This window comes from Ips typographus, linkage group LG4 (assembly GCF_016097725.1).
Source record: "Ips typographus isolate SLU linkage group LG4, UJ_Ityp_2.0, whole genome shotgun sequence".
NCBI lineage: Eukaryota > Metazoa > Arthropoda > Insecta > Coleoptera > Curculionidae > Ips > Ips typographus.
In genome coordinates, this window is record NC_138425.1 from 6747599 (window position 1) to 6886964 (window position 139366).

The 139366-nt window shown below is 35.0% G+C and overlaps 16 protein-coding genes, 1 long non-coding RNA gene, 1 other non-coding gene and 1 pseudogene across 50 annotated transcripts; 9 read left to right on the plus strand and 10 right to left on the minus strand.

The window, feature by feature from the left end:
* Window positions 1–809: 809 nt before the first annotated feature.
* On the minus strand, window positions 810–2116 carry LOC145728087 (cilia- and flagella-associated protein 161). The gene has a single exon (XM_081978078.1). It carries the CDS (start codon window positions 2039–2041, stop codon window positions 1136–1138), a length of 906 nt encoding a protein of 301 aa, XP_081834204.1. The 5' UTR covers window positions 2042–2116; the 3' UTR covers window positions 810–1135.
* Window positions 2117–2589: 473 nt separating this feature from the next.
* On the minus strand, window positions 2590–6767 carry scat (VPS54 subunit of GARP complex scat). Its single transcript, XM_081978049.1, has 10 exons — window positions 6277–6767; window positions 6036–6221; window positions 5765–5972; window positions 5553–5714; window positions 5249–5497; window positions 4942–5192; window positions 4717–4886; window positions 3284–3944; window positions 3024–3229; window positions 2590–2970 (listed from the first exon to the last, which is right to left on the minus strand). Exons 1-10 carry the CDS (start codon window positions 6640–6642, stop codon window positions 2958–2960), a joined length of 2472 nt encoding a protein of 823 aa, XP_081834175.1. The 5' UTR covers window positions 6643–6767; the 3' UTR covers window positions 2590–2957.
* Window positions 6768–7167: 400 nt separating this feature from the next.
* Window positions 7168–8866, plus strand: LOC145728081 (uncharacterized). The gene has a single exon (XM_081978068.1). The coding sequence runs from the start codon at window positions 7311–7313 to the stop codon at window positions 8679–8681; it is 1371 nt and encodes a 456-aa protein (XP_081834194.1). The 5' UTR covers window positions 7168–7310; the 3' UTR covers window positions 8682–8866.
* A 357-nt stretch (window positions 8867–9223) lies between these two features.
* Nlp (Nucleoplasmin) lies at window positions 9224–11340 on the minus strand. Of its 2 annotated transcripts, XM_081978082.1 has the most exons (6): window positions 11179–11340; window positions 10890–11021; window positions 10677–10826; window positions 10503–10621; window positions 10231–10296; window positions 9224–9576 (listed from the first exon to the last, which is right to left on the minus strand). In XM_081978082.1, exons 1-6 carry the CDS (start codon window positions 11198–11200, stop codon window positions 9475–9477), a joined length of 591 nt encoding a protein of 196 aa, XP_081834208.1. In that variant the 5' UTR covers window positions 11201–11340; the 3' UTR covers window positions 9224–9474. The 2 variants fall into 2 exon arrangements, with proteins under 2 accessions (XP_081834208.1, XP_081834209.1); XM_081978083.1 differs by lacking the exon at window positions 10231–10296.
* Window positions 11341–11751: 411 nt separating this feature from the next.
* CSN5 (COP9 signalosome subunit 5) lies at window positions 11752–13201 on the minus strand. The gene is made up of 5 exons (XM_081978074.1): window positions 12941–13201; window positions 12653–12887; window positions 12406–12600; window positions 12086–12353; window positions 11752–12033 (listed from the first exon to the last, which is right to left on the minus strand). The coding sequence occupies exons 1-5, from the start codon at window positions 13102–13104 to the stop codon at window positions 11840–11842; spliced, it is 1056 nt and encodes a 351-aa protein (XP_081834200.1). The 5' UTR covers window positions 13105–13201; the 3' UTR covers window positions 11752–11839.
* A 258-nt stretch (window positions 13202–13459) lies between these two features.
* Window positions 13460–15140, plus strand: LOC145728088 (sugar transporter SWEET1). Of its 2 annotated transcripts, none has more exons than XM_081978080.1 (5): window positions 13460–13623; window positions 14086–14276; window positions 14333–14615; window positions 14669–14788; window positions 14848–15140. In XM_081978080.1, the coding sequence occupies exons 2-5, from the start codon at window positions 14107–14109 to the stop codon at window positions 14971–14973; spliced, it is 699 nt and encodes a 232-aa protein (XP_081834206.1). In that variant the 5' UTR covers window positions 13460–13623; window positions 14086–14106; the 3' UTR covers window positions 14974–15140. The 2 variants fall into 2 exon arrangements, with proteins under 2 accessions (XP_081834206.1, XP_081834207.1); XM_081978081.1 differs by lacking the exon at window positions 13460–13623 and adding an exon at window positions 13685–13825.
* A 1297-nt stretch (window positions 15141–16437) lies between these two features.
* LOC145728082 (G-protein coupled receptor 143-like) lies at window positions 16438–20008 on the plus strand. 5 transcript variants are annotated; one of them, XM_081978070.1, is made up of 7 exons: window positions 16438–16591; window positions 16873–17161; window positions 17748–17859; window positions 18559–18653; window positions 18712–18890; window positions 18978–19305; window positions 19388–20008. In XM_081978070.1, exons 2-7 carry the CDS (start codon window positions 17012–17014, stop codon window positions 19616–19618), a joined length of 1095 nt encoding a protein of 364 aa, XP_081834196.1. In that variant the 5' UTR covers window positions 16438–16591; window positions 16873–17011; the 3' UTR covers window positions 19619–20008. The 5 variants fall into 5 exon arrangements, with proteins under 5 accessions (XP_081834196.1, XP_081834197.1, XP_081834195.1 ...); XM_081978073.1 differs by lacking the exons at window positions 16438–16591; window positions 16873–17161 and adding exons at window positions 17222–17413; window positions 17468–17586; XM_081978069.1 differs by lacking the exon at window positions 16438–16591 and having other exon boundaries at window positions 16691–17161.
* Window positions 20009–20215: 207 nt separating this feature from the next.
* Window positions 20216–26253, minus strand: LOC145728078 (late secretory pathway protein AVL9 homolog). Its single transcript, XM_081978065.1, has 10 exons — window positions 26037–26253; window positions 24595–24792; window positions 24312–24537; window positions 24061–24250; window positions 23770–24008; window positions 23433–23718; window positions 23171–23376; window positions 21284–21455; window positions 21140–21228; window positions 20216–21085 (listed from the first exon to the last, which is right to left on the minus strand). Exons 1-10 carry the CDS (start codon window positions 26103–26105, stop codon window positions 20799–20801), a joined length of 1962 nt encoding a protein of 653 aa, XP_081834191.1. The 5' UTR covers window positions 26106–26253; the 3' UTR covers window positions 20216–20798.
* A 511-nt stretch (window positions 26254–26764) lies between these two features.
* Tlk (Tousled-like kinase) lies at window positions 26765–79082 on the plus strand. Of its 15 annotated transcripts, XR_014177990.1 has the most exons (14): window positions 26765–27177; window positions 28754–28818; window positions 43995–44080; window positions 50056–50109; window positions 66178–66268; window positions 70500–70765; window positions 70984–71130; window positions 71189–71365; window positions 71436–71599; window positions 71928–72443; window positions 72630–72777; window positions 72834–73304; window positions 75108–75965; window positions 76024–79082. XR_014177990.1 is itself a non-coding variant. In XM_081978054.1 (13 exons), the coding sequence occupies exons 2-13, from the start codon at window positions 28788–28790 to the stop codon at window positions 75327–75329; spliced, it is 2343 nt and encodes a 780-aa protein (XP_081834180.1). In that variant the 5' UTR covers window positions 26765–27177; window positions 28754–28787; the 3' UTR covers window positions 75330–79082. The 15 variants fall into 15 exon arrangements, 14 of the variants coding, with proteins under 14 accessions (XP_081834180.1, XP_081834176.1, XP_081834179.1 ...); XM_081978054.1 differs by lacking the exon at window positions 50056–50109 and adding an exon at window positions 44553–44576 and having other exon boundaries at window positions 75108–79082; XM_081978050.1 differs by having other exon boundaries at window positions 75108–79082.
* LOC145728080 (cytosol aminopeptidase pseudogene) lies at window positions 45546–47601 on the minus strand (annotated as a pseudogene).
* LOC145728091 (uncharacterized) lies at window positions 52695–99710 on the minus strand. Of its 8 annotated transcripts, XR_014177994.1 has the most exons (7): window positions 86302–87097; window positions 80043–80127; window positions 68857–68932; window positions 55691–55893; window positions 55447–55631; window positions 53769–54027; window positions 52695–53706 (listed from the first exon to the last, which is right to left on the minus strand). It is a non-coding gene; the product is annotated as an uncharacterized LOC145728091 (long non-coding RNA). The 8 variants fall into 8 exon arrangements; XR_014177995.1 differs by lacking the exon at window positions 86302–87097 and adding an exon at window positions 99021–99710 and having other exon boundaries at window positions 52695–54027; XR_014177993.1 differs by having other exon boundaries at window positions 52695–54027; window positions 86302–87158.
* LOC145728086 (uncharacterized) lies at window positions 80357–81578 on the plus strand. Its single transcript, XM_081978077.1, has 3 exons — window positions 80357–80516; window positions 80572–81058; window positions 81111–81578. The coding sequence occupies exons 1-3, from the start codon at window positions 80444–80446 to the stop codon at window positions 81475–81477; spliced, it is 927 nt and encodes a 308-aa protein (XP_081834203.1). The 5' UTR covers window positions 80357–80443; the 3' UTR covers window positions 81478–81578.
* Window positions 84332–85640, plus strand: LOC145728085 (uncharacterized). The gene is made up of 3 exons (XM_081978076.1): window positions 84332–84488; window positions 84548–85067; window positions 85130–85640. The coding sequence occupies exons 1-3, from the start codon at window positions 84416–84418 to the stop codon at window positions 85557–85559; spliced, it is 1023 nt and encodes a 340-aa protein (XP_081834202.1). The 5' UTR covers window positions 84332–84415; the 3' UTR covers window positions 85560–85640.
* Window positions 87299–91088, plus strand: Abcd3 (ATP binding cassette subfamily D member Pmp70). Its single transcript, XM_081978066.1, has 4 exons — window positions 87299–87511; window positions 87570–87786; window positions 88889–89122; window positions 89174–91088. The coding sequence occupies exons 2-4, from the start codon at window positions 87668–87670 to the stop codon at window positions 90780–90782; spliced, it is 1962 nt and encodes a 653-aa protein (XP_081834192.1). The 5' UTR covers window positions 87299–87511; window positions 87570–87667; the 3' UTR covers window positions 90783–91088.
* On the minus strand, window positions 92971–97584 carry LOC145728090 (uncharacterized). Of its 3 annotated transcripts, none has more exons than XM_081978085.1 (2): window positions 97398–97584; window positions 92971–93675 (listed from the first exon to the last, which is right to left on the minus strand). In XM_081978085.1, exon 2 carries the CDS (start codon window positions 93651–93653, stop codon window positions 93312–93314), a length of 342 nt encoding a protein of 113 aa, XP_081834211.1. In that variant the 5' UTR covers window positions 93654–93675; window positions 97398–97584; the 3' UTR covers window positions 92971–93311. The 3 variants fall into 3 exon arrangements, with proteins under 3 accessions (XP_081834211.1, XP_081834210.1, XP_081834212.1); XM_081978084.1 differs by lacking the exon at window positions 97398–97584 and adding an exon at window positions 97104–97330; XM_081978086.1 differs by lacking the exon at window positions 97398–97584 and adding an exon at window positions 94009–94032.
* A 488-nt stretch (window positions 99711–100198) lies between the features above and the next one.
* On the plus strand, window positions 100199–110478 carry LOC145728713 (protein no-on-transient A-like). 3 transcript variants are annotated; one of them, XR_014178144.1, is made up of 6 exons: window positions 100199–100506; window positions 101907–103197; window positions 103252–103280; window positions 109998–110052; window positions 110178–110293; window positions 110350–110478. XR_014178144.1 is itself a non-coding variant. In XM_081979157.1 (5 exons), the coding sequence occupies exons 1-5, from the start codon at window positions 100339–100341 to the stop codon at window positions 110186–110188; spliced, it is 1554 nt and encodes a 517-aa protein (XP_081835283.1). In that variant the 5' UTR covers window positions 100199–100338; the 3' UTR covers window positions 110189–110478. The 3 variants fall into 3 exon arrangements, 2 of the variants coding, with proteins under 2 accessions (XP_081835283.1, XP_081835282.1); XM_081979157.1 differs by having other exon boundaries at window positions 110178–110478; XM_081979156.1 differs by lacking the exons at window positions 109998–110052; window positions 110178–110293; window positions 110350–110478 and adding an exon at window positions 105988–107997 and having other exon boundaries at window positions 100203–100506.
* A 300-nt stretch (window positions 110479–110778) lies between these two features.
* On the minus strand, window positions 110779–113075 carry RpS4 (ribosomal protein S4). The gene is made up of 6 exons (XM_081979158.1): window positions 112912–113075; window positions 112342–112600; window positions 111897–111994; window positions 111490–111594; window positions 111016–111212; window positions 110779–110958 (listed from the first exon to the last, which is right to left on the minus strand). The coding sequence occupies exons 1-6, from the start codon at window positions 112912–112914 to the stop codon at window positions 110835–110837; spliced, it is 786 nt and encodes a 261-aa protein (XP_081835284.1). The 5' UTR covers window positions 112915–113075; the 3' UTR covers window positions 110779–110834.
* On the minus strand, window positions 112138–112277 carry LOC145728847 (small nucleolar RNA SNORA16B/SNORA16A family). Its single transcript, XR_014178182.1, has one exon. It is a non-coding gene; the product is annotated as a small nucleolar RNA SNORA16B/SNORA16A family (small nucleolar RNA).
* Window positions 113076–113498: 423 nt separating the features above from the next.
* On the plus strand, window positions 113499–121254 carry MTF-1 (Metal response element-binding Transcription Factor-1). Of its 2 annotated transcripts, XM_081979155.1 has the most exons (6): window positions 113499–113833; window positions 114268–114440; window positions 114500–114782; window positions 114838–115208; window positions 118492–119337; window positions 120106–121254. In XM_081979155.1, the coding sequence occupies exons 1-6, from the start codon at window positions 113634–113636 to the stop codon at window positions 120126–120128; spliced, it is 1896 nt and encodes a 631-aa protein (XP_081835281.1). In that variant the 5' UTR covers window positions 113499–113633; the 3' UTR covers window positions 120129–121254. The 2 variants fall into 2 exon arrangements, with proteins under 2 accessions (XP_081835281.1, XP_081835280.1); XM_081979154.1 differs by having other exon boundaries at window positions 118492–121254.
* The last annotated feature ends 18112 nt before the right edge of the window (window positions 121255–139366 follow it).

Consider the following 139366-nt stretch of genomic DNA (forward strand, 5'->3'; position numbering starts at 1 on the left):
TGTTCACCTAGGTCAAAAATAGAGTCTAATCTCTAGTTTTATAAGTCTGGCACAAACACAACAAAAAAGGAAATATTATTGACCTAGGTAAATAATAATGTCAAGGTCTATTAAGACATATGACATATGAAATATACTTGACAGAGACTTAGGTTGATCCTATAGATTAAATAATAAATTAAGGTTGTCTCTTCATGTTGTTGTTGTTATTCAAAATTTTTAAATTTTCAATAAAAGAATCATCAAAAATATGGCTTTAGTGGAAAATAGTAGAAAAAACGCTATATTATCCACGGTTTAGACTGCTACGGTCAATAAAAGCTTCTGTCTAAACCTTGGTTAATAATATACTATTTTTCTGCGACCTCTGTAGAAAATAAAACTATTCTCCCTCATTTGAAAGATGAAAACATTATTTTTACTCCCTAGGGATTAAAAGTAAAATCTCTGATACTTTCTAGACAAATTAATAAACATATCCTTGGTTTTTTTCATAAAACAACATTTGTTGTAGAAAAAACTAGACGCGCAACTCTGGAGTAAACTGCCTTTTGCACCCTCGAACTTTGAAACCCTCATCAACCTTTTTGAGTCGGGCTTCAAATTGTTCGCGGTAGCAAAAATTGCACTTTCCTCCGTTGTAACGCAAATAACTATATTGTGCTAATTTACTGAAGACTACTAAAATAGAGGGTAAACGACAAGAAAAATGTATATCTTACATAATACATTGGCAAAAATAAAATATTGCATGCAGTTATTACATGTAGGCACCACGTTGTCCAGACTTCAACTAAATTGAGCACATGTAGAAGAAATTCAGAAAGATTATATTCAGAAGCACTTTTACTACTAAACAATTTAATAATTTTAAACATTGGTGATATAGGAGTAATCCTAAATAACTTTTCTATTAAATAACATTGTTTTTCTATCAATAAAGTCGCCACAAACTGTCTAAATACTGGACAAAACCCTGTAGAGAAATGGAATTCAAATTATTAAACTTTGGCTATGGGAAGATTAGTTTTCATACGAAAGAGTGTTGGTTTAATCAAATCGGTGTTTAGTTTAATTTAAGTTACCTGCTTAGCCGACAATAATAAAAATCAAATTTTTTACAAAAGTCTGTAATTTATTCAAAAATGTCACTTGGTATGTCTTCTCCTTTAGCGGCTCGTACAAACAAATTAGTCAATACTTTAGCCTCACTAACAAACATCCAAAAATTTTCTGCGGTTTCCATTTTGTGGGTGTCTCTATAGGTATGGCAGCTTACGCTACATTCTGGACCGAAAAAGGTCGGTATCCAATTGGTGGTTTCCGCTGCTAAATTTTGACCTGACGCGGTATGTTGTATGATTATTCGAGTGTCTGGTGTAAAAGAGGTGCCGGCAGTTTCTGTTCGTTTTTGCGGATCCCAATGCAGCACTTTGAATCTGCAGTAGAAATCCGGGACAGCCGAAAGTCTTAGTACTAAATGGTTGCCGAAAGTGTCTATAGTGAGATTTTCGCACTGTACATACAATTTTTCCGAGTCCATTGATGTAGTTATCATTAAGTCTTCTCCGTACATTACCCGTTCCCCTACCTTAGTACCATTACACCCCGTCAGGGTAAAAGTGTTTCTAATAAAAGGGCCTTTAATGGGGGAAGCAGTCATCATACATCCGTGTTTAAATTTCTGACAAATGTCGATTTCTTTTTCTGTTATCAACCCTGATAAAAACAACCCTTTGGAAGAATCAGTAAATTTTAAGTTTTTTGAAAAATCCGAGGTTTTGATTTGGTAGTTTTGGCCGTAGATCACGAAAGCCGTTTCGATGGCCAGAGACGTCGGTTTCAGAATGTTCCTCATCATTTTTTTGGTTTTCTGGATAAGCATTTGGCAGTGATCTCGTTTGTAGGCTGTGATCGAGTTTTTATCTTCCTGAAGAGCCAAATCTTCGTTCCATAAGCCTAGTCTGCATGGCAATGAGTAAATAATACGGTTTTCGTGCGTATTTTGTTGATCTTTATCCGCGTTTTCGCTGAAGATCATTTTTAGATTGAGATTAAAGAATGAAAAAGGTGTGAGTGGTTTGACAATTTATGTTAACTTGTCATATCAATGTCGATTTGCCAAACAGGAAGGTAGAATTTTTGGTGAACGTGAAAAAGACAGGTCTCTGGTTATGGTATAATGGCACTTCTGTTAGACCAAAATAAAGCAACAAGCAATGATGAAGCTTTGAAAACCTTTCTGCATTATGATGAAGATCCCCATCACTTAAACAGGAAGAAGCCGGCAGCCAGCTGCTCACAGGACTGGAAAGCTCTGAATTTGGAGGGAATGCGAGGTGTAGGAAACAGTAAACAGAATGCAGGATAGAGAATTTAGTGTGTAGGGATCAACTGGAAAGAATGTGGATCTGCTAAATAACAGGGGGAGAGAGGTATTAATGAATTATGCAAGAAATTTATTTTAAGGTCTATGATAGAGAGTGACCTTTATTGAGCCTTGGTAGTAGTTTCATAGAAGATTCAGTTTTTAAGTCTCAAAACTTACCTTTTCCTGTATTTCAGAGTTCAAGCTAAATGAATAAAATGTTTGAAAATTGCTAAATTGCTTTTATTGCAGTGATAAAATTAAAATAACAAAAACAACAAAAATCCATAAAAAAAATCAGACAAAAAATCTCAAAATTTAAATACTGGTAATAACGACCGCTACGGTTAATTTATTTCACAAAAAAAAACGTTAAAAGGCTGGATAAAACATCACAACGTAAATAAATCGGCCAAACCGCTTGACACTATTCGACTAAATTACATCGATAAAAATTCAATAATAAAGAAGTAATAATTAGATTTTTAGTTCACTTAATTCAATTATTATCAATATTACTTACATGGCTCAAATGCTCTAGTCAGGTGTGCCTATTAAAAGCTTCAACCACTATAAAAGACCTTTTAAATTATATGGACAACCTGATAATAATGAATAGTTACACTTTAATAATTAAAACTAAAGCCACTATTACCTATCCCAAATATCGTCCATAGATTTGTCGCTAACAAATTTTTCAGGTAATACTTTTAACATCTTCATAGTTTGCAGGTAAAATATAATTTCGGAAGTGACGAGGCCGTGTTGCGGACCCCCGTCATTTTGAATGTTCATCTTCAGAATCTGGTCTCGTATTCGATTTTTGAAATTCTTGTGGATTTCTTGGTAAATATCGCTGACCTGGAATTCAAAAGTAATTTTATAATGATGTCAATAAAACTCAATTAAACTCACTTGTTCATCAGGAAGAACAGAACTCACGGCCTCGTGCAACTTAGTCAAATGCCGAGATATATTCCTGAATTGTTTACTAGGAACTGGTGGTTTAGCTTCCCATTCGTTTAACTGTTCCCCCAGTAGCGTGTTTAATATCGACAACACTTTGGTCTCCACCTGTTGAATATGATGTCCGATCTCCTTCTCGACTACGTCAAATCCGTTAAAATTGTCTCCGGTCAACGATTGAAAAATATTACGCACGTGCGGTATTAACCAGAGCACCAGTTGTAGAGACCTGGAGTCCAGTGCCAGATTGGTGCTGGTGATGGTTTTAAGACCGGCGGTTCGTAACGCACCCGCGGATAACACTAATTGATAGGATTTCGTGTTAAACGTCCGTAAAAGGTCGGCTAAATTTTTTCCTATCACTCCCGACAATAATTTCAAGTCGAAGGCGCACACGCAATATTCGCATACGAGTCGTATCAAGATTAACACCGTGCCGACAGTTACATACTGCTGAGAGCCGATGTTTAAAGCTGGCAGTGATTTGCTGGTGTATTTACTGTTTACATCTTCTTCAGAAGGTGAACGTGGAAGAGACTCTATTACCTCACCTAGAGCTAGTTTATCAACGAGGATTTGGATTTCGGTTGGCACTTCTGCAGATTTCCATCTGTGGATGGATGTGGAAGAGTATTAATTAAGCTACACACTCAGCATAAATAAAGAAAATGAATCAGTTTAGCTAGAGACCATTGCGATTGCCTATAGCTTTTTTCTGTCTGTAAATATGAGCCAAGTTTATAAGTTTTTGAAGGCAAAACATCATCATTTGTAATGTTTTTTTTATGTAAGACATGTACTTTTTAACTATTATCTGTTCAGTAACTTCTGACTGTCAGGTTACTTTGCGTTTTTATCAGTTTAAATAAACAGCGTGAGTCATCTTATAAAGAGCAGTTCTGTGTCCATATTGCCGTTCAAAAAAGGAACAAATCCTTATATCAAGACTTTTCATAGACTATTTCCAGAAGCAAAAAGTGGCTTGAAAAACCTGCTTACTTTAAATTACCATAAACCTCTAGGGACATTTTGAAAGTTTCATAGTACTTTAAATGCTACTGAGAACCTTCTAAATAGTAAGAAAGAATTCTACAAGTGTCTTAAACTTCCCAAAATTATTTAAATTTGTCAGAGGCTTCTAGGACCATTTTGAAAGTGCCACTGCTGTCTAAATATTACTGAAAACTTTATAAAATTTTTTAAATCACTGAACTGATTGTATGCAGATCATCAAACAAAAATAGCAACAATGTAATAGACAGATAAACGTTTTGAATGTGACATATGCCTATCATATTTTTATTATCACCCAGTAAAACACTCACACAACAATCACAGTTAATATTCACACAACAATCAAGTCAAAAGTTGCAAAAAAATACCTTTCAGCATCTAGTAGCATTGCTAATTTGGATTTCCTTTGGTGGTGGAACTTTTGAACATAATTTCCTGCTTGAATTTTGAAGGCAGCTTTCAAATTAGCACTCTGTTTCCCACAAATTTTCTCACACAAACTAGTAAATTCCTCTACAATTTTTGCCAAATCAGCTACCTGAAAATGACAAATTATCAGCATCTAACCTAACTGAAAAAAAGCCAACACTTACCTGCTGAGCAGTTATGGCAGTTTTATCACTTTGAGTACTAACCAGCACAGCTAAGCGCTCATTACAATAATCACAGACTGAGGTAAGTAAAATTTTAAGTTTACCCAAAACTAGAGTATGATCTTCCGAGGATAAAAACTGCTCAGTACCACTTTTTGCAGCTATACTGGTACTATCTTTGAGTCCACAGCTTACATCAGCTGTCTCTTTAATCACATCATGCACAGCCTTCACTCTGAACATCAATTTACCTGCATAGAATTAATATTCCAATCTAATTAACAACAAAAATTAGTCTTTAACAAACCCAAAGCATCTCCACCTAATTTCAATACTTTCAACCAGTGTGCTGAGTCCATGGAGGGTGCCACCTCACCAGAACCAGTCAATTCATTTAGTTCATCTTCAGCATCTGCCAATTCTTCTATCATCAGCTGTTTCATAAAAGCCTGAGCAGCAGTAACAGCTTCTTTTTTGTATACTTCAAGAAATTGCAAGTTGTTTTGTCTTAAAAGTCCAGCAACTAGACTTACTAATCTTTCTACCTCTAAAACACCTGAAAACCACAGTTTCCAGTAGTGTAAGACTATATCATGATAAAATAAACAAACCTTCATCACACTTTAGTGGTCTATGCAAGTCAGCAGCAGCATACCTTTCAAATTCACTGCTCAACATTTTATCTATTAACTTTGACATTTCTTTGAGCTGAGATGGTAAATGTCTCAAACTAGTTACTCCAGCTAACTCCTTAGCTAAAACCTCTTGTGTCCCTTCAATTCAGAGTAATAATCATCTGGAGAAACAAAATTAGAGTACTCACCTGCAATTAGTTCCAAAGCTCCCACATAATCAGAAGAACTCAACAACAACTGCAACATTGGTTGAGTTTGCAATACTGTTGACATAAGTTTTAATTTATCCACCAGGGCTATGTGATTGTTTTTTGATCTAGCATAAGCTAGCAGTCTTATTGCATCCAAAGTTAAGCACTTATCAACTTTTTGAATTGTTGAACGTAGTTTTCCCACCTACAAATATAATTCTCAACAAGTTTTGATTTAAGTTTCAATGGTTTTGGTTGATGTAAATACTTCTTGACATGCCACTCCCATCTGCTCCATTATAGTATCATGAGAGGTCATGGCATGAAAAAATGCTCCTGATTTCTGGGATACTTGCTTTGCAATTTGTTCTTCCACAATATCCAGGTAAAAGCTGAGCTCTTCTTGTAAGTCATGTTCAGACTTTGAGTCATTTTCAAACACCTCAGTGAAAACCTAACACACATAATCACACATATCTCAAGCTGTATTATACACTTAAAATTCTTACCTTGGGATCATTCAATTTGAATTCATTTTGCATATAAATATCAGGTATTAATTTAAGTTTTTCCAATGTATTACACAGCTCACTGGTCACTTTAGGTTTAGTAGACTCCTCAAGTTTTAGCTGACTGCATCTCTGGTGTCTTTTCAGTCTCTTACCATATTTCCTAAGGTACTGTTCAAAGTGTGCATAAGTGATGTCGTCGGATACGAAGGAACCCTTGTCATTGCCACCTTTCTCCACAAAGGAATCTCCCCAAGTCCTGGTGAAAAAATTGGACTGTTTACCTTTATTGGGATCACTTAATACAGCCGGTAGGAATTGGGAGGCTTTGTAAATAGTCCAGGGCTCTTCTTGATCGTTGTCCATTGTAATTTCACCGCTACCTTTGTATAAATTTAATTGAAAATTTAATTTTTACTATCATTCTGGTAGATGTTAAACCCAAAAAATTATTTGCTCTTTCTTATCATCAGCTGATATTTTGACACGTTGAGGAAAGTGACAGGTCATGGTTTTTTTGCGGCATTTCATTTAAAGAATTTTAAACTTAAAGCTTGGCAACAGCGCGTATCTACCAATGAATTATCCAAAAAGATTGTTTGTCTGTAAGGAATAGCACAACGTTGCCGATAGCATCTAAAATGATTACCATTTATATTCAACATTTCGCATTGTACTGTCCACTGTCAACAATAGTATTTTTGTCATAAAATGTCTCGTGGGTATGCATTAAAAAATTGCCGATTTGTCACGTGATTGAGTGTCAACTAATCATATTTGCCGCATTTGTTTTCACGCTCCATGGAGCGAGCAGAGCTTTTTTGACATCACAATGACGTAATTTGACAGTTGTTCAAATTAAGATTTTGCTAAATTACGTCATCGTGACGTCAATAACGCTATGCTCGGTCCATAGAGCTTGAAAACAAATGCGGCCATTATCATATACAATAATCTTAGGTTAAGTATAAGTATTTGTTTTTGTTGATATCAGTTGATAATGTTGATATGTAATTCTAAAGGCGCTAGTGAACATGGCTACTCCAGAACAGCCAAAAAATTACATAACGAAAGGAATTAGTAAAACGTTATTGACACCTTGCAGACGAATAGGATTATCACGTTCCAAGAAAACACCTAAAAAATTCGATTCACCCTTGCTTAAACTGGAACCAAAAAGTACCCCAGTGTGTACTTTGCAGACTCCGGAAATCAAAAATGAACTAGAACAGACTGCTTTAAGGGCAAATGAACAAAAAACCCCAGTCTCTGTCTTGAAAAGTTCTGTGAGCAGGAAAAAAAGTAGGAAGCCAGCAGTGACTAGTGTTAAAGTGGAAGTTCCTCTTGTAGCTTTACAAACACCAAACATAAAGAAAGACTTAGAACAGACTGTTTCCTGTGAAACTCCAGAACCTGCTTTAAGCAATTCTATTAACAGGAAACCAGAGGCAACAGCAACCAATGAAAATGTGATTGCAAATAGTGACACACCAGTTAGACCTGAGTGCAGCACAAAAACTGTAAATAATCAAACATATAAACCAAGTTCTCCAGCTACCTCACCAGTTATTACTAAAGTTAAGGTGCAAATCCACCACCCACCTGTAAAAAGAAATATTAACTTCAACCAGTTGGAAACTGAATCAACTCAGCCTAATCAAGTTTTAACACCTAAGGATACCAATTCTCTAGACAATTCTTCAGTGGCCAGACAGAAAAAGAGGAAATTATGTGTCATAGACAGTGATGATGAGTCCAGTAGTGTCAGTACCAAGTCCTCAAAGGCTTTAAGCAAATTTACAACAGAAGAATACTTAGAAGAGTATTCAAAAGATCCTGAAACATTTGCTGCATCATTATCTCAGGGCAGTGACTTTATTGATGTAAAGGCTGTGTGTGTAAATGCAAAAATCAATGAAGTAGACAATAGAAATAATAAGGACTATGTTGCTATTTATTATCCAATAACAACCAGCCATTCTAGTGAAGCATGTAAAGAAAAGAAACTCACAGTTAGCTTAGAGAAATTGCCCACAAAAAAATCAAATTCATCCAATAAATTATCTCTTTCTAAACTAAGTTTTGAAACTGAAAATAGTGATGATGAAATGTTCACATCATCTCCAGTAGATGACAAAAAACGTAGGGATAATCTTATCAAACTCATTGATGACATGAAGATGGAAGTCCAGCAAAAACAAGAAACTTTGGATAAGTTAAAACAAGCACAAATTTACAAAAAAATCCACAGTCCAGATAAGCTGAAAAACTTAACTGATGTGTGGCTGAAAGGATGCAAGAGAAGCCTTCAAGACTTACACCAGAAAATGGGACCTATGGATATGAACACATTGATCAGCAAGTTGGGAATTCCAGAGAGAGTTATAAAAATATTGGAACTCTAACTCTGTAACATTGAAAAAGTTATTTTGATGATAATTATATTTTAGAGTTGTTTGGGGGGGGCCTGTACCTGAAAATATACTTTTGAGAAAATTTGAATATTTTGATTGGAATAATAATTATACAGATTGTTTTAGTTGTAAAAACTATTGTAGTATTTTAAAATAAAGAATTCCTAGTTACTTATTACCACCTTAAATATAATTTAATACCTCTACTAATGGAAATAAAGGTTTTTGACATTAGATTATTTTGTAATCTACAAAACCATGACAAAACAGAAGTCAACACTGATTTAATTTTTTTTCTATAGTTTATATTATGCATGTACAACTTTTATTGAATTGATGAGTGTAATAAGAGGTCTCAGTAACTAAATAATGTGCTATAGCTAGCAACCCCTTTAACAAGTACCTGAAGTGCCAAAGTTTTATTACAGCAATTCTTGAAAGGGATCTAGAAAAACCAGATACTTCACTGTTGTAAACTAATATAATTATTATTAAAACCTTGAGAATAACTGAAACAAATAAAAATACAGACCTTAGAAAAAACCTTATTTTAATGAGATTGTATTATTTACAACAGCTGACTACTTGCAGTATTAATAAATAATACCTTAGTCATCAAGTTTTAAATTTCACAATTATTTCAATTCTTGACTTGCAGACTTTACTGTAATGTGTAGCAAAGATGAAATTATGATCAAAATGTGAATACCATGAGTAAAAGTAGCTTACAAAAACTCCAAACATAAATGTAAAACTTAAATCTAAAACATATGGAACTGGATACCTATTTCTTAGGTTTAGCATTATTCTTTACTGGAGTCTTTCCTTTTACATTGTTGGTTTTTGCTTTTTTGGACTTGGGTTCTTCATCTTCCTCTTCTTCTTCCTGCAACAAAAGAAATTGCTGTCACCTATTATGATTTACTTAACTCAATAAAAGAACATATTTGGACAGTGAAGACCAATGTTATTATAATCTAATATCAACTGGTGGCCATAAATCCACTTTTACCTTGGAGAAAATCTGAGTTAACACTTAACTTTAGGTTTCATCAAAGTTTTGATATTTATTAAAATATTACCAAAAAATTAATAAATAATCAGGTTTTAATATTTTTCTTATCATCATAAACTGAAAGTTAATTTAATATCATACTATGAACTAAAGGAACACTTAAACAACACAACTAACAAAGAAAGCTAGTTTTAATGCCACCCTGTAATTCCTAGACTAGAATAAGTTAAATTTGTAGAAACCCACTGTAACTGACGAACAGCTTACATAACAATTTTTATTCTATTAACTGTTCCCTATATATTGTCAGATCCTTGATCAGATCAATTCAATAATATTCTAACTGCTCTCCTGATTATGACGTAACACCAATGATCATATTAGTTTAACATGCATGCAGTGACAATTGCTTAGAAGTATAGAGCAGAAATGAAGATGTGACATCAAAATCCAGTTACTACCAAACACCTCTAACATGAAAAATGACAAGAAATGTATGGCACAAAAATAATAAAAATTACTTGCCAGTTTTTTTGCTATGAGATTGCCCAGCTTCTTTCCAAGCTTATGTTCTAGGGAGTCTCCTACAAACTGACATATTTATGTCAGATGAGGAAGTTATTTGTCTACATTAGAAAATCCTCCATTCCCCCAAACATATTTAAGTTTTTTTCATTAAATGTTAATGAAACTATAACTGTATCTTAATAAGAAATATGTAATGCAATTGCAAGCCAAATGAGATGACTAATGAGGAATAGTTTGTTTATCATTAAAATAAAACTCAAGAAACTTACCGCTCCCTCTTCACCTTCTTCATCTTCAATCATTTCTTCTTCCATCTCATCCATTTCATCAAACTCCTCAATTGGCCCTCCAATTAAATGATGACCAATAATGTGAACTGGACCATTCCCTAAAAAACACAGGAACATAAATTAAATTAAAAACTGTGCTAATGCAACACTTACCTTGAATCAAAGTGAATGTTACTGGAGGGTCTGGAAAAGATAAATCAAGTAATATTTGATTATTGGGACCACCAGCCTTCAGTGTTGCAATGGGAATTTTTACAGAGTCTTTCCAAGTCATTGCTTCTACTTGTATCACATTTACTTCACCTAAAAACCATCAAAAAACTGTGAAATCAGAGCTGTGAAATCGTAAGCTAATAGCGTTATTACCGTCGGTGGCCTCAGGTCCCAACAATGCATGTTTAATAATAAGTTTGTGGCCCCCTTGGTAGTCTTCGGCGCCGGCTCCTTTAGCTTCTGGGTCCCACACTTCAGTTGTATTTTTGCCTTTAAGGCTTAAAGCTGAAATTTAAAAGCAAAAACAAATTAGTCAACACATATAGAAAATGGCGCCAAATACCGGCTTTGCCTATGGTTTGAGTAGCCGATCTCCGGTTTCGTTTGCATTGAAAATATTAGTGAAATCGGGTCGATTATGGAGTAAATTATAAATACGTACCGAAAAAGTACTCGTCTGCCATTTTAATTTCGGGATAAACACAGATTACGGATAAATAAGCACGTGAATTTACGCCGGCGACGTATTACAGCAAAATGGAGCTGTGAAAGGAGGGACGCCGAACGCTTTTGATGTTTGATGTCAAAACAAGAATGGCGAATTGGCACTATTGGCATTTGGCAGATAATCAACTTAGACAGTTGACAGTAACGTGTTTTAGGACTTTACTTGTTTAGGTAGTCACGTGATAAAATATGTATGAGGTCACCATTGCCCTACAAAATGTAAATAAAACATTTATTGAAAAAATATTCAATAGCCTGCTTGTATGTCTAAAATTTAATTAGCAAATTTTTGTTGCTTATTGTGTTATATTATCGTTTAGAGAAAACGCCCATAAAGATTCCTTGAAATACTATTTTTCTATTTTTTTTTAAACTTAACACCCTATAGGTATTTCCCTAACATAAAGGTTTTCAACTACATTTTTGTTGCAGAATAATTCATGATTAACATTTATTGTCACTTAACTCTGCTAACCTTGTATAAAAGCTCAATAAACCAAACAATATCTTCTGTTGAATTAAATTTATTTCAAACCAAGTAAGCAAACTTATTATTTTATCCAACAAGCATTACACAATAATAAATCACTTAAAATTCATTTTGTATTCTCTACAGCAGGAGTTTTGCTGGGATTTATACTGTTGAACAACTTATCTTTAATCATCTGGGCCATTAGTCCATGAATAATTTCAATGGTGGTCTTACAACTGTCTTTAGTTGCTTTAAGCAACTTGTCTTCAGTTCTTTTTTCAGAAGGGTCAGTCCCACCTACTATAAATCCACTTCTCCCTGTTTCAATACACATTTTTTTATTTATTATTTTTTCATTTTAAACACTTACCAATTGATACTTCTGACTGTTCCAACTTTTCAGACAAGTCAAAAATCTGACCAGTTGTGTAGTCTGCATTGGTAAGCAAACTGGATGAGCTTAAAGTGTTTACCCAATATTTATTCCACAAAGAATCTAACAACCTTCTGTCTAAAGCTGATTTAAAATATGACACTTCTAAAGAGTAGTATTGCTTGCAGTGAACTCCAAAGTCTTCAATTTTGTTCAAAGGTATAGTCTGGTATTCTGAGGGTTCTTCATTTGGTGGTTTATAACCCTAGAAAAGTAAAATATAATTTCCAAAAGTGTATAGGAAATCAAATTTTTACTTTTGGATAAGTTCTAAAAGCACCCAGGCAGACTTTCCCAGCTGAAATAGTCCTTACAGGGTCAATAACAATAGCAACAAAAGGTTCCTGGAAGTTTTGGTTCAACATTTGAGTACTGACATCAATTCCAGACAGCCAGCAACCATATCCAGGATGACTGTGGTACCATCCTATAGCATTTTCTTGTCGATCAACCTAAAATTACCCTAATACTCTGATAACCATCAAAACAAACAAAAGTGAGTACCATTTTGGCAGCCTCAATGTAGGAACTCATGTACTCATATGCCTGGGCTTGTGCATTAACCCTAGTCTCAGTTCCTTCCACTGGCAATGCAAATGAATCCATCACAAACATGGTATTACCATCCACTTTTCCTAAAATCAGCCCCATCACCTCTAAAGTACCCCCTGATCTGGCATGCATTACCATTTTTAGGAGCGCTAGGGCTGAGATTTTGATGTCTTTGAAAAAGTGTGGGCTGAAATTTACTTGTCAGCATAAACATGAATTGCCTGTTTTTATTATGCTCACTCTTTTTCCCATGGCTTGGCTGCCAGGATGTCTTGCTGCTGTTTTTTATTGTATTTGTAAATTTCATCTACTGAGCTTACCACTTCCAAGTTGTTGGACAATTCCCACGTTTTTTGGGCAATTTGCGAGTGACTATCGCCACTAGAAGTATCCGGTTTCGACATTATTTTAAAACAAATTGTTTTTCTATTTCCTTTTAAATAACAATATAAAAATTTTGTGTTTTTTTTGGTTGACTTTTTAGATTAGAGACTACTTTTGTTTGTTGACCATATTCATTTCAATTGTAATTTTTATTCAATGTTGGTCACATGACCGTTTATTAGCACCTCAAATTGACATCACGTGAGCTAGGGTTGTCATTGTTACCCTCAACTAGTTGAATAGTGCCCAAGTCACCTGCTCTTTATTTATAATTTCCTTAAAGTGGTCACATGACTAGTATTTTTGTAATTCAAAAGTTTATGATCGTTTATTGACCAACTAAACAAATGAAGGTCAAGGTTAATGTCACCAATGCCACATAACCTATAGAGTTGTCATTTAATTTGTTTTATTTTATTTTTAATTATTTAAATAAATATTTCGCAGTCTTGGATGGTCACGTATTGTTTTATCACTCTCTAATAAATTCATTGATACTATAATTACTTGTAGAGAGTAATAAACTGACCACTGACCAGGTGAGCAATTTATACTTTTTATTTATAATAAATTTGTTTGATGTTTGGTCCTTGTCCTTGCTAAACCCTGAATAACCCACTATCTTACTTGTTTTATGTGAGTGTAATCTAATCAGTGTCCTAGTAAATTGTGTAACAAATACTGCTTTAATTCTGTTGAGGTTGCAGTGCACAATTCTCTACAGTTTACAGTTTGTTGTGAGTGAGTAGGGCATATTGTTTTATATTAGTCTAAAGCCACTTACCTAATTTAATGATACTCCAGAGCTGCTCATTAGTTTCAAATTGGTTGTAACATTCTCACATCCTGGTTTAACCTTGCATTTTTACAAGTGGTGTATTATAAAATGTTATAAATCACAGCATACTAAAATCATTGAACATAAATTGCACTGAGTGTGGTGTACCTACTTTGATTTATGTTAGTTAATTATCACCAATCAACACTTATCTTTGGGATAGGTGTTCACTGATTTACAAGCCATGGAAGCCCTTTCACAAAGTTTACAGCCCTACAAAGAATTAGTAGGGGAAGTGGCTAGTTATGTGACAATAGCACAGTTTTTCTCTGGTGTGTTTGTGTGCCGAGATATTTACAAGAAAGGTACATCCAAAGGTGTCAGCCCCATGCCATTTATTGGTGGTGTTACCATGTAAGACATTCTTAAGTGTTCAAGTTTGAATTTAGTACTAAAAATTTGTTTTACAGTGCAATATTAATGTTAAAGTATGGACTACTTTTAAATGATGCTGCAATGATTAAAGTCAATGTGGCAGCTATTGTGTTGAATACTATTTATTCAGTGTTTTTCTACAAATTTGCTGAAGACAAATATGAGGAGGTTCTAAAACCTACTTCCTATGGGGTGGCCTTACTTGCAGTTTTACTAGGGTATGCCCAGTTAGAGAGTTCTGAGAATATTGAGTATAGATTTGGACTGATTTTGACATTGTTGATGCTGGCTCTCCTGGGGGCACCCTTGCTTGATGTTGTAAGTGTTTGGTAAATTGGCAGAAGCAGCAGTTGAGGGTAATTTATTTGTAGAAAAGTATAATAGCAAAAAAAGATGCTTCTTCCATTCCATTTCCTATTACACTCATGGCTGCTATAGTAACATTCCTGTGGTTTATCTATGGAATAATTCTACAGAACAATTTTATGATTGTAAGTGAATTTTTAATATCCACTTTGGGTTAAGTTTGGGAGTGTTGTATAAATTTTAGGTCCAAAATGTGATTGGGTATATTTTATGTATGGTACAACTTGTCCTAATATTCCTGTACCCAGGACCCTCCACTCAGCTGCAAGGTCAAAGTAAGACAAAGAAACCCGTCAAAAAGGACCAGTAGTAAGTGCCAAGATTGAGGTTTTAATTGTAATTTTCTATTCCAGATTAATAGTTCAAATAATGAAAATTCTTAGACAAACTGTTTTATGATATTGAGAAAGTAGGATTATCTATATTGATGTATTTACACATTTTTTAAATAAATTTTACTTATATTTTGGTTATAAACTGGTCTAACTTGTAAAGTTATTCCTTTTCTTTAATTTGTTGACCCCACCACACTATAATAAAGTGATTAACAAAAATAATAAAACAAGCAAGTGGCAATAATCTAATGCAGCAAGGTCAAGTAATTGTTTGAAAAATCATTACCAAATGCTGCAGTTAAATAAGGTGGTATAAACCCAAACAAAAGGAGGCTGGTTTACCGGAACGAATTATTGTATTTACTGTGATGAGGCACCTTAACTGGCCAGTTCACAGTGGGCCTCGCCCAAGAAATATGCGCATATTAACAAGAAAACAACAACGAAAAGAAATTGGTATTTTCTCATAATCTGCCCGACCCACTGGTAGTGATTATAATAAAACCGCTTTCATTAAAAATGTGGTTTAAGTTTCTAACGTGTTTGTGCGTGGCTGTGGTGGTTGCCGACCGAAAAACCTGCCAAAAAGTTCAGTTAAACAATGGAAGAATCCGTGGTGAATGTTGTATTTTTACTAAAGAAACCCCTAAAGAAGAACTTCTCGGATTGCTCGACCTAAAACTGACCACCGAAATGATGCTACAACACGAAAAGCTTCAAGGTGCGGATATTTTTTTCCCAGGCATAGGACCAATTCCAGAATTTGAGCCTCAAGGGCCACCACCTTTAAAGGAATATCCAGGGATGGAAGCTGCATCTGGGGAAGTAACTTCTCAAGAAAAGGACGACAGATCAACTGAAGTAATTTCTACCACAACAATAGAGACGGCAGCTACGGAAGTAAGCAACAGCAATAATACCGGTATAACAGGGAAGACTATCCTGGACAATAGAAACGCTATCGATGTACCTATTGTGTCATGCCCTCCAGGTCAGGCCAGAAGCCCTTCTGGAGATTGCATTGAAGAATATTAAGTTAGGTTTAAAGCGTGAGTGATATAAAGTAGGCTAATTTATTAAATTACTTTTTAAAGTATCTAAAGGTTTTTTTTTCTAAATCATCAGACCTCAGAAAAATCAATAATATTAATCTGCAGTTTTTAGTACCTATAGTAGTTTACGACCTCCATTTGTAGAGGAGTTTTAAATCACTTTCTAATATACCTTTATTATGTTATTATCATTTATTTTCAATTATGCAGGGTTTCCAAATTTACTAATTGGAGATAATAAGGAAGTGTGTAGTTGGGGTTTTCCAGGCTTCGAATGATGTAACTGTTACAACTCATTGATTTTCTCCAGAAATTAAGGTTTAAAAGTATTGAAACTGGGTTTTTTGAGCTCTTAAAAAAATCAGATGACACTGTCGGTAATATAGTACGAAAACTGGTTTGGAAGCAATGATCTATGCTATTTTTTTTATCTACTCTGTAAATTGACACACTTAACCTTTCTAATCTAGTGTGCGACCCTTAAAAGCAATAATTTTATAAAGCTATCATTTGGACCACTCTGTAAAACCGCCACCACATGGTAAGAGAAAAACAATATAGAACTACAATTTAAATCTCAACAACAAAAGCAAACAATCCCTATCTCAAAGTACTGTAAACACATACATATACGACAAAATGAAAATTTGTTGCTTTTTCATTGAACTGATATCGGCCTTTATCAAGTGTATCATTTCGTAGCCTTAACCGTCTCGAACCATGCATATATTTACATTTTAATCAGAAACCGACATATATCAAGATTTGCTTAATTTAACTATAAAATTTCCGTAGCCGAATTTATCTTATTTTGTGTTAAAGTTCAACAACACTGCCGGGAACATGTCGGAGCTGTCTGCAATCTGAAACCTTCGGTTTTCTACTTTCCTACAGTTCTTGTAGGGTTTCTGTTAAGTTGCAAAGCTTGGTCGGGTTTGTAGGGAGAATTGCGTGAAGAAAAATGTCGGATCCAACTATTCAAACCTTTTGTTGTCATCATGGAAATGGGACTGATGTAGCTGTGACTATTGCTGAAGAATTTAACACCAACTCCTATAATATTGTGTGTTTGTTGTCTTCTGGATTAGGCATTCTAGGTGCAGTGTATCAAGTAAGTCCACTCTACATTAGCTAAAAAAAAATAATTAAAAATCATGTTGGATACAGCGCAACCAATTTTGAATAGGGTTCGGAATTTTTGTGGTAAGCCACAAGTCACGACATGCCAGTGCCTGGCTAAAACCTTCAACATTGTATCAAAGCAGTACCTATCTACAACAAAAGCAAATTTACTCAGCTTTTTAAACAATCGGTTACGTGTAGTGTTAATCACCGATGTTCGAGCCGATTGTTAAATGTTGAGGTAATTTAGCAATTAAATATCCTACTTTTTGCTCACAAGCACGCTTATTTATAGAATTCATGGTAAAATCGTTTTGATAGAATTTCTAGGCGGATCCGATAGTTGCATATTGTGGGTATTTTGCGATTTCATTCGTGACATGAAAATTGATTAATTAAGTGATACGTTATTTTGTAAGCAGATATTATTACTTCTTGGTAAATGGTATTACAGATTCTAGATTGGTACTTTTAAAAGAACTCTTTTGTATTGAACCCTGAGTGACGTTGGAAGAAACTTATCAATAAAAACAACCAGAAAAATTGGTTTATAATGTATTAATATTCAATTTAAGGTTTTACCAAGAAAGCAATTTGCAAACAGTCATAGATGGATGTCGTTTTCTGCTGAGAGAGGAAGAAGAATCATTGTTTGGTTAGCCATGGCCGATTTGTTTGCTGCTGTAGGTAAATAATTATTAGTAAGGATAGTAGTACAGGATATAGGTATAATAGAGAGAAGATAATTCAAAATCAGGTCGTAATAAGTCTATTTTTCATAGAAGAAAATTGAATTTCTCAAAAATATCTCTAGCTCATGATAGAATATTAAGCTCTTCTCGAAATTATAAGGTCTCTGGACCTATACCTATATCCCACTATATTACACTTTTTGTGGGAATAAAAAAAAATTATTTTACAACAAACCCTGAAACTATTGGCGATTTAAATATATAAATTTTATTATAACACATTTTATTACAAGCCATTATCAGGTGCTTAACGGAGGTCACTTTCAATATTAAATTAAGTACCTGTGGATTTATTATTTTTATATTGCATAATAATAAAATTGCTATTTTAAAGTTTGGTTAATATAAAAGATAAAGTTTTATTTTTCACACTATTGATTTTATTGATTTTATAAACCTATAAAACAAGTAATTTGTAAAAATATATGCAAGAAACTTGTATATTTATATTCTGTGGTTATAAAAAATGAGTTGTATTGATATATTTTGAAATAGTGTTTTTTGTACTCAGTCAATCAAACATAATAATACTCACGAATCTTGAAATTATTCAGACATACATCTACTTACTGAACACCCTGTATATAATTAAGTTATTCGGTCCGAAAACTACGAATATCACAACAAATTTAAGGGGTATTTGCCAGATCGATGATATGGATGAGTCGTAAGAACATCATGCCAGCACTCCATGACGATGAGAGCGTAATGTTTTGTGCAGTTTCTTCGGTATAATTCACTTTTCCATAGTATATATTGATATTGATTTAATGATTTCCCAATTTAGGCCCTTATTCAGTATTTTTACACATCGACGTGGATTTGGACTCTGTGCTACGCAATTGACATGCGGTACATTTTAAGTCAGGAAGAAGGTCACTTTAAATACTACCATCTAGCTGCCTGGGTGATTCCGGCAATCACCACAGTTACAGGGCTGTCGCTACTTTATTTACCTAACGCTGAGTGAGTTTTGGTAACTTTGTTCTTAAAATAATTAGTTCAATAAGTTTCAAAATGAATCAATCTGAATGAGAATGTTATTTATTGCAGTTGCCACGCTTCGGTTAATCATGAATCGGTCCTGGGCAGAATCCTTCCCAACTACATCATCACATACATCCCTATTCTGGTAGTAATGGTTACTAACCCTATTTTATACAAGCATTCGATCGAAGATATGAAGGCTATTATCACCTGCACGTCCGGCCAATTTACCAGTCGTGAAAGGGAAATTTTGGAGGCGATTAAACTGAAATTTGCCGTAATCAATTTGGTTTTCTATGTCTGTTGGCTGCCCAATCTGATTAATGGCTGCTTATTATGGACTTTAGCTTATCGTTTCCCTTGGAAGTCTGTTGTGATGATCTGGTACATTATGGTGAGTTGAATTGTCTGAAAATTAAACAAAATGTTTAAGCTCCTAGTGATTAAATTCTTAACAATAGTTTCTGTTACTGTAGGCTTTCACAAATCCTCTACAGGCATTTTTCAACGCTATAGTGTACAGAAGATGGAGTTCAGGGTCCGAAAAAGTGATCGTACCTTGGAGACATTACGAAAATTCTTATTACTGTGTTGCAAGTTCGCCAGGTAGCAGTACCACGTCCAGGGAGACAATCAGAGAAGAGATTTACCCTTTATTGCAAAACGCACCCGCTAATAGTATAAACGGTTACAAAAGTTTGCCCTAATGACTGGAAAACCTTGGTAAAGGAAACATCAAATATGTAAATAGTCAAATGCTGGTTTTGCTTTGAAGATCATAATTGTGTGATATCAGTGTGTTGAGTAAAGCAAACATTTTAAAGTTTTTTTTTATCAGTTTTTTACGTAAATTTAAAGGTTTTGAAGGGGACTCTGATAGAAAATAATCCTATTGGACCATATACAATCAATATTAAGACTATTCTATTGGAGACCCCCATATATTATAATGAAATGATTGAAATATTCATAACTCAAATACAAATACAATTTTATTTAGGTATAGATTAGTACTTGTTATATTGTAATTTTAATAATGTTGTCATTTATTATATGTTTAATTTTATTTCAATACATTTGCACTTTTTTTTATTGTTTTCAAGAGTTTTATTTATTATAAAAATAGCTATTGCCGTATTTCAAAGTTCAATTAAGTCATCTGGCCAATGGTTGCAACACCATTTAAGAACCTGGTACATAAAAAATAAAACTTTATCATTTTAGAAAATTGTGAGAAAACCGGAGAGAAAGGAGAAACGTAGTATTCTTGGTAACATTGTAGCTCTAACAGGTACTTAACAACATTTGTAGTTTTTAATTTTTTTTATTGAATACTTACATAAATAGACAAGTACTTTTTCCAAGTGGCACAATCTATTGCACAGTCCTAAATCTGTTCGCAAATACAAAAACGTGGACAATTTACCTATTAAAATGTGTTTAATATGAGAACTATAATATTAAAACAGTTATATACGAAATCTAAGTTATGGATCACGTTGGCGAGCATTTTATTAAATGGAACTATTAATCAGGATTGTAAACACCGCAACATTTTGCTAAGAGTCCCTGAATGTGTTTAAGTAGAAAAAGGCCAAAGAGAGTTACACTAAACAAAAACTTGAGCAACCTAAATATAAAATTAAAGGACCAATTTTTTTGGCCTTGGCAAAATAAATAACGTTAAAATCTCTTTATAATACACAAACAATAAAACAAAAAAAATATAATAATTATATGTAAGAACTATGATCACATTTCTTGAATTAAAATACTCATTGTTCTATCATTACAACAGAAACTAAAAAGAATTTGTAGGTTTCAAACTTACATTAACAAAATAATGGAATGTTTATAATAAAAGGAAAATCTTTAATTGACTCACTCCTAAACTGTATGCACTTGACCAGATTGGTGAGTGCCTAGAGATTCGTTTTTTGTCTTCAATTCAGGGCTAGAAACTTGAATGCTTGTTTTAATACTGTTTAGTACTTCAGGGTTAGTAGTCACTGCTACTTTGCAACTGTCCAGCAAATCTTCGTTACACAGCTTTGGCTCCTCGGCGAAAGCAACTCCTTCAGAGGTCACTTCCTTGCCTAAGCCCGGTTCAGGGCTGATAACTAGATTATTCCACCAATTTGAAAATGCGCCTTTTGCTTGAGAAATTGCTCCTCCTGAAAATCTTACTTTAAGAACTCTAAGTGATGGCGGTAGTTCTAATCACGCACCGACAGCTTTACTGGTAGTAGCCACCGCCCTACCGGTCGACGTCATGGCCTGTCCTAACTTTCGACCTCCCTCAGTTGTTTGCATGGTACTAAGTAGACCAAAATTTAGTTTTTAGGTATTTAGGACAGTAAACAAAAACGTACTGGGACAATCGCAGCTTCATGTCAGCCACTGATAGTTGACCTGCGAACGGATGACCTGGATGTACCGCTAAAATGCCAGAGTGATGACTGCTTAACCACATTTTGTAGTTGTGCGTGTCTTTCCAAGTGGTCAAGAAGCTGGCGTTAAAATGGTCTGCCTCTCTGTTTCCATCTGTGTTGTTGTGATTATTTGAGTATACAGGGTGGTCCAGTTTTAAATGTCAATAATTCACCATTGGATAGCCCATCAAAAAATAAGTTCACATACATTATGTCATTTTCCTGAAAAATGCTTCCCAAGGAAAATACAGTCCATAAATGTTCAGTTTAAAAAATCAGTTTCTTGTCATAACTGTCAGACTGCTGGAGCAATTTTAATCAAATTTAGAACAATTACATATGAAATTAATATCCATTATGTGATGTTAATGACGTTTGTCGAAACTGTTTGTTTTTTTTTTTTACTTTACTTGTTCAATTTGACAAAATAACTATCTCTTATAAAATTATCATTTGAAACTTCGTTTACGAAATAATTGAGTTATTACGTTCAAAGACCCAAAACCAACCCAACCCAACTTAAAAATTGTCTTAAAATCGGTGAAAATTGACTTAAGAAGCTTAAAAAATGTCTTTGTAGCCAGTTTTCATAGTTTTCAGACAAATTGAAAGACTTTAGTTTTGAAAATTGACTTAGAAACCAGTAAATTTACTTTGAAACTGTGAAAATCGACTTGAGAGGCTTAAAAACTGTCTTTGTAGTCAGTCGTTATAGTTTTCAGAGAAGTTGAAAAACTTTAGTAGTGAAAATTGACTTGTAGCCATGAAAACTACTTTATCTAGAATTTTTGACAACAAATTAACACATTTCAACCCGAAAATTGACTTGGATACCAAAAAGTAACTCTGAACCAATGAAAAGTGACATCAAAAGCTTAAATTTTGCATTTGGAGTAAGTTTTCATAATTTGAAAATACATTTCAATATTTTAGTCTTAAATACAGGATATTGACATTAGATTCATGAAAATTGTCTTGAAGACTAACTTTTCAGGTTTTTTTATTTTGCTTTTCATTTTCTTACAACTCTGGACTATTTTTAGAGCTTTAACACTGCTTTCAGCTTGGAAAATGGAATTTCAGGGTTATCTTCACCAAGTTTTTGACATAGCACACTTAAAAAACTATTTTTATTAAATTGACTTCTAAACGCTTCACTGTGCTTTAAGACTGAAAAATTTTAAACTATTTTTTATAGTAAAAGTTAAGTTTCAGACTCTTCATTGATGAAAGTAAACAATTTTGGCATTAAATGCTACAATATTAGTCTTAAACTCTAATTTTTAGAATAAAATTAGTCCGAAAATTCGGACCGTTTCGGATTTCGGATTGTTACCAGTGTTTAATTGAATAAAAAAAAAGTTTGAATTGAATGATCAGTTTTACACTACTTATAGTCTAAAAAATTGAACGCCATAAACATTAGTCAAAAAATCCTGTTATTGACTATTTTCGGTGTACTTGTTCCAAATTTGATCAAAATTGGTCCAACGGTTTGACAGTTGTAGCAAAAAAAACATTTTTAAAATTTAATTTTGGAGGTTTGTGTCTTCCTTAGGAAGCGTTATTCAGGAAAATGACATAATGCATGTCAACTTATTTTTTGATGGGCTATCGATTGGTGAATTATTGACATTTAAAACTGGACCACCCTGTATAATGAATATGTTTTTGTACAGTCATACACAAATTACCAGGCAATCAACGGCCAACCTGTTTCAAATCTTTAACGCGATATTATGGCTGGTGGTTTATGGATAACAGCAACTACATGGTTCTATAACTTATTCTCATAAATTCCGACAATCTTATAATCTAATAACTAACCAGGTAGTGTAGAAGTCCTTAATAAACACAACAGATAAATTCTAAATTGAGTCCGAATCCACTCGTCTCCCCCTTCATAGCCGACGCCGTCCAGAAAAACATCGTGCCGTTCTTCGGACACGTGTTTCACTATATAATCAGCAAACCTTAAGTCTTCTGTAGATAAATGTAAAAACTTTCGTAGGGCCACATCTTGGCACTCTATCCTTGAATCAAAAACTCCAATTGTTACTACTCTCCCTACTGAACTAATAAAAATTACCTGCAGGTGTCGATATCGACCAACACATCGTAGAGTTGTTGTTTTTGCTTAAACAGCACGTTAGTAGCACCTACTACGTAACTCCTCACATTTACGTCAGTAAGTAGATCTAAATATGGTAAAGATAAGTACGGTAAACAAAGAGAGCCTTTAGTGAATATGGGTAAAGGAAAACCGCAATTTTCGGTATTAACTTGGGTTACGTAGTTTAAGGTGCTTTGTACCGAATCGGCCATTGTGTCCAAACTAACGTCTCGACGAAGACTGTTATTTCTTTCACACAGACCTAAAAAAAATAATCTAAAATCCTTGCCACTTCACTACCTAAATATTGTACAATTAGTTTCCTCTTTGCTACCAAACGAAGCAGATTCCGTTATTTCAATACCGTTTTCTACAGGTTCCAGTTTGACACATTCATTATCTGTGACCTCTGCATTTATTATTTTGGAATCCACTTTAGGGGATTTATTATCATCTTGGCTGCACCCATTTTGAACTATACTTTTAGCAGAAAGATCTACTGGAGAATCCTCATCGGAAAATTCCGGCATTGGAGACATTGGCCTTGACAATCTTCAAACATATATCCAACTTTAGATCTTATACTACATTTCGAGTTGCTCACCTAATACAAGCTGCTTGCTTTAACCCTTTTTCAATCATTTCAGGGAATAATGAAACTAGAGTTAATATAGTAGAACACAAAGGTAGAACGGGAGACTTGTAAAACATTACCCGTCTCTCCAGTAGAAGCAATTTAAACAAAAGAAGAGCCTTATGTTTCCATTGCAATATAAAATCTCTAGCTGACAAACCTAACATTAAATTTAGGTATAAATTCTCACATTCCATACCAGGAAAGCCAGTAAATCTTACCTACAAAAGCTTGCTGTCTAGTATCTGCCTGACTCATTACAGCATTTAAGTGGTGAAAGGTGTCTTCTAAAATAGAAACTTTACTAAAATCCCCCTCGTCAAAATATGCATGGGTAATCAATGCCATTTTCACTTGAATTTGTCCATATAAAGGTATCCTACTCAACACACAAACTGATTTTTGAACCGTAGTTCGCGTAATATCTGATGTGCGGTTCTTTAATTTCTACAAAAACATGTTGTGTACAAACCAACAACTGTGAGTAAACCTTCAAAAACATACTTCTACTGGTATTTGTCGAAAACAGGAAATTCCAAATACAGTTTCTTTTGAATTGGTTAAGCTAGGCAAGTGGAAAAAAACAGTGTCATCTTCATAGTTGTGCGATCCGTCTGGTAGCGCTAAAGTTGGTAAATACTTCCACCCTGCCGGGCATTCATTGGGGGCGCCAGGAACAAGAGGAGGAAAAGAATATTCCACCTGCAGGAAGAATATATTATTTAAGTTTTGTTTGAAATGTCTCATAAATTTAATGTTTTTGAAATTTAGTGAAACAAAAACAGTAAGAAATAAAGCAGATAAATATGAAGCAGTTGGCTGATTGGGATAATTTTATTTGATGGGAGTAGAGATGGAAATGGCCTTTCTTCACCGGTCTACATTAGTTTCACTGCTTTATCATGTTGTGTGAATTATTTTTGTGTAAAGGCTTCTGCACAGGCTATTATCTGCAATAAACTTTACACATGAAAATCTTGGTGATTTTATTTGACTTTGGTTAGAAGACAGTTTTACAAACAAACCCAAATAATAAGTGAGTAGCTATAGAAATTAAATTTTCTTCACTGATCAGTTAATATTGCAACTAAAACTCTCACCAACAATCCATTAAAAAAAAAAGCAGAATCTGCACTTCAGAAACATTTACAGGTTTCACTTTCACACAATTTTTCATATTTCTGTTGATGTAGTGCTTCAGGTAATCTTGTAAAAGATTTTTAACAATAATGTAATCTTGATGCTTCTCTTAAATAGTTTCAACTGAACATCATTTTAGACTCTATTCAGATCAAAGAAATTAGTTAAAATACTATTTATAGACTTTTATTCTCGCTTTTATTAATAGTTTAATGAATCACCACCAAACAGACATATTTGAAGTGATAACAACAAAAGTGACTAAGACCACACTTATTTAAATATTAATGTTAAATGATAAACACCTTACAAATAAGTCAAATGCCCTAACTTATATGAAAATTACATTGTTTCTAATTATTTTCAGGTATTTAAACTCTTTCTTTTCTATTTTTTCAAAAGTTTTATATGGGGGGTCACTTTTGCTCTTAATGCCTCATTTCAAAGATCAATTTCTGGGTACTGCTAATTAATTAATATGCCTCCCAAAGCCTGTGTCTGTTCTAAAATAACAGCAGAGTTGCTGATGTATGTAGGCATTGCATTTATTTATTTATTTACATTACAACTTGGTTCTAACACTGAAGTGACTGAAGTACTGAAAACCATATAACAAAACCCCCATTCTCTGTACTAGTGTGTCAGTTTAGTCTCTGTGTTTTATTGCTTCTCAACTTACTTATCTGATACAGGCTTCATTATAATGCATGCAATAATTGCATACTCAACTGAAACCTCTAGATAACAGTGTGAACACTAAATTCTTAAAGCAAGTGTTTAATTAATATATTAGTGGGTTTACTCACTTGGCAGCCCTTTTTGTGATGGAACCCCACTACTAGAACGTACAAAATCGGGTTCTCCGGATCGTCCATGTTTGGTCACTTTTTCTAGGAATGGTGCACAGCATTAAAATCAACAAAATAGCTGGCGGCTTTCTGAATTGTACTATTGATATTGATATTTTACTTTAATTTCAAGGCAAAATGATAACAAAAGTCAAGAGTGGAAATCGCTTGTTGACAACTTGCAGTTATTGACAATAACAAACGAAGCTAAACAGCTGTTTTCCAGACTGAATGAAGTAACCATCTGACATTGCTCATGCTTTTCAATAAGCTGATCATGTGATCAATAAATTGTAAAATGATTTTATATCAAATGTAGGTGTGGTTGCATAACACTAACCTAGCGGTGGACTGTTCAGAAACAGAAATTCAGCAATTTTATAATGGAGTTATTTAGTGCACAATGGTTGCCTATCTTTTTTTGGCTATTAATTTAATTACCACTAGAAAACAACGATTTCAATATTCAACCCTTACATACAAACAAAAAATTATTTATAATTTTTTCTACTAGAATTTTTTTTTAGAACTTTTAATTATAAAAATATAATTTGAAAATTGGTGAAAGGCGATTACTTTGTCAGCGTGCAAACAGAGGGCGGTCTAGCGCCAATGGGCCGGTATAATAGTTTGTTTATTTTCCCACTGAACACGGCCGATTTCCCGACCGACAGTTCTGTCACCGTCACCTAAAATCCTTTGCTTACATTAGACATCTCCTATGCTGAAAACATTTTGCTTTACAAAAGTAGATCAATTTGTGATAGGATTGAATGAACTGTCATCTTTTTTCCGGTAATTTGAAGGCCAAAGGGCCGTTTTCGACCCGTCCGAGCTGGTAAAATCGTCGCGGTTCAGTGTAAAAAAGTGCAAAACGTCGTTATCTGGGTGATTTGTTGACCAACAAACCGTTTAAATTGCCCTGTAAAAAATAATCGGCAACTGGCAATCAGTCGCCATCTTTCTCTCGCGAGTTTTTTTCTGTGATTGTATTAGTTAATTTTTTTGGAAAAGTTTTTATACTTTCTACTTTTTGGATTCCCCTATCGAAAACCACGTTTTTCTCACTGGTTTAATAGGAAACTTGAGCAAACACAGAGTAAGTACCTACAGTTTTCATATTCCAAATCTTAAAAAAATGTAGTAAATTCTATTGATGTAGGTATTTAAATACGGAACATCATTTGTACACCTGGATGTGCTTTTTATGTCTAGGTATGAGGTATTGAAAGATTCAAGTACAAAACATTTGGGAAAGACCTTTGATAGTTTAGTTTTTTACCTGGTTCTTATACCCTTGATAATAAGGTTCTTCTTGTCCTTGCCTGTATTTACCTATATCCTCTTAAGGGCTATTCAAGGGTTTGTGGGGCTTTGTAAGGTACTCCTGGCTTAAAAACTAAGGCTAGTTTAAGCCAAAAAGTTGTTTTTGTTTTGAAGTAAATTAGTTAAATTCCTTTTAGTGGGTATTGGATATTCATAAAGTTTTCCTCTAGGTTTTGCTAATTCTACTACTACCTAATGTCTGATCAAACACAATTACATTGCTTTCACCTATTTGAATTTAGTTTTAAAGTACCTATGCAACTAAACCCAAGATTGAACCTTACTTTTCCAAAATTCCAATATTAATGTTGTTATTGCATTGTTATACTTTAAGCCAAGTTTAAATTAAGCCTGACTGACTTTTAAAATCAAACTCAACTTAGGCTTGGCTTAAAATGAGATGGTGCAAATGGGGGTTTGTTGTGATTTCAATGTGACAGGTCAGGTGCAAAAAATCTATCTTATCTAAACTTATCTTTTACCCCAAATAAGTGATAATTGAATAAGGTTAAATAATTTGTCAAAGTACAAACAACTTTAAAACTTTGGCCTCTTTTGTCATTTGTCAACTGTCAAATTATGTTATTGTGACATCCTGACATTACACTTGCTTTCCATCTGGCAGAGAAGATATGTAAATGGTTTAGTTTTTGCTTTATTGCAGTATAACTCTCTATAATTTTATAAGAAACATTCCTACTAGTTTTTGCATTTAATTAGCTTCTAAGAAAGCTGCAAGTCCTTCACCAAACTGTCAGTAACTTTTTGATTTTGTTAGTGATTTCCATAATATGGTGAAAAAAAACAAAGTAATAAAATGAGATGACCTAACCACTTAATAGCTTAGGAAAGGTGATTGGCGGAGAGGGACAATAAGTTGCTAATCTAAATTCTTTTCCAATGTTTGGTTTATTCTACATAAACTTCTTCAGGGCTAGGGAAGAAAGTTGATGTCAAGCTAGCTAGCAACTTATTGTCCCTCTCCAAAAATCACCTTTCTAATTGTAACTAATATGGACGCAATTCCAATAAAACGTACTTAATAGAATAGTTCTGATTCCTTTCTTATCTATTTAGTCATGACTTTAGAATAAAAAGAATTTATTCTAAACTACTAAAGTTACATCTATCAGTCTTCTTTCAATCTTTATGTGTCCCACTAGATCTGTGTAAATATAATTAAAATAAAATTAAAATCCAGCAGGTCTGTCAAGGTCAATTATTTATTCTAAGATTGTTGTCTGTGTAGAGTGTTTATTGTAACTGCCAGATCAGGATGCAATATACATATAATATGTAATCAAATACGTAAAATTTTATTGAATATTAATATTTAACTTGCGTTTCAGGGTCAAATGGAGTCGCGAAAAGGCGTTCCGCGAAATGACAGATAACCGGAGTTTCTCTGGAGGCGGTAAGTTTGGTCTTGCCTTATCGATTGTATACATAAGCCTTGCAACTAAAAATAGAACCCCTTCTGTTATTTCTTTACAAATATTTTCTGTGATTTCTTCAGCTGCAACGATATGTGGGGACTTATTTATGTTTAGACCAAAAAACAGATTTTTCTATCTAGAAGTTTAATTAATTAAATCTTAAGGTAAATTTGTTCCAATCCTCAAAATGGCTCAGGAAAGGGAAGAAAAAAAATCCTTAAGTCCTTAAGTTTCATGGTTTATATGTTACCGTTTGGTTTTACTTAAACATCAATCTGAAGTGTAGGATGTCAATGCTAATTATTGTATAGATTCAACAAGAGAAATAATAATGAAGAATTGAGAGTAAAAGTGAGAGACGAGAAAGAAGATTTGAGCATATTTGGTCTTTGTGGTTTTGCAACGTGGATGAAACGTTTACCTTTTAGGAAGTTTGGCAACGTGGCGTATAATCGGGTGCATCTTCGGCAGTGAGCCACTTGTTGCGTTTTGCGCTGACCAATGATGTGCGGTCGCGCGGGCCCGATTGCGATTTCCTCCTCGTTCCCGACAATGCGCTCTTGTTATTTGCCGCTTTCAGCCTTCTTCGCGGATTTGCCGGTTGCGAGGGAAACGTTTTCGATAGGATTTCTACCATCGATATTCTAAACGATGTATCACCATATGTAACATAATATGTAACAAAAGTTGTCAAATAAATCAGCTGAGGCAAAAATCATACAAACATGGCATTAGAACGTCACATTTGCCTACAGTAACTCGCAAAGTTTTTGTGATATCTAATTCAAGTTTTGTGCGTATAGTATTTTCTATTGAATAATATTTTTAACAGTATTTCAGTTAGTTGTCCAATTAATTATTTTTAAGGAAAACTTCTCCGTCTTTGAAATGTTGATGTTATATCGCCGTGTTCTCCGATCTGGAAGGATCACGCCACAAACAGAAGTACTCAGAAGAATCGCCAAACAACAAGAAGTCAAATTCACGATAAAGAAAAGGAAACTGGAATGTTTTCGCCATCTGATGAGACACGACAAATATCGCTTTAAGCAGCTTATCCTTCAGGGCAAGGTGGAGGGTAGAAGGGGTTTGGACTGTCATCTATACAATTGTTTAGACAAGCTGCTAATAAAATTCGAATTGCCATATTAATAACCAAAGTCCAAATAGGATAAGGCAATTGAAGAAAAAGAATATTTAAAAAGTAGCAACAAAGATATTTGGTAATCACTAACGTTACCTTTTTATCAAGCATTTTTCGACAATTCTTCAAATTCGGCTAATTTTTTATCGTAAACGGGATTATCTGTCCACTGATATTCTGTTGGTCTGAATTAAAAGCTGGAAAGATCGCGTAAATGCGGAGTAATACTCCGAGTCGACAAGAACGGATGTAAATCGTGGACCAGAGTATTCAGGGTCGCTATTTAGCACACTTGGGCTTTCGACGGTTTGGCTGTTGTCCATTAATACCACTCAAATGCGTTTTTCCCTTTTTTAACAGTTATATAATGGCAAAAATGCGTGAAAACCTTGGAAACCAAATCAGGACAATTAATACTACAGCATGTCTTTCTTTTCGAAAAATTGCTTGAAACATAAGGGAAAAACACCCACATAATCCTACAATTTTATAAATATTAATAATTATTCAACCAGCAGTTAGCAAACGATAATTATTATTCTATTAAATACAATGAGTGTCGCAAGGAACCACGATATGCAACGCTCTCTCGGACCGCAGGTTTAACGTTTGGCAGTCTTTACATTTTTTAATTCAGTGGTTCGTCCTCTTGTTGTTAGTATGTCGATGGAAACGAGTGTCAAGGCAAATTTAGCAAACAGAAGGAACAACACGGTTTGCCAATTGCCAACGTGAAACTGAAGAGGGCGCTAATTTTGCTTGGCGTGTCACGTTTTGGCCTTCCTCTTCTTGTTGCCGTTTTTGCGCACTTGGAAACAAAATGAGGGGATTGACGCTGTCGACGATTTAATAAAATTTTGTTTTCGAAAGCAATATTTTCCTTTTCCAAAAGGAAAACACTGCTTTTTTGATGTTTTTTTTTCTGAAAGGGGCGATTTTGGTTATAATCACATAACCCCTCATATTCGCCATTCTATTAGTAAAAATAAGTTTAATATTATAGTTTTTAAAAATGTAGTTTTATTGGATCACGTCAAGGACATTTGAAGTTCAAATTAATAAATCATATAAACTCGCTTCGGAGTTGTATAAGCTGCAGCTCTATGGATGATCGTATGTATTACCACAACCCGGACTATTATATACATATAAAGCTAGTTTCGAAATACACATACGCATATAAAATAAAATGCGCACATCGTGCCCGATCTAATCGGGACACAAGACACCCTGATCGATTCCCAGGTGCATGCATACAGTGCCAACGGAGTCGGTGATGGCAGTGGCGGTTCGCGGGGGGGAAGGCAGGGTGGTGGCACAAAAGGGGGACCGCTCGTTGAAGGGGTTTTTTGGGGGGGCCGCGACTACCTCCTGTCGCCCCCTCGTTGGTCCCTCCGGTTTCCGCAGCCCCGTCGGAGACTCTTATTGACCCGATCTCGCTGGATGTTAACGGAATCCTGCTGGATGTTGTTTCTGCCACCGAATGTGGCCACAACGGTGGGGATTTGTTCATTTTGTAGCGTTTCTATCCACCTGGACAAACGTTTGCTTTTCCTTATTCAATCCGGTCAAGCTAACTGGTTCATTTAGCTAAGACTGTTTTTACACCAAACACAAAGGAACTAGGGTTGCAAGTTGTAATATGTATTTCGAACTCTCCCTCAACCCTTACTTTGAATTTTTTATGGAAAGCACGCAGAACCCCCTTTTTTACATTGCATATAAAAAAGGGTATCATATTTACTAAAATTATGTAGAAATGCTCTCTATTGCAGGTAGTAAGTATATTATTTAAAAGTGCAATTTGATAGTAAGAGTCGCGGTTTGTGCACGAAACTGAAGGCGCCTGCTAGGCGAGGGATGGCGCAGAATGTAATACTTTTTGTTTCTTTAAAGTTTTATAAGAAAATCGATATGGCATGAAATTTACTAGATGTTGCAGGGCGGTGTCTTTCGGTAAGATTTCGTTTTACATTTTATTCGGATATTTTAATCTTGTCTACACGCGGTAAATTTCCTACAGTTACGTGGTTGCTCCTGCAAGTTTTACTCGAAATCTTTCAAACCTGATTGTTCTATCAATTGAAATAGGTTCAAAAACCACTAACGTAGAATAAATACTTTAACCTGAGTACGTAAAATAACAACAGTTTATTAGCTGAAAGTTTTTGTTGTAAAGAACAAAGCCAACTTTCCTTAATTCTTCTGCTTGTAAAACAACAAACGCCCCATAGTCATCGTTCAATCTCGCCGAACTTCGACGCCCTTCGAGATAACCATCCAGGTTTCCCTTAATTCGACCGTTTCCCTAAACTTCCGATTCGCCCTCAACTGGGTCAATCTCACTCGACGGCGCCCTTTGCGCTTTCGAACACTGAGGAAATTTTAATCACCTTTAAACCAGACGATTTGCTTTGAAACACTTTGTATTTTGTTCATATTTATAGACAAATATTTATTGAAATTGTATGCATTTTTAGTTGAGTTGACTTTTTTTGGTCTAAACTTTATTCCTCGAATTCTTCTGTCAAAAGTTATTAGGGTGATTGTGAAACGGGGGCTTAAAGCCATATTTTACGTGAGTCATACTTGAATTAATGCAGGTTTGATCACTAAAGGAAGAATCGAAAATAAGTATAAATCAATATTTGCTTTAGAATAGAAACGCATCTCTTTCCTCGGGCATCCTAAAAACATGAGCCTTATTTAGAAAGAAAAGTATATAAGCGACGTTTGGGGTTTACATAGCACGTTATATAATTCTTCCGATCGATAAGACACCGTCTCTGAATGCACAAAATGCTTCTGGCTTGGGCTTCCCTTTACATCCCAGGAATAATATAATTTTCCTTAGAGTTTAGGACGTGATGTCGTGTTACCTTACACTCACGGTAATTTCAGTTTTCGGCCAAATTTTACACGCTTATCGTCGCAGTTATATTTCAATTGTATGTTTAAGGGTAGTATAACAGTTTTTAGGCTTACTTGAGGTTGGGGATTAAGTCATTTTACTGCAGGGCTTTTAACTTGCGAGTCTTGCGACTAAACGTGGATGGATTGAAGTTCTTTTGGAGTTTAACTGGATAATGATAGATGCCCTTAAGAGGGTTTCACTTAGAGACGAAATTTTAGCGAGAATTTATTAGAGTGTTTACAGTGTCTGTTTTATTTTAATTTATTCCGACAAAAAGAGATATACAGTGTTACTACAGCGTTAATACTTTGACCAGAATACGCCTTAAGTTTACAGCTATGGTAAACTAGACTGTTGTCAGTGTTTAGCAGGTTTTTGCTCACTAAAAGCCCAATCAAAAAAAATGTATTTTGCAAAATTGTAGCTGTGTGTTTGTCAATTGCTCAAAAATAAAAGGAAAATGATCAGTCAAGGAGAGGTGATTTTATTGAGCCTCTGTTTGAAATCAACGCACACAGGTTCGAATTTTATTCGAATAGCTGGAACACATCCCGCTTTATATTTAGAAAGAAATGTACATGGGCGACGTTTGGATTTTACATAGCACGGTTATATACTTGGCCCGAACGATCGATAAAACCCCGTCTCTCTGTTCTGTATACACACCCTGCAGCTCTCTCATTCAATTCATTACATAAATCCCAAATTACTCCACACCACCGCAAAGTGGACGGCTTTGCCTCGTAACGGCAACGGCAGCATCACACAGCCCAGCCAATTGCGTTGTTTTATTTCACTCCATACTATATACATAAAGGTCGAAACGACCTCACCGTGTCTTCTTGTTAGACTATTGATTTTCGGACGTCTTATATCCGAGAATCCATACTTAATGCGTAAACATGTACATGCCTAAATTCAGTTCGGTGTTGTGTCTAAATACGGTAAGTTTCTCTTTTCAATCTTCTCTCTCTCTCTGGTATACAGAACATTCTAGTGTTCACGTACTACCATGTCACTGTCCATACGTTTTCTGTAAGTTTAGCAATACTCTCTTAGGTTGATCCAACAAAAAAATAGAATAACAATAGGAGATCTTCATAGTTGAATACAAGTAACAGACTATTTATGTACAGGGCTAAGTTACTGGATCAAAATCTGTTATGCAAGTTTTATTTTGAAAGTAAGTCTAGCTGCAATAAGAAAGAGTGATGTTGCTGTTTGGAATGTTGATTTGTTAACAACCTTCTGAGATTAAACTAAGTTGATGGAGATCGAAGAAGCAACTAAAAAAGATCACTTTTATGAGTGGTACCCCAGGCCAACTATGAGGCAATATGTCAGACAATTAGAGATATCAAGATATATGTTGTGCTATTACCCTGTATAATGTCAGTTTTCCAAAGAACTGACGGTTACAACTAGTGAACGTCTCCTCAAATAAATTGATTCATTTAGTCTCAAGGGATCTAAAAGTTTCCTTTGTTGAATGTTTACTGTTTTAAGGGCAAGAATACCTTGATTGGTGATATTTCTTATCGTAAATGGCAATGTTCGTCTCTTAGATTAGGTTTTTGTAGGGATTTCTTATAGTAGAAGGTTTCATACCCATCTGACCTAACGACAAAAAGTCGTCTGAAAAACTGTATATGGTGATAAAAAAAACATAATTAACAAAATCGACAAAATACTATTGTTTGACGTTAATATTTTTACCTGTTGAGTACCTGATTTAACAGATATCTTCTATGACAATTATACAAAATGGTGTTTACCACAATACGTTTTAAATGGACTTTCAGCACAGCGTCCAGATTATATTACTCGATTTTCTTACATTGGGAAAATACATTTTTTTGGAAACAGATTTCAAAACGATTGTGTATTAAGGTAAATCTTCGCGCTAGGAAATAAGAAGAAGACCAATAGGACCAAAAAACAACGGAGTTTGATCCATTCCGGAAAAGCAGGATGACAGAATTTGGATCTTCTCGTAATGATTGGCACATTGGAAAGAACAGCCGGTTAGTGAGTGGAGAAGGGCAAGAAGCTGCAGATAGGACAAGAAAAGACTCCTGTTGGGCTGCTGATGGATTACTGTGGTGGCAACAGTATCTGCTCATAAGTCATTGATGGTGACGAAGCAGAAGTTTTTAGACAGAAAAAAGTCCTCAAAACCTACCCTGCTGAGATATTGTGACTTCCATTTAGAACAGATGACAGGTTTAGTCTTAAATTTTTCTGCTAGTACAAGGTGGTTGCTTGACAATATGCAAAGTATGTATTTCTATTGATCCTGTCACTGCACAAATTGCCGCAGTGCTAATTACCATAATTTCAAAACGGATTCTTGTATTCACTTTTTTCGCAACGGTTGTGTCTATCGTTACAAGAGATCTATATCAGTAACTTCAGTGGGGAACCTAAAATGGCGACCGATTAAATTAAGTGAAGTGATCCGTTTGAAACATCGAACAGAGCAGCCACAACGGCATAAGCAAGAAATCGCCCTTAACTTTAACGCCGATCCGGTGAAAAAAAATGCCCGTCGCGCCTGTCAAAACGCGCTGGCAACGTCGCTGAATAATTTTCCTGTGACCGAAAATCGAGGTCGCGTAGTCGTAGTGCACCGGCGACTACGTAACCGCGCGGTTGTGCTACGATGTTGAGCGACATACTGTAGAATATCGTCCGTACGTATATTTTCGCTGGCGCGAGTAAGACGGTTGAATGATAAATGTTGTTCTGTCTTTGTCGACGGGATTTGTTCAAGTATCTTTGGAAGAGATCCGCCCCGATTGCTCGTAGTTAATCCATTATGTACTTTCGGAGATGTAAACTTGGTCGCAGCTGATTTTAATATTGACTTGATCGCGATCAGGATTTTTTTTGTTATGGAAGTGAACTTTTGTTGTTGGGTTTCCAAAGGATTTTTGATGGAGAATTGGTAGAATGCCATGGCTGTGCTTAGATCATCTTTTGGTAGGTATGGCTTTGATTATTCAGTTAGTCAATGAGTCTCCCACTAAAAGTTAAACAAATATTTGCAATACAACTAAGCGCCCTTCATTAGCGTTTTATCAATTTGCCACTTGATGCAGAAACCATACATTCCATTCGGTCAAACAAAGACTTTCCGATCTTCCTCATATTCAGTGGTAATAAGCCTATCAGGTCTAAGAGCAAAGACCGGTTTCAGGTGAGTTGCCTCTTTGCATAGAAAAGCTATAAGAGCGGTAGCCGAGCAATAAGTTCTATTTGCCGTAAGCAAGAAAAACAACAACGAGTAAGTGTAGTCTTGAGCGGTTGATGAACTGAAGCAGCTATTAAAACTACACTGTTTCACATCTCGAATTACGGTACCGGACTCATCAGGTCAACGTGAACGTTACTAAAGCGTTTTGCTTCAATTCCGCGATATTTTCGTTCTTTTCATGACTTGCTTTCACCTGGGGCATTTGCTTAAACATAGCCAACTGTTGTAATCGAGCCGTTTTATGTGAAGTAACCTTGACTTCAGTCGCTTCGTATTTATTGTATCTTGGGTATGTTGGTACAAAGTTGGGATTTACTCCCACCATCTACCTGTTTTGCACAAGATCATTTAAATTTATATTGTGTTAAGGTGGTACTTGCAGCATTGTCTTTGTTCTAGTATGAGGGACACTGATCACTTTTACTGTGAATCATTACCAAACCACTAAATTCAAATATAAGTAGATAATCTGTACAAGAGTAAAAGTATTAACAAGCTCATTTGTATTGTCATAGCGCCATCTTGTTGAAGTCAGATTACATCAAGTATGTACAACTAGTCGATAATAATTACTAATGTGACTGCATAGGTATTGACTTTCCGAGTATGAATCAACGTGGGAGCATTGTTATTAACGTCCAACGGATATTCAGTCGAGACAAGCTCATTGTGGGAAGTTATTGACGTAGCTGGTGAAAATTGGCCAGGTTTGATTTGAGACTAGATTGGCAATAAAGTAGGACTGATTTATTTGCTGATGAAGATTGAATTGAGGGACGTGCGCCACTGTTTCCCGGCCAGGTTAAACATAACGAATCCGTCATCGGGTTGAAAATTGTCGGGGGCGTGCGGGCATCCGAGGGGGGAAAATCGAGATTCTCTCACTCGCGTCGATCTGGCCTGGGTACAGTCGCGTTAAGAGTCGGTGCGACATCACATTCTCACGGCCGCTTCTCCGCCAACCGAGCTATGTATACATCCTGAAAATGTCGGCTCCTAGGTCCTCGTCCCCCCCGATCCCTTCCAAAACGCCACCCGCCGACCCCCCCGGATCCTGCACCCACGGCCTTTCGTTAAATGGGAAAATTCCACGTCAATAATCTAACTCTATGCTCACTGCGGCCTTTCAGTCGGTTTTCATGTTCATATATCTTGTTTTGGGTTTTCCTCAAACAGAAAATCTTGATATATCAAGTTTTGAACTAAGTAGGAAAAAATCATAACTGTAAACGACATTGTCAAAGGAAAAATGTTTCTTCATATTACAAGTAACCAAGCAAGTAACATTAAGACCAAATCAATTAATATTTAGGTCAAATTCGAAATTGCTTCTACACTCATTAATTTGCAGTGATCTCATATATCTGCAGCTTCTCGATGTAGAAATGATGATTATCTAGCATTATGATGATTAGAGAGAGTATTACCAGTGTCATTGGACCGTCCTTTCTAGCTTAATATGTAGACGGATATCAGAAGTTTGTTTTAATCAAAACGATATACATAAGAAAAACGAGTTGAGACCAAAACAGTGATCCACATTTACACTTTGTTCATCTCTGTGAGAAAATGCACAAAACAAACTTGCAGCCTAGTCTTTCATGTTCGCAGTTTTCAACAATGTGATATAGTCAAACAACAATGTTTCACCATCAGCAATTTCAACTTAACCGTATAATGATCATATGTCGGAAAGTCTGTATTAAATAGGCTGCAAGCAGTGAAAACCGGTTTTACAAAAACTTCTTTCTGATGCGCCCCATTTGAATTCCGATGTATTGGAAGAACTGCAGTGGTTTCTTGACCAGCAAAGTCAGTTCACTTTAACTTCTTTTTTTGTTGTTTTGTTCATCTGGACATTCCTAAAACTTCTTAGTCATTGTTGCATTCATCTTGAGTCTATATCAAACTTTATCCAACTTAAAACATCACATTTTTAAGTCAGATCACTAGTTAATTCACCGGTAATCTCAGAGGATCATTAGACTCACTGTTATATGTTAAGCCATTGCTTAGCAAAAATCTTCGTTAGATATGTGCTAACAACAATTTTGGTCCTAAATTGGTGTCTTCATCTTCTTAAAACCTGTTAGTGGCTATTGATAGAACGCTCTTATCTAGGTTGTTAAAACCAATACTTTTTAATAGATAAAATAATAAGTTTGACACCAATGAGAATAAAATAATAATAATAGCGCGAGATATTGACGAAACTATTTGACCTTCGAATTGACCTTTCAATATTATCTCATTGTTAAAATGAAAGTCACAAGTTACTATATGGAAAAGTTGATTTATAAAGAAATTTCTATTTTATCTTTGCAAAGTCATTGATGTAAAAGAATTAGCCTTACTACAAAGACTTATTATAGAAAATTGATTCATGTTCTGAGAGGAGTTAGAATATGTATAAAGGTTATGCATTAAGTTATATGGTTATAATAGTGCTTGGAATCTTCAAATAGTACTTTCCGTTCTAAGTTTAAAACAGTTTCAGTTACATTACTAGAATATTGTTAAGTAGTACATAGTAGTAATGATTGCAACCTTTTATAACTTCCAACTAGTCATGAAGTTGAGAATATGATTTTTTCAAGAGTTTTCAAAAAGTTCTCATGACAATGAAAAATAGAGAAAGGACAAAAACAGTGAGATCTCTTTCTCTCTCGAATATAGGGCACCAACCTGTCGACGAGTCGCCGACTGCACCCGAGGGCGTCGCTCGTTCACAGAAGGGAAAACTTGAATCAGAATCAGCGGGGCGCGTCCATTTTTTTGGGGGCGCTTCCGTGGTTTAGGCAGATTTTTCGTGTACGACTGGGAACGAAATGGTTTTTGCCATAAAAGTTATGGGAGCACACTACGTAGGTCGTAGCCGGAGCAATTTGTCGGCTCGCCATGCCGTTAAACCTGATACTCGCACTTTTCTCGTTTTCGTACTTCATTTGTTCGAAACGTTGCTATGAGCATGATTCCCATCAAGTCCGTTGACCTTTTGGTATAGTAGTTGATCGGTGGGATTTGAATTTAAGTCCAATGTGTTTAACCTCTGTGTCTGTCGTTTTTCCTACGGCCTTTAAGCTTGCTGCCGTGCCGCTTATTTAACATTGCGTTGTAATAATCACCCAGAAAATATTTACTTACAGGCAGTCGTTGTTATATCAGTTAAGTTCAATCTGTGGCTTAGTTAGACCAGAAATTTGAAACATCAGGAAATGAACAGATAAGAATTACTTTTACATATTGACTGCTGTGACTGGACTGCATTGAGCAACAAAATCTTTTACTCATTCTGGAATGGTCAGAGAAGATCAAGATGAAGAGAATAATACTATAGTATGTATATATTGGCTTCATGCATGTAAATCTTGTACGGCTATTGAAATGTAATGTTACAATTTATGAGTGGAGTTGTGAGTTGATAATAGTTATCATTCATCCATAATCGAGGTGGACGAAAGTCTATGAAAAACTGCAAGTAATCGCCATTGAATTTATTCTCAAGGCTATAAGCATAAGTTCTATTATTTTTTGGTGGATACCTTGTACACCAAAAACTATTCTTGTAAAGAACAAATATGTAGCAAGGGGGTCACATGATCTGTCTGGCTTGCATAACTCCACCATTCGAGACAATAGTAAAATGACGTGTTTACCAAGTTGTGCTATAATCATGATTCAGCTTCGATGACCGAATGAAAATAGAACAAAAAATCCGTATAGCTTCTAGGTCCGTCCCTGATGTTATTGATTCTAATTTTGTTGAAACATACACGTCTATTTTTAAAAGAGTGCCGATAATCTTTGAATTTGGTTGTGGACAAAGTCTCTAACAGACAAATAAATATGCGAACATTGTGGCTCTAGTATTGCGGAGCTTCTTTACATCCGTCATTATTAGAATTAGCTGGCAGGTTGAGTGCCTGAAAACATAACCACATTGAAGGAACCGAAAAGGCGTCGCAATGACACCACAACCGAGCAACACATAACCTTCGTTTGTCGCCATATGGGGAATTTGCGAATCGAGTAGAGGATGAAAAGCTTTTACATGCTTTAAAGCGTACCCTCGAGTTGGAGAGCTCGTTTGGTAGCTTTTGCCTATTGATTGCTCGTGCCAACGAAACAACACAGAGGGGTGTAGAGGGGACCAGAGGGCACTTGAGGCGACCTTTTCTACTCCCATCCGCGTATTCTTTCTTGCTTTGTCACGATCTCGTTACGTGGCTGCAGTTCGACTACGGGTCGTTTGCCTACGAAACTCCGCCATTTTATTGCGAAGCCAACAATCGATCCGCATACTTGGATGATGCCAATTACTATATACATTCTTCCGTTCGCTTATTTACCGTTTTTCGAAACCACCTGATGGGCGTTTAATCATTGCAACTCTCAATTTAACAAAATGCGAGATGAAGAGTAAATAATAGAGTGGTTTTACGATTCAATCACGATTCTTGAATCGGTCACTTTAAAGCCCACCCTAATCGCTTCCATAGGTCGAGATCAATCAATGAAGTGGATTTGCTACGCCACTGGTTCGGTCTCGCCCTGGAAATTACAACTATTCCCGACCGACAGTGTTAAACTCGGTTTGTTCAGTGCAACGCAAGGGAAGGCGGATAAACGGCACATCACGCCGAAATGGAGCAAAATCGATCCCGCTTTGTCATCGGATCCCGGCGTCCTCGATTCGTTTTGCACGGCGCGCCGCGGCGCCTACACCGACGGCGGCGCTTGACCTTGCTTCTTGCAACGCAGAATAAACCGAGGGCGTATATAATCGGGAAAGGGCGACGGGAATATAGAACTTTGACTCGTCCAGAAGTTTGTCGAATTTTCGAGCACCTCTGTTTGATACTTTTTTGTTACGTTATTAATTTTTTTTATATTTCTATTTTAAGCACCTAAACATGTCTAATCTATTATGATGTCAATGGACTATTTTTCAACAAAACGCGAAAAAAATCACGTAACGAAACTAGTAGTAGCGCAACTCAATCAAATCTGCAGTTATATTGTTGATCATCTAGAATTACGGAAATACAGAAATTGAAAGAGTTAAAGGAAATTGAAATTTTGTTATTCCGTAATGCTGTCGGCTGCAATGCGATTTAAAATGCGCAGTTGTCGGTTTGAAGCCCCCAGGGCCTTTATGCGTAGGGGTAACTTTACTTCGTTTACCAGTATTTCCCTGAACTTCGTGTCTACCATCTTTTTATGTACGGTGGAAACTTTTTTTACTTAAAAACAAACCTGAACTAAATCAGTTCAAATAATACTTGATATTGTTGGGTTGGAATGATGATTCTTTCGTTGTGTTTCATTCAACATGATTTTCAAAATTTTTGTTACAATTTCAAAACCCTATGAATAGAAAACGCAGCTTTTAAAGAAAACATTTCTGTTTCTATCATCTGCTCAATTTGTTCCAAGATTTGTCTTATATTTATTTATGAATTTCTAACATCTGACCTTTTGGGGAAGATCCAAGAATTTAGTTTTTTGAATACTTTGTATAACTGAAAACTGATTAATAAAATGCCTAGCAGAAAATAAAATCTGACTAATCACCTTTTTATAAATGATGAATTTGCCTTGGTGTATGAAATGGTGGTGTAGTGTTTCTACTTTGGGTACAGTTTGATCCAAATTTTTTGCATTGAAAAGTATCTGAATACAGTGCTGCTTTTTACCTCTCCATTCTTGTAGATTATAGGGTTGACTTTTACTGAAGGTCGTCTTTGCAACAATTTTTTCGTTCAGAGTCTAGTACTGTAAAATAGTTACATAATAATACAGAGTGGTTCAGAGTACTGAATTCGATACTATGAACTAGTTTTATTACAGCTTAACTTGAACCGTACAAAATAATTACGATCTAAAACTGCCAACTTTCCACTTGAATTAGTAGTAGTAAGGTTCTCTATTGCAGAAATAAGTAATTACGGTATTAAGTGGTGAAAGCAATTCTTTCAAATTAACGAAGCATATTCAAGTACTTCATATGCTTTGAACATCATTTTAATTTGTATAAATTGAGCTATTGATCTAGTTTTACCTTGCGGTGTAGGTAGAAAGGGAATTGAAGCAGAAAGAGTCCATTTTTCTTCCCCATTTTTTTACCCCTCTAGCTTTAAATCGCTGGTTGTGGCGAAGCGAAAATTTGAATTGTAGGGTGCAAACACAATTTACGTACGTAATCTATTCTTAGCGGATCAATATCGTCAGAATTGCAAACGCAGGCGGTTTAAAGTAATATCACGTTTGCATTTTGCCACCCCCTCATTAGGGCTCCATTGACTTTGCGTGTTTCTTCAACAACGGACAGAGACAGACGCTTTGAAAGTTTTATCACAAATTGTCTGGTGGTGATTTTGTTGCTCTTGTTCGGTTACGAAAAAAGTACTTTCATAAAAGTCCGATTGTTGTGGTGTTAGTTTATCCAAGACGGGGTGGAAAGGGCCTGAAATCACTCGAAACAATGTCGACGTCGAGTGGCGTCGGGACGCCCTCGGGACCCGTCGTCGACCCACCGACAGGTTGCTCCACTTTTCGCTCCCCTTCTGGCTGGCTAAATGCCGCTCGCGTCTCGGATATTATGGTTTTATGGGGTGAGCGTTAATGTGGGAACGAGGGGATCCTTGTTTTTAATTGTCACTAAATTGGCCACTGGCTTTTTTTGAATTCAAACCGCATGATTTGCTTTACCTTTTTAGACTAAAAATTTTAAAGCATACATTAGTCCTACCTGTTGCACAGGAAAATATTGTTAATACTAAAATATACAGAAAAAATTGCACTATTTTGCTAAAAGACACAGACGAATGATTAATTATTTAATAGATTTTCAATATAGACGCAATTTTCATATTAGAATTAAGTGCCCCCTAGCGGTATTTTAAGCAACTTGGGTACTGTAATAAATTAATGGGGCTGTAGCTTTACGTTTGCTACGTACTTTACCTATTACTTCATCCTTCACAACCTGACGTGCTATAGTACTTAAGCACTTCTTCAATTCCTCTAGTAAAGCAATCTAAAAACAAAAATACATAATAATCACATATACATCCGGTTTTTACACACTACACATACAAATTCGTTTCAAGGTGACGTCACGGGGCAATCTCGCGTGCCGTGTCAACATTGATCGGGTTCAAGGGGGTGGGGGGAGGGTGGTTTTTCGCCATCAGGCCGTCCCCCCTTCGTCCCTTGATCCCCCTGGTTTAGGATCCTGTGAGGGGTCGGGGCGGGAGGAAAAGGGGCGGCGGCCCGATCCCCGGCAATTACGGCTTCCAGATGGAGCCACTGAAAATTGAAAAAGTTCCAGCGTCTCTGCATGGCCAACACCCAACATTCAAATCCGTCACGGTCTCCTACAGGATGTCGCAGCCGTTCTGAGAGATCTGAGTAATTTTTGCTGCTCAGTTTGGGAACCTTTTACGTCAAACAAACAAAAAATAGAATTCTGAAATTGAATTTTTCTCTCTGCAATATTTTTATAGTTAATCAGATGCTATGTTTTGATATCTTCGTTGTTTTTCACATTATCGTTGTAGGTGTGTTTGAAGAGTTGGAAGCGTTACTGCAGCAAATACGTTCAATTCAATCGTTAGTTCAAAATTGCGAGTTCAAAATGCACTCACAACTTAAGTAATCTGAAAAAAGTGTTGTGACGAAAATCGAGAATTTCCTCGTTTCGTTTTACGAAATGAGTATTTTGAAGTATTACGCAAATTGATGAGGTGCTATGTTGCCATTGCTGTAATTTGTTAATATCTGATTGTAAAAAAAAATCGCTCAGTAGCAAATAAAACCGTCTGATTTTTATTTACAGGCGCTGGAGTGAAGATGGAACACTTCCAAGCGGCGCTCGACCCCCGAAAACAAGAACTTTTAGAAGCCCGTTTCTTGGGCGCTAGGGTGAGTTTCACATTTTTATTAAACCAACTACTACCCTATGCACAATCGCGTAATATGTAACGTCACGAATAGTACAAGATGGCGCACTAATCAATTGCTTATTTGAAAGTTTCCGCGATAGATGGCCCCCTCCTATATCTTTGAACCGTTACTGAATAATACAATAATAAATTTTATATAAGCAGGAGTCCGGATAGTTCAGTTGACTAAATATAATAAACTTTCGATTCTTGATCGATATACGCGGTAAGCTATATTACAAATTTATTTACGGAATGAGGTGGGCGGTATGTAGCAAATAACCTAGAAAAACTTTCCGTTTGCCGCTTGTATCGGATCGTTTCAAGCTCAAAATATTATCGTGAATTTTGATTATGATGGTATTCATAGAAATTATTTCTGTGTTAATTGTTATACAAAAATTTTAATCAAATTATGACAATTTATGCATAATTTTATGTGATTTTTTTAGTCATTCCTTGGCGTAAGGATGCGGGTAAGTTTCAAAAAAACTGAGCTTTAACACCTCCCACATATACAAGATTTCACCTTCCACCAGTTGCAGGAATACAATCATCATTTAAATTGCGTTTCTCTTGTTACACCGAAGGTTACATTATATCAATACACACGTTTTCAACAGATACAAATATTAGCAACAATAATTACAAAATATAATTAAACCGGCTGTAAATAGTACTACACCGTACGTAATCGCCGCTAAATATTTTATATTATCTAGTTTAAAAACATCGACTAAAATTAATTTTTATTGTTTGAATTTTGCTCAACGCTCGGTTATCAACAACGGTGTCGCTTACATAAAGTAGGACTTTGCAAACGGATTTTTAAATAAGTGTGCAAGGTACTCGAAATTACGTCAGATCCGTGTTCAAGGTGAAAAGTGGACATTTCAACCAATAAGGGTGAGATTACATTTTTTTATCAATTCATGAATGTTACACAAATGTTAACTATAAAATTGTGATTCACATACGTGTCGGTGCCATTTTTGTATCTTAAAAATTGCCTGAAAAAGAAAGAACCAATCTCTCAAGCAAACCTCCATATTCCAATGGAACATACTTCATAAGTGACAATTTCAAATCCAAATGACGTAATAAGCATAAGACTGATAATTATGTCTCATGTAAAGTCCCATGGTTGTGGTGATAATTTAGTATTTTCCATAACTGTATTATAATTTCATTTAATAGTCTTCTTGCATTTAAGTGAACTAAATTTTTTCTAGACCTACAATCTTTGCTATCTCGTCTACCCTCAGGACTATTCTATGTCGTAGTTTTTTAGTCTTTAGTCTATTTAACACTAAAAGAGACGTGTTGTAGACTTCCATAGATTTTGTATTACTTTCATGATGGAAATTAAAATCAGAAGCTCTAAGAATAAGACTGTAGCAACATCATTCCTTAAGGAACAGTTAATTTAACAATTAAAAGTTAAATTCAGTTAATATTTTATTTAAAATACCTACATAATAATTAGATTACATACAAAAAAGTCTAAAATCTAAAACCGAAATATTACAGATGACCAAACTGTAACTATTTAGTAGTGATGAAGTCACTTTCACCCCAAGAAATTCAAGTTTCAAAGAATTCAACACCAGTTTTTTATCGTCATTGTTATTTGATTGAAGATAGTGTTAATGGTTGGTGTTTTGCTTAATTTGGAACTTGAAAGTTTCTTGTGAAGTGCCATAGTCTGAAAGAAATACCTAAAAAAAATCACAATTTCAGTTCAAATCATTCCGCTACAGAACAATTCACACGGTATAAATTTACATTAAACACAAATTACAACGTAAAATTTTTAGACTGTCACTCAATTTTTCTGTTCCCTTCAGAAGGGCAAGCTAATTGTACCAACAATTGTATAAGGGTCCGAGTAGGCCTGCCCGTCATCCGTCCTTTGGTCAAATACGGGTAGTTCTTCTCTTCGCTTTTGAAGCCAACCCCAGTCACATCGAAATGGATCCAGTCCACGCAGTCGATGAACTCGTTTACGAAGGCTGCAGCAATGCAAGACGATCCATGTCCCAATCCTTTGTTATTGACGTCGTGCGATTTGAATCTGGTGACCTTCTTGGTGAAGTACTTCCATAACGGGAGACGCCACACTCGGTCACCGGTAATGATTCCCGCTTTTCTTACTTGAGACCACATGGTTTGTGAATTGGTGAACACACCACACGCTGCGGAACCAAATGCGGCTCTCACTCCTGGTGTTAAAGTGGCAACGTCTATGATGAGGTTGGGATGACAAATGTTCTGCGCGTAAACGAGAGCATCAGCTAAAACGAGTCGACCCTCATTGTCTGTGTCGGTGATCATGATTGATTTGCCATTGAGACCCATGACGACGTCTCCGCATTTCATTGACATTCCACTGGGCATGTTTTCACATAAGGGAATGATGGCTTCGATGTTAATGGGTAAACTGAGGGCTGAGGCAGCTCGAATGGCTGCGATTATGGCTGCCGCCCCTACCATGTCACCGCGGTACTTGTCCATGCCGTCACATTTTTTGAGGCAAAGACCGCCACTGTCAAAAGTAATTCCTTTGCCCACTAGTAGAATGGGTTTGTGATCCTGATCGCGGCCACAGTAAGATATTTCGACTACTACTGGAGGTTCGCACGACCCACGGGCAACGGTTAGGAAGGCGTTCATTTTCTTGTGTTCCACCCAGTCTTTATCGTGTACCATAACCTTAATTCCACAGGGACAAAGTTCGTTAACAGTTTCTTGAGCGAAATGCAATGGGGTCATCTGATTGGCTGGGGTATCTGACAGACGTCGTGCTAAGTTCTGTGATTCAGCTTTGAAAAGACCACGCTGGAAGCTTTCAGCGTCACTATCATCAAACAACTCCAACGTTGGAATTGGTTTCCAGTGTTGCCTTGAACGATTTTCTTGGTATCGCCAAAGTGCCAATGCGCTACCTTCTGCAGCTTGTTCCGGATGCCCGAGACCTTCTATAAGGATCCTACCAACGCACTCCTTCTTAAGCAGTTGTGCCCCCATACCTGCAGCTTCTCGAACCGCTTCTAGCCCTTCGTCTATAGCTTCCATTTCACAGTAACCCAGCTTCTCTTTGCCCAACCCCACCATAGCAATTGACCAGAACTCTTTGTCGACATTGTTGAAGGTTTTACCTTGACCTCTTTTTAGCTCGCATCCTCCCGATTTCACCAGGTCCAACAGTTTACCGCCCAAGTGATCATTGAACTTGGCCGCCGCTTTGGTGAAGATTGGCTCTTCGTTTTCGCCCTCGTACACCCCTAGGATGAGACCCTTTCTTTCCTCCGCACATTCCTGATCGGAGCAAAACCCTCTCCTGGGTCGTATTGCGGGAATTCCAGACGGATGGAGACGCAAATTTTTCAGGAATAGTCGTAATGGCATGATATGTGGCGGGTTTATATAGAATTTTACGGGAAAATTTGGACCCTGAAAGTGATGTGTCAAATGATACTTTTAGAAAGTGACAAGGATTGATTTCGTGACCGGTACCAGTGGTTGTTTTGTTTCACTAATCATTTGGATATTTAGTTTTTGCGTACCTAAACTATATTCTGTTCTCTTTAGTGTGTAAATGTCCATGTCCATTATACAGTGCGTTTTTTTTAACACGCAACATAGGATTTTACGTGTTAAATTTTTAAGCCCATGTTAGACCATTTTATTTTGGAACTGCAAGTCTATAACTTGACGGGTGTGTCTTTAGTACCCTGAAGCTTAAGTAAGTCTACCAATTTGGTCTAAAAAGTGATTAAAAACTGGAAAAACATCATTTTTTTTCGAAAAGATTTTATCGTTCCATACTCCCTGTATGTATTGTTGTTCCTTGTTGTTTTTATACTGGCAGGGCAGGTAGCAGGTAAAGTGACATATTTTGACTGCATCACGACCCGACATCTTTTGAACGTCAAAAAGGCATTTTATGATTGTTTGGAATACTGTTTGGCTTCAAACGGAGGTCACTTTGAACAATTCATTTATAAAAATACTTCTTTTGTTCTTAACTTTCTTGATATAAAGTTAATGATCACCCTGTTTTACTTTCTACGCCAAATTTTACCTGCTACCTGCCGTGCCAGTATCAAAAACAACAAAGAACAACAATGCATACAGGGAGTATGAAACGATAAAACCTTTTCGAAAAAAGATGATTTTTTGCAAGCTTTTTAACACTTTTTAGGCCGAATTGGTGAACTTACTTAAGCTTCAGGGTACGAAACAGCCACCCGTCAAGTTTTATACTTGTAGTTCCAAAATAACATGGTCTAACATGGGCTTAAAAATTTAACATGTAAAATCCTATGTTGCGCGTTAAAAAAAACGCACTGTATACGTTATTCGACACTGAAGATTGTAACTAAACTACTTAGTTTAAAACATGAATGATTTTGGTATGAATGTGGAATGCCTGTAGGAAGGGAAAAAAAATAATTTATTATTTTTATTATGTACAGGTTGTCTCAAAAGTAAAATAAGTTGATTTTTTTTTCAAATGAAACCTAGTATTTCACTTTATTTTCAGAGCCTACAGAAATTTGAAATTTTAACAAATTGTAAGTTTTTTTTCGGTCAACCACTATTTAGTTTTTATTAACCAAAATTAGCTTGTGGACTTCTAAAACTTCAAGTTTTGTGCTCATACAAATTGTCTCAAAATTTGTATCTAATAGTTGCAACCTTTAAACTGTAATAACTTAAAATCAAATGAAACGCCCTCTATACAACAGTTTTTTTTTCTCCCTGTCGAATAACCCTGTATATGCCAACATTAGAGTGGCTGTATTGAAAAATAAAAACACCCTTCTTACAATTTTTTAAGATAATGCAATACATAAAAAGCGTGCTATTATGGTGTGAGAAACCAAAGCGAAAGTGAATCTTTAAAGATACGATAATGTGTTCAACGTGGCAACGCCGCTTGTGTAGTGACAGCAGATTACCGCCGGAGAGAAGAGATTCTCGGCAGGCTATGGAAATCGGGCCACTTCTGTTGTTTTATGTGTAAACGTAACCCGTTGAAGGCCCGCGACAAGGACCGCGTCAGCGTATAAGTGCGATAAGTGGAAGCGATGTTGCCGCGTCTAATCTCCCGTGTTGTGATTTTATTACTGCATGTTTGCGTCTCCTATTAGACGCTTCTTCGCCGTCAATCCGGTATTTGAACTTTTATTTCAACATTTATTAATTGTTACCCCGCATGCACCGTGTGCTGTGGTACCGACGCAATTGATGATTCGTTCGAGTCGAGGAATTTTCTGAAATATCGACAACATTGTACGGACTGGCAGCCGCATAACAAGGCGAGCGTTGAACTCTGAAACGCTCGGCATCGCGCACCCCGACCGACATTAGCGGCGACGGCAACGACGTCGGTTGTTACGTCGACGACGTCGTCCGTCCATTCGGAACAGCCGGTGTGAAGGCAGTGCGCGGGTCATGGACGGTGCGCACGATTCGCTGATATGAAGGCTGCGTTGCCACCTCTTTTATTTTTACTTGTCAACGCGGATATCTGGTTAACCCGCGTTTTCAACTGGTATAACCGCATGAAAGTAACTTAAGTGGGTCTGCAGAAGCTGCGGTTAACCAATACATTAAACTATTAAGTAGGTATAATAATCTGTTTTTTAAAAAACTTAATGGTTTTTGTTTTGATCTATATTCGGGAAATCTTGACATTTCTTTAAGATGTAACGCTAAGAAATACTTGCTGCAAAACTAAATTTTCTGTCACTGTAAGTGAAATTTAAATTTGCTCTGACGGAGAAGAAGGAAAGTGTTATGTCAAATTCTCTCAAACTAAACATCCTAGTTTTGGATAGGCTCTGTACTTGTCGCTGCTCCACCGTACGTTCATCTAAATCTAGATTTTAATAACGCACAATTTGTAAGTTTTTCAAAAAGTAGGCCTAAATTAACCTTTTTTTGCAGGTGAGTCTCCCTAAAGAGCAGCCAAGTAATGTTACAGAGAATATAAGTGGTGACGTAAGTAAAGATTGGAGATTTTTTCGTGTTAATTAACTTTATTTGTGCACCGTAAAATCTCATGTAATATCTAAATCATTCAGTTGTTGTTGAAAGTGCTGCGTTTCAAGAAGGTTTTAATCAATGACAGGACAAAAAGTAATAATTCAGATAAAAAGTTAATATAATTTAAGGGTGGAAAATTTAAAATTTATCATACGAAAAGGAGAGAACATTGAACTCGACAATGATAAAACTTTACGTGTTATGTGTCAATCTGCTTGAAGTAAGCAAAGTGAATGTGACGGACAAAGTGATCATCTGTCAAATTGGTCAATGGTCAACTTTCTAAAATGACGTTTGTACCACCCCAGGCAGATTGACGTAACGTGACAACTGAAGTTTTGTCCAGATTGGTAAGAAGTGATTCTCTCTTCTTTTTCTTTTGATTGAATTTTTTTAATCACGACATGCTGTGCCCTTCAAATATCTTGTTCATTATACTAACTACACACGGTTGTGAATCATAATATACTAACGATATTAACCAGTTAACTGTCAACCAACGAAAACTACTGTATTCCTATGTAGTCGTGTCGCGTTCCGATTGGCCCAAATTCAATTTCCGGTTTTCGGCTCGTATCCGCTCAACTAATCTATCCCAGTCAGCTACGCTACTCCTTCGATCTTCTGCTGTTTTGCAACGTCGCTGCCTGTTGCCATTTTATCGCACTTTTTCATCGTCGGCGACCGTGCTTTGCCTTTGTTTCCTTTTCGATCGCGGTTGGCCAAGTGGCTGCAGTAACACATCGAAAGTGAACGCTCGTAGCGTAGCCGGTCATCGGCTTCTGCGATTGCTCCGCTTTAAAATCGCTTTTTCTCTTAACCGCCAATATCGGCGTTTGTGTCGAGAAGGAGGTACGTTACGTACGCATCGTACCGGCCGACGGCGAATGAACAAATGAATAAAATGGGAATCGAATAAACCGGTCGGGGCCAATAAAAACGGCAGCTGTGACATTCCGGAGTGCGTCGTCTCGTGAGAGATTTGGCATGCGCTCGCGATAATTGGAATGCCTTGCGGCGTTGCCGATTTTACGCTTCGCTTGTTTTGTTGTTAATTTGTTATCGAACGGTTTTGTCATCCATGGCTCCGGTACATTATGAATGCTCGTTAAGTTGAGCTTTTTTCCTATGTAAGTAGGTTTAATGGACTTTTGTTATTATGTGATTTTTTCTTTCCTAGTTGGTAGTAATCTAAATACTTAATTATCTTATCCCTTTTAATTTCGAATAAACAAAAATAGTCTACGTAAATCTGGCATCGTGGTCTAACAACCAGCTGATTGCGCGCGGAGGGTGGCTCTGTTGCCGGTTGAACGCAAGGCCTCTATGAATGGCATTGCAAGGTCTGTTGTGGTGCAGTGCAACGTTGCCAATTCGGCATTTCATATTAAAAAGCGATCATTTTCTCGTGCGCTTTCAGCCGAGCCTACGGGGCTAGCCGGCGATAATCTGCCGGATAAATTTGAATAGCGTGTTTCAGAGGCGGATAATTGCCGGTGGCTCGTAACAGACATGCAACGTAAAATCGGCAACAGGGCGACCGACACAAAGCGGTATTCATACGCGACGACGGCGCCGCCTCTTGGTTATCCACGGTTTGACCTACTGTTGGCTGCTTATGGATTTCGCGGTGACGGTTGCCAGATTTTACGGTCGCCTATCTGGAAATAAGTGTGGGTTCTATTTTTATGACGTCATTAATCTGATAATTTATTGATTTGTTTTTTTCGTTTGTTTGGCAAAAAATAACTACAATGGCGGTTCTCTAGTCTCGGTTTGCTACTTCCGTTTTAAGGGGTTTCCGACACTTTTCGGCTGGATTCGGATTGATTACGTTTTATCCTCAATTTAATTGGGAGTGCCCCGCCTTGTTGCCATATGTATTCTATAGTGATTCAGCTGTTACAAAAAAAACCTTATTGCGTTAAATTCATTAAGCAGCACACCTGGAGACGTGGGTATTTTCCCGTTAACTTGATATTTGCAAAAGAAATAACCGATTGTGCACATTCTTGACAAATGGCGCCCCCGATTAGATAATGCAACAGTCTGGAAAGTTGCTTTATACCGGGTGCTCATTTTCACTGTTGGACATGTCAAGAACCCGTAACGTCCACTACTATATTGTACAGGGTGTCCCAACAGATAACACACAAATCCCAATTTAATCTCAGTTGCTTTGAGAGTTAGATGAAAATGTCCGGCTGCATAAATTACAAATATAATTTTTTTTTAATGGAAGAAAGAAAGTAGAAAAGATTACAGAAGAGTTTAGAAACATATTTTTGAGTATACAGAAAAATTTAATCATATAAGGAGCCAGAATTAAAGGAAGAAAAGTTAGAAACACAAACACCAAATACTGTTACATAGAGTGTTTATTGATCATGAAGTTTGATTTAAGAAATTATGAAAAATGGTCTGCCAGCTTCAGTAAACTTCAAAAGGAAGAAAGAATTCCTTATTTAAACTATTTACATGTACTGCACACGAAATTACTTCTTTTGGGAAGCAAATCGTAATATTTTGGATCTATTTTTTTTTACATTTTCAAACATATCTGGAGATATTGTTTTAAAGATAGTCCCACGAAAATCATAAATACGAATAATACGATTCTCCACCGGCAAATAGTATTATACGCTGATCAATCAAAAACAATATTGATTTAGTGACATTGTTGTCCTAACGTCCAACCTAAATGCAAATTAGGAACCTGTTGTTGAACTGACGTAATTTTAACAAAATACATGCAGAAACTGTTTAAAAATTGTATTTTATTAGGAGTATAAGTTACTCTATGTGAGTACTCACATAAAGTATCACTTGAAGAATCTTAACTGGAATGACACCAAAAATATCATCAAAATATGTGGCATTTTTACCTCTGTGTGTTTGAATTCAATGTTTCACATATAAATTTGTTGTAATATGACGTTTATGGGAGGTTCATGAATAGTCACATATAGTAAGTTATTACTGCTCGAAACCAGTTGCGACCAAAACTCAAAGCAAATTTTATTTTTACAATTGAGAGTGCAAATAAATTCATACACTAAATTTTGTAACCTCATGGTCACCCTCGATTATTGTTTTTAAAACTTTAGACTTTCTATAAAAGTAGCTCGTTCATTTCTCAAGGTGATGATGAATGATATCACTCTATCTCCTAAAATGGCCGCAATGCAGACGAAATTAAATTGTCCTTATTTAATTAAAGCGTTTTGTTTTCGTTTTAAATGTGTGGAGTATGTGTGTGTGTGTGTGTGTGGATCGCTTTGCAGGAATAAATTATTACTCTTCAAGGTCAATTAAAGGTCACAACGACCAAGTGTGTATTTATGTGTGTGTGATCGAACGTTGTAACTAAGATAAACTATTCCGTTTCCTTGCTTCGTTTAGTTACTAATAATCAACAATGAAGATCAACAGAACGATACTGAATTATTCTGAGTGAGTATAATTTGTATTTTTGGCTCCTAGACTCTTCAGTTGTCAGCGGTTGTATTGAAAGCTCGGTCTCATTGCTGGCGGTACGACTTACTACTAATTCTATAAATAAAACCTTCTTGAGTGCACACCAAAACGGGTTTTGTTTGTTCTCTCTGTCGTACCTGCTCAAACATGGAAGACCGAAATAATCGTGGTCGTTACAATCGTTACGCGGTTATCGAATACTGAAACCGCTGAAACCGAAAGGCTGGTTGTTGCACCTTTTCGGTTTTTGTGTTCGTGTATATCGTGTGTCTGATCTGACAGAACTAATAGTATGGCCGCCATGTTGCCAGGTTCCATCGTATTTCCTTGTTTTATTATGACCATCGGTGTAGTGTGTTTCACTTAACAGTAGGTATTGAATGGAGGAGGGTTTACCTGAAAACAAAATGCAGCTGCATATCAAAAATTTCATGTATAAGCAAACCTATACAATAGCCTTGAGCTCTGAACATATTATAAACGTGTAGGCAGGTGTTCGTAAGTGAACTTTTGGGGGTCTGCTACTGCTGAATAATTGAGACAAAGCCGTTTGCTAAAGAGAAAGGGGTTTTCTTGTTCCTTAATTGATCCTGAAGAAATATTTCAAAAGGCCCAATCAAAATCACGTGTGTTTCACAGATATCGACCAAATCACCAATTCAAAAATTATCTCAGCAAGAAAAAAACTGTAGTTATATAAATCAAAAACAGTGAAAACACTAACCTAATAAAAGAAACCGAACAGAAAAAGCGGCTAAAACTAAAAACCGTTTATTTATTCACCTGATTTAGTTGTGGCAGCACGGCACGCTATACTTTCCAATGGAGTGGCCGACGACGACGTGCGAAGCAGCAAAAACTCGACGTAATCATTATTACAGTTTATTTACGTTTTATTAACCATGAAAATTTGCTGGCTCAACCGGCAACGCCGCCCGCCGTGCTTACACGATTATCTCGACGAACAGCTGTTTGCTAGGGCTGGGTGCCCGCCTTTTAAACCGTCGATATTTATGTTCGCACGAGTTGATTGACTGCGTGTTTTATGACTGCGCTAAGCATGGGATTTTGCTAATATAAGTCGCGCAATTAAAATAAAAATGTTTTATGGTTATTTTCCATACCGGGGCTTTATAGGTACGGGTTAAGTACTTTTAGAGTAATATAAGTCTTCTTTTAGGTTCTGGTGTCACTGCGATTTAAAATGTGTTTATTTTTTCATTGAATAACATTGCCCAAAATTTCTTAAAACATGTAGGAAATACGTTTTATATCCTGGTCCAAGTACAGTGTGTTTCAATAATTTTGATAACATTTTGTTTGATCAGCTGTAACTTTTTGGTTTTCCAAGATATCCAAATGAAGCCACAACCATATTGAATAGTTAACTAGGAAGTTTTTTAATTAAAAGAAATTTAAATGGCCAATTATTTTGAGTGATCTTAACCTAACTTATATTTTTTCTATAAGTTAGTCACATATTTAGCAAAAAAAAAAATAAAAGAACAAAATAAATTTCGTAGGTAGTATTAAACAAATAGTTTTGCAAACGTGTCAAAATTTACTTTTGTCTTTTATTTATTGTGGCATGCTATGACCAAGCTATACAAACTCCATTGTGTCATAAACAGTCGATTAGTGTCATAGAACTTTTTAAAGTATACTTGAAACTATGAGTAGAATCCAAATGTTCAATAATTTATGAGAAATTCCATTAAAAAATATGTTCAAAACTGATCAAAATTATTGATCTCTTGCTTCTTGCAAGTTATTGAAACACTCTGTACATTTTACAAATGTTATGGTGACTTTTACCCTTTAGTGTTTAGATACATGCTGTTTACTTAGTACTGTGTATTTTCATTTTTTCATCCAAACTAAAGCAGTTTTAAGATCCCCAAAATGTATTTTTCTATTCTGAGTGAATCTATCGAATTTCTGGGTTCTCAAACTTTGCAGATCTTCCAAACGTTCTAGTTGGAATGTGTAGTATTTCTTCCCTAGAAAACTGTTTAATTAGGACTGTTTTTCTCATCTTGAAATCATCTTACAGAATTACCTCAAAGTGATTTGAACAACTTGGTGTAAGTTGACGGATTGAATGCACTTGATGGATAAGTTCATGGTTTTCATAGATTCTGCAAGTGCTGCAAAAGTGCTGATGCAAGTATTCTCATTTCTCAACTTTTCAAAACTCTATAAAATTGTTTAAGAATGTCGTCTTTTCTAGGGTTGTTAGTCCTTCTGGTTGCATTTTTGTGTCTGAAAATAAATAAAAAACAATTATCTAATTGTGAAACTTGGTCACCACTGTTTATTAGGTCCTGACGTATGCGATTTCAGTCCATCAGGTCTTCTTTTAGTTTATTTTTACCCTAAGATATGCTGATCGTTGTGTGACTTCTTTCTCAAACTTACAATTGGTGCAAAAACGGTGCTTTTAGGAAAAGTTTTCAATAGAATGGAATTTGCTCTATATGTAAGGAAGGTCTGCTGGTCTGATAATTTATCACCACTATTTCTCAAAGAGAATTTAAATATGTGGATAACTATCATATTTTTATTTTTATTTTGTTGTTCCTGATTCTTGAAATGTTCAAAATTCATTACAAATATTGACTAAATATGGATTGAGTGCAAAAGTGTTTTTTATGATCAACAACCAATACACGAACATGAGATTGAGTTTGTTTGAAGATGTAGACACTGATTTAGATGACTGGAAGAGTTTTGGGTATTTGACTTCTAGTTGTTTTGTGTCATTTAATCTGTGTAGTTTTTGCGAATAATTTGGACTTCACCCCACTTTCTTCAACTGATTTTTAGAAGCAGGTTACCCTTCTTGTCATACGGCAGGTTAAAAAACAGTAAAAATAAGTTATTCTAATCTTTATAGTAACTCGTTATATGAATAGGTTTTTGCAAACACTTTATTAGCGAGCGTAAATTGGTATTATGGTTAATATTGTCAGAAACTACGGAAAGTGTTATGCATGGTCTGATAGTTTTGCCAATAATTGGAATACCGTTAAAAAGGCAGAAGTGGTAAAAACAATGTTATGAATGGTTAATGTGTTGATTAAAAATATAGGCATGTTAGTATGAGGTGTTTATGTTGAGTTAGTTTTGGGTTCGATTTAAGTAATTCCTTTAATTATTTTAACCTGGCGTAAATACAGCTAATTCTTAGAATACTTTCTCTTATATGACGTAGTTTCGATAAGCCCAGTCACTGATTGTAACAGGTAGAGTAGACACCCACACGAGAACGGTCGATATCGGCGCCGCATCCCTACTATTCGGAATTTTTGCTTTGCCTTTCCTCGTCTCCACTACTATAACACTTACGATAATTCAGTTTTCTTAGTTCCTTTCCGGTGTATCCGTGTCTTTTCAGCCTTTATCGTCGCCATTTTGCGTTTCGAGATTCGATCCGTCGTAATTTTCGGGCTCATCGCCGAATTGATCGAATGCGATCGCTTCGGATCGAGCACATTTTCATTTACTTTTGGGTGCCTGCACCAGTTTAAATTGATACTCAGTGTGTTTTGATATTGTTTTATCGATGATCTGTCGTTTGTTGGCAGCGTAACTATCTCGGATCCGTCAGTTTTCTGTTTCCAAGACTGTGGTACTTGCGCGATGGGATTGCGTGTTACGAACGTTTAGCGAAGATGTTGAGGGTGCAAATGGTAAGAACTGTTCATTCATAAAAACAGCGCAAAATTAAGTTATTACGGTACTGGTTGAATTAAGTATTCAATAATATTTCGTCGGAACAAACAGGATGAGCCGTATATTTTTAAAATATAATTTGTACCGAGTACTAGTTATCGCCTACCACGTTTCGTAGTCATGATAACTTTACATATCAGTGCGTTATATTGTATTAATTTGTTCCCCTTTTAATACTGCAGAGGGTTTTACTTTTAGGGACATACTACAAATATCGACTTTAGCAGCCGTCTCAATCTGTATGTGTATGTGTCACTGCTACTCTGCTAGCCACACCCTTAATTATTCACCCTCTTGTTTTGTCCTCAATATTCTCTTTAATTAACTTACAGTTTACGCATAGGCATGGTAAAATAAACATCTGACTTTCATTGATAGAGAAACAACTAAAATGTATACCTCTACACAAGTCTATGCATGCACGAAGGTAAACCCCCTAATAATTCTTTGTCTGTCAGCATCCAAAGCAAAGGTGAGATTATTTTAAATTTGGCAACATTGTAAAACGAGGCTGCCAACCTGCACGTTTTGTCAAATGTCATCATCAAGTTACCTAATAAAACATTCAAAAACAAAATTTGCTTCCTTTCGAATTTGCCTAAATTTTTCATTACCTGCACGGATTGAAAGTTGACCTTTATTTTCAGTATTCATTATGCATCAGGTGTTCTTTTGGGTAGCAATGGTGACTCCACTGACTTCATATATCAAAATTGGACTCATAAGCGCGATGTTGCCAGGTCTAATACAGACATCCAATTGATAATATCAAGTAGTAACCAAAAACCCGTCTGGTTAAATATACGTCATTGATGTTACTATAGATTTTCATCTACTCCACTGGATTTCCTTAGACTTGGCTGGTTCAATTATGGTGGCGTATTGTAGGTAGTTAGTGTCATTCGAATATATGCGGTCTGTACCATTACAACGTAGCACGGAGCTAGTACAATGCGACAAGTTGCTGCAAGAAGGCTTTGAACTCTTTAAGACTATTCACTGTACGCCAGCTATTTCAAGAGAACAAACCTCCGTAGGCAATACCAATGGTAATTTGCAATTTTGTTTCCAAGTGAGATTTTACCACTTGCTGGTTGAAGGTCAAAATGTCAACATTTCTAAATCTAAACTGTATCTCAAATATGTAGTTAAGTTGATCATTTAAAAATTATAAATTTTCTGGTTGAATAGTACAATTTTAGGATTGACCAGTAGTTGATCTGGTCCGGTTGTATCATGTTCATCCAATAAGTAAACTGAATTCTTTCTTCCAAGTATTTCTTTCTAATGTGAATAAATTTGCCTATCCATCTGTGCTAGATAATAGCTAATGTTGACCAGATTCTAGAGTTAGACAAATTGTTTTAAAGAATCAGGGAAAGTGAATGATAACGTCTTAGCAAGTTCAGATACTGGATAGTCCACAGTGATCTTGCTCTCTTAACATTTCGATAATGTGGAGATTTAAACTTTTTAATAAACTAGAGTATAAAACGTGTTGGAAAAAGTTCAAGTGTTTATTTATTTCAATGTCAGTTATTTTCTAGCTTAGTTTATCTATTTTTTTTTAAGTTTGTCTCTTATTTCGGTTTACAAGGTCAGGAATTTTATTGGGATGGAAAATGAGAGAGAGTAAGTTTGATTTAATTTTATGACAAGAATCTACTAGCCACTCATTTATTGACCTAACTACGACAGTTATGATAGAGAAATGGACTTTTGCAATTTTCAAGAGGTTTCTGGGTGGATTGATATGAAATCGGAGTAGATTAGGTCAGGGTCTCGGAAAGGGTCATTTTGATGCTTGTTCTCTAGTAAAAGTGTTCAACTTACTGCTTCATCAATTTCTACCGCCAGTACAGGCGTATTGAATTCGAAAAAAAAATTGAAAACAAAAAATCTCTTCACTCTTCAGACATGAATGAGAGAACAAATTACTTAGTTGTCCTACCGAACATATACGACATTTTTTTTGGCAGGATAACTTCTAACCTCTGTTAGAATTGGTGTCAGTGATGCATATTTTTAAAAGTCTAATTATAACTACTCAGTTGGACTAAAATAGGTTTAAGTTCAATACGGTTCCAGTACAAGTTTCTATAGGCATGTTGAGGGTCAATAATTATTTCAGATCGGTTTTTTTTAACAATGTTTGAGTGTAATTTAATTAGAATTCGGACTGTATGTTGGTCAAACAAACGAAACATTATTTAGAGCGTAAATAAATAATATTGAATGTATATCTGCAGCGTGATAATTAGACATTACTGGTGGTTTTCTACATACATGTCTCTCCAATATTTGCCTGTTTGCTTATTCAATTAGTACTTTTACGGACTGTATTACTGGGCTGTTTATAGTGGGGATTATTTCGTCAAATTTCTGTTAACTCAGTCCAACTAGAAATCTAATGCTGTAGGCTGGATTAGTTTACTATTATTTTTATGGGATGCTTTACGTCAGAATCAGTATAATTGTGCGTACTTTGTCGATAAACGTAATTAGGAAAATACTCTGAGCGTGATATTACTTGATCGGCAACTGAACTGTTCCTGACAACCTACTAAAGTAAAACAAACAAACATTCTAATTGTTCAACTGCTATAAATAGATGGGAATAATCGTAGCTTGTTTTTGATATGTATATGCGAGTTATTTAACTTGTATTTCTAGTGTTTTTCATGTGAAAACAGCGGTTTGGTATCTAGAATTGATACAATTCGGTTGTTTTGCGGTGTTGCCAGCTCAGTATAAGCATTGAGCAATGGTTGTGTCAGAGTGGAGTGGATGTGGATGCAATTAGTATTGGATTGGAAAAATATGGGTATAGGGCTTCAGTTTAATCAGAAAGAGAATTCGAATTTTTGTCGCTGTCTCAGGTAACCGAATATGGAAATATTTCCGAGTTGCACGTTCTGCCTTGGTAATTGTATCATAAATACCGAGTGTTCGCATATCCCGAGGCGGCGCACAATAGAGCCAGATACTGGCGATGTTCTCGACAAGGTAAGGCGGCCATTTTCTTCTTCTTGAACCTTAATTTATTGCACAAGTCGCTTATAGTTACACTACACGCCATATTATAGCCTCAGGGGTCGATAACCTACATTATTTAGCATTCTATTTTATGTGTCTTGTGTATATACCTGAGTGGTCGCGTTTCACCAACAACCACGCTTTAGTTATGGAAGAGTTTTATTAACCGTTCTAAAAATGTCGCGCCTCTCATTATTCAACACCGGGACCGATTAAATTTAAAATAAAATCTTTGCTCTCCGGCTTTGACAGACGCAACTTGTTTGCTGTTAACTTGAACGGGATCATCGTTAAATGCACCGGTCGAAGCTCTGACGATCGCTCAGAGCGACACATTCTTATCACCACTTACTTCACTTTGTAGTACCAGCATAAGCTGGATGTAAAGTGATACAAACGAAAATCCCATGGAAGATTAACTTCACCCACAAAACTTGTTGTTTTCATGTTGACAGGAAGTCTGAGTAATTGACTCTTTATGATTTAGGTGTTATTGCTAAAACAATGTTGTGACTACTCTGGTTTTATCTTCACTATCAAGAGGTTTTTCATATTTTATTACCTGTTTTAGAAAATGACTAAAGTTCAGTTTTTGTTATTTAAATCAATATTATTTTAGGATTATTTGTCATATTTTTACCAAAGTCAATATAAGTTTATTCTCTTGGTTGCATGTGTGCGGCATCTAAATCAGCAGCACTAAAAGACATAATTAGAGAAGTTAATATTGGCAACCATGTTCTACAAACTTAAGCGTAATTTTTTTGTAGTACTTGTTTTGGTCACTTACTGTATCTTATTTCTATGGATGGTACGTACAATTTCCGTTTGGTCCAAATACATGGAATTACACCACCATGGGAGTTGATAAGATTTTCGACGTAGAACTTAATCTTTCTTTTCTCACCAGAATTCGTGTTTTTGATTTGTAAAATTGTCATAAATGACAAAACAATGCAGTTCAGGAATGAGTAAACCATCTTTTATTTTCCAACTTCAACTAACTAGATTACCACTAAAAAGAACAAAGAAACAAAGCCAAACTTGTAAAAATAAACTGAGCAGGATAAAATTGAGCACCCAGTAAAACCACCTTTTTTACAGTTGTAAAGGTTGATTCTAATGAAAATAACCTTGAATTTAGTGTAACAGGTAAAAATGTTCGGGCTATTTTAGATCAGGGGTAAATAGAAAACGAAGAAGAAAAGGTGGCAAAACGCAAGGTTTTTAGGCATAGAAAGTTTAAATTCGAAAACAAAATTAAAAGAAGAAGACTCAAAAAGTTACATCTTTGTTTTGTGCTATTTTCACCACTTTTCACCTTAGTCTGCGCTATCCATGAAGGACTTTTACGTAGTTGTTCTTTGTATCCTGGACTAGTCTAATGTTCCGAACCAAAGTGCTTAACTTCGTGTGTTTCAGACTTGAAGGTTTACATCTTCAGAGAGTAGGATATTGCTATAGCTAATGGTACCAGTAAAGTACTTACTAGTTGATTAGGTTAAGCCAAGATTAAGCTAAACTACACTTAAAGCTTCTTTTTCTATTAGCATAATCCAGCAGTTTTTGAATGAAAGATATAGCATGTTGTATTCTGCGGACAATGTTAATTTTCCTGAATAAGATACTAAAAGTTGCTCCATGTTTAATGGAGTTTTCAAATTTTAGTCAAAAAGGGAAAAGTCACACACAAGATTATGGGTTGAGAAAAGGAAAAGGTAGTTAGAGGAAAAAGCCAAGAAGCATTTTAAGTACTAAGCTGTAAAATAAATTATCCACGGCAGTGCATAGTAGTAGTTGTCTTGCAAGTTCTTGGTGCAAATAACTAACCTATTTACTTCTTCAAACCTTTACAATATGTCACTTTATTCATACTCAGAGTCTTTCAGAGAATGGATTCCGTTTAGTATTTTCACACAATGTATTTTAAATTGCTTTCTGTAAATAATTACAATAATCCCCAATTGTCATAACAACTTTTTTAAAATTTTCTGGAATAACAAAAGTATAAACACATTATTCCTTGGTTCTGTTTTTGCTATCTTAATTAATTTGTATCGCTCTCTTATTGCCAATCTTCATCGTTGTTGTATAATCTACAACAATTTTCTATTTATGGCCGGGTTGTGGGTTAAACAGGGTCAAAATGCACTATGAAAACAATTGACTTAGCAACTTTTGTTAATATTAGTAAAACTGGAGGTTCACTTTCCAAGCATAGTTTAACCTGCACCAACTCATTTAAAATTCGTCGGCGATGATCTGTGAATATTTATGGCACGTCACTAGTGATTATGGGATTAGTACGATCTTATCACTTGAAATGGAAGAGTTGGAGTGTGTGTGTGTACATATTTAACTATTCGTGACCAGCATCTTTGATCTAGTCAGAATTGTCACTTAAAGGTTTGCCATCATGCATAATTGCTAGAAACAATCCAAGTATAATTAACCGACTTACTTTAATGTGGTGTCAGCATTAATATCGCCACTGATATTTATTGAAATGAGCACATTGCAATGCAAAATTATTATCGTTCAACGAAAAAAAAGTGCAATTTGCCTTGAGCTTGGCTAAACTAGTACAATAATCAGGCATTCACTAAAACAACAAGTATTGAATTTCTTTACCTAGTATGCGCCTTATAAACAGTATAGTTTCGTAATTCTGTCGATTTTATTTCAGTTTTGAGCCAAACTAGAACAGGACTGTCACATTTTATTTGTGCTAATAAAATATGAACTCAACTCCTTCAGAGAGAGTGTAAGTTCGTTGGTTAAACTGGAGTTGAAATAAATTGCCGGTTAATGTTAACAAGAACGCTGCCAATGGCTCCTAATAAAATCATCTCGACTGGTAATCTTTACATGTGTGCAGGCTTTTATTTCAGATTTAGACACCTAATAGCGTGACTGTGTTGTGTTCAAGTTGTTACTTTACTCGGTTTGAGTAGGTCGTAGGTATGTACACACGGATAAGTTATTTAGTTTTCGTTTACGGATCAATTTTTAGACCAGAAGTGTATTTATAAAGCGGTGGGCGGGCCACAGTTAGGTTAGCTTTTCGAAACTCCATGGCCGTTTTTGAGCGTCGAGTTATAGGTCGATGTTACTTCCACTCATTGTACAGTCAAGTGAGTCATAATGTTGTGCTATGAAAAATTGCCTGTAAGTACAAGTTTGTTTCGTATATAGGAGATTGTCATTAATTTTAGTTTTTTTGAATGATAGTGATAAAAGAGAAGTAAGGTGCGGAAAAATGTCTGCCCGGACTTACTAATAATGCGGCATACGATATTTACGGTGAAACAGCGATACAGTCATTGATTTTTATTAATAGATTAGTTATTTATAGAACAACTGTTGTTTGTATGGCACATTATGGATGCTTGGGTTAACAAGCTAAGAAATTGTTTTATATGTATTTTAAAACCGTTACCGGGTGTCTTTGAGTAGAAAGCTCGCGCGCTGCTTTGCGGAATGTGATGATTTTTTTCATTTAATTATAGCGGTTTATAAATTACTAAAATATGTTGTAGCACATTACAGTCAGATATTGAAACGAACGAACGCCTCTGAATCTTAAAATCGATCGTTTTTTTGCAAACATTTGAGATCGCCGCCGTCCGTGTATAGGTACATAAATTTTTGGTAATATTTCTGCAACCTTGAATTTCAATGAGAGCTGGTTCGCATTTTTACAACGGAATATTTATTATTGTTGTTTAACTTTTACATTAAACGCTTAACGAATTATTTGTCAATCGTTTTCGTAATGACATTGGACGACTGCGAAAAAGACTTCGTCATTAATGAACGGCAGCAACAGTGATTTCCAACATGACGGTTTTCCTTTTAAGGTTTCAATTTTGAGGTCAGAAATAAATCTATACATTTTGTACGCCAATGATTTACGTTGTTAAGTATTTTTAACGTCAAACGTGTATTACTAAATCAATAACCCAAGGCTGAAAAATAAGGGTGGAATGATGACATCATTGTGTAGTGGGGTTCTCACCCCATATCTTTTGGTCTAAACATTGGTTTATTGCGACGTTATGTATCTTTAATATATCTACCGTGTAAAATCGCCATTCATCACTCGATATTGACCTTAAAAATTATGATCTACAAAAATATTAACTCGTTTAAATTTGTTATTGTTTTGGCCGTTTGTCTTTATCACTGACGTTCTGTGTAATATTTTGTCCAGTGATAAGCTTCAAATAGGCTGGATTTGAACTCCGACGCCATCTACTCAGTCATAAAAGCACGTAATTCACTGTCACTCGTCTGTTTTTGTAGTTAATATAATATGTGTTTTTCTATAATTAAATAATGATTTCAGTAATGACTGTAGGTCAAAGCCTGATGATGTTTGACTGTTTTGAGGAATGCGCGTGATGAGAAAAGTTTTTGGTATCCATTAATTAACTTAGTTACTAATCAAATTATTATTTTACTTGCTACCTATATAGGACATTAGTGGTGGTGACATCATTCGGTGAACTTGCGTCAAGCGTGACGTCATTTCCCTTCCCTTTTAGTCTAAACATCTGTCTTGTTCTCTATCACTACCTGGGCTTCTATATACCGTGTGCTTCATTTATGTTGTGACTAGATTTTTTTAAATTTTAGTTGTTTAGCTCAATGTCAAATGTTGGTGCTTGTTAAGTTTTATAGAAAAATAAAAACAAAAAGTTTAATGGGTTTCAGATAAGAGTTTGATTAACATTAAAAAGTAGTAGATTTCGATGCGCCAATAGCATAGCTGATTAGATTAGTTTGACGTCATTTTATGTCATATGTGTGATATTTGAAACTATGTTTTCTTAAAAGATTTTCATTACGTTTGAAAATGATTATTGAGTGGATTCAAGTTTCTTACTAAAATTCAGAAATAGTAATAATAAGCAAATTATATTTAGTATTTTCTGCTAGCTTCTATTTAGAAGCAGTGTTCAGATCAGAATGTTTGTACTATAACCTATTTGGTTGTCTAAATTGACCATTGCTGATCGTGCTTTTAAATTTTGTCACTTTTTAGCAAGGTTGCAAATTATCGACTAGTTGAAAAAACAAACATGGAGAATCGAATAATAATTATATCTATAGTTAAAGAACTTCAAAAATGCAGACTGGGCTAAGGATATCTTTACAAAAGTTCCTCGTAACCAGTGGGGCATTACGAAGCAATGACGTAGTAGAAGAAATATACGGAGGAGACGAGCGAGTTACCAAAGTCTCAACCGGCTTGGTGCACCCGCGTTTAAATTTTAAATAGTAGTAGGCATTGGAGCACGTTTGGAATTTGCGATTTTTCAATCTGTAAAGTAAGATCGCACACAATTATAAAGAAAGAGAGGGAAGCAAAGGCAGAATAATCGTCATCGACGTCTGACGATATTACCTGCCCTGAAAACGTCGGCTCGGCCTGTGACTTCCTCTCTCGAAAAGTGGACGAATAAAATAAAGACCGGGCCGATTGTTGTGCTGTCGGGTTTCGAAACCAGCTTTTAATAGTTTCGACGCTTTTCTATTACTCCACTTTGCACATCGGTTCAAACTATGGTTATATACGTTCCTAGTAAGACCTCTTGGTCGACAACGAGGTGACTTTTCCAGCTCAAGGTTGATCGTCTGGAAGTTCACAACTTCCAAAAAAAACTAAACATTAACACGTTGAAGCCTTTAGGTACTTAACAGACACTAATATAACTGTAATAAGTGATTGTTGGTTTAGTAAGTTTTTGTAACGTGGTTTATTCTTTACAGATGTCAGCAGGTTCTCACATACAGATGGCACCGCAGTCAACGATCAACACTTCCCAACCTATCCTTAACCAGGACTCTAATATGAGCACAGGTAATTATTAACTCACATAATTTTCACTCAAATAAGATTCACTACCATTTTTCTTGCTCAACATGCAGACATACCACCCTCATATAGTATAAAATTAGATAGGGATCATTAAAATCGTCTGACTAACGTATTATAGCTTCTTTGTTTGGTTTAATAAGTTTTCAAGGTAAAAGCTTTAAGTAACCTTGAAATTTTATGTCAGCTCTGTGGTCAGTATGATGGTAGTTTCAGGAACAGCACAACAGTCATCACCATTGTCACATTATTTAATTAAATTAGACTTTTTTTGGATAATCGAAAATCTAAAAATGCACTGAACTTATGTTAGCACATTAGGTATTATATGCTTTGTCATCCCATTTGGTAACGTATATTTCCATTGATCTTGATCGCTAACTGTGGCTCACATCTGGCCACCTTTACATAAAAAAAATATTAGTCTCTATCTTTTTAATTTCGCCATTTTTACGAAATAAATAACACCTACCACAATGTTATGAATGCAATTTTATGTTCTCTATAACTAACTGCAGAACAAATGTTGAACCCGCCATTTTGTTCTAATATAACTTCCTTCCTGCGCTTATAATGAATTGTCAAAATTCTAAATAAATTACCAGTGAAATGTCATTTAGTTTTTACATGATTGATAGTTGACTAATTATTTATTTACTGATTTGGCAAAACCATAATTGTACTAACTGTCAAACATGTATGTACAAGGTAACTGATTGAATTTAGACCACTCAACTGAGAAGACAATTTTAAATTCGAAAGTTCTTGATGACAAATTTTAATTATACAGGGTGTTTAAAAACATGCCCTATTTTTTAATGCAAATTCGGTTTTTGCGATAAATTCTAATCCTACTTGACTGATATGTTCTCGATATTCAATTGTTTTTTCATCACCCATCATCATTCTTATGAGACAAATTAAGTTTCAATAAACTTTAAACCTGCAAAGTTGGTATTATCAAACGGTCTGTTTGAAATCAAATACGCTAGGAAGTGCCGTACAAGTTTTGATTTTTAAGACACCCTATATGATATAAAAAATAAAAATAAAGCTTGTAATGGGATGGTCTCAATTCAATTAATAACCCTGTACACACTAGGAATTTCATTTGAAAAATGCTGATACACTGGCGACAACCAGATTAAACAAAAAGTTTACCCTTGTTTGGTAAAATTTAGTACTCTTTAGATGATGGTATCCATTATGAATCACAATTAATAGCTTTCATCACTTTTCATTTTACCTTTATCGTGTGGGATTTAAATTAGCACCTCAATGTTTACATTTCGAAACAATCGAAATTAATTCATGTAGTTAAATTTTACAATGTTTATCCTAAATGTAAGGTAACTTTCCATCAATTTAGAAAATTGAAGCACAAGGCCAGTCGTACTCATTTACTCCTCTACCAAAATTCCAATAATGACATCCACTATGTTGTTTTAGTGTTAACTTTTCCTATTGTAGTTTGTAACCTCCTTCAATGTGAATGTCCATCCATGATCAAGTAATTTAAAATAAAGTTGAAACTGAGCAAAATATGTGTAATCGTCGTATAACACAGTAAGGATGAACTGAGGTTCATTTACAGTTATCACAATATTTTACTTCCGGCTTAACTGGAATTGTTAACCTGACTGTTTTCGAATTGGTATTCAGAAAGATAATATTCTATTATGTAGTAGTAAACCGAGTGTTAGATTATACTTCCACAGCTAGACAAATTATGTACTAATGTAATGTCTTACTACTAGGCAATACTATAATAACTTGTTAAGCTGACTTAAATTTGACAATTGTTACGTGACACTTCATTGTGAGACTATCTTCTGATTGATGAAAATAGGAATAATCGAACTTAGTTGGTTGTTATATCCTTAATTTAACAGTAGGTAGGTAGTGGCACCTAGTGGTAAGGATAGTTAAGTCAGACTTCATTTAAAACAAGTTTCCATTTGTATGAAAATCAATATTTGATCCCGTTTACGTCTAAAACGTTGAGGGGGATACGCCTAGTCGGAATAAATTAATAAATTCCATAACAGCCGCGTAAAAAGATCGTTCGATAACCAGACTACTGTGTTAGTGTCTAAAATCAACTCAAAACGGTTTCTCTCTATCTCTGTCGATTCTAATACACGGTGCACGCCTTTCTATCTAACTTCACTACCAACAACTACTAGCCGATCTAAAAATGTGTTCACTTGAAATTTCAATATTTACGTGGCAAGCCAACAATACAACAAAACAAAGTAGGCTAGAGAGGTGCAATACCGATTAGATTTCGTTTCGCGATGCTAAGGCGTAAGTTTGGCAAGCCGGCCTCGTTAGCGACGAAGAAAGGGCACCGAGTGTCCAGAATGGCAACATCGCAATAATTGATATGGTAATGAGAGGTATTATAGTGGAAAGTTTCAGTTAAATGTTGTTGTTATAAAACAGTAATTGAATCTGTCCTTTGTCGAGATGAGATTGGTTTCTAGTGTCGATTTAAAACCGACGTTTTCAATTTTTAATCAAGGTAAAATATTCTTGCGCTCTTTTATTCTGTTGACATTGCTTGTACCTACCGGTCTTGTTGAGTATCCGAGGTATCCTTTGTCCCTAATGCCCAAAGGGGTTTTATGTTGTCTTCATGTACTTTACCTGTAATAAAAATCGATTTAAGTAAATACATCTGCTATAGAAACTTTTATGGCACTTACAAAACTTCCCGTCTTAATTAAGCCAGGAACCGATTTCTTTACTTGAAACTTTCATAATCCAATTCAAACGGCGAATTGTTTTATAGATTGTTGCTCTGGTGAAAGTGGTACATTTCAGTTGTACACACACATAGTTTAATTTTTGTCTAGTTAAATTACGGTCGTGTGTAATTTAAAAGAGAATCATCCTCATTGGCCAATATCAGCGATATCCTACGTAAGTCGGTTAATTTGACTAAAACCGTGTTGTGTGTCTATACAGCAAAATGTGAAGGATATGAAAAAGTCGAGCTTCGTTAAAGTTTTCACTTGCTTTAAAAATAGGATTTGTGGTGATGATTCAAAGTGCGATTTACGTATTTATCAAAATAGTAGATGTTATTGTTAGTGTTTATAGTTCACAATTTATTCTAATTTATATTCTCCAAATGTAATATTTAATTGCCAAAATATCCAGTTTGTTACTAAGTCCTGCCCTGAAGATTTACATGGTTGTAACAAAAATTTGTCATAGTTAGTCATTTTGTTTGGGCCAATCTAGGATCATTTTCATATTTTTGTCCCTCCAGTTCAATGTGTTTTCAACTTAGCTATGAAAGTCTCTTTATTTGGTATTTTTTTTTAGAAAAACAGTTCATTTCAAACATCATCAAACTACAATGAACAACTAATTTATTGAGTGAGTTTAACACTCACACAATCTTGAAAATGTCATACTTATTGTAGATTTAAAAATTTGAGAGTACCATCTTTCAGAATGTGCAATTAATTTTCACTTATTTCCGTAGGGTGATGGTCTAACGAGATTGTAAGCGCAGTGGACGATAACATTTAAAAAGTATGTACTCTATGATGTTTGAAATAAATTTCTCAGATCAGATTAATCATTCTTCAAAATGGTTCTCAAACGGTTTATGTTTTCCCTGATAATCAGAGGCTTGTGGTTTTTTACAGGTAGCAGTGTAAAGTTGAGAGACCCAAAATGTCTTTAAAAGATAAACAACGTTTTGGAAAACATAAACAGATTTATTTTTAGAAATTATCAAGACCATGGTTTGTGTATTATTCAACGTAGTCGCCTGTATAATAACGCGCAAGTCATCACTTTGTATTGAAATTGAGGTTCCTAGTTTAGGTTTAGTGGTACCGCCTGTTTGGTTTTTGGTCTCGTAATAATCGACCTAGCTATCTGTATTATTGCCACCAAGGAGACAAAGCTAAACAAAACCTGGTATACGGCGATTATTAAACCGCGACGTATTTAGATACACAAAGCCGTTTCGATCTCAAGCTCATTGTTGGTACCTACATAAATCGTTACCCCACTCTCCCGAACCGGCTCTGTCCGTCTGAAAAAACGACCCTCCCGATATGTAATGTAGTTGTAGCATTAAAAAAATGAGTAAGACTGTGCCTTTCCTTGTTTTCAGTGGCGCGGCGAGCGCTCAACGGCGGCCGCTAAATGCCTCTTCTTCTCGGTACTAATACGATGATTGTTTTCACCAAAGGTTCGTCTCACAGCGACAAGGAGGTGGACCCGAACACGCCAGAGAAGACGACGCGGGCGCCGGAACAGCGCAAGCGCAAACGCAAGGCGGACGATGCCGGTGGCGGCCTGGCGGGTGGCGGAGGGGCGGTAAAGGGCGGCGGGGGCGGGAGACCGACCGTCCCGCCGCCCGACAAGAAGATCAACGATTACTTCAAGCATTCGGGCAACAGTCCCATCCGGCACGGTGGTGCCAAAAGTCCTAGTCCACAACAACCTTATCCTATGGTAAGTCATTTTTTGTACACTTTTGGACCAGGCAGAGCGTTTTGACTTGCAAAAGACCAAAAAAGGCACCGTAAAAAGTATCTTAACACTCACTGGCTCAAAAATAGTCTACCAAAACAATCAGAATTTTTCGTTTGTGTTCTAGTCAAAACCCTTATAAATGGTTCAGTGTCTGAACGACTGTCTATACTTATAATACATTAGAAAAATATTTACAGAAGAAATTTCCATTGCAGTTACCTCCATCACCCCAACAAGTAGGGCTTCCCTCGCCCGTGACGACGGGGCCTTTCGACTTTCTTCCCGCTACCCGACCGCCTCATCCGCGGTTACCTCCCCCTCATATGGTTAGCAAATTAATACAGGTGAGCGGACAAACGTGAAGGGCAAAATGAAAGTTAATGAATGCGTGCCTGGTTTCAGACTGACTTAACGTGTCATCGAATCACGGAATTCGAGACGCAAGCGTCCTCCGACTTGGAGGTGCGGAATAACAAAATCGAAGAACTGACGCGGACGAATGAAGAGCTGAGGCTGCAGATTTCGACGCAACAAAAATCTATAGACCAGCATAAGCAGCAAGTCAATAAATGCATCGAGGTACGTGGAACGGCCGTTAAAACTCGTTCAACTGGTCGAAAACCCAATTAAAATTGTGCCCTTTTTTTAGGTTGTAAAAAAGTTACTAAAAGAGAAAAGCTCAATAGAAAAGAAGGAGGCTCGACAAAAGTGCATGCAGAATAGGTTAAGGCTAGGACAGTTTGTAACGCAGAGAGTTGGGGCGACGTTTCAAGAAAACTGGACTGATGGGCATGCGTTCCAAGAACTGGCCAGGTAAAATACATTTTTAACATACTCAGTTTGCATAACTATTACCCAAGAAATAAAAGAAATATCTAATTATAATTCCGTAGATATTTTTTTGTAAACAGAATTTGGTATGGTTATATTCAGTAGGGATTAGTTTCGGAACTTTGTTTTTTTATTGACGTGTAAATCTGTGATGTTAACATTTTAATTCATTGCAATATTCAACTTAGTGTTAATTTTCTGAAGCAAATAAGCCAAATAAGGTGCTAAATAAAGCGGAGGTATTTAAATGGAATAAATATGATTTTCACAAACTGTGTTAGCTTTATAAATAATAGAATTTTATTGATAGGCGGCAAGAAGAAATCACATCGGAACGTGAGGAAATAGATCGTCAGAAGAAACTTTTGCTGAAGAAGAGGCCGTCGAATAGCGAAGGAGGTGGTCGGAAACGGAACAACTCAAACGCGCTACACAACGGCACGACGACGGACAGCGGTTTCCTGAAACCGGACGCCGTGCCCGGCTCTCTTACGTTGCAAGAGTATTACGAGGCGGATGAGATTCTCAAGCTGCGGCAGAACGCTCTCAAAAAAGAGGACGCCGATCTGCAGCTCGAAATGGAGAAGTTGGAGCGGGAGAGGAATCTGCATATTAGAGAACTGAAACGTATCCACAACGAGGACCAATCGCGGTTCAATAACCACCCGGTGCTCAACGAACGATACCTGCTGCTGATGCTGCTCGGGAAGGGCGGTTTCAGCGAGGTACACAAAGCGTTCGACCTCAAAGAGCAGCGGTACGTGGCTTGTAAGGTGCATCAGCTGAATAAAGACTGGAAAGAAGATAAGAAGGCAAACTATATCAAGTGAGTGATTAGTGGTAAAAATCTACCTTTTATTTTAATATAAATAGTTTTAATGATGATAAAACCTGATCCGGAACTGACTGTGACGGTCAAAATGTTTCAAGACGGGACTGATTTTTCTAACTAACTCTTTTTCCTTTTACTATAATATTTAGTTAGTTTCTAAAGCAATTTGTTTAATTTCAGGCACGCTTTAAGGGAGTACAATATCCACAAAGCGTTGGATCATCCCCGAGTAGTTAAGTTGTATGATGTGTTCGAAATAGATGCAAATTCGTTTTGTACAGTTCTAGAGTACTGTGATGGTCATGACTTAGACTTTTATTTAAAGCAGGTGAGTTTCTAGTAGATGAAAATTATTGCAATGGAAAACTAATATTTGTTTTACAGCACAAGACAATACCGGAACGGGAGGCGCGATCCATAATAATGCAAGTGGTGTCGGCGCTCAAGTACCTGAATGAAATTAAGCCACCAGTGATCCATTACGACCTGAAGCCGGGCAATATACTGCTGACGGAAGGAAACGTCTGCGGCGAAATCAAAATCACCGACTTCGGTCTCAGCAAAGTGATGGACGAGGAGAACTACAATCCCGATCACGGAATGGATCTCACGTCCCAGGGAGCCGGCACCTATTGGTATTTGCCTCCCGAATGTTTCGTGGTGGGCAAGAATCCGCCAAAGATCTCGTCAAAAGTGGACGTGTGGAGCGTCGGGGTGATATTTTACCAATGTTTGTACGGTAAAAAACCCTTCGGCCATAATCAGTCTCAGGCTACTATCCTCGAAGAGAATACGATCCTGAAAGCGACTGAAGTTCAGTTTGCCAACAAACCAGCCGTCACGAATGAAGCTAAGGTAAGTTTTTGTCTAGATTTGGGAGTAATCGTTCAAACTTGCATATTAAAAATTGTACTCATAGTCTCAAGATATAATGTCCCTCGATTATTTCCACCATAAACTATCAAGTGACACAAAAACATTGACATTACCGGAAACCTTTTCGATGTGTTGCCGTTGTTAACTTGAATTGCAATGTGCTCAATTCATCATCATGAGAAAAACATTACTTTAAACAAATTTGAATGTACTCGAAAAAATGTAATACATGAAATTTGTCTGAGAGTACATCTCTATTGAATACTAATTGAATGTCAAGAATGATTGATACTCATGATGTTGTACTTAATATCAAATGTTGTTGATAAATACTACCTGAAATCGTCAAGGACCGGTCCTGTAAAACAGGGGCAATTGTAAACCTTTTGAACACTTTTGTGGTTTAAATTAAAGGACCTTATATACTGAGGCAGAGTATATCCTTGGAATATACAGCAAAGAACCAAAAAAAAAACTGCATTCATATAAATAGTGATGCAGAAATGACACTAATATTTGGACACAAAAAAGTACATAATGCAGTTCAGTTACAAGTTAAGTTTTAGTGATAGTTTTGAACACAACTTTTGAGTTTTATGAAAAAATTATTTCAATAAAACTAACTGCTATAGGTTAACAGTCTGTTATTGAATGTTGACAATTTTATCTAAACTTCTCTCTCTATCTAAACTAACTTTCAACTGTTGCGTCACATCCATTTCATTAGACAAAGATCGAATAAGAATGTGTTTTATAACATAATAGTACCAGTTATTGTCAGTTTGATGGTTCAATAAATGTCAGGTTATTTTAACGTTTTTATCAGTTTATTAATCTTCAGTTTTTATCAATCTTTATATCAAAACTTCATAGACTATTTCCAAAAACAAAAACTGACTTGAAAAACTTGCTTGATCCAAATTTCCAGAACCCTCTAGAGCCATTTTGAAAGTCCCAGAGACCTCCAAATACTCCTGAGAACCTTCTTAAAAAAGCCAAAGAATTCTACAAGTGTTTTAAACCTTGCTATAATTGTTCTAAATTGCCAGAGGCCTCTAGTATCATTTTGAATGTGTGAGAGACTACCTAAGAAGTACCATGGCCATCTACAAATGTCTTAAACCTTCCCATAAATGTTTTAAATTGCTAAAGGTCTCTAAATGTTACTGAAAACTTTCTTTAAAGTGCCAGAGGGTTCTACAAGTGTTTTAAACTTTTCAATAATCTTCCGTTCATAAAATTTCCAAGAATTTCAAGTGCCAGAGCCCTTATAATATTGATACCTTAATAATATCATATCAGTAACCATTTTATTCTTAATGAACGTGTTTTGTCAAATTAAGTAATGTTTAGTTGAAAAATAACTGCAGAATTTTTCTGCAACAGTCTCTGGAACAGTCCTTAAAAAATTATTTTTAATTTTTGTGCATTTTCTAAACGGAATACACATCAAAATTAGTGTGTATTATGTTGCTGATTAGAAAAATTGATTAGTTTGCATTGTATCTTTTAGCAAAAATTGGCTTAAAGGAGCCAAATTTTTGGCAAACTTCAGCATTCTAAATGAATACTCCTCACTCCAATAATATGATTTGACAACACATAATACATAAATAAATTAAATATGTTTGATTTGTGTAGTTTTATCGGTTCAAATTTAATTGTGATTCTGAAATGTCAAATACTCTTCGCAACTCTTGAACGGAAAATAATATAAAAAAAAACTATTTGTAAGCTTGTACTTCTAATACATTGCAAAACATTATTTAATGAATTTTTCAGAGCTTTATTCGAAGTTGTCTGGCCTACCGTAAAGAAGATCGCATCGATGTTCTGTCGTTAGCTAAACACGAATATTTGCAGCCGCCAATGCCTAAACATTCTAGACTCACTTCCAATCAACAGGCGCAACAGCAGCAACAACAACAACAGCAGCAGCAACAACAGGCCAGTTCTTTCTCGACGGGCATTTTCGGCGCCATGAACGCTTCCTCCTCGTCTTAGTGCAGTGCTGTGTTAAAGTTATACAAGGGAAGAAAACTCGCGAACGTTCGTAGACTACGAAGTAACGAGTGACAAATACGTCGTCAGTCGGTTGTTGCACGGGTAATCACACGTACTAAGGACAACGTGTTCGTGTCGGTTGGACGGCCCCCGAAATGTTATTGTTGAAAGTTGTTTTAGTGAGAAGAACCCAGTTGCGGGATAAAAACAGGACGGCTGTTAACGGGCCGAAAATTTCCATTTACTGTTGCTTGAAACGCTTACTTCGCGATCCTACGGGCTGTTTTCGGCTGGAGGTGCATTTTTCTTTACTACAATTTCTTGCATGATGATTAAATATAAATTATTTGTTAGATGAACGAAAAGGGTGATTTGAATAAGGCGACCGAGCTCCCACTTTGATTTCTTTAGCTCTTAAGGAGTTCCTAGGAATTCTCTCATTTGTTACTCAATTCCTAGCTAGTCATTAAATTTTTAAAAGTAAGATGGAGTTTAGGTGGATTACCCTTAGGCGAGTCACGTAGAAAAGCAATGTATATGGCGTATGTAACCTTGGACTCAAAAAGAGACTAGAAGTTTGGATCAAAGATACAGAGATTGACAGAAGTAGGTTGATTTTGGTACAGTTTGTATTACGTAAGTTTCATTTGTACTTTGAGGACTTCCACGTGAAAACTTGCTATTTTATTTTTAGATAATCCTGGAAAGCGTCAACAACCAAATATATTAGTAACTTTCTTGTAGGGAGATTTTACTATAATATTGGTTGTTAGCAAAAAGTTAGACAACTATGACACTTGGAAACAGTTAAGTTTGCTTTACCTGCTAAGTATCCACATTTTGTGTCAGTTTCAAGTTAGCCAAATTGACTATACTTAATTTAAAATACCATGCGCAGTTTGAATCGTGAACTATGGTCAATTTCAAATTAATACATATAATTTGTATTTATTATGTAAGCAAAATTTTAATTTTTGTTTTAAATTTCTTGTGTTTTGGTTCAATCCATGTGATTTAAACATACGACGGAGGGCCTGCAATCCTGATGTAACAACAGGATAATACTATTCATTAAATAACTGTTATTCCTATGTAAAGCAGTATAGAGCTTGTAAGTCTCTAAAGTTAATGCCAGAAGGATTAGGAAAGCTTCATCTTTACCAGAACCGAAGAACAAAATGTTAAAACATCTTATAATAGTAATTTAACTACCTTTGTTGTAAGTATTATCTTGAAATATATGAATATAGGCAGCATATTAGGCGACGACTTTATGCACTATATTCGAGCTGCCTAACAACAACTTTGGTTCAAGTTGTCTCATCTTTTAGCTAAAAGATTCACATGGGAAAACAAGTCTTCACACTGAGTATGAAGTTTTGCTTTCCCATCATTCCTTTTTGGTAAATGTTGAGACACTCATCTAGCTTATATGAGCGTTACAAGCTTCTATACGGGATGTCCGAAAATAACACCAACATTTTGGGAAGTAATGCTAGGAATTAAACTAAGAAAAACAGTTTGAAGGGTTCTAAGAAGCATTTTTTGAGGTATACAAGCCTATTACAACTCCCGAAATATTTCGATAATATTTCTATGTGCAAACAGCTGTTATTTGCAAGCAGCAACTGCTGGATATTTTTTTGCACATCAATTGACTTCAAACTGAATTTGTCAGCCTGTTATAGTCAACTTCTTCATATTTCCCGAATAACACGCACATCAAACTTTTTAAATCATTAAACTCCTGATTCACTTGAAAATTTCAACAAGTTATTTGAAAACGTAAAAAGTTTTAATACTTTCCGAAAACTTCTGCGCAAAAGCTTCTGTTACTTGCTGTTTACATTTCACTAAAGACACGTCGAAGATATCCAATCTCGCAGATACCTGAGACTTGAGTTAATAATTCCCTTTAACAGTAGAAAAAAAGTAAACACGCCCCTATGTTACTACTAAAACTACGGTGCGCTTTTCTACCACAACTACTTTCCTATCAATGTAACATAGTCCGAACTTATTTTTGAACTGTATAAGAATCAACACACATCTGTTCAACGTCTGTATTTTTGTAAACCCCTCCAAACCCAAAGTTAGGACGGTAAATTATCAAGACAACAGTTCCTAAGAAAGAAAAATCCACACCAGCCCCTTAACATTCGAGATATAAATAGTATAAAGAAAACCTGGATCGCGGGGTGCACTAATAAACGTTAAAAGTGTAAAACGTCTATTTCATTTTTACGTAAGACATGACGCTGTACCGTAGGAAAAATTACAAGAGTATTTAGTAAAGTGACTCTCGCTTTATATTTTAAAATTTATTTCTACCTAATTTCGAACCTGTACCCTCAGCCATAGTGAATGCAAGAAGAGAAGTTTTGCAACTAAGCATTTATAAGTGTTCGAGATGGTGCCGTATTTTTGACTCCAGGCCTAAAAAATGTACTTTTTATTTTTTGTTATTTCTGATTATACTTTTGTAATGAGCATAAAAATGCTTGTATGCTCAAGTAAAGGGGCCTTCACCCTAAATACAGCACTAACTGGAAATTGGATACAGTTTTTTTTTTGTATCCTTGTTGGCAATTTTGTTTTAAACGCAGCAAACTTTTTTGAACTGTCATGTTTGTTTTAGAATATGACTTTCATGTACGCTTACTAAAAGATAATTTTTTTTTGTTATACTGAATAATTTAATGGACTAGTGATCCATGACCAAACTGATTCTTTTTTATTATTTACAACATAAATGGCGAAAGTAACCTGTAACATAATTTTAAAACATTTTTTTGGTAAGTACAAAAAAAGTTGAATTTTTAATTAAGTCAGTCAGGTTTATGAATAAGCACTTGATGGATATTTTACGAATCAAACTATGAAACCGCTTAACTGCTAATATCAATTTGAATGGTTATTTTTGTTTAGGTTTTCTTCAAGAGAAAGTAATAATCGGATCCTCGGCACTAAGCTTATCAAAACGTTGTACATAAATTCTCTATTTTGCATATAATATCTGACTAGGATTAGAATACTGATTGTCTTAAATTTCAAACTCTGTTTTAAAGATTAACGAGGTTGTAGGTTTGTATTTTCTTGCAAGTTTCTCATAAAGATCCACTAAACGTGCATGCCAAAACTTGCAAAAAAACAGCAAACAAAAATAATCTTTTAAAACTAAATATCATTGCTTAAGGCCCCAGTTTCAAAAACCCTTTGCTCGAACAGGTTGTTTCTCCTATATTATGTATATTTAGTGTATATTACACATTGTTGAGGTGATCGAAGAGGGTTTTTGATCGGGAGCGATGATGTCAGCTGTCTGTGGCTTGGCAACATTGCGTTCGCGTTTCTTGTAAATACCAAAAAGTAATGTAAACGAAACAAAAAAAAATAATTGCTGCAATATACATAAAGCGAAAGCCAAACATGTCCATATTAATGAAAACTCGCAATTAAAAAAAAATACATGTTACTTATTTATACTGTGCTGTTTGTGTGGAGTGGTCAAATCGCCACGGACATTGTGATAAGAGTATAGGTAAATAGTCATGTCTAGATGCAAGAAAATGTATCGTTATTATTATTGTTTATGTACTGTATCTATACTTTATTTTATACGATCGTTCACAGTTTTTTCTTAGGTATATTTTACCGTTGTATATACAGTGTGTATCATTACACATAAGTTTTCAAAATTTAACTTATTTTTTTTCCTCCGACTTTATGAAATATAAGTTCTAATGATTTAAGGATTGTCGTTTTTTATTTCACTATTGCTGTCATAGATTATTTGTAAGCGTTGTTTCGGTAAGAAAGGAACCCATCCAGATGTCAAAACTATACAGGATGTTTTATAATAAGTGTCCAATATTTCACAGGGCGATTTGCAGGTAAAGGTAAAAATTCCATATTGTGTTAAAAATTAATTCTAATTCTTGTTTTTTTCTAAGTAATTTTTGAAGTGAAATGAAATTTGGGATTTTGTAACTTAAATTAGATCTTGGTTTTGCTCTTACATGTAAAAGGCGCTAATTAAAATACATTTTTAACACCCTGTAGTTAGTAGGTAAGGCTTTGCAGACCCATCCCCTATATGGACTTTTTACTTTTAAAATACCTGATAAATCACCCTGTAAAATATCAAACACTTATTAAAAAACACCATGAACATGATAGGTCATTTTAATGGTCTGCTTTCATATTTAATAATATACAGGAGGTTCCAGTTATAGAGATCTTTTTTTTGACAAGTGTGACATCATTGGTTTCGGAAGGTCTGTAGCTACTATAAAACGAAATAAAAAAGTTGATTATGGTATCTAAGAAACGAAACGTCGGAGCTTAAAACTAAAGCTGTTTTCTTGAAGAGCATAGAAAAGTGCCTCCAGAAGGTGCCATTGATTTTCCAAAATAATCACCAATAAAGTGATAAAAAAATTTAATTTAATTTTTTTTTTCGGTTTTAGTGAGATTTCTCTGGAGGTAATGAAAATTGTTTGAATTTTTTTTTACCAGATTATTTAGCAATAAAATGCGCAACTTTGCCTCCATTTAACTAAAGCTCTATCAACTATAGTTTCTGAGATAGCAATGCTAATGCATTTAATTTATAACACCCTGTATATGCAAATAAAATACAGTAACCAATCAATGTAAAATTATACGTAGTGTTTAACTTAAGTAAACAATAAACTATATTAATGTACTTACTTGTACTTGCCCACAAATAAGCCAACAACCAAAGTAAAATCCTCTGCAAGACTATAATCAAAATCCATGGCAGTGTTTGGCATGTCTGAAAAAAAAATTCAGCATTTACTAAATTGTTTCTATGGATAATAAAACATCCAGCAACAGTACCATAATGAATTTTTTATCAAAGTTCATAATAAAAACATTATCAAGGGGAGTCTCTGCCACTTAATCTACGAAAAACAACCTATAATTAACCGAAGAAAAGCAGATTTAATTAGCGACATTTGTTATCAAAGACCCCCCACTTGGTAAGGGTCAACATTTTTCTTATGCAACCAAAAACCTACCAGAGAGAATCATATAAAAGCCCTGTGGATGGATGCTTTTGAATCACACATACGAATTACCATAGCATCATGAGGTCCTTCGTTTTGTTGGCTGCTTTCTTAGCTTTGGCTAATGCCAGCTCATTGGTCTTGACTCGACAAGGTGAGTAAACTTTAATTTTTTATTATTTTATTTATAAGAAGCTTGGTTTATACAGAAATTCAAGGCTGGAATCCGTTGAGTTTGCTGTGGCAAAGAAGTTGGGTTCAACAACAATTGCCTGCCCAAGAAATCAGGCAACATATCCAAAAATCTGAATTTGTGAATGCTCAACAAGACCGGGCGTCTAGCTACGGTCAAGATGCCCAACAAATCGCTCAACGAGTTCTAGAACAAGCCAGACAAAGACAAATGGTACAAAGCATTCCAGAGCTACAAAAACAATTAAAAGGCGAGGGTGTAACTAACGATATTGATCAAATTTCTACCAATGAAGCAATTAGGAACTTGCGAGAATGGTTGCAATACCAACAGTTGGTGGCTCCTCAAATTTTAGTCAACTCCCAACTCACCCATACTCTCCAATCCCTTATCCAAGCTGAATCAGCCTCTAAAAGTGAAGTTGATACTGGTTTGACTTCTCGAGCTTTCCAAACTAGAGTGCAACAACTCATTGACATTAGCAACAACAAAGAAGTCGAAGTGTAAGTAAATGTTTTTGCGTCCCCCTCTTTTATTGTAATAATTATTCATTAGGGAGATCCTCAACCAACAAGCCCGCATCAGCGAACTTCAACAGCAACAACAATGGGTCGCTGAACAAATCCAACGAACTCAATCCCAACAAAACACTGTTTCCTCTCAATGGCAAGACGTGATCCAACTCCAGGAGCAGGCACGACGCTTATCCGTTGAAATTCTTGTCCGCCAACTGGTTATTCAACAGCTCCAACAAGCTCTCGTCGATCAACAGCAACAAGTTGGACGAATCTCTTTAGTTGCTCAGGACCTAGTCTGGACTAGATTGCGTCCGCAAACTGGTTTCTGGAATGTTCCCTCTAGAACTCAAGAAGGGCTCCGTTGGTCAACATCAAGAAGAGATGCCATCGAATCTATTGATTAGTCGATCTTTTGGATACACATCAATCGCTTGATGAAAAAGGTTGTTTAAATTGTTGTGTTTTTTTATGAAGGCAATAAAGTGCAAATATTAATTAGCGAAAAGTTTTATAATTAAACCATCTGAAAGTTTGCAAGAGAGCTTGTGCAAACAGTTAATAAGAATACATCAAATGTGGAATTTATAAATCAGTCAAAGTAGTTTTAGCGAATGTCACAAATATTGGTAGCTCAAGAACAATGTTCTATGATTTTTGCCATATATCTCTATATTTAAATTTGAATTAAAATAACCGCTCTTTGATTAAACTCAGTCCAATTGAAATATGGCATATTGTCAAAAATTCAATGTTGACTTTATCAAAAGCACCGTAGATAACAATTGTCGTTTATACAGAGTGCCCCTGCTTTTATGATTAGTAGGATATGGAATGTAAGCAGACAAAAATTAAGAACATATGAGCATATTGTACAGGATGGGCTAATAACCGGTGCAAGCGGCTGTTTCACAGAAAGTATACATGGTTTAGAACCTCGGGAAAAAAATTCTTAAGTAAATGTTGCCATGAGAAATTGCTGGAAATTATTTTCAGCTTTCTAAATCCGCAACTAAAGGGTGTTTTGCTCCAATTAAAATTACAGTAACTTTCTAAAATGAACAATTATTAATAATCCTGAAATTTTAAATAGCAAAAAATCATAATTTTTCTATTCTCTACTAACTTTCGTTTTTAACTTTTTCCTCCATCTCTTTAAATAAATTAGTAGATGTGGTTCAAAGTTTGCTTTTAAATAAATGAAATATAACGGCTGATCGTAGGGATTTCGTTTTTGCGGCATTTTAAGGAGCATTTTCTGTTCTTTAAATGTCTCAAAACAAATGTTCAATTTAGTGTTCAATTCGATTATCTGTTGTGGAGTGAAAATTGCAGTACTCTATCTCTTCTGTAAAATCAGATATCTTTGAAACATGGTTAATCGTTAAAACACAGACATTTTACAGGTGTAAACATAACTACTAACTAAATAAGAGAACTATTATGTTTCAAATAGACTGGTTTCGAATCATTTTTTGTTTGTTTTTTGATCTATGAACGTAATCCTGCATAAACCATCTAATAGACAAACCCTGGTACATTATAACCACTCTAGTTGAAATAGGACTATTAATCTTAGTCAGTAAAGTATTGTTTACAACTATAAAAAGGTCTTTTTAGCAATTTTTTATTGATAACTCTTGCTACAGAAGAGAGAGACTACTCCAGTTAGCACACTACGGTAGATAACCAGATTTTTAAGGAATAGGTTATAGAAAACTATACCTTTACGTTTGATTTTTTCGAGATGTCTAGGATGTATGTGAGCGTAAATAACTTTGGACTAGCGGTAGATATAGAAAGCTAAAAATAATTTCCAGCAATTTTTCAAGAAATAATTTTCTCCTTGATTTTATTCGATTGGTTCTCTATGATGTATAGTTTTTGAGGAACAGCGGCTTGCACGGCTTATTAGCCCACCCTATGCAACACTTTTCGTATTTATGTGCACCGAAATTAGTTAAATAGGCAGAACATGACGTTATTTGAGTAGAGCTACAAAGAACTGTAAATAATGAAAGTTGTAGTAAATTTCATCATCTACAAGATTGTATTAAGGTGTTTTTTGGCAAAAATTGGTAAACTGTGCTTACGTACATACAAGGAACATGTCTTATAAAAAAACTTGACCATCATTTTCTTTTGAAAACTCAGAAAATGATTTTAACCAAGATTCTTTTCAACTTTCGGTTATGTTCTGTAGTTTTTTTTAGGTTCTATACTGTCCAACAACATCCAACTGTTGCAGAAAAAAAGTTTTAAACCGCCGAAAAGGTAGAAAAAACATCTAAATAACTCCTTAATGACTTAACTTGGACAGCACTGTATTTAGTCTGTCGAAAAAGCACACACAGACCATACTGGTTTTGACAAATTATTATTCTTTACACTCTTTACAACGTTGTTTGAACTACACTTGCAAGAACCTCTCGTAACAGCTTGCATGGAGATAGAATAGGTATGCCAAACAGAAAGATTGGCATAAAGCTATAGTATAGCTAGTATAGCATTAAAAGCCTACAATGTATAATTTTCTAAAATTCTCATTGACAGTAAGTATTTTTTGTGACAAATCTAATCAACGATCTAATCCTAAAAAGGACACATACCTAATTATTATTTTATCTCTCAAAAAATTTAATTTTGCTCTGTCCGCATAAAGGTAAAAACTACAAACAATGCAACTTTGCCTAGTGTCTTAATCTTCCTTAATAAGTTTAAAGCTTAGTTTTCCTAATTTTTAACTCCTTGTAGTTTTTAAAATATACAACTACTGTTCCTTCATAACCGAGGTTCTAATAGTCAAAAATCAACCAATATGGCTCATAGTATAGTGATGGTTAACTCTGTATGTGCAAAAAAGAGTAACTTCATTTAGAATGTGCTAAAAACTGCACGTGTTGCTTCTACAATCAACCTGTTTTTCACTAATTTGTTGTAATTTAAAATACATACAATATCAATAGCAATAATTAACACACAAATTTTAGAATATCAGAAAAAAACTTCGATTCCCTATCTTGCAAACAAAATAATTAATTAAACAGAATATATTTCTTTAAATAATTAGTTTATCATCAGTTTAAAGACTTTATTAAAAAGGAATTCATCCACCTTATCTAATTAGCACCGAAAAACAATATAAAATTGAACGCGCAAACAAATTAAATCGCTGTGACTTAAGATAACAAAAGACCCCCTGGAAGATAAGGGTTCATTTTTCTTATGCAAGAAAAAACACACTTTGCAATCTGCACTACAGATCCTGCTAAAAAATTCGTATAAAATGTCTGCAACGGATTGCTTGAATCACACTTGAGAGCGAATCTTCACTTGTGACACACCATGAGATCCTTCGTTTTATTGGCTGCCTTTGTGGCTCTGGCTAGTGCTAATCCATTCGGTTGGACCCGTCCAGGTGAGTAAAGTTTAAGTTATATTTTAGTTTTTTTTAACTATGAAACCTATTTGTTACAGAAACTGGTAACCTGGTACAAGGCAGGAATTTCTTGTGGCAAACTAGGTTCCGTCAACAATCCCCCATCCAGGAATTTAGACAACAAACCCGAGGAGCCCAGATTGTCAACCCCCAACAACAAGACGTAAACTCTATCTACACTCAAGATGCTCTCCAATCTGCTGTAGCTGAGCAAACCGCCCAAGAGGTTCTTGAACAAGCCCTTTTGGCTAGACAAAGGCAAACCATTCAAGGCATTCAACAACTGCAGCGCCAATTAGACGTACAAGGTGTTACTGGCAGTACCGAACAGGTTTCTACCATTGAAGCCATTAGGAACTTGCAAAAATGGTTGCAAATTCAACAACTAGTGGCCCCTCAAATTTTGGTCAACTCTGAATTAACCCGAACCCTTGAAACCGTTATCCGAGCTCAACTGACCTCTGACAACGAAGTTGGAACTAGAACCAGGAACACGCAAGCTTTCCAAACTAGAGTGCAACAACTCATTGACATCAGCAACATTAACGAAATTGAAGTGTAAGTTTAACACTTTGTCGAAAATTATATTTAAGTGTTTATAACACAATAACATTTTATAGGGAGATTCTCAACCAACAAGCCATTATCAGTCAACTTCAAGCTCAACAACAACTGGTATCTGAACAAATCCAACAGATCCAGTCTCAACAAACCATCAGCTCCAGCCAGTTGCAAAACGCAGTAGTGGAACTCCAACAACAAGGCCAGCGATTAACTGTGGAAATTCTTGCCCGCCAATTGGTAATCCAACAGCTCCAACAAGCCCTCGTCCAACAACAACAACAATTGCAACAAGATATCCAACAACAAGTTCAAGATGAGCAACAAACCGGTTGGTTCCGTGTTTCTTCAGGAATCCAGCAATGGAACCGTCGGGATTTGAACAACAGACAATCTGAATTCTCTTCTCAGACTGTCAATAACCCATTTGTTGGCAGATCGATCCAAACTGGTGGTTTCTTGCCATTCGTTACACGCCAAAATGTTTAAGTTTACTGCTAGGCCTATCTCACAATGACTGAATGTTTTGTAAAACAACTTGAAATGCAATAAAGTGCAAATACTCTAATAGTCACTAAGTTTTATTTAACACCCAAATGTTCCATTCTTGTTTGTCCATTATGAAACATATTTGTTACCTCCTTGCGTTTATGCTCTCCTTCTATCAGGAGCACAGAAGTACCATGAGGTAAATTAAGTTTTCTTGAAAATATGGTGAGTGAAGCTAGTATCAAGAGTACATTGATGTAATCGGATTTGCAATCGAAAAATCGGATTTTGAATCCGATGATCAAAATAACGTGTAAGTAATGCTTTTTCGATCAGTAATCGATTTTATTTCAGTGCATTCATAAGAAAATTGTATAGCGATCGCTAATCGATAATCGATGTGTTCTTATGAATGCCGCCAATGTTTACAGCTAAAGTTCTGTCCCCACTATACCCTACCATACTAGGACCGTTACCGGACGGTGTCCGGCATCACTTTGTAAACTATAGGGGATGTTGGACGGATGACGGAACGGTCTAGTGGGTATTGTCTGATTACTTTACATGCAAAGAATATTGGTTTGCATTGGTCGGTACGGTTACAGTCCTAGTACAGGTAGGATGTAGGTTTTAAATAGTTATAAAAGTCAAAATAAGTAACCTAAATACCAAACACCAGAAAAAAAAATCTCATCACTTTTGTAGATAAAAAACTAAAAAAAAAATAGAAAACAATACCTACTTTCTTGTGCTCCTACGCGCGCCGCGCTAGTCAAATTCATCTGTTAAATCTATTTTACCGGGAAATACGGTAAAACTGCAAAACACTCTATCACTTATTAAATTACACAATAACAACAAATAGGTTTACAAAACAAAATTACTGGAAAAACTTGGACGCCATAACAATAATTTTTGTTTAAATTTAAAACGTCATTTTCGAACAACGAATCAACTTGGTACTCGAAGACCACGTGACCTCGTGTTCAGTTCTTTATACATAATCACAAGATCCGAATTTGACAATAAATAAAAAAATATAGTAGGAAGGAGCAATAGCAATCAAAGAGGGGGACAAGAATCGTTCAGTATGGCGGCCGTAAACTGTCAGAAAATCAGTGACGGTAATCAGTCTGCTGTTGCCCACTATTCACAAATCCACTCGTCAATAATAATTCAACTAATTTAAGTTTGCAAAAATTTCCCTTTAACGGACCGAAAAGCAAAAAAAAACAAAAACAACAAATCTTTGCGGTTTTTAGCTAACTTCACATACCACCAAATATAAACAAAACTGTTTTACGACTAACTTCGGAAGTTTCATTCAATTGCGCAGTAGGCGAATGTGAGGGACAAAGATGGCGACTTCCGTCTCGGTCGCTTAATGCACAAACGGGATATTTGCTACCTCCTGATTCTTTTTGCTCGAAGGTTTTGACATATTACTTTTGGCATTTCATTGGTGAGCACGTCGCACGTGATCCACAGCCTACTAGAATCAGAAATACTGCGCATGCGAAGTATTGATAATTCAATCAATCTCCAAATTCACAGCCTACTGGAGGCCACCGTTTCAAACAACGGCCCATATAGGATATTGTCTGTATATAACTATAAAGTATTTGGTTGTCTCACGTAATGTCAAGTGTCAACACTGTCAACCTCTCAGCTGAATAAAAAAACAACAAATAACAGTAATCAGAGTTTTTTGTTATTTGCTTTTGAATAGAAACAAACAACAAACTAATTAGTATGACAGGACATACTCTAAATATAACTACTTTTAAAGCTTTAAATTAAAAAGTAAACCTACAGGCAGATAAGCTTTTGCGAACCCAGGAATCAAGAATGTTAATGGAAAAAAAATTATGAAAAGGAGAAATCTAAATATTGCCACTTTCAATTCAAGAGTCTGATGCTGACGTAATAGTACGTCGCCTTCTGCTCAACTCGTACGTTAATTAGCAATCAGTGATCAAAGTTTAAACCAAATTCATTTTCACATTTTAGTAATGTGTGATTAATGTCTAGTCTGTGTCCTACCTGTAGAGATAGAGACTGAAAAAGTACACTTTTACATTCCTTGATCTATTAGTTATGACCTAACAATGGCCCCAACATATAGCAAATTTTTGACAAGGGGTAATGTACTTGCTGGGGCTGGTGCCTTAACTGCAGCTTTGATTTTGTATGCACAGCGACAGAAAGGAAAAGTTAAAGTTCAAAGGTGGGTAATGCAACAACAGTGTTTCTAAACTTTGTTAATTATGAATAATAAGTATGTGGTTATATGCAGATATTTAATGATTACTATTAGTTGTAGTTTGCCTATTAGGTAATAATTGGTGTTTATTAAATTCTGGTGTAATGTAAACCAGCAAATGCTAATAAAATGTTGTCACTTTTTAGCTGGATTTGAAGGTAGTTATAGATAAATTAACATTGCAAATGTTATAATTCCTAGATGATAATTATTTTTTTACTGTTTCAAGGGATCAAAATGTCGCAGTTGGTTTGGAAAACAAGGCATTTTATAGAGAAGTTTTTTAGATACATTTATTTGATTGTGTAATGGTTAAAATTGGCTTGTAAGTTTACTACAAAATTTACTAGACCATCAAGGGTTACTAGCATTTGTTACAGTTACATAAATTGTGTTTATTGAAGTGTAATTATAAGGTATCCTTACAAAATGAAGGTTAAAAAGGGATGAACCATTCAGACCATTGCAAACTAATGTCCTCAACCAAAATGTTACAAAACTTTTTTTTTATCATAAAAACTTTAATAATATTTATTGCATCTACCAGTCAAATAATATAGTAGCTATTACTGTAGTTAGAAAGTTTTTACTTTGGTTAGTCACATTTACTAGTAAAAAACTGATTTTTTTCATAATTTTTAACCACCGCAAATCAAATGACCATACCATTTGATAAAAGAAAGGAACCTCTAACTAAAAACATTCATCATAAGTTAAAAATGACCTTTTTAAGACATGGGAGTAAAAAAACTTAAAATCTAAATAAAATCAAGATAAACAAAGGGAGAAATTACCTTTTAAACTTTTTTCAAAATTGACCACCAGAGAGACCAGAGATTTCTTATCTTGGAACGCCAATGAACAATTCAAAGATTGAAAAAATAGCTATACAATGGTCAAGCTCAAAACTAACAAAACTCTGATAATTCACATGTAGGCACAACTAAAATCCATTTGACCACTACCCTGATCAATCAAAACCCTTCTAAAACAGTCCAGGGTGAATTGTTGCCATTCTCTTTTACCTGAATGTAGTTTCCAGTACAAAAATATTGTAACTTTACAGAAAGAAAGTTCAAGTGGAAGAAGATCTGAAATATCTGATAAGTGAAAAAACTGAAGCTAAAGTAAAAGTCCAAGTAGACCGGAAGCTTTTTATACAGTTGTGTCAGCTGTTCAAAATTGTTGTACCAGGATGGGCCACTCCAGAATCAGGAATGTTTTTCCTGATCGCCGTTAGTCTCATTGCACGATCTGTTTGTGACTTGTGGATGATCAATCAAGGCACCAAAATTGAGAGGTTTGTTAGTGAGTAAAAATGTTTTCTGCTTCTAAAAGTTTTTTTTCTCAGTGCTATAGTATCAATGGACAGACCACTTTTCCAAAAACGATTGGTGAAGTTCTGCATAAGCCTACCTTTAATAGCCCTTGTCAACAACATTTTGAAATTCTCAATAGGAGACTTAAAGATCCGCCTTCGAACCAATTTAACTAAACGCCTTTATGAAGATTACTTGAAAAACTACACTTACTACAGGATATCCAACTTAGACAACCGAATATCCAACCCTGACCAACTGCTTACTACCGATGTAGACAAGTTTTGTGAAGCTATTACCGATTTGTACTGCAACACTGCCAAACCATTGCTGGACATAGGAATTTACGTATATAAGCTGTCAACTACTATGGGAGGTGGAACGCCAGGCCTTATGCTGTGTTACTTATTTGTATCCGGCATTGTATTGACTCACCTTCGTAAACCGACCGCAAAACTAACTGCAGAGGAACAAAAATTGGAAGGAGAGTTTCGTCATATTAATTCCCGTTTAATTACGCATTCGGAAGAGGTGGCTTTCTATAATGGCAACCATAGAGAGAAAGCTACTCTGCTTGCCAGTTACAAAAAGCTCCAGAATCATTTGATAAAATTCCTGAAATTCAGAACTCTGATGGGCATTATAGATAATCTTGTCGCCAAATACTTTGCCAGTATTGTCGGTTTTACGGCTGTGTCTTTGCCGTTTTTGTCCGGTAAAATTGCCAGAGAAAGTCACGGTGAAAGGTCCAGATTGTATTACACATATGGGAGAATGTTGGTTAAACTGGCAGAAGCTATAGGCAGATTGGTTCTCGCTGGGCGAGACTTGACTCGTTTAGCTGGCTTCACAGCTAGAGTAACACAGCTTCGGAACGTTCTCGACGAACTAAATCAAGGAAAATATGTGCGAACCATGGTGGCTGGATCAGAGGCTTTGAAACCCAATGGAGGAAAACTGATCTTCCAAAACAACGTCATTAGATTCGATAAAGTACCTTTAGTGACACCGAATGGGGACGTTTTAGTCCCCGAACTAACATTCGAGATCCAGTCAGGCATGAACGTTTTGGTGTGCGGACCCAACGGTGCAGGAAAATCTTCCTTATTCAGAATATTGGGAGAATTGTGGCCGTTTTTTGGAGGAGAAGTAACCAAACCACCTCGAGGAAAACTGTTCTACATTCCGCAGAGGCCATACATGACTTTGGGCAGCTTAAGAGATCAACTCACCTATCCTCACAGTAGCGCCGAAGCTTTAAGAAGAGGAACCAAAGACGAAAAATTAGTGGAACACCTAAACAGAGTACAGTTGGGTTATTTGCTGGATAGAGAAGGCGGATTGGACGCAGTAGCTGATTGGCTCGACGTTTTGTCAGGTGGTGAGAAACAACGAATCGCCATGGCTCGATTGTTTTATCACAAGCCTCAATTTGCTATTTTGGACGAGTGCACTAGCGCCGTGTCGGTGGACGTTGAGGGCAGTATGTACAAATATTGCAGAGACGTGGGAATCACTTTGTTGACGGTCTCTCACAGAAAGTCTTTGTGGCAACATCACGAGTACGTTTTACATTTGGACGGCAGAGGGAGCTACACTTTTAAACCCATAGAGAATGAAACAGAACAATTTGGTTCTTAGGTTTGAGATTGATTGTTAGTTATCGAATGAATAGGTGTAATTTTGGTGTGGTTAAACTTCTTAACATTATCTACTTATCATTTTATAGTCATAGATTTTTATTTACACCAACTATTCTTTATAAGGTTTTATTTTCCTAGTCAAATTTTATTTGAATGTACATATATAATATGAAGAATTTTAGAACTTCTTTAATAAGAACAAATAGGCTTACTGGTCAAAAATTGTTTTTATTGCATTAAGACTCTATCTAGGCATTTCTTGTGTATAAAAGGTGGCTTGTGTTAGTATATTTTTTATATTAGATTCGACTATTTTTTAATTTCCTTTTCAAAACATTGTTACATGTGTATTAGGCAATTTTCTAAAATACACACTTAAAAAAATATTAAAACTGTTCTACAAACTGGCACAAACATAAGTGTCACCTTATAAGAAAGAAAAGCTCTTGTGAATCTTAAAGATGATTTTCTGTGTTTCAGATCATATAATTTTATGTAACAAAGCATTTTGTGTAAAAGATTTTTTTTTCTACTCCTAAAGGGATATTGGTTCATTCCTTAACAGGTTAGAGAACGGTTAAGTAGGCAATTGCCAACCGTTGAACGAATACAGAATCCTAGACTTTCCGCAACTGTGCGATATGAAATAGTCCAATCACAGGCAATTTTCAGCGTGCGTAATGAAATAGACCAATTACAGCTAATCTTGAACGTAAACAAAATAATTCTTCTGATTGTCATCCTCATTGTCTAGTTGTGTTAATCTATGATCCTCACTGACAGTTGGCATCAAAACATTGCATTTTGGCTTATGTTTTGAGGCAGCCGTTCAAGTTTCAGTTAGTGTTCAATTAAGAAATAAAAACATCTACTTTATTATATGATAAAGCAAATGATACAAACTTACAATTTACAATGAATCAAATCCATTCAACACCTCAACCTAAAGGACGAGTAAAAAGTGATAATGTAAACACGGAAACGTTTCAAGCATTGAGTGTTTATTTGTGTGAAATTTGTTAGTAAGTAATTCCAATTAGTCGTAGAAAAAATAGCCTGTAAAACTCTGGCGAATTGTCCATATCGCCGTCCGAATAGGGACATTTTCACCCTTGTTGTACAATATACTATTGTACCCTTTACAACTGTATTAAAAATCATTTTTTTTAATATGAAAAAAGTAACAGATTCTGGATAAATATGTTTTGAACAATTAAATTAGGAGTATCCTTCTAATTAATAACTGTTTTTTACTTAGAATCCATATACTGAATTAATTTTGAACTGTTTTTATGTGATAATATTCTCTGTCTAGTTGTTAATTTGGTAAAATTATTGTACTTACTATGTATAAAGTATTAACAAGTAAAAATAGGATATAACTGCAATGAATATTAATCTTTTTTGATTTCAAGCAAGTCGACTTTTTCGCAGTAGTAATTACCAACATAACAACCCTCAAATCAATCTAATTTTCCTGCGAGTAAAATTATTTTGCCGTTTATGTTAACACAAAGTTTTAATTTCACTTATTTTAGGTTGTTTCTCTTCCGTATTCACAGCTGTACATTTTTTTTTAATGAACCACAATCATACTGAAGGACAAGAAAGTCATTGTGACTTTAAAAGAGTCAAACCAGTTTCATGTCCGCCACTGACTCAACTATACTGAAATTAATTTAGGAAAAAGCGACTTGTTACAGACACAAAAAAAACGGTTCACGCTTATTTAGTCCATTTAGCTACGGTCATAGCGCCTAATTCATATTGGACAAATTAAATCTTTCAATAGGTTCGTGTTATACAATTGTTCTAGATTAACGTAATAAAAACCGCAAATTGATATACATAATGCCGTGTAGATATTAAATGGACGTAAAAGGATATGATATTACTGGCGCCCTGCTTCGAGTAATACGGAATTCAAACTTTTCCTTCTGTGCATTATTAATTGTGACTTGTCAATACTTGGAAAAAGTGATTTATATTGAAATGTCCGCTTGAAAGTTATTAATCATTAGGAAAAACGTCGTTCAAATTTTTTGTTTTATTCTCTGTGATTCAAGGTGTTAGTTTCAGTTCTAAGGAGCTTTGAATTTACAAAATGGCTGCGTGTTATAGTCACTCTACTCAACTGACAGTTAACAAAAATTGGAGTTAAAACGAATAAAAATAAAAAGTTGTACTTTCCCAAAAAAAACTAAAGAGTATTTAATTTAAATAATTGCTTCAACTAAACTGATATAATAGAACGACATCTCAGTTACAACCTCAATAGAATTAGCTTTAAAACTAAAATAATATGTAATCTAAATTAGGAACAAGCAAAAGAATCATCGCTAATTTCAGCTAAAACTCGAAAACAAAACTATAAAATATCACGACCGTATATTATCAGAATAAACATAAATATAACTAGTTTTTAAGTGCAATAATACTAAACAATAAAACATCGATGCGTGATAAGGAACTGAAACACTAAAATGTCAGTTCCTGTGTAATCAGCATCTCAACAACGGAATTAAAACTAATAACCCCACCCCTTGGTCAGCCTTTTCCACAAACTGGGTTTTTCGATATTTTCCGGGGGCGGTTGATCGTTTTTGATCTGTTCCAGAAACGCGGCGTGCTGGCTTTGGTTTTCCTGCGACTCCGCGTCCCCGATTTCCCTCAGGTCACGCATCATTTTCTTCCTGATCGTTTTCTTCATGCTCAAGTGACGCTCCAACGTTTTGTATTTGTGTTTCGTGCGGTTATTATCGCCGGAATTGTCCAGGACCAGGCGCGGACTTTCCTTGTCTGAATCTCTGGTCGCCACGTTCCACAAGTCACGGACATCTCGAATCCTTCGTTCGTTCATGGAAGCCATTTTTCATCATAGAAAAGCAAACCTAAAAGTGAATTTTCTGTTATTATACAGTGTCAGTGTAGTTAAAGAAGAGAAATATGTGGAAAGAAACTGTAAAAACGACCAAAATGTATCTGATCCACCTTCAGTAAAATAACCTTTGCAAATCTAATTATTTAATTAAATCAAAATAAGAACAATCTCTATAACCACTTTTATTTCGAAATTATGGTGACGTAACTGTTACAGATCAACCTCAAAAAGCATAGAAAATAATGTAAAGTAATAATGAGTGCCAAGGATTTTTCGTTGTGGAAGTCAGTGCTAAAAAGTTGCGCTATAATAAAGGTCAAATACAAGTACTGGTACTACCTACATGTCACGGTCGTCTCGATTTACTTCAGTAACATTATTGTTATTTGTTTTAAAGACAAATATAAATGTCAGGTTAGTATACCATTCTGAGAAAACGTGTGAGGCCACCAATTAAATTTAGATGTTGGTATACCTATATACTCATTTTGTTTATGAATATGGTATTAGGTGGGATGAGTTTTACTGCTGTATTCTGGTTTACCCATGAAAGTCTACTGGTTTTAGTTTTTAACTTATTTGATTGATTTAAATATTAATTGAACTAAGCAGAGCTATTAAATGCTAAGATAGTCAACTCAAGCGTTTGTCGGCATTCAAGAGTAACATAAAAGACAAAAAATGAAAGGCAGCCGCTGAATCTACATTTACTTCCCTCTTCCCTGGAACCACTTGGGTTCCGAGTGTTTAAATTTGCATTTTTACGAAGAAGACTCATGGCTGCCACATGTCAGCTAGATATAACGGATCGCGGTAGTAAAAACATTTCACTATACAGAACTGGCAGGTAAAGAAGTAATTGCCTACAAAATAAGTAGACGTGATGAATTTCTCATTGATTTTATTTTGCGAAAAGTTGATGCGGTTTTCTCGTATATACAGTGTGGCCAAATTGGTATTTAGTTTTCTCGTGTATTTGGTCCGGTATGCATATGGAATTGCACAAAATGATTACTGCCATCATTTTAAGTCTCGCCAATAATCTGCACAAATCATTAACTGTTTTAGGATTTAACTGTGGGCACTCGTCGGTAGAAAAACGAAAAACATTTTAAGTCTCTACATGGAATACTAATAAAGTGTATTGAGTAGCGAAAGTAAATTTACAAGTGAAAACATGAAGTTTAAACTTGGAATGCTTGAAATATTAATTAAGTTCCCAGACACTTAGTAGGTACTCATACAGGGGATCACATAGAAGATACAGTGGTGATCACCATAACCATCGATATACCTATGTACTAAAAACGATCACAGATTCGATAACTAACAAATTTCGCTTTCCGCATATTTTATCGCTATCAATCCTATAGGTAGTAATTACCGTATATCTACATATCTAATAAAAAACAATAATTTAATCCGTCGTAACCAGAAGAAACATTTCTCTTAAATCTTCACTTAAGGGCATCGGTAAAGCAAAACGTCTTATGGGAGATTCAATGCATTTTCTGACAATCTTTTAACCCAAATTAAAAAAAAGCTAAGCTAGATATTGCTGTTTTTTAAACGGCATATGAAAGAAGAAACTTGCTAAAATGTGCGAAAGTCAATATAATTTTAATAGTACGTCAATTAAAATATTTAGAAGCATTTTAACAAAATCCTAAAATTACCATAATTTTCAAGTCACTATTTTTCCTACCTGCAAAACTTTTTTGGTGACAAAAATAACTTTCGCACATTCCCCAAACCTTTAGCTATTTAATAAAAAAAAATCACGCAAATAAGTTAAAAATTAAAGTCGTAATTTGGGTTAAAAGATAGGACTAAAAAGTTGCTCGAATTTCGGAGCGGAAATCTTGCATCTTTGTTCCATATCACTCTAGGAGTATCGTCGCTTAAACAGTAATGTCTGCGTTAAGACTGCCGTAGTTTTATCGACAGAAACAAAGAACGAACAGTGTTTTTTATATATTTTTCTACACGTAAGCCAAGCATCGCGATCGAAAAACGTAAAGTCTTTACCGATCCCCTTAACTGTATCCATATAAAATCAACGGTAAAAAAAGGATAATCAATGAAAAAAAAATATAGCAGGCAGGAAGGAGCATAAGCAACCAAAGTGGGAGACAAAAAACCTACTAAAATTACCTAACAAGATGGCGACTTTCGTTTTGGTCGCTTAATGCACAAACGGGGTATACGTTACCTCCTGATACTTGTTATTTTTTCTCGAAGAGGCTAATTATTATAAAAACTAGTGGCAAAACTTCATAAGTGCGGAGCGGATGTGACGTCATTTGATAATTGGTCACGTGACCGACTTATTATGAAGCTTGATTGATATGTCTTAAACCAAGTGTCAAGTTACGTCACATGCAGTCTGACACATGTCATTTGTTTTATTTAATCTTCTCTTTCTTAGCGGTGATTTCATGTGGATATAGACTTTCGTACATTTTTGATATACGAAATGTTTTAAATGTCAACAACCTTAAATATGTCATGTTAACTAAGTTTAACCCTGAGTTAAGTTAACTATAACTTTGGTTGTGATGACAAAGTATTGAAATGATTAATGGGATGAAAAATTGTAACCTGACAATAACATGGTTTTTATAGGATCACGTTTTGTGAGTCATTAAACCGTTTTCATGCTTTTGAATAATCCTGCATTAACATACTTGTCAGGCGATAAATATAAATCTCCAATCAATTCAATGTTGTGTATGCAATTTTTTAAAATGTGATTAAACTAGTCACGGTTATACTATTCCGATAGCTTGGAGAGTAATCAGAAAAGCCGATGGGTGTGTGTCACTCGGCCACTATAGGCAGGCACAACATGCAACCTAACTGTTTATCCACCGATAAGATTACTTTATAACCGCATCTAAAAGTTTTAAGTATGCATTTCGTAAAAAAAGCCATTCAAGTGGCTATTGCTATCGATAAGGCAACATAATTGTTACGAAACGCTAATGAAATATCCGTGATGATATAAAAACACGTATAAAGACGAAAAAGCCGCGATAATCTAGATCAAAACGGAATTGATTTGTAAAAGGTACATAGCCTCACAGATTGTGAAAGTCCTTCAAGCCAAATCTCGATAACACCAAGAAAGGAACATTGTTTCTCGATTTACAATTCGTGTTCTTTTGTTCAAAGTCGAGAGGAAACCCGAATTAAATCCGCAATCGTTTCTTGGCATCTCGCCTACACATCGGTGTTATACCAACTTTTTCGAAAAATTGTACCTACTATACAAAATAATGATGAGGTGCAACTGAAATGGAGACAAAGACTATGAGAGTCTGCGAGTGTGTCTTTTGTTTATTATTAGAACTTAACAGTTATACCTATCTGACGGCAACGCCGTTGAACTTTATCAAACGGAACCTGTTTCTTAATCACTTAAGTTGATTTACTTACTCAGGACACGCAAAATATCACACCGAATGCACAATCACACTTTGCCGCATATCCGCGTGTAATGCAATAGAAAATTACTCTTTGAACTTTAACACGACAATTTCGTTAATGCACTATACAGACGTAACAGAATGTAACTAACAAGTCGAGCAGCGACTTCACAAGAGTCAAGGTGAACAACTTCTTGGTCGTTTTTACATCTCCTTCATTGAAAAAGCTCTAACTCATTTCCGCGGCAATGAAAATTTCAAAATGATCACTGGTAGCTGTAAATGAATTGCAGTCTCGACTTACCCCTCTGGTGTCTCACTCTCCGAGACCTTTTACTTCTTGGTCGCTTAGGAGCGTACTATTTTCGTTTGTTCTGGGTGCCTCGGCCGCAGGACTTTTACTTTCGGTTTTGCGGGTTAGGTAGGCGATCGAGTTTGTTTCTTTATATTCCAAGTTGATGAACTTTTTTTACTTTCCTCCAACTCAACCACAGTGGCGGCCTACCGATCCTCCAAAATGTTAATACACGCTAACCGGAAGAGACTGTGCCGTTATACGATGACACGCTCTAGGTGGTTGCGAACTGTAAATCTCGTTAGATCGCCCCGATGAGCAATTACTGGTTATAACAATAACCCCCTCAAGTTTTAACGTCCTTCTAATGGTTTCAGTGTCATAATAAATTTCTTCAGTTTAGTAGTCAAAATTTTGTTATTTTTGACAAAATTAAGCTATTAAACATTGAAATTTATAGATTAGAAAGGATGTCAGTAATAGACAAGGAAAGATTTGTCAGGACAAGTCAGGAAAAAAGATGTTACACATTATTCCAGTAATAACAACCCAAAATGCAATCTTTGATGCTAACTGTCAGTTGAAGCGACATCAACTACCCATAGTTAGAATTAACTGTAATTGAACCATTTTTTACTATCGCATCGCATGATTTTAAGAGTAGCTGTAGTCCGTGATTTTATTGTCAATTTTTTATACAGTCTCTATAAACTAATTAAGAAAAGAGAAAATATTCCTATATTCCTATCTAGCAATAGAAACATTTTGAGTCTAATTTTGACATTTACACATCATCATAGTTAAAACTTTGGTTATTCTAGAGGTTCAACATAATAGTTAAAACCATCCAAGTGTGGTTATTTTGGTTTATAGTTTTAGCAAAAATATAGGTTTAAGAGAGACTTTTGTATTTCCTTTTTTGATTGTCTAGTACTTATTTTGGCTGACTTTTTAGCAAAATAACCCATGAAATTAGTAAAATTTCGTCATCGGTCGTATCATTGCTTAATTTAGGCTGAGGACATATTTGTATGAATTTTTAAATTTCATTGAGGAGAAAAACTCAACCATGCAACCAAACCGTAACAAAATAGAATCAACAATTTAAAACTCATGTGATAGTCATTATTGGTTAAAACTATCATATCATGGTATATTATTAACCTAAGATTATACTTACAAAGTAGTTTTGTACATAAAAATGTACTATTATGTATTTATTAAAAACTAGAAAAAATGTTGCATAAAATACGTTATGAAAAATTCATCTGGTGATTTTTTGTGGAAATCAAACAATATTTTTGGCCATATTCGTTTTGACGCTCCATCAAACGTACAGAGCAAATTTGACGTCACGATGACGTAATATGACAGTTGGTCAAACTATTGTTTTGTTAAATTACGTCATCGTGACGTCAAACTTGCTCTGCACACTCGATGGAGCGTCAAAACGAATGCGGCTTTTATACAACTTTGTTTCCACGCAATGGCTTTTCAACACCACAATTGTGTGTTTATTATATGACTTTAAATATTACATTCATTACTTATTACTTAATTTCAAAATAAAAATCGTCGTTAAAAAATTTCCATCTGATTATCATTCTGTATAGTAACATGCAACAAACTTACCTCTCTCTCTGAACTCACAGCTACTTACATCTGGGATCTGGGGTCAACTGCTTTATGATGTTGAACAATTTCACAATAACATAACTTATTAGTATGCCAGTTTTATTTTAATTTTGTTAAGAAATCCTGAAATTATAAGAAAACATTTTTAAACGATAAACAGCCATCTTGTTACGTTTATTTGATAATATTTCATTAATCATTTGTCAGTGCATTTGACATTTACGACTTTACAACGCCTCCTAGGACATAGGCCACTATATATACAACCACCGCCTACTATACTAGAAAGCCTAGAAGGTGCTTGTCAAAAATTCCAATATGGCGGTAATGGTGGTGACATTTTGCGTTTGTTTGTATTGTGGAAATTGAGTTTTTTGAGGATTAGTTGAATTTTTACGGTTTAAAATCAAGACTTGTGAAAGTTATTTTTGTTTACTGCCTGTTCATAAGTTTTTCAAGCCACAGTGTAACAGCAATTCAGGAAAAAGCCCAACCCTGTCAGTTTTTCACTTTACAAAAAATCGGATCGAACTCAACAGTGGTTGAACACTTTGAAGTGCAATGATCACTATACTCAATGGTAGGTACTAGTGCTTTCTAGTACAATTAAACTTATTAGGTACTTATTACATGCACAGGTATGTGAGTTACATTTTAAAGCATCCTTCATTGTGAGGGCAAAAACCGCTAACGCGCGCATTTTAGGCTTTCTAGTATAGAGAGCGGTGATACAACACAAAAAACCAATAAACGCATTGGTAATTGGTAAGCAACTTTTTGGCCGCATTCGTTTTTAAGCTCCATAGAGAAGTATTGGAAATCAACGCTCCCCACAAAGATCGGATAGTTGGTCACATTTATCTTTAAAATCCTGTTTATTTGAGGATATTTTAAAATATTGACAATATTATCATTATACATTATACTAATAATACTGATACTGTGACTGTGAGTTTAAAAACAGTTTTATTAAAAAAAAAGGTAACAAACCAGTCCGTAAACTTAACGTTGACAAGTAGTGTCGGCGAAATGGACATTAAACCTCTAAACGGAAAATTTTGTGTTTTTGGTTGCCTAATCTAACCTTGCAATGAAATGCTGAACGCACCCCGTAGTTCAAATTTGGAGTATTTTGACAACATTGACAATGACACGACACGAGGAACGCTGGTAACTGACAAAAATTTTCTCTTTTCCAAGCGGAGCCGGAGTCCCATGTTTCCCTCTTCTAAAAAAGAAGCAAAATAACAAGTTCGTTTAGGGGTCTTAAGCACTTTTTGTGTAGTTTAATTGTTTTTAACAGTTAATTTTTACGATGGAAGTGAAACCTGAAATTGAAATAGTTCCGCCCGTTAAACAAGAACTATCTGAATCCAATCAAAATCAAAACAACTCTAGGGAACAAGGCAATAACTTTGGAGGTCCAAGACGAGGTGGTCGAGGTGGAAGCCGATTTAGCGGAGGTCGAGGTGGCTTTCAGAACGTAAGTATATATTTCCACAATTTTGCAAGGCTTGTACAAATAAAATGTGTTTGTGAGTAAACAATATATTACTGACTGAGATGTTTACTAATAACATAAACTATGTTAGTTATCTAGTATCTTGTTTATGCACTCTGTGAATTGATATCTAATATCTCGATCTGCACAAAAGATGCAGTATAAGTAATTTGATATGCACAGAAAAGTAGTAGACATGGTCCGCATTTGCCTGTGAATAAATACAATCTGGTTGTTTTTTTTTCAAGTTTGCCAAAAATATCCAAGTTTGTGCTCCAGTTCAATCAAATGGTTAGCAATATTATTGTCACTGAGAGGCTTTTTGGTTGACAAGCAATTTTATCCCCCAACTTAACCAGTTGGGTTACCAACTGCCAGTGCTCCAACCATGCTCTCCAGAATTTTAAACAATGCAATAATAACAAATATGATATGACATGTATTTGACAGCTGAATGTTACTCCTAAGGTCATAGGGGTGGAATGGCAACCAGACATCATGCTTGGTTTATACAGCAAATAAAATAAAATAAAATTTCCTAGTGAGTTTATACAGTTAAATATAATAAGGAATAACTTTAAAGTTGCTCAAGTTCAATGTGGTTCTACTCTTATTTTATTTTGGCTGCTAGTAGATCTAAACTATGTCTGTCAATAAAGGTTACAATATCATAAACAACTAAAATTAAACATAAATCTCATTTATTTCTATTACTATTTGTTGATTTTAATGGTATAGACCTTGTTGATAATGATTATAGGTAATTTGGGATATTTCACCACTGAATAGATAGATGATGTCAGATTCTGGCGAACTCCTCACTCTACACATGAAAATTTCAACTCTTCTGTTTGTTAAGGCGATGACAGCTCTTTCATTTCCTTTCCACTTTCCAATTCTGAAAAGTGAGAAATATGGCTACTCATCCTTATTTATAAAAAAAAACTAAAGATTATTCCCTTCTAAAAAGACAGTCAAGCCCCCTAATTTTTCTATATTCTATTCTGAAGATGAGTTCTTATGTACACCAAACATGTTACTGGGAATGCTTTTATAATGTTTAAAGTCTAAATAAATATATTGTAAAGATGGCTGTGTGATTTTTCCAATAGTTGTAAAAACCCATCTCTCTTGTAACTTCTAACTTTTTCAAATTATAATCTAATAATGAATCATCTGAGCATCACTAATATTGTTGCATTTAAGTATATTTTTATTGTCAGAAGATAATTTCAAGCTCTTAAGGAATGATATTCAGAAAAAGATTGTTTTTAAGCTAAGCAGTTACTCAATTAGCTATTCTAAAAAGTTGTCACAATTTTTTTTACTAAAAGAGAAGGCAATTGAAATTTTAAAACTCATTTTGCAAGTATTGGCTTTAGTTTCAGAGAGGAGGCCCAGGAGGAGGTGGTCCAGACAGAAATGACCATCATTCACACATGCAAGAATTTAGAGGTCGTGGACGGGGAAGAGGCGGATTTCGAGGAGGACGTGGAGGTGGAGAAGGAGGCCGTGGTGGTCCTTTTCCTTTTGAAGGTCAAGACGGTCCTCACGACGGTGAAGGTGGTTTCAGAAGGGGACCTTTTGACAAAGTTGCTGATAGAATAGCTTCATTCCAAGGTCCCACATTTGATTTACCGCCTCTTGATATCGGCGAAAAACCCTTTAACGGCAGAAACAGGCTATACATTGGCAACATTTCTGCTGACTTTACTGAAGAAGACCTGACTGAACTGTTTAAATCTTTTGGAGAAACAGCTGAGATTTTTCTTAATAAAGAGAAGAACTTTGGATTCATTAAGTTTGATTTTCACGCAAATGCTGAGAAGGCAAGACGAGAATTAGATGGTGTAAATTTGAAGGGCAGAACGTTAAAAATTCGTTTTGCTCCTAGTACGGCCACTATCAAAGTGAAGAATATGCCGCCTTACTGCACCAATGAGCTCCTTACGTTTGCGTTCAGTCCGTTTGGGGAGATTGAAAAAGCTCATGTTGACGTTGATGAACGTGGAAAGCCGACTGGAGAAGGATACATTCATTTTGCAAGAAAATTCTCTGCAGCAACTGCTATTAAGAAATGTTCTGAAGGTTGTTACTTTCTTTCCACTTCTCTTCAACCTGTAGTAGTAGAAGCTCATGAGATTGTTGAAGACGTTGATGGTTATTCTGACAAAAACATTAACAAAAAACACCCAGAATTCTTGAAAGAGCGCGATATTCCTCCTAGATTTGCTCGCCCAGACAGCTTTGAATTTGAATATGGACAAAGATGGAAGGCATTGTATGAACTTCATCAACAAAAGGAGGAGGCATTGAAAAAAGAATTGCAGTTGGAGAAAGAAAAGTTGGTCGCCCAGATGGAGTTTGCTAAATATGAGCATGAAACTGAACTGCTCAGAAACCAGTTGAAGGCTAGGGAACTAGACAAGGAACGGCAGAAAAGAGAGTGGGAAATGAAAGAGCGTATGGCCGAAGAAGAGCGCACAAGACATGAGGAAGCTATGAGAAGGCAGCAAGAAGAAATGGATGAGAAAATGAAGGCCTCCCAGGATGATATGAGAAGAAGGCAGCAGGAAAACAGTTTATTTTTGCAAGCTCACAATTTGGACAGTCTTTTAGAGGAACAAGAGCAAGCTTTTGACCAGCCTGGCTATGGCGGTGGAAATAATTACAGTAAGTTTTTAACATACAGCTTTGAGTGTAAAAAAATATTTTTTTATTTTTTAGTGGGCAGTGGAGGTGGTGGAGTTGACATGGTAAGTACCTTGATTTATTTATTAGCCTTTTTGAAATATTGTTAGAACATTTCTGTTAGCCTGACTTATAACAGCCAACTCTAAGATATTGGCTTAACTTTTGCTGTGCAAGTCTGACCTTCCAAAATTATAGAATATGTTTTAAACACCTTGTTGCTACTTGACAGTGATATATCCAAAACTTTCAGCTATTTCAGTGCAAAAACTTCAACTAAACACATTTTAATAGCAAGTATTATGATGTGTAAGTATGAAGTAGTATGAACTATGAACAAAGTTATATTAGTTTTGAAACAAACTGTTTATGATATATAAAACTATTAGACTATAGTTTGAACATGATAACTCTGGGGTTGGGATTTATAATAATAAAACAACAACAAATATCTATATTTGTTAACAATAACCTACCTGATTACCATTATCTGCTGATTGAAAACCATACATTTAGATATGCATCTGAAATGTTTTGAAGTATAATTATAGCATAAGACCAATGAATACCTGGTATATTATAACAATACATAATATATTATTAATTATTGAACATTATAGAACTGATACTCCTATTATTGATATGAACTTTGAAATATTTTCGTTTTTGCACTTGAATTAGATGAAATAATAGAATGGATACTGTCACTTATTAACAAGGTTCTATTTTTGAGAGTGCAGGATTGTTGTCTTTTGATCAGTCAATTGGTGTTTGTTATTGATCTGGTAATGCTAACTTAATTTACATTCTGCGAGTAATGACACTACACACCGGTACTTGAAATTAATTGTTTACCATTACCATCAATAGGAATAAACAGTTAACTCACTGTTGGCTTACAGCATAGAAATCAATTCTCTTCTATATGGAGCTGAATAATTTTGTCTTATATTGTTAACTTGTTCTACTGAATTTAATACATCAAATAATAAATATTAAATCACAAATAAAGGTATAAATTTGGGTTAAGTAAAAACCTGAGGATAAACAATTTTTTAATCCGTATAGAGTAAGGTTTTAAAGTTTAACTTACAAGAAACACAAGCTTAAGTAAGGTTTAAATACATATAAAAATATAAACTATCATACTTCAATCCGGAACTACTATGGGACGGTGGGTTAATATGGCTCCAATCAAGAGAAACAGTATCAGCTTTACTTACTGTACTTAATACAATACTATTACAAAACAATATGAAATGAGTGAGAACATTGCTTTAGATTTTGACATTTATTAAGAAAGAAACAAATGCACTGAATAATGACAATCAAAGTTAAGTAGTTAAGCAATTGCGGGTAGATTTACACTAGGGAGTGGTAATTATGTGATAATAACAAAGTGTTTTAGCTACGTAAGTGTGACAAGTAAAAGACAATAGTTGTTTAAACTCATCTGATTTAAGGAGGAGATTCATGTTCCTATAAATCTGTATCACCTTTGACATTAAGAAAAAAGTATAAACGTTATTAAGTTCCAGACATCAAGCGGGATGGTAAAAACTGCTTAGTTTTATTGGAAAAGTATGATTTATTAGGTATGTAACCTACTCTGTCTGTGATGCCTACTCTACCGCGTCGTGAATCCTTTAGGAGTAAGATTGGTAGAAAATCACACTTGGTAACTTGATTTGATATTGTGAATGTGGGAGTTTTTTCAGAACATTGTATATACTATAAGCTTAAGGTGGTTATTGCGTTGTGTTGTCGTTAAACAGTAGTTGCTCACTTTACTACTTATTGCACTGAACTGAGCAATGCGACAACCAAAAAATTGTTACTGTTGAAGCTGCTATGCGCCTTACAAGGTCCAATAGGAAAGTAACCATAGTCCAGTTAAGGTGTCAGCTAGACGATGTCCTAAATTATCACCAATTTTGTTGTCAATTGTATGAAACATCATTGTTATCAGTACTCGGTGACAATGCTGGGCATATGTATGTTGGTATTGAATCTAAGCGACAAAAACAGTAATAATAATTATTTTATTAAAAACTGTTAGCAGTGTCAGATCAATAGCAAATTATTATAACGTAGTTGACTGGATTGAAACACAATAATTCCTAGAAAAATCTTATGAATTAATGCATGCTTTTCAAAATTCGGTTGAAAAGAAAGTTTCTGTCAGTGACATTGTATATTATGAGATTGTCACTGACAATAAGTGTATTCCACTAATACAATTACACACAGTGTCAGTCTTTAATGACTAAAGACTATACCTATTTACCTTGTTTATTTTTATGTCACATTTATCTTATTTTATTTCATAGTATGTAATGCATTCTGATTATTTCTGTGTTATTGGAACAAATAGTCACTTTCCTATAAGTCATTCCAACATTGTCAACGATTAGAAAGATTATCGTTAAAAAGATGTACGTAAATATATTAGCGATTTACTAAGAATTGGCGGATATCTTTTCATTGGACACATAGCAGTTGTTATTAAGCTAAACTGGATAAAATGTGCTTATAATGTTATTTGGAATAATTGTTGAAAGTTACTTATTAACACGTTTCCAATTGACTTGATATTTTATGTGTGTAAGTGTGTTGTATGATGTCTTCGTTATGGCAATATTTTTTTAAGCTAAGATAATTGTGACATAAAATCAAAGGTAAATACGCGGCATTAAAACTAATTATAACTTGATGTGACGAAGGTCGAAATGCATACATCGAACTATACGATTTATTATAATATTATAACAGGATCCAAAACAATTCATGAGCTCATATGAGCGTCACAACCGTTTTGAAGGACGTGGCCAAGGTAGGCCGAATCCTGGAAGAGGTCACTGGGTCAGCGATAAGAGACGCGGCGGAATGCAGGATGATTATCAGAACAAACGACGCAGATTTTAAGGCATTTTCAACTACATGACATGCACGTTCTAAAATTTTAATATTTATGTTTTTTTTTGAGACAAAGGGTGTCCAGACAGAATGAAAAAGTAGTAAGGGACTAGCACATTACTGCTCTACTTCTATTTCTGAAGTAAGTGCTTTTTGTGTAGGTGTTAAAGAGTACTTATAGACAGTTTTTTATTAGTTGCAATTTTTATCGCTGAGTAATAATAATATAATTTAATATTAAACAAGTGCTAAGTCCCCTTAATATCTCATTTTAAGAAAGTTGTTTTTCTTGCGTCTACAGAAACACTTGATCTACTTCAAATTAGTTAACGTATGTCCGATGTGTGAGAGAGAGAGAATGTGTAATTGTGTACGAAATAGCTATTTACCTAACAACTGCGGAAAATGATACTTTCTCGCACGAGACTTCAAAGCAGTTAAAGGGCGGGGAAAATGCTTTCCGCATGTGTCAGGCACAAAGTTTTTCCTACGAGTATCAATTTTTACTAAACTGAATGAAAATGTACAGTGCGTTTTTTTTAACGCGCGACATAGGATTTCACGTGTTAAATTTTTAAGCCCATGTTAGACCATGTTGTTTTGGAACTACAAGTATAAAACTTGACGGGTGGCTATTTCGTACCCTGAAGCTTAAGTAAGTTTACCAATTCGGCCTAAAAAGTGTTAAAAAGCTTGCAAAAATCATATTTTTTCGAATAGGTTTTATCGTTTCATACTCCCTGTATGCATTGTTGTTCTTTGTTGTTTTTGATACTGGCACGGCAGGTAGCAGGTAAAATTTGGCGTAGAAAGTAAAACAGGGTGATCATTAACTTTATATCAAGAAAGTTAAGAACAAAAGAAGTATTTTTATAAGTGAATTGTTCAAAGTGACTTCCGTTTGAAGCCAAACAGTATTCCAAACAATCATAAAATGCCCTTTTGACGTTCAAAAGATGTCGGGTCGTGATGCAGTCAAAATATGTCACTTTACCTGCTACCTGCCCTGCCAGTATCGAAAACAACAAGGAACAACAATGCATACAGGGAGTATGAAACGATAAAATCTTTTCGAAAAAAAGTGATTTTTTCCAGTTTTTAATCACTTTTTAGACCAAATTGGTAGACTTACTTAAGCTTCAGGGTACTAAAGACACACCCGTCAAGTTATAGACTTGCAGTTCCAAAATAAAATGGTCTAACATGGGCTTAAAAATTTAACACGTAAAATCCTATGTTGCGCGTTAAAAAAAACGCACTGTATAGTAAAATTACTAAAATGAAAGTCTCTGTTTGCAAAGATGGTTAAAAGTGTATTCTTCTTCTTAATTGAGAAATTAAAAACATACAGTTATTTTGTTTTTTGATTTGAATGTATATTTATGAAAAATAAAATAAATGCGGAAAAGTAACTTTACCGCACTCAGTACGATAAAGTTACTTTCCCGTACTTATTTTTTTCTTTGTTTGAACATGTCATGAAAAGGTCGGTGCAAGTGGGTGCTTTCACTCTATACATATAAACTTCAAAATTGCAGGTTTATTATACAAGTGCACTTTACCGCAGTCAAGTAGGAAAAGCAAATTTAAAGTTTTCGTTATGGACGCCCTAAATATTTAATTTTTGGTCAGCTAATGGTATATCATTATTAAGTATCTATTAGTATTTCTTTCAATCATCTCTTATGGAAGGAAGTGTTTGTTTCTTAATTTTTAAAATATTTAATAATGGTTGCCTTTTGTACTCATAATGTCTCTTAATAAGAATGACTTATGATTTTTATAATCATGCCGTTATAGAGGTGTTTAATAGTTGTGTGATGTTCTATTATGAATATATTCCTTTCTAAGTGGCATAAAGTAAAAGTAATTTTAATGCAATGACCCTCCCATCCATATTAGAAGAGTATTTTTATTAAACTTAAATAAGTTTTACCTTCCGCTGTTGAAAATTGTTCATTAATGAAATGGAATTCAAAAACACTAATTTGGACATAATATGTAAGAACTTTCAATATAATTTTAATAATAAGGTACAACACATAAACTATACAGTCGTGTCTGGTCAATACTGATTTAAATCAAATAGTTGATACAATATTGGCGTAGGCGTTAGAAATTGGTTCATTGTTTAATATTCCAACAGTCAGTATCAGATGATATCATTTGAACTGGTAAGTACAAACTTTTGAAAATTATATAAGGCATGGGACTGGTTTATCTAGGAAGTGTAGCATATAACTGCTTTAATTTAATATAACAAATCGTTTTCATAAACTTTCTATTTCATAACCTAGTCCCCATGCTTTATATCATTCTTTAGAGTAATCTTTACCGAAAATTGAATAGTTTAAAAGTGCTATTATGGTTTGTAATGAAATTGTAATAGCCCAAAAAAAAACTAAACAATATCTAGTATTTTTTTATCACTCTATAATGAAATGAATAGCCGGTTTATTTCCATTTTCAAGAGGAATGGAGAGTGTTAAAACCTCCACCTTGCAGCGTATAAAAGGAAGCAGTTTTCAGGCTTGATATAATTGTCATGACAGGGTTGATGAATTGTAAATCTTTGTTCCGGTCAGGGTTCGGTTTTACCCCATATGAAGGTCCAGAACGTCAGCACTTCTCGTCGATATAGAGTCTTAACTAGGCTCTTGACTAACAGGTAGGCTATGCTAAGTTGAAACAAAAAGATACTGCCCGGTGCCAGTTTATTGCTTTTTGTCTGATGCTTTAAATATTTTGATGATCTTAATCGTCGGATACTACGTGTATGATTAAGTTAAGCTGATTACACAATGTTAATAATTAAAAATACAAAAACGTTTACATGGTGTATGGTGGTAAGAACACGCACTATGATACAACAAAAAAAAAATGTTAGAATGCAATTGATGTTTATTATACGAAATTTTATGCAAAAACGTCAATTTTAGTCTTAGGTTGTGGAAAGTTTAAAACGTTATTAACGCAAGTGATCGATCCAGACTCTTGTCAGATACTGCGGTTTTTTTGTCACCCGGAAAAATGACCGAATGCTAATATAAATGGGTGGAAACTTTCCACCGTTGGAAAATTTGAAATGCTAACAAAATGTCTAATTAACGTTTTAATAAAGGATGTGCAATGATGAGAGACGTTATCAAAAAAGCATAAAACTAAAATAAGAATTAAAAACATCTAACTTTACAATACTGATATGGGATATTACTTATTTATAATTAAATAAGTAACCTGATTTTTTGGATGATGAACATATTATTATAATTTTGGTACCACATTTCATAAATACCCTGTATATGTATAGTTAGAACTATTTGATGTAAAACTGTTTTGGTGTAACGTTTTGTTCCATCAATTGTGTATAGCAAAAAGGCGAATTGAACGTTGTTCGTCGCTAAATGACAACTGTACAGGAAAGCTAAAAAAGTTTTGTGATAAACCTAATTTCAATTGCATTTTTTACCAGGTAATTTGAATTAGTTTACCAACATGACCACATCAAAGTTGAATTAAATCAACATCAATTATTATCAAGACGAAAATGCGTGGACACTAATAATGCATAAACCATATTGGTTTTGTGTTACATCTTTTAATTGCATTACAACAAAAAATATATTTTAAACTTATAAACCTGCCACTAGTCTGCTTCTCTAACAATAATTGGTATTTAGATAGTAATTAACTCTTCAGTACGTTGAATTGAGAAACTATACTGAGCGCCGTAGTACTTCCCTTTGTAGAGCTAATTTAATAACTTAAAACTGCAAATTAATTAACGAGAGAAGCAGATTTAGGGCAAGAAAAATTGACGTCTACTATATTATAGATCTATGACTAATTATCTTTTGGTTTCCCAGGGTTGGATTCGCTTGGCTAGACTAATCGTCCACTTTAAGATTACTGCATATTTCGGTAAGTTTATACATACTCCCTCGAATGCGCCCAAGGTATTTAAGTAACATTTATTTCACTGAAACGTTCTTAAATGCGTTTGGTACAGAGATAACAATTTATCACATTAAAATGTTTATTTACAGCTTTTGGCTAAAAGAGTTTCAACCAGGCTGATGGAAGTTAAGAATACAATGTAAAGCGAAAACAGTGGATCTTAAATAATCATGATTTTGTATGTCCTAAAATGGATTATTTGAGGGTAATTACAAAAATTTATATAAAAACTTGTTCTTGAAAGTCTTATTAATGTTTCAGAATGTGCTGTAGTGGAGTGTGAACTGCCAGTAACTTCTACAATAAATTTTATCCTATAATAGCATTTTTTATTGCTGTTTGTTTTGTTTTCAGAGTCCATTATAATAAACAAGAGCAGAAAAAATAAAACACTGTTATTTCCCTGACAATCATTTGCCTAGTTCCTTTGCTTTATCAATTTCGTATTGTGATTTGTAACTATTGTTCAAATATCAGGCATCCAGCAAAACACATGTCAAGTCAAACATTTATAACTATTATTTCAATAATTTTTCAATTGCCTTTACCTTTTTCAAAGTAAATAAATGTAGAACAAGCATTAAGGCATAAGATTTCAAATCAAAAGATCAAAATTATGATTGAAAAAAAAAAAAACTTTCTTAATTTGTAATAATGCAAAAACGATTTAATTTGAGTTAAATAAAACACTTATTGTCTATTTCTTTTTCATGTTTTAATAATTAAAATAAAAGAAACTTTTAAGATTAGTGGGTTTTGGCCGCTAACCTCTTGTCTCTTTCTTCAGCAATGCTGAGCTTCACACCTTTACCTCTTGGCAGAGATACAAAGGCCTTGTTTCCTTTGCCAATAACAAACACATTGTTCAACCTTAAAAAAATAACAAACATTTTAAAATTAGCATGACAAATCTAGCCACTTACTTACCTAGTGGCAAATATGTGGTCATTGGCGTCCTTAATATGGACAATGTCAAAGGATCCTGGATGCCTTTCCCTGTTAACCACTGTACCAACACGTCCCAAATTCCTTCCTCCAGTGATCATGCAGAGGTTGCCAGATTCAAATTTGATGAAATCAAGGATCTTTGAGGTGGCTATTTCAAGCTGAATTGTGTCATTAACCTGAAGAAAAAACAACTTTCTTAAATTAAGTAAATGTTGTAGGGAGAGTAAGGACATTTTTGGGATCAGTCAGTAAATGGGTAGTGGTGTGAATAGAGTCATCAAAAGAGGCTCAGTATTATTTAAAAGCATCATGTGGAAAGAAAACATTATTTCAACAAACTGTAAATGGCATTTTATAGAGTATCTCAAACTAATGGAAACAGCTACTTAGTTTTACCTATAAAGTACAGTTGGACACTGTATTAATACCAAGAGATACTGGTAAAAATCTTACCTTAATTAAAGGATCAGGGTAGCGAATGGTACGCCCGTCATGAGTGACCAAAAATGGAATTCCCTTTGGTCCAGTCTGCACCTTCCTGACTTTGCAAAGCTTGTACTGTAACCAACACAAATTTAACAAAGTTACAAATTTCATTTTGACTTAGTATTATCAATTACAAAAGTAGGTAGTAAATCAGTAATTGGGTAGTGGTAATCTAGAGTCATCAAATGAGGCTCAGCAGAATATAAAAAGCATCATGTTTAAATAATTACTTAGCAATCAGATGAGTAAGGTTTGAAACATCTGAGAAAACAACAAAAGTGTTCTCAATCATCTTACTAGTGCCTTAATTTGTTACTTCATCCCTTTGCTTATTAGTTTAATAATTAAGTGTCAAAATAACCAAAAAGACTTACCTTGGCTTCTTCTGCTGTAATACGGTGAATGGCAAATCTGCCCTTAACATCATAAATCAAACGGAAGAATTCACCAGTTTTCTCAATTGTGATAACATCTACAAAAAAATTAATTGTTAATAATATTTACATACATGGAATGTATTTGTCAATAATTTGTAAAGGTAGGTCAAAAACTAGTGGAGTTACCCAGTCACATAGTAAACTTTAAAGAACCAAAACAGGTTCCCCTTTTTAAAAAAAATGTAGTCTGCTTGGGTAATACTGATAAAAGCTACAGAACTAAGCTATCCAGTGACCAATTGCAGACAGTTAATATAGGCCTCACTTTGACTGAATTAATACCACAACCAGTATGAAACAGCTTCGATAGGGCCACAAATATTGGAAAATGCACATTCTAAGGTTGGAAAACGACAACAGTATTTATAAACAAAAAACTTACCCATGAAACCAGCAGGATAGTTAGAGTCTGTTCGTACTTTGCCATCAACTTTAATCAACCTTTGCATGACAATTTTGGTAACTTCACTATTAGTAAGAGCATACTTTAGCCTGTTACGGAGGAAAATAACGAGAGGAAGTGACTCCCTCAGCTTATGCGGGCCAGTGGATGGACGAGGGGCAAAGACACCCCCCAGTTTGTCCAACATCCATGCTTTTGGGGCATTTAGACGTTTCAAATGCTTCTTGGGACCTCGAGCCTAAAAGATTAGAATAATGTAAACAAGAACATATTTACCGTATAGCTAAAAACAGTTTCTGCACTCCTTCACGATTTACAGTAATTTGTTATTGAACAAACTCAAATTTAGGAAAGGAAAACACTACACTACTGAGACACTTTCAGGTCGCAAAATTTTAAAGTTTCGTATAGTAAACGCGAAAAATATTAATGTAAATCGACAAAACAAGAATCATGTTTTATATTTTTTTGTTAAAATTTTCAGTAATTTGGCAAATTATTTGAGAAAAAGGCAGATTTTAAAACTTGGAAATAAGCTAAACAACTCACCATCTTGGCTATATGAAACGAAAAGAGAGGCTAGAGGCTAGTGTTGTAGGTAATTTGACTTTGACTTGACTGACGAGTGACGGTGACGTGACGACTAGGAATTGAGAAAGTTTAATAGGATTATGACATCTGACAGATGACATGGGCAAATGCCGAACGGAAAGTTATTCGCTTCAAAGAGGAGTGCAAGAGAGAGTTGGGCGTTGAGTCTGCCTTATTGCCTTAGGATAAAAAAGAATGAGAGAGAAACAGAGGATTGAAAACAAACCGCGACCGCTCAGTTTCCCCTGTTTCCACTAGTTTTCTGTTTGGAAAATTGATAAAAATGTGAAAATGCAAATTGTAAAATAGCCTCACGTCGTCTCGTCATTGTCAAAGGTAATAGGATTGTGTCTGGGTCTTGATTTAGGTTTCAAAAACGCCTTTCGAAACCGGTGAAACAACTCGCTGTAACGTGTGTTGCCTAATCTCTGACGTAACTTTATCTTTGTCTATTTAAATCAAAATAGACAAATTATCAACCATCCAACAATGTTTGATGTCAGCGACATCTATTAATACCCAAGCAAAACAAGTCGACTTAACTTAAGTCATTTTTGTTATCTGAATCATTCTTATCGTAGGAAATATGGGGTTACTCTTATCTGGGCCTTGCTTTGCCCAGTTTTTAAGAGAACCTCTTTGATGTGGTGGTACCGCGACGCGGAAAATTTGAAAAAATCATGTGCGCTACATTTTTCCATAAGCACGAATCGAAAGCCAAACTGGACATGACGTCTTTTCAGAACTGTGTGACCGACGAGAATCTGGATTATTTATTTTCTAGCTCTGGTAATATCGATAATAGTACGGTCAACGAGAAGTACTTCAATCCAGAGACAAGTTATGAGATAAAACAGGACCAAACTGACTCTGACGAAGGGTAAGTGAAATGGTGAAAATTTGATAAATTGCCAATTTTGGAAAAGTTCTGGCTTCAGCAAATCGGGATTCGTTTTCAATTTTTTTTGTTTTGTTTTTATCACTGCAGTGTGCCAACACTGTGATGAGTCAATGTAATATCTTTTAACAGTTTTGATGTTTCTTTATTAAATTTAATTAACTAGTTTTGAACACAAATTCATGCATTCCTATATTATTTACATTAGGTTTAATAGACAAATCACTTCATCTTGGATAAGAAAACATTTTGGCAACACTGGACAGTTGTGTTGTTGTGAAGTCCACTATACAGGGGTTATGTGATAATATTTAGCTTCTCTTGCAATTTAAAATGGTTAAAATTTAGAACATAAGTGTTAATTCTTCTGTGATTTCATTCAACTACAAAAACAACAACAAAAGTGTATTTTTCAGCTACAACACCTCAATATCACCAACAAATACTAAGAAATCTCCTTCCAACTCAACTACATCCACTCTGCAAGAAACCAAAGACAATATTAACCGATTTCCGTGCGAATATGATGGATGTACCAGGACTTATAGTACTGTAGGTAACCTTCGAACTCATCTAAAAACTCACAAAGGTGTATTACCAGAGTACAGTCACTCTTCTTAGCAAAAATTAACATTGTAACATTTTTAGGTGACTATCGTTTTAAGTGCACAGTACCTGATTGCAATAAAGCCTTCCTGACATCCTACAGCTTGAAAATACACATCAGAGTACATACAAAAGTAAAACCTTTTGAATGTGCCCAGGATGATTGTCATAAAGCTTTTAATACCTTGTACAGGTTAAGGGCACATGAAAGAATTCATAATGGTCAAACATTTAATTGTGAAGCATCAGGTTGCAAGAAATTTTTTACTACATTAAGTGACCTGAAAAAACATCGGAGGACCCACACTAGAGAGAAACCTTACAAGTTTGTATTATAACAACTTAATGCACTGTTAAGTGTATAACTTTAAAAATTTCAGGTGTGAAGAAAATGGATGTGGCAAATCTTTTTCTGCTTCACACCATTTGAAAACCCACCATCGAATTCATAGTGGTGAAAAACCGTATGCATGTAAAGAGACCCCTCAATGCAGTAGAGCCTTTGCAACTTCACACAGTTTAAAGTCGCATATAAAAACCCATCAAAAACAATCTTACAGTAAAGCAGTTTTGAGTCAGGAGACTGGAACTGCAACAAGCAATGTACCTGAAACTTCTACCAGTGTTAAAAATGAAGTATCAAATTTTGATCTTGAAGACAACTTGATGTTTGATAATTTCGAAAGAGATGCAGTGGACTGGGATGCTATGCAGGAGCAAGAAGATGGGGTTTTGCTGGAAATACCAGAAGGTAAGTTAAATTAAATTGCCTGTGTGTTTGACCAATTTACACACACAAATTTGACAGACTTTTTTGTTATCTTGTTTTAAAATTTTTGGTAGTTTTATGAAACACTTTGCACACATTGTAAAGGTTTGTATTAAAAACCAAGTACTCCAACTGACGGGAGTAGTACATATTGCTTAATTGCTCATTTAGGAGCTTTATGATGGTTTATTTAAATTGAATGAATAATTGTTTTACTGCTACCCAAACCACATTAATCTAAATATTTAAGTACTTTTCTGCTAGTTGTTTAAAGATTAATTTAACTTCAGTGCTAAAGAGTTTTACAGCGCTGTAATAAAAGTGACGTTCTTAGTTTCTTTATATTTTCGGTTTAAAGTTTTATCTTACTCTAGTGTCTTTACTGTTTACGGTAGCAGATTACCCATGAAACAATCATTAATATTATTATATGAGTGTAATGTTGCATCAACTACAAGTGTTCAGATAATTGTTTTACTGTAAATATTATTTTTTTTAAGAGGGGATATCAACCAATGAGAGTACTACTAATTGTGGAGACCCCATAATTAAGTTAAATAAGTAATTTGCAGATAAATACTGGAACTATGATTCGTTGGTTGATTGAAAAGTCTTGCTTTCAAACTTTTTTACAACAGAGCTATTAAACCTACAAACCTGTTTTTTAGCATTTCAGTTGCATAATGCAAATTTGATTTCCATTAGATTAGATTGTACATTAAGTACTTTTTAATATGTAATTGTTAGAAATGGTTAAAGAGTTGTATTCACGAAATCAATGAATAAAACACTTGCGTTTTAAGGTGTTTTATCAAAACAGAAAAGTTACTGATGTCTTCTTTTTTTAAATCTATATTCAATCAAGACGACAGTTTAACACACATTTGGAACTACCAATTTAGTTACAATAAGCAATTAAACGGTGGATAACAGTTTTCATTCATTTTGTTTAATCCTCCATTCAAGTTGTTTATCCAAAGTGGTATAGCAAATAACGCTTAATATATGAACAAAACTTTACTGAATAATCACTCATAAATAAAACCATTTAACTAAAATTAATCTCATATTTTGAAAAGTATATAATGTAAAGAGTGTTTTAAGTTCAGTGGAAATCTGCAATAGTAGGATGTACAAATACGGTTACATAAGTGCTAAATGTGACGTAATATGTCAGTTTATGCGAGACGTTATAATTCTCAATACAAAGAGAGATGACGTAATAAAAAAAGTTATGATAGACAACTTTAATTTTTTAAACGGCAACCTTGCTTTTTTTATGCACGAGGTTAAAAGCATTTAAACTTACTTAGTTCCGTAGAGTTTTACTTTTCAACTCCTAGCGGTTTTTTCAACATTTTTATATTTCAACATTATTTTCAATAAACATTACTAAATCAATGAAGTAAGTGTTCGAAGAGCCCACCGTTCTGTTGTTGGCAATACCCTCATCGCAAATTAAACTCTTGCTTTACATTTTCTAAAACCTCAGGTGTTGTTAATTGGCGTTCATGTCTAATCAGTTCTTTTAAATCTTCGATGTTTCCTGGCTTCACCTTATAAACCTTATTTTTAAGGTAGGTGAGGTCTGGAGATCTCGGTGGCCATTCTATTGGCCATTTTCTTCCAATCCACCTGTTTGGAAATGTTCTGTCAACATAATTTCGAACACCCCTTGCAAAGTGAGGAGGAGCTCTATCTTGTTGTAGCCAGATACTTGCATTAGGCATAGGCACATTTTCTCACAAAACTGCAGCCTTTTGTCGGGATCACCTTCTGTTAATTCCTAGAGCTGATGTATTTTGTAGGGGTGATACCGTTTGTTGATATTTCCTTTTCTGCTGCTATATTTCTTGAACCAGTCGTCGGATTATCTTGGACTGATAATAAGATATTTAGTTTAGTGTCGTTGTTCAATGCTAAACGCCTCTTATACAATAAACTTATGACAAATATTGACAAATATGCCTTTAAATTTAATTTTCGTTTATAAAATTTATTTTGTTTTGCTCTTCTTAAAAAACCGCTAGGAGTTGAAAAGTAAAACTCTGCATAAAAAAAGCAAGGTTGCCATTTAAAAAATTAAGCGTTTTTAAGTTGTCCATTATAACTTTTTTTTGCGCACTTTGTATATGTCTGGATTGGTTCATAAAATGCGCAAGAAAAAGTTATAGTTGACCTATTTCAGCGATTAAATAAGGAGTCAAGTCAATTATAGCGAATTACTGTTTGTTTAAACGCCAAACACCGTAAATTATATTTTTGTATCTAAACACCGAAAATCATATCTTCTCTTTTGTTAATTTTACAATTTTGCGCTTAAGTTCTGTACTAGGATTTCTGAGACTGTTAAGTTAAGGTCAACTTTGAGATACCCTGTACTGCAGAATTTTTAATAAATATTAACACAGACAAACTTTTGTTTGCTAGTCTGTGGTCTAAAAATAACCCAAATAAATTTTTTGCATTTCATATAAATCATTAGTTATTGACTTTGCAGCCAGTCAATTATCGTTCAATGATAATGTTTTGAAACTGATATCAATATCAATACAGCATTGTTGTAAAATTTAAATTATTAGCTGTTGGCTACTTATTGCGCTTCTAGGAAAAACGTCTAATTATTGTTTGTCAAAAATAACTTTGAATCTCAAAAAACTTACAATCTTAGAAATTATTTGTAATTTTCTGCAAATAATTTTCTTAATCCTTAACCTTAATCTTTTTAAATAAACCGAAGGTTGCGGTTCAAAGTTTGTTTTAAAAGAAATGGTATATTCCGAAAATGGTGAATTGTAGCCAGTAGAGGACGTTTTGGCAAATATCTCTTTCAAGGGCTTTTCCAAAATTTAAATTCACTACTAAAGCTATTGCATAAAACGAAACATTAAGGTAAATACATTAAAGGGCTGCTTACACCTGTTAACCTTTTCGACCAAATAAGAAGAATATTTGCCTTAATTGGACTTTTTATAGTAAAAGTACTTATACAGAAAATGAAACAAAAATAGAATGACATAATATTGATTGAAAACAGTGAATTAGGTTATGACATTTTTGCTTTCTATTTAAAACTCTCTGAGTTGTTGAATATTTAGCATTCAAGTAATACCACAAGCTGTAGATTTACAGACCTGAAGACCACATTTATTATGTGTTTTTTTCGCATTATTGCGATATACTGTACAGTTTTTGTCTAATTTTATTATGATTTTGTTATTCAAATTATAAAACTGTTTGAATTTAAAAACGTTTGTGTTATTAGGTCAATCTTCAGACATCCAGCAACAATCTAGCCGATCTAGTCCATACTACCCAAACGTATACGATCCTTTCTTCAATAACTGCAGCTCAAACGATTTTAATCAAACTCCCGTTCAACCGGTAACTGAACAAATCGGCCAAATGCAAATAGAAAACAAAGCCAAATATGCTTCCGTTATCGAAAACGATCAATTTGAAATCGCTAATGGGCTCAAAAGTTATGCCACAGTTAACACTGCAGAACCGGTGGATATTCAGTTGGCATTTAATATTGGTACTGAAAATATAGAAAACGTGGCCAAAGAAGATACTTTGATTAATGAGGCTCAAAACGAACTTGAAGAGAATTTGTTAATTACTGAATTTGAAAATGCTGGAATTAATTTGTACGATTTTGGAGATGCGTTCAGCGATAATTTATTTAACTCTATAAACAATAACGAAACTAGTACGAATACCAATGTAAAAATTCTAAGTGTAAAAACTGTGATGGGTCCTAACGAACCTCCGAGTTCAGCCTCTGAAGCTTTGCAAGTGAACTTGGCTACTCACGAAGAGGTAACTAGCGCTTGGGCTGTGGGAAATTACACGAATGCAGGACAAGCTAACGTTTTCCACGAAACTCTAAACGAAAACCCATTGACGGCCATTTCAACAGCAGTACAGTCATATTTAGACTTGCCTGCGATCCAAAACAGCTGTCAACCACCAGAACGACGCTTAGCCGTGGTTGAAGATATAGAAAACGTAGATCGTTATCTAGCTTCTTTAAACGACCAAAGAAACTCCAAAAACGACGTTTTGAAAAGTTTAGCATCAGACGCCGATATTTGCAAGTGTGACAATTGTAAGTGTACAGACAATTCTGACTGCCACAACTGTAGTAGTAACGCCTCTGCCGCTTCCACCACTTTGAACACTAATAGTTGCGCTGAAACTCCTACTAACAAGTCCTCGTGCGGGGAAAACATGTTCAAGCAGGCCTTACTCGGGCTGGTGCAGAAAACCGAAGGCTGCAAAGAAAAGGGGGAAGAATGCTGCGTGGTACTGTGCCTGAAAACGATGGAACAATTGAGGCAGATGCTCAAGTTTGCTACTAATTGCAAAGGCTTTCAGAATTTTAATTTGGGCTGTATTAAGAAACCTTAATTTTTTTTGTCAGCGCTTGTCTGTTGTGTACTTAATGACCAGTGATTTTGTATTTCCGTAGCATAACTAGCAGACCTTCACTTTGATACTTCTTGTGACAGTGTTACACCTTTGCATCGTCTAGATTTTTTTTGTTTTGTGAGAGCATTTTGGTCGTATACGCTTTAAACCAACACAATTCCAACTTTCAAAACTGTCTCTAAGTAGTTGGAGTTTCTTTAAACTTAGAACTAGCGGGTTGGGCTTGCAATTAATTATTTTGATCCTAAGTCTGGATCTTTTCAACAGTGTAACTTTGCAGTTGTGCTACTTCAAACGAGTTTATCGCCGATATTTATAAAATTACTGGTATAACAACTACTAATTACTCAGTTTTATGTTATTTTTAACTAACGATTGGTGTTTCTTAGTATTGGAAGTATTCACAGCTAAGTAAACCATAACGTGTACTTTTTTTTTTATTAAGGTGCGATTCTTATCGGCAGTTGAAGATTGCCGTGTTCATCTCACCAGACATCATCTCTGTTATGTTACTTAAGAAACTCTTAAAATTCGGATAGTAAAACAATTTGTGGTCATATATCCACACGTTTTTATTCCGATTCAGTGCAATAATATGAAAATTTAGTTATAAGGCGTGTGATAGTTTAACTATCTAAACGTTGATAGCTTTGCCGTTATTTACTGTTATGTTATTGCCATTAGATAATGTTGATGTATTATATATTGACCTGTAATAACTCAGATGATCTCTCGAATTTTATTAAAAAAGCATAAGATTTTCTGATGTACATACACTGGGATATCTTATCCATACATCCCAAACAAATGATTTGATTGCTCTATAAAGCAGTTGATGTAAAGCTTCTTATTAATGAAAACGAATTTAAACCCAACTACTCTGAGCAACTAGCATGTAAATGGTACTCGAACTAGTGTTTCCAGTGAATGGGTTGAAAAGGTTTTAATTTTCTACACCTGGTTTACTTATGTCATTGGTAAAAGTGTCGAAACATTTTATAATTTGATGCAAGACATTATTTATTGCATTATATTATACTTAAGTATAGCGTAATCTTACCGATTTCCTTGTAGTTTGTTATTATAAGCTGCCTTCAAATCCATTTCACAAACTTTCCCAGTAAGTTATTCCTGAAAACAAAAAAACGTGTTATTTCTGAATTTAGCTACAGTTACTTATACACATTTTACGACTTATTATGTTTTCCAAATGTGTCGTTAATGACTTATGGCTCTGTAATAATTTCATACCAATTAATATTTTAGGTTTTTTTTGACTTATATCTTAAGTAACTATTATTGCAAATTGTTTGTGGCGTTTTGGCTGTTTAGATATTATTACCATATTTAAGTGCCTTTTATCTATTAAAAAATGTTATCAAAAACAATTCAGTGTGATTTGAAATGTGCCAATAAAATTTTTACTTAAGGGAATAATCGAAGCAACATATTTTATATATCAAAGATATTAACTATGATTGTAACGTTTTGTATTATAGTCAAGTGTGATTATTATTGACATTATTGTTATCTTTACTCGTACTTTATAGAACACTTTAAGAAATAAATATATCGTTGTCGTTGTTGTTTTTAAGTACATTTTTGTCACTTTTGGTAAATATTTTACCAACCTCAATGAAAAACAAGTAAACCACAGGTAGAGAAAAATAATGTAAATCTGCTTTGTTTCACCCTCTCCCGGCATAAAAGTCCAATTACTCCGGCTTAATCTCGCTGGGGCGCCATGAAAGTATGCATGAGGTCTGCGCCCAAAACAATGAGTTTCCCGAGATCGGCCTTTTTCAAACAGACAAGAATAAGAGAGGATTTCAATCAAACGAAACGAACTCATGATTTTATGCAAGAGATGTGGGTTGCGGTTGCCGCTGTTTCAGCAAATAAAGTTGGTTTGCTGCCTAAAAGACTTTTCATCAGTCAAAACTGAAAAAGGGCGCTTTTTGATATCAGGTGACTCGATTTATTTCCCGTGTAGTCACAAGAAGTTAGTCTCTGATACTGCCTGCTTATAGCTAACATGAGAATGAGTTTCAGCTCAACAGCTTTTTTCTATCAAACAATTAAACTGTTTGAAAAGTGGCACTAAGATTTTATCAGAAGTTTGCAGACTTATAGACTGTAAGCTTAAAGAAACCCAGTTTTTTTTTAGCCGAAATACCCTGTTTGCCGCTCCATTAAAATAAAGGGAGAGAGCGTCCCGGAAAAGATAAGTTTTTCTCTCGACCCGGGAATTTGTTGCAATCCGCGGAACATTTATACACATTAACATCTCGTCGGGGTTATTTATGTCGTCTGGCCCCTCTTAACTTCAGGATTTTGTTTATGACCGTATTTACTCTTTTAGATTAGAGCCTCCAAAGCAGGCGGTTGTTTTATTTTGCCTGTTTAAAAAGGAGAGGGTGTTGTAACAGCATATTTGTGTAGACCAAAAAAGTTATAATCCATAGTAGTTAGCAAATTAGAAATTATACACACTTTATGTAAGAACAAGAATTATATACACATGTTTTACATAGAATTTGAAACAGTACTTATTAGTCCATAAACATTTTTACATGAATAGTCAAAAAGAGGGTGAAGTCAATGTAAAAACCCAAACCCATTTTTCATGGTTGATAATTATATGTGATATAAAACCCTGACATCTGACAGCACTACATATTTCCTTGTTATATCAAGATAAATGGGTTGATTTACTTTGGTTTGATTCGCATCATTGAATCCGAAGACGGGGTGTTAAGGGGGATGAGTTCCAGATATTTTCGACGTTCAGCTCTCCAGCGCTGGTTGCTTTCCAGGCTTTCCTTTCGGCAATAAATAAAAAGACGTTTTTCAACCAGAAGGCGTGCATTTTTATTACCCGAAAAACTGCCCGTTTAAATTAAACTGGAAGATAGTGCCGCGGGCAATAAGCATAATTTAACGTTATTTTATTCCTTTTTTTTTCTCGTATTCCCTTTACACCAGTCGCGAATCTGAATGCATTGTGTTTACTCCGGCTTTTTCCGGTTCGTAAAACCTAAAAAAGGTTTTATTCATAATTTAACTTTTTTAAACTTTAGGTTTGTAGTTTTATTAGTACGTTTTTTTTTGTTTTTGGAGAACTAAATTTTGCTAGACTGGAGTTTCTTCACAATAATGTAACCATTCGATACCGTTCAAATAACTACCCATTTTCGAAGCTTATAGTGACAATCTAAATAACGAGAGGACATCTTTAATTCCTCAGGCAGTTCCAGTTAAGCCATGAGCTTTGGAAAATAAGCCTAGGAATTGTCTCGCTTGCCTTCATCTAATTTACATCCCAGTTAGCTTAAAATGGATTGTCTACCTGTTTACTGGGCCTTAATTGGTTATGGAGACTCCTACATTGAACAGCACCATTTTTTGGTTAAAATTTAAAAAAAGTTATACATACTGACGTTGCCAAATATCATGAATCTCTTTGTGTATGTACTCAATCAAATACAAGCTTTCTGTAACTGCATACTAAGGGGTAGTCGCTTTCAATGCTTCATTTAGTCTTGCAAGTGCACAAATAGCCTAAGGGACCCTAACAAACAGGTAAATAAATATTGATTTGTGGCCAACGGGGTAATTAATTTTGTGGTTGTTTGCTCATTGTATGTATACTAGTCTAGTTAGCCCAACAGTAAAGACAGACGACTATCTGATTATTTAAACGGAAAATAAATCTAAATTGTGTTGATAGTTAAATTAGGCGAAGTTTTTTGAATCAAATTGAGAAGGCATTGATTATCTCTGTTCACTTTTTCAAGATTAAATTTTAAGTTGGGTTTATTTGAAAAAGACTGGATAGTTGGATTAGATGGAGTTAGTAAGTTAAGTCCTTGAAATTGTGAATAATTACATGGACTTTCGTTTGAGTTCAGGACTTTAATCGGATCAACTAAAAGTAAATTCAACCTCAAGATTCCCAATACAAAAGCGACCGACATTACCATAATACAATTAGCAACCGTTCCAATCAAGACAATCTTTATCTTTCTTCAAAACAAACTCCTTTTGATGAGACCCTTCTTTATCCCCTACCTAAAATCATCAAATTTCAGTTTGTCCTGTCTGGATTCGATTTGCATTTCGCCAACAGCTGAAAGAAAACACTGACAGGGAAAAAACTCTAATGCTCGCTGTAAGTGTAACATTTTTCCAGCCAATTTCCCGTCAATATATTCGGTCTTTAAAGAGGTTTAAAACGGTGCGCTAAACCCACACACGTGATGGTTTTCGGTGGCGCAATCAAGAACACTTCAAAGCAGGAAGGTGTGTTCGCAAACTCTATTTCGACGTCGCTTTGATCACTTCCAAGTCAATTTCAACAGTTTACTTTGTAAAAAAGGTTTGCCGTGGGTTTAAGGATAAATTAGAATGGTTGCAAAAACCGGTTGCTTCTTTACCAGGATGGGATTTAGGTCTAAATGAATTAATTATACGAACAGTGCGGAAAAATCCCCGATATAGCCGTTAAAACCGGAGAAAGTTTTGATTTGATTAAGAGTTGGAGTAATTAAATTCTGTTCACCGGGATATGCGTTAAGTTTTTTCCTGGTTCATTAGGGAGCCGTCTTTGCCACATGCCGCAAAAATGAATAATTCAATGCTTTCTTTAATTAAAAAGTGGGTTCGTTAAGGCCGAAACATGCTTGCTTTCAGATGCGAAACTGAAAACTCGGATGGCATACATTAACGCCGAAGTTTTTTTTTGATGAAAGATACTTTTAAAGAGTGGATTGAAGCGTCTCGTTTGAAGTGACAAGAACTTTTAAATTAAAAGGAAAAATACGGATTTGGTGTTTGATCTGGAGATAATAATTTCTCATTTGAATAATGCACTGAAGTCGTTAGTAGAGAGAGTCTCTCTGATCTGATGGGTGGTTATTAAAATTTTAATGAACGTTTATAGTAACTTTGTGAAATAGTCAAAACATTATGTTTGCTGTTGTTAATTACATTGTCTGTTTTAAATCTCTGATACATGTCTATAGTTACTTTTTCTTGCGCGTTTTTGGTGTCAAATACAGTGTGATTCACGCTGATGGTATATTAGAAGTATCTAGAGAACGACTCAATATTTTTCGTTGAAATTTGGAGTGTAGTCTAGGCTGGGTCCAAACTCTCTATCTAAAACATTTTGAACTTTGCGGTGTTGCCAGATCCAGACAGCCAAGTCGGAAAGAACACCAACTTTTGATTTTCAAATGGAACACACCCTGTTTCTAATCTCATTTTTGAATTCCTCGCATGAACCGTCGTCTTCACCATTTCTTCGTCAAAAAGTCACATCAGTAAACTTTTCAGGACTTTTATTAATGTTTGCTGACACCGTTTTGCTGACAAATTATCTAATATTTTTATGAAATATCTAAGAAACGGTGCAAGATAGGTATAGGAAAGTATTAATATTAATTACTAGTCTTCTTGCGAGAAATTCAAAAATGAGATTAGAAACAGGGTGTTTCATTTGAAAATCAAAAGTTGCTGTTCATTCCGGCTAATCTGGCACAGAGCACCTCAAAGTCCAAAACATTTTGGAAAGAGAGTTTGCACCCAACCTAGGCTACACTCTCAAATTTCATCAAAAATTCTATTATACCATCACTGTGAATCACCCTGTATACAGGATAGAAAAAACGGAGTCATACATATTTTTTTAAATAGAAAGCCCTGTATATGCTATTAAATTTGAATTCCAAAAATAGAACATACTTATTGTGGTCTAATAATGTGAATTTAAAAATTAGAGCCAGTTAAAAAAAGTCCTAATTATTTATTTTTCGTCAATTAAATTGCTTAATTTTACATCAGAAATTCGAATGTTATTTCTTGATATTCTCTGCTCTAGTTTTCTACACAATATTTTTTCAGAGATAAAGGTTTAATGGAGAAAGATTCCAAGATCTGGGAGGCCATTCAGTATATCCACGTATCCACAATCCAGGTATTGTCGGATTTCTACAGCATAATGAGCACTTGAGCCATCTTGTTGAAGCCAACTTTCACAATGCAGCAAAGGTCTTCATTTAGAAATAAAAACATTCGTGAAAATGTCGAAAAAACTTTGAACCAATATCTGCAGTTTAATAAAACTCTGCCGGAGGCCACCCAAAACTATGTAAACTTCTCAAAAATCTTATAAAAATGCTAGAAGCATCTAGAATCATTTGAAAGTGTCAGAACTCTCTAAATATTACTAACAACCTCCCAAAAAATTGCCAGAGGGCTTTGCAAGTGTACTAAACGTTGCAAATATATATTTTTTTAATTGCAAGAATCTCCTAGTGTCACTTTGGATATGCGTGAGCATATTAATATTCAATAAAAACCTGCTACACCTTGCCAGAAGCCTCTGGAGACCGTGCTCTAGAACTAATCTATTATTGACATTGCCAGAAGCCTGTAGAAGACTTAAGGTTCTAAATACTACTGAGTACTGAAAACCAAAAAATTGCCTCTACAAGTACCAAACGGAATAACACACAGTCGTCTCACATCTCTAGAAGGTGTTTAAAACTACAGTCTCTAAAATTATTTCGTAAATGCTAGAGACCTCAAAAATCTACTGAAAGGTCCCAAACAATGCCAAAGGCTTGAATGATTTGGAAATTTGCTAGAGCCTTTAAATGACAGTGAAAAAATACCAAAAATTGCCAGAGGTGTTTCTACAAGTTCTAAACAGTGACTGATTGCTCAATGGTTTGACTTGACTTTTAAGAATATTGTTTTAGTCAACTTTTATTTGGCAAAAATTAATTTTGTGACGTCATACCAATTTTGTTTGACTTTCGGTATAGGTAATTTCATCGACTATTGACTTTCCAAGAAAATTGTTTATTGATCAAAAATGAAAATAAAAAATGCATAGAATTTGCTACTTTTTTTATGATATTTTTGTTGTGATATAGACGTGCAACAAAAAGACAAAAATTTCATACTTTTCGTAGGTATCTGGTATACACAGTGTATAATTTAAATTTTTATTTGGTTACAACGATATCGCTCCTATCAATCAAAAATCACACCTTAACGTATCCTCTGTGAATGGAATCAACACACATAAAGTAAACAAATTTAATGTAAAAGACATCAAGCGACTCAAGTGCACCGTTTAGCATAAAGTCCATTATTTTCCATAATGAAAAGATAAAACAAATCTCGGGACCGAGTTGCTCATCCGGAAAATATCGCAGATGACAGAGGGAAAATGAAAATGTCCGAACGTCGGCTGGAAAAACAGCCGGTGTATTTTCGAGTCATGCATATTCATCGGCCAAATATTTGCTGTGCCTCCTCTCCTTGTGGCAGTTTTACTGATCTATTCTTTAATACATTCGCTTCTATAATATTTTTCAGCCCCTCAATGTGCAATTTGTACGCTATTTAAGAATATAACAACCCCGTTAAAAGCAAAGCAGAATATTAAATAATATCTCATCAGAACTGATCCCTATGTCGGTGAGTTTCCGTGTCGATATGATAAACAGGGCCTCGTAATGCCGAAAACACGCCACAATGCCAACCAAATCGGCAGAAAATTGATATCACACCACAATCGACGGAGACGACAATTCGCGCTTATATAGAATTAGACCGAGAGGGACTATCACGTTATTAAAATGCAAATTAAACAAGTTTAGGCCGGGCCTCGCACAAAACTCAATTTTAATTATAACACACACAAAGCCAGTGCTAAATACGCACATCCACAGTTGAAGAGCAATTATTATAAATCAACAATAAACTCCTCTTATGTCCGGCAGTAGTAAATCTTAAATAACCAACCCCCATAAATATTTCAATCAAAGGGTCAACTGGAACAACCCCATATATCTTTAAACAAGGCCTTAAATCGTATATATGCAAAAGAAATCCCGGTTGTATATCTTCTCGGTTGCCGGATCCAGCTGACCCCGGAAACCGCACTGATGTGTTTCCGGAACCTACCGGATATGTGAGGATATCTAATTAGGGTTTAGTTTATAAATGGCCTTCCGGTTATCCTTTGAGATTTTAAGGGACATTTTTTACTTTTGATTTAAACTGGTTAAACAGAAAGTGAAATCCCTATAGTGGGCCAATGCGTGTAGGAACAAAATTTATTTCATTTTAAACATCATGGTATTGAAGTTGGCCTTCCTTTCCTAAAAGGCCACTTCAAGTTTCCTTCCGTGTTTCTACCGGACGTTTCGTGCCGTGCTAGGTTCTTTCGTGCCGAAAGGCTTTCAGTCCATCCATTTGCCATGTCGAAGCTAATTAACCTGAAAAATAGGCTAGAGTGTTTACTCGGCTATTAGGCTTTTTAAAGGTGTTTCAATTGCTTTAGTAAAGTAGCAAATTTAGAACGTAAAATTATTTCGTATTAATAGTATTTAAAAAATCATGAAATTAGCGTTTTTTTCATTCCGTGTAAACATGTAATTTTCCGCAATTAATGGCAGTATTATAATAGTGAAAAGGCCACTTGTAGTTAGGATTGCTACCATTTAAAATCTCATTGTTTCAATTCTAGATACCAAAAATCAAACTAAACCAGAATGTCGTGGTGCATTGTTGCCATAGTGTGGAAAAAAGAAAATGTTTGTTTAAAATGCTACTTATTTAATACATTGAATAAATACAATTGCAAATAAATAGCTCCACTGTATCTAAGGAACTTTTACCTGTTATAAGCATTTTGAGCAGCTGTTTTTTGACAGCGAATTTCAGAGCTGTAGTCCTCTTCACTGTTTGAGAAATAAAATGTACTGTGGGAAAAATGTATGTGTAAATAATACTTCCTACTCATGTCATATTTGGCAGAACACCATTGAAGGCAACGAGCTCAAAAAATTCAATTAAACGTGACAATAACTTTATTGTTACCAACAACTGTCAAATCTAAATTTTTTATGATCGTAGTTAACTCTTTTTCTCTTTACCAGATGAAAGCGTTTCTGTTATCTTTTGTCACTGTTTGGATAACTCTATTTGTTTGTCCATCGCTGACAGTGTCAAAAGATAACAGAAAAAAGAGTTTACTAGTATATTATATTATTATACAGAAAATGTATCTATGTAAACTGGAAAGTTCAAAAACAAGTTTTGTGCATCATAATATTCAGTATCTTCTGAAAGCAAGAGGATTTTTTTAAGACAAGAAGGACAAGTGGAAAAGCGGGTGCTCAAGAGCGATTTTTGTTAATCAAGTAAAATGGAAAAAAATATACGAAAAGTATTCTGTTTTGATTGATCAATTTTAGTTACCATCGCAGCAGCCTGCGCAACGCAGACGATACTGTTATAATTGCTCACACACGACTGGAATCTTTACAACTACTTCCCAAGAAACGTAATCAAGAGTTTGGGTGCGAATTTCAATACACCCTGATAATTATATTTTAAAATAATTTATGGAGGCATAACTGCCCTCTAATATAAGCTCCTTACGGAAGGTTTCTGAAAACGTCAATTGTTTCGAAACCAAAAATTTCTAGTTTTGGTCAAATTTAAAAAAAAAACAACACATGAAGAAAAATGTGAAAAATATATTAAGTATATTCAATATTTTTCGTTTATTCTAGACATTGCAACCCATAACATAGCCTTGTTAATAATCAATAATGATAGAACTATCTCACAAAGTACTTTTTAAAACATCGTGACAACTGCAATGTTTTACTACAGAAAGTAGAATAATGCTAATTCAAACCGTACGTGTGAATTTTAAACAAAGTTACGACATATGTATGGAATTATTAATTTTGATCAGTACTCCAGTTATAGAAGGCTTTGGGCTTTCACTATTATTAAGAACTATGTTATTACATTAATCATTATTTTGTCACTTTTTTGAGATATTTACAAAGAAAAAGTCAAACATTTAAGATAAATTTACGAATAGAAATACAAGATAGTGATTTATTTTGTGGTATACCTACAGCATTTCCTCCATATAAAACCTCAGCAATACTTCAGACTTCAGCTCAAATTCGCCACTTTATTTAAAAATAAATCGAAAGATTTATCCATCCATTCCACTTTGTTTCACGTTCATTATTTTCCTCCTTAATTCGAGACCCTCAACTACATCTCGTCTCCGAGACGATATTTCCAGACTTTTCCAGGCTTAATTTTTTATCCGCCCGTCTCCGTCCATCCCTTTTAACAACATACATTATTTATAAACAAAAATTTTGCCGGTTGCGTCATTATGGACGCGCTTCCCGATTGGTCAGCGTGGCTCATTTGATCCAGTCCTTTCCGAGAAATCTGGAAAACTATTGGCGGCGCCGTGGAAAAGTTCGGCAGAGAGGCGGGTTCTCTGGCGCAATTTTCTTAACGTCGCCGCCGTATTACTCTACTTTTCTCCATTTAAAGATAGAGTTTTTCTTTTTATTTTTGTGTGTCACGTTGTTGAGTACCTGGCTTGAAACAGTCTAGAAGCTGACGGCGATATTGCGGATTTATTGCTCGTAAAAACTAAGGGAGAGCTTAGATGGGATTGCTTATGTATTCTACACAGAAAGTGTCGCCGACACTTGTTAAAAGTATTATGTAAATGGACCTATAATGTCTTACAAGGTCATTCAACATCAAAGCTTTATGCAAAAACAAACAACACAATTCACTGTTAAGGGCTGCGTACTAAAGCAAACACTCCACCAATGTTGTTATTGCGTAAATAAACACAATACCGATTTTTCGGTCGACTTGTTTGTGACGAAACAAAACCGTCGGTTAATTCGGGCCAATGAATTTACTGAGAATCGGCACGTGGTCGATCATATCATGTGGAAGTGGAAAAATAACGAGCCTAAACGAAAATATGGCCTCAGGTTAACGTGAAATGCACTGCTGCTCCGAACGACAGACTGAATTTCCTGGCAAATTATGAATTCATAATTGACTGGTGTATGACGAACATTATTTGTATAAATCTTAACTGGAAGTAATTTCAAGCATTTCATGTTATAGATATTAATCTTGCAGGGTAAATGTAACTTTATTTTTGTTAAGCTAAAAACAAATTCAACAATAAGTTTTTTTGCATTTTCTATTACTGCCCAATGTTTTAGCAGCTCAGTCTATGCCTATTATCATTAAAAACAAAACCGTAAAAACAAAATATGAGTATTAAGTACCTATACAGGGTGATTCATAAAAAATGTGGAAACTGGAAGTAATATACTTCTTGAAATGATTGTCTTTTACTTTAGTTTTTTCATATCATTCTAAAAGCATAGAATATCTATAAATAGGAGTAAAACATTACATGTTTTCTAGAAAAAAGTATTTTAAACAAATTTATTATAGAAAAAGAGCAAGCTAATAATTAAAATATAGAAAAAATAATTTAAAATAATATTTTTTGTTCGAAAGATTTTTGTCAAATAACCATTTTACGAATAGTGTTTACATTTTCAGGATTTTCAATTTTTTGAATCACCTGAGTATGTTAATAATTGTTTGTTTGATATTATTTTATTGTTCCAGATATCGAAATTTAGATCTTCACTAGCCGTTCTAAATTTAAAATTCGAATTTATCCTTCCAAAGACTTGTGTGTATTGAAGCAATTCTATGTTGAATCATGCGATTCTCTAAAGGATATTGTTTTTGTTAGAAATTGCCAATATGCAACTTAACGTACATATTTTATAATATAACTTATGACATGTTTATCTTATAATATCATTTATGTACATTTCAGAAAATACCCAGCCAAACTAGCTGAGGCAAAAATCAATTTAGAGCTAACCAATTGTTAGTAGGGGGTTGGAAGATGAACAATTTTGTTTTTTGTCGTTAGTATCTACTGGCTAATTTGCTTAAATATAAAAAAGAAAATTAAATTCACTACCATTTTATAAAATAATTATTAAGGAAAAGAAAATTGAATTTTATTATTTTGAAATTGAGTACTCAATCTATGTTTAATTTAGCATTTTAAAAATGCGTTCAAGTTCAGTGTAAACTTGAAACCTTCATGCAACAAAATAAGTTGCATATTTTGACGCCATACATAAAAAATTAAGTATATTTGTTTATAGAAACTTAAAATACATTTAATGTTTGTCATTCTAACCTCCACAAGCAGTTATCCATTTTACATAAAGTAAACCAAAATAGTGTTTGAATTAACCGATTTTTTTACGAAAAATATTCATTAACATTATACGAAATCAACAAATTAACAAAACTGCTGTGCAGAATAAACGTTTAGTAAATGGTCATCGTAAATAAAAACCAACAACAAGTTTGCATATTAAACTACAATACCATAAAACTTAAGGCTATTATTATATTTTAAAATAATCATTTGACACCCACTTTCCAGTCGCTTTAACAGCTTACTGATCTCTCAAAAAACATTTTAATTGAAAAGTATCTCCCTTTGAATAAAAAATATAACGATGACGCGTAATAGCATTAGGAGAAACAGCGAGGTTCTAATCACTTTTATAGGTGTCCTAATGCGGCAAGCGAGGCCCCTTTGGCGCATTTGCATGGATTTGCATGCATAGTTTATAATAACGAGCGTCCCTCAAAGGCCGACGAAAAGAAGTTTGGGCCCGGGCCGATTAAGATCCTTTTTTAATAACAGGTTTATTTTTTAGCGCCCCCAAAACGCAATTTAAACTTTTCCTTAAAACCTCTATCAAAATTTGCTACATAAGAGGCTATTACGCAATCAGCAAAAAAACGTTTAGAAAACACGGCATCTCCTGCTTTTTCTTCTGCAACTCAATAAAGTCAGTTGGGGCATGCAAATCAGCCCGAGAACAGCAGGATGTCGTTCGCACGGGGCTTTCCGATAAAACCTTCCAAGTCCAATAAGAGTCGTATATGCGAATGAGATGTCTCCATTGTCGGATTCTGTATTGCATGTAATTACGTTCTTTATTGCTGCCAACTTTTAAATTGGAACATAGCAAAGACAAGAAAGAAAAAGAATTCAACAGTAGTTTATAAGAACAGATGAAGCACTAACGCAGGATATCTGGTTTATGGCTTTAACCTTTATTGGCATATGTGACCACACAAAACTCCATTTACTTCACGTCTTAAATCCCCCAAGGCAACAATAGACTGAGTTTCATTAAACGAATTACAAAATTACCACCGTTTAGTTGCCGTATACACAAACACCGGAACGCACCCTCTAACTTGCCATTTATTTTTGCAGGGTCGCAGTGTACTATAGCCCTAAGTTAGCCACATAGACGGGGTCCATTTGTTCTAATAAATAGGTACCTGATTACCCCTCTGGGCTTAACCCCAGCTCGCAGCTTTTGTAACAGATTGGAAAAGTGAGTGTGACAAATCGAACGCTCGCTAAGTCAAGTTCAATCTCGGAAATTAAACGGTGGATGCCATATGGCCTTTTCATAGGACCCAGGACGCCCCCACATCTGTGTATGTTGAGGTTTACCGAATTGACCCTGTTTGGTTATAATTAGATTACATTTTTCTATTAAAGGATGACAAATTGCAGAAATCATGTTCTGATATTGTATCAATGTATCTCCTGTATCTCTATACCATCAAACTTCTGAATTATTTAATAATTGTATTCAGTCTATAATAACTGTGTAACATGTGATCCCATCTAAGTAACTCTAGAAAATGTAACTGTGAAGATTGCGGGAGACATAATATAGAATCAGTGAAACGATCAATTAATGTTTCTACAACTCTTGTCGTAATCTGATTAGAAATTAAAGAACTTCATAATTCCTGCCCACCTAGTCTGATCTCGTTTCCTTGAACGCAAAATCTGCACTAGAGGTACAGGGTGATTGATTCAATTTTGACCACCCCCTTAACTTCCATAACTTTGATTTTAGCAAAAAACGTTAAATACAAAACTAGTAGATATTTAGGTCTACTTTATTCTTAGATAAACAGTTATTATACAGGGTGTCCCAAATTTCAGTAACGAACCAAACTTATGTTTTTTTAAATGCAATGACCAACTTTTTATACGTTATTTGAATTCTACGTCAAATTCTAGGCCTAATTGATGTAGAATGTCTGTATCGATATTCAACTGTTTCCACAGCAGCGTCCTTGATTGATTCAATTTTGACCTCCTCCTTAACTTCCTTATTTTTGATTTTAGCAAAAAATGTTAAATACAAAACCAGTAGCTATTTAGGTCTACTTTATTCTGAGAGAAACAGTTATTATACAGGGTGTCCCAAATTTGAGTAACGAACCAAACTTATGTTTTTTTTAAATACAATGACCAACTTTTTTTCTGATGTTTGAATTTTACGTCAAATTATAGGCCTAACTGATGTAAAATGTCTGTATAGATATTCAACTGTTTCCGAAGCAGCATCTGTTACTTTAGCAATTTTGCCTCGACTATGTGATTAAGGGTTAATTTAGTTACTCAAATTTGGGACACTCTGTATAATAACTGCTTATCTAAGAATAAAGTAGACCTAAATATCTACATCTAAATTGATACAAGTTTTTTTACTAAAATCAAAAATAAGGAAGTTAAGGGGGTGGTCAGAATTCAGTCAATCAAGGACGCTGCTGCGGAAACAGTTGAATATCGATACAGACATTTTACATCAGTTAGACCTAGAATTTGACGTAGAATTCAAATATCGATTAAAAAGTCGGTCATTGCATTTAAAAAAACATAAGTTTGGTTCGTTACTCAAATTTGGGACACCCTGTATAATAACTGTTTATCTAAGAATAAAGTAGACCTAAATATCTACTAGTTTTGTATTTAACGTTTTTTGCTAAAATCAAAATTAAGGAAGTTAAAGGGGTGGTCAAAATTCAATCAATCACCCTGTACCATCAGAAAAATTAAGCAAAAGCTAACTATTCATATAGTCCGCAGTTCTTGCTTATAATCCAGAAAATCCTTTTTCTTCGTTTGTAAAGCAAGTTCTCCAAACGTCAGTAAATCATTTACTTACAAATGACTGTGACCATGGCAGAAACAATGATTTTACGCCCTACGATTTTCGGTCAATCAACCAAAAGAAGGAGTAGGTACACTTTTGTAAGGACAAACTTTGGCGGCGGGCATAATTTTCTTCTTTCGGCCCTTGACACGTAAATAACTATTGAATATCAAATAATACATTTACGAAAAATAATAAATCTTTTCATCAAGATATGTGACTGGGCTGTTTGCTGCTGGATTATTTCCACCCAGAAGGGGTGAATATAGAATTTCTACAGAAAAAAGAAACGCCAACAAATAATTTCATTTTAATAGCGAAATCTGACGTATCGTTTACAAGGGTTGACGTATTTTGCAGGGGATAAATAAGAGATCGGCCCCGGTCATTCGTCATACTCAAATCGCAATCTAGAGCGCGTCAACAATGGTCGGATAACGTTCCTTTGTTTGACGGCTTCCTTCAACTGCTATCGTTCGGTTTTTGTTTCGGGAACTCGGTGAACGATGATGATCAATAAGGTGATTCGATAGCGAGATGGTGATAAATAGGCCAGGAAATAAAAGAAATATGTTTGATATGATCCGGTCCGTATAATGTTCACGATACGGGTAAGGGTCAAATGATATTCTCATTTACTCAGTATGGTTTTTTTTTCTAGGCAGGATTTTGGTTGTTATCGTCAAATTACCTGCTTTTGCTATTTGTCACCATATTCTGACAGTAAACATTCACATAACATGCATTGCACTTGTACGGTTAATGGCAAGTGCATTGCAAGGAGTAGACAAATGACATCATTCAAAATAAATTCAAAGTTAAAATTAGAAAATAGGAATCAGGTTAGGATTTTCGAAACACAAGACATAAGCTAGAAAATTTAAACAGAATATCTTTCATAATCTAGCGGACAGCGTAATCAATTTGCGATTTCTTTCATACACATATCACCAACTTGAACGTAACGCATTTAGAATTCAGCACTCGATCATGACTGCCTAATAAAATATTAAAATAAGACACTTTAGATGCATTGGTTGCCATCCCAATCAATAGCTTCCCTATTACCCGCCAAGTAAATAAACAAACAACTTTTCCATTACTTTGGCCTTTGATCTTTTTTTATAGACGTGTATGGTTATTTCTTCTTCTTTATAAGTGCGAGGTAGCTTTTGGGGTGCTAAAAGCCGTATTTTTCTTGGAAATGATCTTCAGAAAGACAAAAGCAATTTGAAGTAACGATTTGACATTAAACGAGTTTTTTTATTAATTCAAATTGCCTGTATTCTACTTTAGAAAGTAGATAAAGAAGCTATTTAACCCAAAGGATACAAATATCACTTTGTCAGCAAGCATAGGTAAAACACTTTTTTTGTTTAAGGTGTGGTATTAGAAACAAAACATAAACAAAACATAATTGAGTTGGTAGTATTAATCAAAAAACCTATTTGATAATTAATGATTGTCATAGCATAACAACATCCACTCAAATCTTATTTTGTAATGTTTATACATATTAGTTTGCATCGTATTTTATCTTTTGGACAAAATAATTACGACTCGGTTTTGATTTATCAAAAAACTAGATTAACTAGAGATATTCTGTATCTGTTTGTTCTAACGACCATAGACTAAATCATAATCCATTTAAAATTAACATTTTGTATCATATTTGCAAGGCAGAAATAGCCTAGCAAGTTTTAAAATGTTCTTCAATTTGTTCCAATAATTTGCATTTTTTTAACACAATTTTAATTACTGTTTTAGCATACATTGAATTAATGTGACCATTAGATTAACCTAAATAGCTCAATATATTGCAGGACAAAGTTTTCTAACTACCGTCTGTTCAACCTTAAATACCTACTTTATTCGTATAGAAAATACAGTCCTAAATTGAATTTTCGTGGCAAAATAACTCCGTGGAGGTTTTAACGATAGTGGATTTTCCCATTAAGGATCTCCCGCATTCTGTCGAAAACTTTGTGATTATAACGCTTTTTGCTTTTATTAAAACCGGCCTGCGGTCGCGGTAAGTATGTTGTGTATTAAAAATATGCAAATGCCCGGGCAGGGTTGAGGACTCGCGAATTATACCCTTCTTAATTAAAGGGTCCTGCAATATCAGAGCTTTGGTTTGCGAATAATAAATTTCGGAAGTGAATCCCAGAAGATTGAGAAGAGTTTTCCGAAAGTTTTGCGCGCCTAAATTTAAGGGGAATTTTCACGCTCACCGAATGATGTGTTCATCAATGTCCGAATAGAAAATTGGTATAGCGACAAACAACCTAAAGGCCCTAATAAATATTTATTGTTATTACAGTGGACGGTATAAAAGTTTATTGAAACGTGGAAAAACAATTTGAAGGCCTTCCTAGAGATATGTAAATTGAACGGCCGTCCCTAACGATAAAAGAGTGCAGATAAAGTTAAAGTGGCCACTGGATGCCGAAAATTGAATTCCAATTTCGAAAACTGTACCCGAGGGAATGAAAATTGACTGTTTTTAACAAGATGATGGATGGTTGCTTACTTCTATCTACCCTTTCTCGTCCCGAAGCAACTTTAAATATTTTGTAACAAAAAACGAGAATTGTTGAAAAATTACCAAAATGTTCTTTGTTTTTTGAAAAATTCTTCTTAGGAAATAAACAAACGATCCGGAAAACAATTTGCATTAATACAAGAACGGTCCCTTTGGGGCTGTCGCCGACGAGAGATAGTAACATATTTCCTTGTTTCCGCCCCACTAGACTCCAGCTAAAAATTATACCTCGTGCTTTGGCTTGACCGAAGGATATCTCGGGCTGTTTTTCACCCATCGTCCCCCCAGTCCTTATGCATTATGGATGAAATCGTCCCTCGGTATACTCTGCCGGGCAATAACTGTTTTTCTAACTTTTTAGCAGTTATTATTTTTGCTTTGGCTCCTCGCCTGAGTGGCTATTTATGAAAGCCGGATTCGACACATGAACTTTTCTCCCCTCGCTCATCTGCCCTTAACTATCCTCTTTGGGTTTGTATTTTTCGCTAAGTTACATAAATCAACAATAAATATATCGCAAACTTCAACCGCGACTTAGAAAAATAGAGAAAAGTTCTAGAGTTTCCAGGTAGGCCATAATTCAAGCTAAATCTTCATAGAAACGAAAAGAAACAGAACAATTTGAGGATTTATTGCTTTTTCCATAAAATAAGTTCCTTTGTCAGCGACAGCCGGCGGTGTCGTAATAAAGCAGTGTTGCCACCCGCAGTGGATCTCCTTACATAAATCAGTGGCCTTATTAAGTCAAGTGCTTGAATTGGTAACACTGCCTTAATTCCATAGATGCAGGAGAGTCCATATATTTTTTCCCCAGAAAATGGGGGAGAATTTTTATGATTAGTTATTGCATAATTCGTTGACAATAAAACTTCGTCTTTTGGACAAGGGAAAAATGTTACAATCCTCGCGAGTGGACGGAAAAATAAAAATGAAATTTTATGTTGTTGATTTGCATTTTATTGCACCTTTGATCGTGGCTATTTTTCAGAGACGATGCAATTGCACGCATTTATTTCGGACCTTTGTAATTCAATTATTCAAATTTTATTCGGAAAACGGTTCAATTTCATTGAGTGAAAATAACGTCTACAATTTTCTCCTATTGAATGTCCCTAATTGACTAAAAAGTTTTTTTTTCTGAAAAAAAAAGTATCTGTTTAAACAGGATTTAAGTTTATTATGAGATTCTGAAAACAAAATTTTTTATACATACATCAAAGAAGCTTAGTACATGTGTAAATTATGTATACAGGTGTGTCATAAGTAGAGTCCGGATTTCTAGAAATTTTGCTTTTTGTAAATAATAAACGCAACCAACCTTTGACATCTAATGTGAACGATTTATTCAAAAACGCGTTATTTGACAGATTTTGTGCTTATTTTAGTTTTTTGTGCTTATTTACTGCTATTTTTGTATGGTTTAACTAGTTTTTTTACAAAACAAGCTTTTCAAGTTTTTAAAAATAAACTAAACTAATAACTGCTTTGACAAAAAATTGCTATATTGAGATATTGAAAGCTTCTGAACGAAAAAAACATGTTGCAAAATGTATCAATGTACAAATTTTAACTGACCAAAAAAATTCCAAATGCTTCTGAAGTAGTCTAAAAAAATTTAAAAAAATTCCAAAACATTATAGAACCTCTAATATACCTTGCAAAGCTTACAAAGCAGCCTAGATGCTTCTAAAAGCTTCCAAATGCTTTTCAATTTATCTAGAAGCTCTCAAAAGCTTCCGTATGCTTCTAAAGCAATTTAACAGCTTCCAAAAGTTTCTAAAACCGTCTACAAGGTTGCCTTAAAGGCAGTCCAGAACCTTCAAGGCTCTTTAAACTGTCCAAACACCTTCCAAATGCTCCTAAAGTAGTCTAAAAAGGTTTTAAAACACTACAGAAACTTCAAAATGTTTCCCAAGCAGTCTAAAGCCTTTTAAAATAGTGTAGAAGCTTCCAAAAGCTTTTAGAACACTCTAACGGCTTCCAAATAATCTTCAACTAGTCTAGAAGCTCTCAAAAAATTTCAAGGCAGTCTAAAAGCTTCCGTATATGCTTCTAGATCAGTTTAAAAACTTCCAAAAGTTCAAATTCACATCTCTTAAAAGCAGTCCAGAACCTTCAATGCTCCTAAAATGCTTCTAAAGCAGTCAGAAGTCTTTCAAAATAGTCTAGAAGACACTAGAAAATCATTTAGAACAGTCTAAAAGATTCCAAAT

Excerpts from the sequence above, each read along its gene's own strand:
- LOC145728087 (XM_081978078.1), bottom strand. The coding sequence starts at position 2,041 with ATGATCTTCAGCGAAAACGCGGATAAAGATCAACAAAATACGCACGAA.
- Nlp (XM_081978082.1), bottom strand. The coding sequence starts at position 11,200 with ATGGCAGACGAGTACTTTTTCG. Across the intron at positions 11,022-11,178 it reads GGCAGACGAGTACTTTTTCG|CTTTAAGCCTTAAAGGCAAA; the intron begins GTACGTATTTAT and ends TTTAAATTTCAG. Across the intron at positions 10,827-10,889 it reads GGGACCTGAGGCCACCGACG|GTGAAGTAAATGTGATACAA; the intron begins GTAATAACGCTA and ends GATGGTTTTTAG.
- MTF-1 (XM_081979154.1), top strand. The coding sequence starts at position 113,634 with ATGTGCGCTACATTTTTCCATAAGCACGAATCGAAAGCCAAACTGGAC. Across the intron at positions 114,441-114,499 it reads TCATCTAAAAACTCACAAAG|GTGACTATCGTTTTAAGTGC; the intron begins GTGTATTACCAG and ends TAACATTTTTAG. Across the intron at positions 114,783-114,837 it reads ACTAGAGAGAAACCTTACAA|GTGTGAAGAAAATGGATGTG; the intron begins GTTTGTATTATA and ends TAAAAATTTCAG.
- LOC145728082 (XM_081978070.1), top strand. The coding sequence starts at position 17,012 with ATGTCGGATCCAACTATTCAAACCTTTTGTTGTCATCATGGAAATGGG. Across the intron at positions 17,162-17,747 it reads TTCTAGGTGCAGTGTATCAA|GTTTTACCAAGAAAGCAATT; the intron begins GTAAGTCCACTC and ends ATTCAATTTAAG. Across the intron at positions 18,891-18,977 it reads CTTTATTTACCTAACGCTGA|TTGCCACGCTTCGGTTAATC; the intron begins GTGAGTTTTGGT and ends TATTTATTGCAG.
- LOC145728081 (XM_081978068.1), top strand. The coding sequence starts at position 7,311 with ATGGCTACTCCAGAACAGCCAAAAAATTACATAACGAAAGGAATTAGT.
- scat (XM_081978049.1), bottom strand. The coding sequence starts at position 6,642 with ATGGACAACGATCAAGAAGAGCCCTGGACTATTTACAAAGCCTCCCAA. Across the intron at positions 5,715-5,764 it reads AGCTTTGGAACTAATTGCAG|GGACACAAGAGGTTTTAGCT; the intron begins GTGAGTACTCTA and ends TCTGAATTGAAG. Across the intron at positions 5,498-5,552 it reads ACCACTAAAGTGTGATGAAG|GTGTTTTAGAGGTAGAAAGA; the intron begins GTTTGTTTATTT and ends TGTGGTTTTCAG.
- CSN5 (XM_081978074.1), bottom strand. The coding sequence starts at position 13,104 with ATGTCGAAACCGGATACTTCTAGTGGCGATAGTCACTCGCAAATTGCC. Across the intron at positions 12,888-12,940 it reads GCCAAGCCATGGGAAAAAGA|CCCACACTTTTTCAAAGACA; the intron begins GTGAGCATAATA and ends AGTAAATTTCAG. Across the intron at positions 12,601-12,652 it reads ACATTGAGGCTGCCAAAATG|GTTGATCGACAAGAAAATGC; the intron begins GTACTCACTTTT and ends GGGTAATTTTAG.
- LOC145728090 (XM_081978085.1), bottom strand. The coding sequence starts at position 93,653 with ATGGCTTCCATGAACGAACGAAGGATTCGAGATGTCCGTGACTTGTGG.
- LOC145728085 (XM_081978076.1), top strand. The coding sequence starts at position 84,416 with ATGAGATCCTTCGTTTTATTGGCTGCCTTTGTGGCTCTGGCTAGTGCT. Across the intron at positions 84,489-84,547 it reads ATTCGGTTGGACCCGTCCAG|AAACTGGTAACCTGGTACAA; the intron begins GTGAGTAAAGTT and ends TATTTGTTACAG. Across the intron at positions 85,068-85,129 it reads AACATTAACGAAATTGAAGT|GGAGATTCTCAACCAACAAG; the intron begins GTAAGTTTAACA and ends AACATTTTATAG.
- Abcd3 (XM_081978066.1), top strand. The coding sequence starts at position 87,668 with ATGGCCCCAACATATAGCAAATTTTTGACAAGGGGTAATGTACTTGCT. Across the intron at positions 87,787-88,888 it reads GGAAAAGTTAAAGTTCAAAG|AAAGAAAGTTCAAGTGGAAG; the intron begins GTGGGTAATGCA and ends GTAACTTTACAG. Across the intron at positions 89,123-89,173 it reads CAAGGCACCAAAATTGAGAG|TGCTATAGTATCAATGGACA; the intron begins GTTTGTTAGTGA and ends TTTTTTTCTCAG.
- LOC145728088 (XM_081978080.1), top strand. The coding sequence starts at position 14,107 with ATGGAAGCCCTTTCACAAAGTTTACAGCCCTACAAAGAATTAGTAGGG. Across the intron at positions 14,616-14,668 it reads GGGCACCCTTGCTTGATGTT|AAAAGTATAATAGCAAAAAA; the intron begins GTAAGTGTTTGG and ends ATTTATTTGTAG. Across the intron at positions 14,789-14,847 it reads TACAGAACAATTTTATGATT|GTCCAAAATGTGATTGGGTA; the intron begins GTAAGTGAATTT and ends TATAAATTTTAG.
- LOC145728078 (XM_081978065.1), bottom strand. The coding sequence starts at position 26,105 with ATGGACGATCCGGAGAACCCGATTTTGTACGTTCTAGTAGTGGGGTTC. Across the intron at positions 21,456-23,170 it reads AAGGACTTCTACACTACCTG|ATGGAAACAGAGAGGCAGAC; the intron begins GTTAGTTATTAG and ends ACAACAACACAG. Across the intron at positions 21,086-21,139 it reads TACTACCAGTAAAGCTGTCG|GAGGAGCAATTTCTCAAGCA; the intron begins GTGCGTGATTAG and ends TAAGATTTTCAG.
- LOC145728086 (XM_081978077.1), top strand. The coding sequence starts at position 80,444 with ATGAGGTCCTTCGTTTTGTTGGCTGCTTTCTTAGCTTTGGCTAATGCC. Across the intron at positions 80,517-80,571 it reads ATTGGTCTTGACTCGACAAG|AAATTCAAGGCTGGAATCCG; the intron begins GTGAGTAAACTT and ends TGGTTTATACAG. Across the intron at positions 81,059-81,110 it reads AACAACAAAGAAGTCGAAGT|GGAGATCCTCAACCAACAAG; the intron begins GTAAGTAAATGT and ends ATTATTCATTAG.
- RpS4 (XM_081979158.1), bottom strand. Across the intron at positions 111,595-111,896 it reads TTACAGCAGAAGAAGCCAAG|TACAAGCTTTGCAAAGTCAG; the intron begins GTAAGTCTTTTT and ends TGTTGGTTACAG. Across the intron at positions 111,213-111,489 it reads ACCCTGATCCTTTAATTAAG|GTTAATGACACAATTCAGCT; the intron begins GTAAGATTTTTA and ends TTTTTTCTTCAG.
- LOC145728713 (XM_081979156.1), top strand. The coding sequence starts at position 100,339 with ATGGAAGTGAAACCTGAAATTGAAATAGTTCCGCCCGTTAAACAAGAA. Across the intron at positions 100,507-101,906 it reads GTCGAGGTGGCTTTCAGAAC|TTTCAGAGAGGAGGCCCAGG; the intron begins GTAAGTATATAT and ends TATTGGCTTTAG. Across the intron at positions 103,281-105,987 it reads GAGGTGGTGGAGTTGACATG|GATCCAAAACAATTCATGAG; the intron begins GTAAGTACCTTG and ends ATATTATAACAG.
- Tlk (XM_081978050.1), top strand. The coding sequence starts at position 28,788 with ATGACAGATAACCGGAGTTTCTCTGGAGGCG. Across the intron at positions 44,081-50,055 it reads CCCGTTTCTTGGGCGCTAGG|GTGAGTCTCCCTAAAGAGCA; the intron begins GTGAGTTTCACA and ends CTTTTTTTGCAG. Across the intron at positions 66,269-70,499 it reads GGACTCTAATATGAGCACAG|GTTCGTCTCACAGCGACAAG; the intron begins GTAATTATTAAC and ends TTTTCACCAAAG.